Source organism: Choloepus didactylus, chromosome 7 (assembly GCF_015220235.1).
Source record: "Choloepus didactylus isolate mChoDid1 chromosome 7, mChoDid1.pri, whole genome shotgun sequence".
In the NCBI taxonomy this organism is placed as follows: Eukaryota; Metazoa; Chordata; class Mammalia; order Pilosa; family Megalonychidae; genus Choloepus; species Choloepus didactylus.
In genome coordinates, this window is record NC_051313.1 from 120,769,201 (window position 1) to 120,904,581 (window position 135,381).

The 135,381-nt window shown below is 47.1% G+C and overlaps 8 protein-coding genes and 2 long non-coding RNA genes across 23 annotated transcripts in view; 3 read left to right on the forward strand and 7 right to left on the reverse strand.

The window, feature by feature from the left end:
• The window catches only part of MUC21 (mucin 21, cell surface associated), a 21,622-nt gene extending 1,608 nt beyond the window's left edge, over window positions 1-20,014 (reverse strand). The window contains 2 exon segments of the mRNA XM_037844697.1: window positions 1-63; window positions 19,966-20,014. The exon segment at window positions 1-63 is cut by the window's left edge and continues 1,049 nt beyond it. Coding sequence (XP_037700625.1) covers window positions 1-63; window positions 19,966-20,014 — 112 coding nt within the window.
• Window positions 20,015-28,172: 8,158 nt separating this feature from the next.
• On the reverse strand, window positions 28,173-29,351 carry LOC119539512 (cAMP-regulated phosphoprotein 19-like). The gene has a single exon (XM_037843169.1). The coding sequence runs from the start codon at window positions 29,233-29,235 to the stop codon at window positions 28,909-28,911; it is 327 nt and encodes a 108-aa protein (XP_037699097.1). The 5' UTR covers window positions 29,236-29,351; the 3' UTR covers window positions 28,173-28,908.
• A 15,339-nt stretch (window positions 29,352-44,690) lies between these two features.
• LOC119539524 lies at window positions 44,691-57,897 on the forward strand. The gene is made up of 3 exons (XR_005217896.1): window positions 44,691-44,833; window positions 55,804-56,102; window positions 57,819-57,897. It is a non-coding gene; the product is annotated as an uncharacterized LOC119539524 (long non-coding RNA).
• Window positions 46,007-55,931, reverse strand: MUCL3 (mucin like 3). Its single transcript, XM_037843052.1, has 3 exons — window positions 55,840-55,931; window positions 48,011-49,911; window positions 46,007-47,519 (listed from the first exon to the last, which is right to left on the reverse strand). Exons 1-3 carry the CDS (start codon window positions 55,928-55,930, stop codon window positions 47,373-47,375), a joined length of 2,139 nt encoding a protein of 712 aa, XP_037698980.1. The 5' UTR covers window position 55,931; the 3' UTR covers window positions 46,007-47,372.
• Window positions 57,898-62,846: 4,949 nt separating the features above from the next.
• Window positions 62,847-70,145, reverse strand: LOC119539492 (elastin-like). 2 transcript variants are annotated; one of them, XM_037843123.1, is made up of 3 exons: window positions 69,664-70,145; window positions 63,873-64,097; window positions 62,847-63,775 (listed from the first exon to the last, which is right to left on the reverse strand). In XM_037843123.1, exons 2-3 carry the CDS (start codon window positions 63,928-63,930, stop codon window positions 63,141-63,143), a joined length of 693 nt encoding a protein of 230 aa, XP_037699051.1. In that variant the 5' UTR covers window positions 63,931-64,097; window positions 69,664-70,145; the 3' UTR covers window positions 62,847-63,140. The 2 variants fall into 2 exon arrangements, with proteins under 2 accessions (XP_037699051.1, XP_037699052.1); XM_037843124.1 differs by lacking the exon at window positions 69,664-70,145 and adding an exon at window positions 65,852-65,996.
• Window positions 65,945-66,779, forward strand: SFTA2 (surfactant associated 2). The gene is made up of 3 exons (XM_037843171.1): window positions 65,945-66,123; window positions 66,328-66,416; window positions 66,566-66,779. Exons 1-3 carry the CDS (start codon window positions 66,063-66,065, stop codon window positions 66,650-66,652), a joined length of 237 nt encoding a protein of 78 aa, XP_037699099.1. The 5' UTR covers window positions 65,945-66,062; the 3' UTR covers window positions 66,653-66,779.
• Window positions 70,146-70,294: 149 nt separating the features above from the next.
• VARS2 (valyl-tRNA synthetase 2, mitochondrial) lies at window positions 70,295-81,755 on the reverse strand. Of its 4 annotated transcripts, none has more exons than XM_037843022.1 (30): window positions 81,678-81,755; window positions 81,048-81,275; window positions 80,829-80,910; window positions 80,635-80,735; window positions 80,207-80,328; window positions 80,036-80,102; window positions 79,848-79,945; window positions 79,086-79,167; window positions 78,815-78,934; window positions 78,259-78,370; window positions 77,479-77,567; window positions 76,868-76,958; window positions 76,500-76,627; window positions 76,290-76,393; window positions 76,013-76,094; window positions 75,631-75,707; window positions 75,473-75,548; window positions 75,070-75,175; window positions 74,801-74,871; window positions 74,540-74,665; window positions 74,229-74,333; window positions 74,003-74,071; window positions 73,800-73,878; window positions 73,552-73,679; window positions 73,258-73,410; window positions 72,177-72,383; window positions 71,360-71,471; window positions 71,065-71,240; window positions 70,759-70,887; window positions 70,295-70,653 (listed from the first exon to the last, which is right to left on the reverse strand). In XM_037843022.1, the coding sequence occupies exons 2-30, from the start codon at window positions 81,246-81,248 to the stop codon at window positions 70,558-70,560; spliced, it is 3,189 nt and encodes a 1,062-aa protein (XP_037698950.1). In that variant the 5' UTR covers window positions 81,249-81,275; window positions 81,678-81,755; the 3' UTR covers window positions 70,295-70,557. The 4 variants fall into 4 exon arrangements, with proteins under 4 accessions (XP_037698950.1, XP_037698949.1, XP_037698952.1 ...); XM_037843021.1 differs by having other exon boundaries at window positions 81,549-81,685; XM_037843023.1 differs by lacking the exons at window positions 70,295-70,653; window positions 70,759-70,887; window positions 81,678-81,755 and having other exon boundaries at window positions 71,103-71,240; window positions 72,177-72,340; window positions 81,048-81,667.
• Window positions 81,756-81,865: 110 nt separating this feature from the next.
• Window positions 81,866-87,482, reverse strand: GTF2H4 (general transcription factor IIH subunit 4). 3 transcript variants are annotated; one of them, XM_037843064.1, is made up of 14 exons: window positions 87,310-87,482; window positions 86,540-86,682; window positions 86,153-86,257; window positions 85,683-85,814; window positions 85,337-85,433; window positions 85,155-85,243; window positions 84,860-84,971; window positions 84,641-84,709; window positions 84,351-84,434; window positions 83,959-84,091; window positions 83,610-83,740; window positions 82,898-82,945; window positions 82,659-82,737; window positions 81,866-82,181 (listed from the first exon to the last, which is right to left on the reverse strand). In XM_037843064.1, exons 2-14 carry the CDS (start codon window positions 86,677-86,679, stop codon window positions 82,009-82,011), a joined length of 1,392 nt encoding a protein of 463 aa, XP_037698992.1. In that variant the 5' UTR covers window positions 86,680-86,682; window positions 87,310-87,482; the 3' UTR covers window positions 81,866-82,008. The 3 variants fall into 3 exon arrangements, with proteins under 3 accessions (XP_037698992.1, XP_037698993.1, XP_037698994.1); XM_037843065.1 differs by having other exon boundaries at window positions 87,277-87,482; XM_037843066.1 differs by lacking the exons at window positions 85,155-85,243; window positions 85,337-85,433.
• Window positions 87,483-87,634: 152 nt separating this feature from the next.
• Window positions 87,635-91,480, forward strand: LOC119539521. 2 transcript variants are annotated; one of them, XR_005217892.1, is made up of 3 exons: window positions 87,635-87,757; window positions 88,143-88,289; window positions 89,136-91,480. It is a non-coding gene; the product is annotated as an uncharacterized LOC119539521 (long non-coding RNA). The 2 variants fall into 2 exon arrangements; XR_005217893.1 differs by having other exon boundaries at window positions 89,729-91,480.
• Window positions 91,481-91,806: 326 nt separating this feature from the next.
• On the reverse strand, window positions 91,807-119,805 carry DDR1 (discoidin domain receptor tyrosine kinase 1). 7 transcript variants are annotated; one of them, XM_037843030.1, is made up of 18 exons: window positions 119,787-119,805; window positions 102,624-102,756; window positions 102,430-102,532; window positions 102,007-102,235; window positions 100,471-100,618; window positions 100,148-100,247; window positions 99,470-99,656; window positions 99,122-99,368; window positions 98,498-98,593; window positions 98,248-98,399; window positions 97,222-97,387; window positions 96,479-96,589; window positions 95,114-95,358; window positions 94,815-94,942; window positions 94,383-94,601; window positions 93,627-93,861; window positions 92,918-93,067; window positions 91,807-92,801 (listed from the first exon to the last, which is right to left on the reverse strand). In XM_037843030.1, exons 2-18 carry the CDS (start codon window positions 102,712-102,714, stop codon window positions 92,661-92,663), a joined length of 2,748 nt encoding a protein of 915 aa, XP_037698958.1. In that variant the 5' UTR covers window positions 102,715-102,756; window positions 119,787-119,805; the 3' UTR covers window positions 91,807-92,660. The 7 variants fall into 7 exon arrangements, with proteins under 7 accessions (XP_037698958.1, XP_037698955.1, XP_037698959.1 ...); XM_037843027.1 differs by lacking the exon at window positions 119,787-119,805 and adding an exon at window positions 110,296-110,446; XM_037843031.1 differs by lacking the exon at window positions 119,787-119,805 and adding an exon at window positions 108,495-108,608.
• Between the last annotated feature and the right edge of the window lie 15,576 nt (window positions 119,806-135,381).

Here is a 135,381-nt window from a genome sequence, read left to right on the forward strand (position 1 = left end):
TATCACTGGAGATTGTGCTGGATCCAGTGGAGGCAGCTGTGCTGTCTCCATTGGTGGTTATGCCTGATGATAATTGTAAATAATGACAAGTTTATATTGAACATATATACTTTCTGCTCATTGCTTAGTTATTAATTACATGGGTAATTCTACTTAATGCTCACTTTAGCCCTATGACATAGATACTCATTATCACAAGCTATGATGAAGAAATTGAAGCTTAGAAATGTTAAGAAGGTTGCCCAAGACTATACAGCTCATAAGTAGTGGAACAGAAATTTGAATCCAGGCTATTGAATCTGCACTTTAAATACCATGCTAAGTCACCTCCCACTCACCCCAAAGCCAGGGTTACATGATCTAGTTTCCTGATAGATAAACTTATTCCATATTCCTCTGTACAAGACCCAACACAGATAAAAGTATCATAAAGGAATTGTAGGACCCGGGTGAAACTGGTTTATATTACTTCATTCATTCTAAAAGAAGTGTTGCTCCCTTCTTTTTCTTGGATAATATTTCTCAGAATGTTATGCAGCTCTATGGTAAAGGCTGGAGAAGAACAAATTATCTGTAGCCTAAATGAATAAGATTTCTCAGGATTAAGGGCTGAAAACCAAGGTCGACAGCTATAGAGAAGCCATTCAACCCTCTTGGAGGCTCAGCTGGAGTTAGGGCTGGGCCTGTTTTCTGCCCCTCACCACCCAGAAGGATTAGGGCCCTAGGGCTGCCCAGAGCCTGCATTTTCTCTTCTTGTTTATGGATCATTCACCTCACCCACCACATGCATATTTTCCCCTCGGCCTCATTTGAACTAACATAGGATTAGAGTTTAGCTCTATTCTGGGAATCCCCCCAAAGTCTAAGATTAAGGTCTGAATCATGAGTGAAATGACATAAGAAACTGAGATGACCAAGGGTACAGGTAGCCAGTGATATAGGGAAATGGGTTTGACGAGAGAAGTTTTAGAGAACAGAATAAATGAGTCAGAATTTTAGGAAGGCTGATTTGGTTGAAAATGATTAATTTTTTAAGAGGTCCACGAAGCGTTTAATAGAGTGATAGAGGCATGGAAACGGGGTGGGAGTCAGTTTGACTCTTAAATCCTTTTCTCCTCAGTCTCAGTCTAACTGAAGTTGATGTGGAATCAGAGTTAGGCACAGGGGAAAAACTGAGTTTGTGATATTAAAAACAAAAACAACAGCCAACTCTTCTTGTTCTGAATATTTAAGTCCCCATATCATGCAGGTTGTTACCATTTTATAGATGCAGAAACTGAGGCACAGAGAGGTTAAGCAACTCACCCAAAGTGCACACCTAAAAGAAGGAGGCATGTTTCAGACCTAGAAAATCTGAGGCCAGAGCCCAGTCTTTAAATACTATGTTCTGACATGGTTAGACTCAAGTGATCAGAGTAAAACAATAATTCTCATTTTCTGGAAGAGAATTGGAGCTCGTCCCAGCAGTGGTCACTATTCCTTACCACCCCTCAAAGGTTTTGAGATCCACTGAAATAAAATCACTCACCAGCTGTTAAAAGTAGGAGATGCGTTAGTAACCAGAAGGTAAGGGGAATCTTTCCTTTCTGCATCTTGATCTGCCTCTTGTGGCTGGAAAGCCAAAAACCTGGATCTCAGATGTGACCAAGACCTAGAGGGCAGAGAACAGGAATTTCTTGAGAAAAGAAAGCTCAAGGTGAAGAGATAAAAGCTGGAGCTTCCAAGCACTTGGGTCTCCTAAGGATGGGTTCTTGGGAAGAACCTCGAGCTTGGAGAGGGAGGCGAGAGGTGAGCGCTGGACGCCTGGGTTCCTTAGGCTTTCTCCACTCGATGTTGTCGCCTATTTCTCTCTTGTGGAAGAGCTGCTGGGACCTTTATAGCTTCATATGGGGTGGGAAAGGGTTGGGCACTTGACGCATTGCTTCCGCCAGCTGAGTTTAGGTGACAAGACAATACCGAGCCTGGGGAGGAATAGAGTGGGGGTCAAGAGGAAGGTGAGAAAGGAGAATGACATAATCACAGGAGGCAGGGCACTGGGCTAGGTTGGAGCAGGAAGTAGGATGGCTTAAGGAGATCAAGGTTGTCAGAAAAGAGGGGACCCACCCTCTGAGGCAGGGTTGGGGCCAGAAACCTGTTCTAGCTCAACTTTGTTTCTGGTCAGGAAGTCCTGAGCACCTGGTTTAGCATAGAAAGGCTCTGATGAGCTGAGCTGAGGGGCAGGAGTTTCTCCAGGACATATAAGTAGGTACAGAATTGCTGGACCTTGAGGTCTGCACATATTTATTGGTAAATATTGTCAACTTGTTTTCCTAAGTCATGTTCCAATTTACAAGCCCACTAACAGTATGGAAATTCCCATGGTTCCATAGCCTCATCAACTTTACATCAGACGTTAAGTTTTGCCTATCTGGTGGGTATGGAATAATATCCCACTATGGTTTTAATTTACATTTCCATGATTACTAATGAAGATGAGTATATTTTATTATTAACTGAACAATAAGATTCTTCCTTAAGGTGCCTGTTTAAGTTCATCTATGTATCGTTTCAGTTTTTTCTTTTGAAAGAAGTTTTCTATAAATTCTGGTATTAATCCTTTACAGTAATATGTGTCACATGTATCGTCTCCCATCTGTGTCTTGTTTGTCACTCTTTTGGGTGCCTTTTGATGAAATCCAGCAAGATTTTCTTTAATAGCTTATGTTTAAGCCTTTTCTGAACTCATAAAACTATTCTCCTATATTATCTTCTGAAATGTTATGGTTTTGTCTTTCACCTGACATTTTTTAGTCCATTTATATTTATGGTAATTACTGGTAGTGTGGAATTATGATGAGGATTCCTGGCTTAAATAAGGTAGCTATGCTAGAAGAAGGACAGCATTCAGAAACAGCTGGTCACGAATGTTCCACAGCAGAACTCCCAAGATTTCTCAGAACTTTCACACAGAACTGAAATTGACTTTCCTGATGACCTGTCAGCATGTTCCAGGAAAGCTGCCCTAAAGGGCCCCTCTGATAGCTTCCTGCCAATCACCAACTTACCATGGAAAAGGAAAACAAAACTCACTGTTTCCAGACTGCCGTTTGCTCTCCCTCACATGCTAGCAAACTCCTCTGTGCCATTAACTAAGCACTGAGTTATTCATGTCAAGTTATTTCTTACACATTCCACCAAGATTCATCCATCTGAGCATTTCTATTTTAGGCAGCAGAAACTTGCATTCATCCTTTGATGCGTCTGGTGGGTCTCAGGTGCAGTTATTAAGTTCTTTAGCTCTTGCACACCCATCGTTACCAGCCAAGTCTCGTTTTGATTCTGCTCTGCACTTGCCTCTGCTTTGTGCTTATTAGTGACGGCTCCATGAGCATCTATTTCTGACCGTCGCGATCACTTTCAGGAGGTAGACAATAGGGAATTTGGTTTGTTAGTCCTTTTTGTCTGTTCATATTTATTATTCTACTATTTCCTGGCACTGAGACACACAAATTTTTGCAACAGGCAGTTGGTAGGTTTCAACTGCAGATTTGAAAAGTCACTCATGCCACTTTTATGCCACCAATTTGCTGTCTTGTCTTTCTGACCATAGATACAGTTATCTGTGTTTTTGTCTTTTGTGCACCTTGAGATGAGTTCCTCTAACTCTAAGGATCTGCATCCTCCTCCTCCTCCCCAGAACTCCTTTTCCATGTTTATTCTTCATGGCCTCAATTATGGTCAATATCTCTTTAAATGGAATTTCCGTGCGAAGGATGATGTCAATATATTATGGTCCCCTACCATAACTCTTGACTTTAATAAAGTTATATGCCTGAGGGTAGTCTTGGAAAAGAAAGGAACCCAAATACCTTGCATAAAAGTGCCAGCTTTCATTGATGGATATGCTGAAATCTCTAAATGATTAAGTAATTCCAAATAATTGTTGCTTTAGGACACTTTAATCAAAGCTAAAAATGGAAAAAGAAGAAACATCAATGCGAATTAGAAAATTGTCAGGAAAATGAGGGCTTCTGATAGCTAGACCAACCAAGTTAATTATTCCTCAAACTCTGAGAAAATTCTGCCCTTGAGAAAAAAAAAAACTGATGACCATCAATGTCTTTATTTTAAGAAATAGGGACACTGGAAAAGAGATTGCCCTGCCAGATTCAAAACAAAACTATGCAGTGTGGCCATTCCAATAAAGAAAGAAAAAGAAAAGGCATATAGACTGGAAAGGAAAAAGGAAAATTTCTGGATGGTGTCAATGACAAAAACGGAACAAGTAAGGAAGTTGATTTTATTCAGGCTATTGCAATACAAAAAGAACCCAAATCCAAAAGTCAGAGGATCTCAGTGGGATGGTTTTGCCTTAGGACATTTATAGGGAGGGATAAGCAAGTTACAGGTGGGATGATTTACAATTGGGATTGTTTTGCAGTCAGAGGAAGTCTCATCTGAACAAAAAAATATCCCTCTATGTCTGTCTAGTTTCCGGGAGATCCACAGTTCCAACCTTAGTCAATCACTCATAAGATGAAGAATGGGCAGCTGGCTAGGGGTGAAGGGGGAAGGGTCTGGCCCTGTAAACAGGGTCAGGCCAAGAGGAAAGGCCTGGGTTTGGTCTCGTCACAGGTAAACAAGGAGTCATCGGCGAGTCTTAGGGAATCAGGAGAAAGAGTGGAAGGCAAGTCTTATCTAAGCCATGTGGAGAAGGGTGATTCTTTGTGGTAAGCTGTTTCTCAGAACACAGAAGGGATGGGGTGTTCAGAAAACCAAAGATGGGGGTGATGGTATTTCTTAATCTTTGCTATTTTCTGGGAGCACAGGGCTCATGTAAAGTTCAACATTGTCAATGGCATGATCATTTATGGAGAAAACCCTATGAAATCAATTTTTTAAAGATTTTGATCTTTTTTAATCCTATAAGAACTAATAAGTGAGTTTATTCAGGGTGCAGGATAAACTCAATATAAAAATAGTCAATTGTATTTCTACAATTGTAAAAATACAATTCCATTTACTAGAGCACCCAAATACGTGAATTACAAAGGAAAAAAATTAACAAAATATGTGCAAGACCTGTTCACTGAAAACTATAAGACAGGGATGAAAGAAATTACAGACAACTTAAATGAAGAGATATACTGTGTTCATGGATTGGAAGACTCAACATTGCTAAGATGTCAGTTCTCTTCAAATTGATCTGTAGATGCGATTCAATCCCAATCAAAATTCCATCAGGTTTTTTTTGAAGAAATTAACAAACTGACTCTAAAATTTATTTTGAAAGGCAAAGAACATAGAATAGCCAAAGGAATGTATTGAATTTAAACATATTTTTCATTTTAGATTAGTTTTAGAGCTACAGAAAAGTTGCAAAGACAGTACAGGGAGTTTCCATGCATCACTCACCCAAATTCCTCTTTTGTTAGTATTTTACATTACATGGTACATTTGTCACAACACGGAAACTAACACTGGTGTATTACTATTAACTAAACTCCACCCTTTTTTTGCAGTTCACTCATTTTTTTCCTAATGTGTTTTTTCATTACATTTAGTCATCCGGTCTCCTTAGCTTCTTCTGGACTGTAATATTTTCTCAGACTTTCCTTGTTTTCGATGACCAAGACAGCTTTGAGGAATATTGGTCAGGTAATTTGTAGAAAAATCACTCAATTTATGTTTATCTGATGTTTTTCTCATGTTTAGACTGGGGTTCTGTGTTTTGGGGTTCTGTGTTTTGGGGAGAAAGACCTCAAGGGTATATGCTATCAACATGATTTGTCACCTGCCAGGGTGGTAGTTGCCAAGTTCCTCTCCTATAAAATTACACCCCCCACCCCCACCCCTGCTTTCTGTGCTCTACTCTTTGGAAGCAAGTCACTAAATGCCGTCCACATTCAAACAGGGGAGAGATTAAGCGCCACCTCTTTGAGGGCAGAGTATTTATATAAATAATTTGAAATTCTTATGTAGGGGAGAGTTGTCTCTTTTCCTTTATTTAATTATTTATTTACTTAATCACATATATACCAGTGTGGGCTAATGGATATTCATTTTATAATTAGGGTTGTAATCCAATGCTACGTTATTTTTGTTGTTGTGGCTCAGATGGTTTCAGTTTAGTCAAAACAATTTGTTAAAAGGAGAACAAAGCTGGAGAACTTACATTACTGATTTCAAGACGTTTTCTAAAACTAGAGAAGTCAAGACAGTGTGATATTGACAAATGTGGCAACCTGTGGCCTGAGCAAAACAGGCCTGCAGATCTTTGGTGCACAGCAGTCTGCATGACCTAGGCAGCTAAATGTTTAACCTGTTGTCTTTCTAAGCCAGTAAAGAGAAAAAGGGTAAATTGACCTTGGAATGTAACTTTATGGGAAGGAGGCAGGAAGTGAGAGGCTCTTAGTCTCACAAGAAGAGCAAAATGTAATTGTTCAAGTGTTATTCTAGTCCTTCCCGCACCACCCCTCAGGTCAGAGTGACCTGTTCCTGCATCTAGGCTCCCCTCACCCTTAGGAATGTCTTTGTCTAAAACCCTTGTGAAAGGCTTTCTGCTTTGCATCGCTGGGTCCTCTTTCCTGTGAATGTGATGCCTGCCGGAACTGAGACAGCCGTCATGATGTCTCCACGACTTCTCACCCTGTAAGTAAGCCCTGAATAAAGAAAGGTTCATGTGTCAGAAAATGCTCATGGTCTTCTTTGGCCTCTGAACTGGCATGGCCCTCTTGGGCTGTGACAACAAAAGAGTAGTTATACGGATCAAAGAAATAGATTATAGAGTCCAGAACCCATACATATATGATTAATTGATTTTTAAAATTCAGTTTTATTGAGATATATTCACATACCATACAATCATCCCACACTGTACAATCAGTTGTTCACAGTACCATCATATAGTTGTGCTTCATCACCACAATCAACTATCAATTGATTTTTGACAAAGATGTTAAGGGATTTCAATGGAGAAAAGAAAGTCTTTTCGACAAATGGTGGTGGAACAACTAGATCTCTTATTGGGAAAAAAGAAACCATGACCCTTCATACCATATACAAAAATTAACTGGAAATGGATCATCAACATAAAACTAAGATATAAAACTATTCAAATTCTAGAAGAAAATGTAGGAGAAAATCTTTGTGACATTAGGAGAGTGTGGTAGGTTGAATTATGTATCCCAGAAGAAAACATATTCTTAATCTCAATCCATGTCTGTGAGTGTGAACACAGTGTAAATAGGACCTGTTGAAGAAGTTATTTTTAGTCAAGGTGTGTCCCAGCTGAATGAGGTGGGCTCTTGAGTCTACTTCTGGGGGCTTTATGAAGAGAAAGCCACGTGGAGGAGAAAATAGAGGAGAAAGGAGGAGATACCTCCATGTGCCTTGTCATGTGAGAGAAAAGTCAAGGACCTAAGGATCACCAGCAGCCAAGCCCCAGAACACCACAGCCTTTGGGAAGAGACCACCACCTTGATTTTTTACTTCTACTAGCCTCAAAACCATGATCCAATAAATTCCCATTGTTTAAGCCAACCTCATTCTGTGGTGTTTGTGATCAGAGCTGGGAAACTAAGACACTTAGGCTGAAATTTCTTTAACGGGATACAAAAATCACAAACTAGAAAAGAAAAATTTGATAAATTGGACCTCATCAAAATTAAAACTTTCATTCATCAAAAGACACAGTTACAAAAGAAAAGGCAAGCTACAGACTTGGAAAAATATTTTCAAAACATATATATGATAAAGACTTTTACTCAGAATATATAAAGAACTTCCATGACTCAGTAATAAAAGAAATTTTAAAAAAACTATTAAAAAATGGACAAAAGATTTGAACAGTCACTTTACAAAAGAAGATATTTTAATGACCAATAATCACATAAAAAAATGCTCAACCTAACTAGTCATCAGAGAAATACAAATTAAAACTACAGTGAGGTCCCTCTGTGTGGTCACTAAAATGCCTAAGGTTAAAAAGACAGACACCACCATATATTGGTGAGTATGTGAAGCAACTGGAGCTTCCTACATTGTTGGGAGGGATGAAAAATGGTACAGCCATTTTCAAAACCAGTTTGCAATTTCTTGTAAAGTTAAACATACTCTTACCATATGACATAGCAATTCCATCTCTAGGTGTTTACACAAGAAAAGTGAAAATGGAAACGTATGTCCAATACTTGTGACGGTGTTATTGGTGTAAAGTTAGAAAAATAGATCAGTGAAACAGAATACAAAGGCAGGTATATATATATATAACTGATACTTTTACAAAAGGGCAAAGGCAAATCAGTGAAGAAAGGATAACATTTTTCAACAAATGATCCTATAATGCTTGGATAATCATATTTTTAAAATGAGCTTTGATTCATATATCACATCATATACAAAACTTAACTCTGAACCATAAGTCTAAATTTAAAAGCTAAAAAGAAAACTTCTAGAAGAAAACAGGAGAAATTCTATGGGACCTTGGGTCAAGCAAAAATATCAGCTATAACACCAAAAGCACAATCCATTTACAACGTGATATGTTGGATCTCATCAAAATTAAAAACACTTACTCTTCTTAAGACACTGTTAAGCTAATGAAAAGCAAGCCACAGACTAAGAGAAAATATTTGCAAATCATATATCTGATTAGGATTTGTTCTTATATATAAAGAACTCTCAAAACTCAATAATATGAAAACAAACAATCTGATTTTAAAGATAGGCAAAATATTTGAACAGACACTTTATCAAAGATGTACAGATAGCAAATAGGCTTGTGAAAAGATGCTCAGCATCTTTAGTCATTCGTGAAATTCAAATTAAAACCACAATGAAATACCACTACATACCTATTAGAATAGAAAAAATTAAAAAGACTGATCATACTGAGTGTTGGAGAGGATATGGAGTAACTGAAACTTTCAACTGCTGGTGGGAATGTAAAATGGTATACCACTTTGGAAAGCCATTTGAAAGTTTCTTAAAATCAAATTTACATCTTCTATATGACCCAGTCTTCCCATTCCCAGGTATTTACCCAAGAGAAGTGAAAGCATATGCCCATAAAAAGACTTGTAGATGAATGTTCATAGAAGCTTTATTTTTCAATAGCCGAGAATTGGAAATAAATATCTTTCAGTAGGTAAATGAATAAATTATGGCATATACACACAATGGGATACTACTCAGCAATAAAAAGGAATAGACTATTGATACATACCAAGACAGATGAATTTCAAAATATTTATGCTGAGTGAAAGAAGCCAGACTAAAAAGAGTACATACTTCATGATCCTTTTATACAAAATCCTATGAAATAGAAACTGATCTATAATGACAGAGAGCAGATCAGTGGTTCCCTGGGATGTGAAGGGAAGAGTGAGAGAGAGTAGCACATGGAAACTTTTAGGGTGATGGATATGTTCTTTTTTTATTGTGATGATGGTTTCACTTGTGTAAACCTATGTCAAAACTAATCAACTGTACACTTTAAATATGAACAGTTGATTGTATATCGATTATACCTTAATCAGTTTTAAAAATAAATACAAGAAAATTCTTATAAATAAAAAAGAAAAATTAATAATTCAGAAAATAATGACATTTGACAATATATTTTGTGCTTTTGAAAAAATCTGAATTTTAAGCAAAATTATCTCACTTCCAAAAATGTTTCCTTCTGTGTTGTTTTAAGTATTGTTACTTTAAAGTAATATTTTCTTGACTTTAGGCATACATGACTTATATATGATGTAATAGCTAGTCTCCTTTTTTACCTTCTCTTTTCTAAATTCCATCCCTATATTTAGAATAATAAAACTGTTAAGGTATTTTTATATCTAAACTATCTTCAGGGTTTCCCAGGTAGCCATTCCCACATCTTATTAAAAAAAAAAAAAAAAAAAAAAGGGAATATGAGAAATAATTAGGTATGTATGTTTGAGATTCTCCAGATTTTGACTAGTTAAACCCCTGTATGAGCTAACTTAAAAAACAAATATCCCAGAGCCTCTACCTTGGGATCTATATGCACAACAAGCCTTTTCATTTTTTAAAAAAATATTACAGCAAATCCAACTCTGGTCGGTTTTAACCCTATGAACTCTGTGTTTGTCCATAGAAAATATTATTATACTTATGGAGTTTTTATTCAAAACCCATAAATCATCGTAAACCTATTGCTTAACTTAGCATTCTCCTGACCATGTAGCTATTGATTAGCCATCTTTAAAGCAGGCTGCTGTGGCAACCAAATTAGTTAAAGGCTTGGCAGATATTTGTTCTATCTCCTTTTTGTTCTGGGGTCATTCCTGCAGTTGAAGCCTCATTAATTCAAAACAATACTCAACACTTTTCAGCCACACCTCACCTGTGAAATAGTTACAGGGAGACACATGAGATTTGACTTACATCCTCCTCTGAAAGATTCCACTTAGGTACCTTCTCATCCTGCTAGTATTGTTACAAATAATTCTGTATATCCAATCATAGTTACAAGCTGAATTTCTAAAAAAAAAAAGGACATCACTGGGCCCACTATGTATGATATACTACCAGAATATTAGGTATATTGGAAAAGATGACCAAAAAGTTAGCCTCAGAACCATGCTGAAAGGATCTTTTTACCATCAATCCCAATGGAAAGCTGACCCTGACACGTAATAAAAGACCTCCCAAAACAGACGACTTTCAGAAGTGGATAGCTTCCTCTCAATTTCAGTGGTTCAGGAAGATGGCTTCTTCTCCAGAATTTTGTATCAAGTCAATGACTTACTTATACATGTGCTTACTACAGACTGATATTTATAGTTAAATTTTATTATTTGCTTCTTCCTCTTTCTCTTAATGCTTTCCTTTTTTCGTTTGTTAAAAAATTGCTGCTCTAATTAAAATCTTTAGTCATTCATTAAATTCAAATTAAAACCACAATGAAATCCACTACATACCTATTAGAATAGCAAAAATTTAAAAGACTGATCATACTAAGTGTTGGAGAGGATGTGGAGTAACTAAAACTTTCATTAAAATTGCTGCTCTAATGCTTTTGCTCTTTTCTGAGCTTGGTTCTTTCTTATAAACCCTTTGAATACCCTAATTTGCCTTTCTCAAATAATAGCAATGATTTTCCAACTGTTGGACTTGTTATCTGGCCTCAGAACTCTCTAGTAACAATCTTATAGCCACCTATAACCCAATTGGTGTTACACTCACCTTAAACCTGATAATCACATTCTATTTTATATTCAGTATAGAAATATTATTAACTCAACTTGAGAACTTACCAGAAAGGGTCCAAGACATTCTATTTTTAATGATTTGTGGAAGAATTTCTACTCTGGCTAAAAGTTTCTGAACTAGAATGTGTGATCTCTAATATGTCCTTAACTAAGGTCTAACTAACTAATAAAACAACTCACTTTTTGGAGGCCCAACAGCCTAGCACAAATTCGTTGGTTATTGTCCTACATAATATATTTGCCCCAGACTATTTATTGGTCAAGGTGGAGTCTGTAAAATAGCTAATACATTTTACTGTACCTTTGTAAACATTTCAGGAAAGATGAAATAACTTATTAATCAATTAGGTAAAAAAAAAAATCTACTTGGTTAGCTAAGGTTGCTCAAAATGATTCTTGAGACATTATCCTCAAGGCCACACCGCCCTGTCTAGCCACTTTGGTAACTTCCAGCCAAACAGTAACTTAATAAGGAAAAGAAAACAAAATTCTTTTCCAAGACTATTTTTTTTTCCTTCTTTCTCTCCACTTAACTTAGAAATCCTGTATTTCCTTTGATGACAACAATTGTTTTCCCACATATACAAGTAATCTCTTCACATGCTATTAACTAAACTAATGATTCTAAGTCATTCTTTGACCGTTGTTCTGGATTATCTCTGCAAAATTATTTTCTGCTTTCTATTGCCCCACCTTTTATCTCTTTTTCTTTCCTTCTGGATTGAGGATATTTTCATCTTTTAGTCACTCTATGTAAGTACGGTTTATATACAATTATATTATTTTAGAGGTTACCATAAATATTTTAACCTGCATGCTTAAATTATCAGAGTCTAAATGTAATTAATATCTTTGCCGACCTTCAAAACAATATATGGACCTAGGGATACTTGTTTATTACCCCATCCCAATTCATACTCTAATGTCATCATGTATTTTGCATCTATCGTGTTTTTTTAACTTCATGAGACACTATTGTTGTTTTATACAGTGTTTGTATTTGCCTACACATTTACTGTTTTTATCCCTCTTTATTCCTTCTTAAATCATAGGCCATCCTCCTGGGATCACTTTCCTTCTGCCTGAAGTATATCCTTTGGAATTGGCTTTAGTGAGGATCAGTTGGTGACAAAGACTCTTGGGTTCTGTTTTTCCTAAGTATTTGCTTTTCTCTTATTCTTGCAAGATATTTTTACTAGGTATATAATTCTAGGTTGAAGGTATTTTCTTTCAGTACATTGAAGTTATCATTTTACTGTCTTCTGCCTCCTGTTGTTGGACTTGAGAAGTCAGATGAAATTTTAATTGTTACCACTTTGAAGGTAATTTATATTTCCTTTCTGCTGTATTTTTTAAAGGTCACTCTGTTTTCTTGGGGTTTGTAGTGTCACCACAATGTGCCTAGGTACAAATTTTCTTTTATTTGTTGTTTTTGCTTAGGATTCACTGGGCTTCTTAAATTTGTACACTGGGGTCTTTCACCAGTTCTAACCATAATCTCTTCAAATATTTCCTCTGTGGGATTGTGTGCCATCCCTCTTTCTAAAACCCTGATCAGGGTAAGTTGCAGCTTCTCATTCTATCCTTCATTTTTCTCAGCCTCTTCCATTTTTGCATCTTTGTCTTTTTATGCTGTACTCTAGATAACTTTTACATCTAGTTTTCAATTCACTAATTCTTTCTTTAACTGTAGCTAATTTGCTGATAAACCTGTCCATTGAGATTTTTATTTCAACCACTAACTTTTTATTTCTAAAAATTATATTTCATCCTTTTTCAAATCTACTTGATGAATTTTTTATAGTAAGTTCTTTTATTTCTTTAAATAATATTAGTTGGGGTTAAGCTAAACTACCAAAAAAAGAGATCCAAAAGTATGGTAGCTCAAACAAGATAGAGTCTCTCTCTTTCGTATAGATAGGTCATCAAGGGCTGGTAGGACAACTCTACCATCCTCAATATGTGGCTTCATCTCTAGGTCCAAGTCAACTGCTCTATTTGCTGCCAATGGGAAATGGAAGGCAGCAGAAGCATACATACATACTCCTTTTGAAGGCATGATCCCAGAAATGGCACACGTGTGTGTAGTCACATAGTTATACACACACACATATCAGCAAAAGGAAAAGTAGGCTTAAATCAAAGTAGAGTAAAGAGTCACACAACACCACCAATGTCAAGTGTCTAACATGCCTCCCCTATTCCCACCTCTTATCTGCATTTACCTTGGTATATTGCCTTTGTTACAATAAAGGAAGCATAATACAATGATTCTGTTAGTTACAGTCTCTAGTTTATATTGATTGCATCCCTCCCCCATTGCCTCCCCATTTTTAACACCTTGCAAGGTTGACATTTGCTTGTTCTCCCTCGTAAAAGAACATATTCGTACATTTTATCACAATTGTTGAACACTCTAGACTTCACCAAGTTACACAGTCCCATTCTTTATCTTTCCTTCTTTCTTCTGGTGTCTCACATGCTCTCAACCTTCCTCACTCAACCATATTCATAGTTACCTTTGTTCAGTGTACTTATATTGCTGTGCTACCATCTCCCAAAATTGTGTTCCAAACCACGCTCTCCTGTCTTCTCCTATCACTCTGTAGTGCTCCCTTTAGTATTTCCTGTAGGGCGGGTGTCTTGTTCACAAAGTCTCTCATTGTCTGTCTGTCGGAAAATATTTTGAGCTCTCCCTCATATTTGAAGGACAGCTTTGCTGGATATAGGATTCTTGGTTGGCGGTTTTTCTCTTTCAGTATCTTAAATATATCACACCTCTTCCTTCTTGCCTCCATGGTTTCTGCTGAGACATCTGCACATAATCTTATTAAGCTTCCTTTGTATGTGATGGATTGCTTTTCTCTTGCTGCTTTCAGGATTCTCTCTTTGTCTTTGACATTTGATAATCTGATTATTAACTATCTTGGCATAGGCCTATTCAGATCTATTCTCTTTAGGGTATGCTGCACTTCTTGGATCTGGAATTTTATGTCTTTCATAAGAGATGGAAAATTTTCATTGATTCTTTCTTCTTTTATTGCCTCTGCCCCTTTTCCCTTCTCTTCTCCTGCTGGACACCAATGATATGTACATTCTTGTACTTTGTTTCATCCTTAAATTCCCGGATACGTTGCTCATATTTTTTCATTCTTTTCTCCATCGGTTCCTTTGTGTGTAGGCTTTCAGGTGTTCTGTTCTCCAGTTCTTGAGTGTTTTCTTCTGCCTCTTGACATCTGCTGTTGTATGTTTCCATTGTGTCTTTCATCTCTTGTGTTGTGCCTTTCATTTCCATAGATTCAACCAGTTGTTTTTTTAAACTTTTGATTTCTGCCTTATGTATGCCCAGTGTTTTCTTTACAGCCTCTATCTCTTTTGTGAAATGTTCTCTGAACTTTTGAATTGATTTAGCATTAGTTGTTTAAATTCCTGTATCTCAGTTGAAGTGTACATTTCTTCCTTTGACTGGGCCATAGGTTCGTTTTTCTTAGTGTAGGTTGTAGTTTTCTGTTGTCTAGGTATCTGACCTCCTAGGCCACCCCAATCAGGTTTTCCCAGATGAGAACAGGCTCAGGTCACAGAAGGAGGAAATATTCAGTATCTAGGTTTCCCTGATGGTTTTTCTTAGAGGATTGATACACCTGTGTTTTTCTGCCTGGCAGGTGCACCTGTCAGCCTGTCACCACCTGTGTAAGAGGGTGTGGCCTGTGGCTCTCCAGAGAGGTCATCTGCATATCAATAAGTTCTTTGTTTCTCTGACTTTGCTGATCAAAGTGTTTTGATTTTAAAATGGCTGAGGCTGTCTTTACTGAAAAGTGCTGTGGGCAGAGAATGGCTGAGGTTTTCTCCACAGAGAGAGAAAAGGACAGAAAAGCTCCCAAGGTTCACCCATCAGCCAGAGATAGCACCCGATCCTCTGGGCTCCCTGTCCTGAGACAGATATGTCCCCCGACTCTCCCAAGGTCAGTTGTCACCAAAAGCTTCTGTCTGCTTGTTGAGGGTTCGCTGTCTGTATTAAGCAGTTGACATTAAAACCCCGGTTGGAGCTGGGCTGAGAGAGTGCTGCTCTCTAGCACCGTGAGGCTTCTGTGAGGGAGGGGCTCTCGGCTCTTGGCTCTCAGTGCAGGTCTGCAGTTTTATGTACAGATTTTATGCTGTGATCTCAGGCATTCCTCCCAATTCAGGTTGGTGGATGATGAATGGAGAGTCACGTTTGTCTCCCTGCGGTTATTCCAGATTATTTATTAGTTTTTTGGTCATTTATAAATTGTTCCGGGGTGGGGCTAACAGTCTTCCACGCCTCTGTATGCCGCCATCTTAGCTCCTCCCTCACATAGTTATGTTAATCCACAAGGGGGCTGGGAAATATAATCTTTAACTGGGTGAACATGTGCCCAACTAAGGCTAAGAGTTCTTTTGTTAAAGTTGGAGAGAATGGATATCAGTGGCCAACCATAAAACTCTGACACACAAATTAAACATACTTTCTTAATATTCTGTATTTAAGAATTCCTACACCTAAAGCCTTTGTGAATCTGTTCTAGCCTGGTTCACACCCCACACTCCACCCCCACTGGTTTTAACTCCTGATGTCCATTTTGATCTGTGATTTGAGATTTATGACTATGAATTTGGTTTTCTTGGAATATTGTTTCAGTTTGCTAAGATGCTCAAAGCAAATGCTATGAAATGGTGGGCTTTAACAATGAGAATGCATTAGCTTACAAGCTTACAGTTTTGAGGCCGAGAAAAATGTCCAAATCAAGGCATCATCAGGCAATGCTTTCTTCCAGAAGACACTGCTGGCGATCCTGGACTCCTCTGTCACATAACAAGGCACATGGCAGTGTATGATGATCTCTCCCTTCTTTTCCAGTTTCATTGCTTTCAGTTTCTTTCTTATGTGGCTTTCTCTTTGTGTTCATCTGGGTTTATAAAGGACTTCAGAAAGAAGATTAAGACCCACCCTGGGCCATGCCTTAACTCATGAAAATTTCCTACTTACAATAGGTTCACACCCACAAGAATGGATTAGCTTTAAGAACATGATTTTCTATGGTACATACAGTTTCAAACAATCCTGGATATTATCTGTAGAAGTTCTTTGAAGCATGAGATGAAGAAGATATGATCCTCCCTGGAGAATTTGCATCTGTTTTTGCCAAGGATATGGAGGCATTACCATTCAAGGATTATTTTAAATTAAATTCTAGGACTGAGGTCTTTTGAATTACCCAGACTGCATGGCTTAGGACTGCACAACCATGTGAAGTATTGTTGTAGTTACAATTTATTTCTCAGGAGATAAGTCCTCCTCCCCAACCCTCTACCAAGTTTACAGACAGGCAATTTGCTTGCATTTCCTTGGTAAAGGGGTGGGTTTATTTTTAGTTTACCCTCATTGAAGTTTCTGGAATTATGTTAGGGCCTATTACTAGATTTCCAACCTTGGGCTGGTCCCAGTGAAGCTGTGTTGCCTGAAGGTTAAATTCTCTAAGTTTGGCAAAAGTTGGTTCAGAACTCCCTTTATCTTCTTAGATTCTCACCTTAAGTTAGTTTTAAATTTTAACATTCCTTATTTCCTGCAAACTCATTGATTTACTTAGGAAGAGTTTTTTAATCCAGAATTTTTAGTTTTTCAGGGTATTTTCGGTCAAGTCACCTAGGCCATTGTATAACCATAAATTTAAGTTCTCACTGGACTGTTTTGAAAAATAAATGATGGGGTATTTAAAGGCACCAACACAGTGTTTGGAACATAATAAGCATGCAATAATAAAGGCAAAAGAAAGACAAAAAGACAAACATAAATACACAGATGCCAAATGTATTTTTAGATTTTAATTTGTAGCACTGTCCCAGTGACTTCTTTGCTTGTCACATAGCATTGGAAGGAGCCAAAGATGCAGGGAAGAAGAGTCTCCCAAAGATGAAGGAGACCTGGAGGGCACTAAGTGGGTCTAAGAGGGTTTTCTGACCCGTTCAGTTTGTGTGAGTTGAAGACACAAACCCAAATGAACAATGTTGTGTAATTATAAATTCTCAGGGGAGAGTTTTCACCCCTTCCACTCAGTGCCAAGTTTAGAGACAGATGTTTTTCTCATAGTTCCCATTGTGCTTGATGGGCAATGCATTTTACTGGGTTTAACCATAGCCTAAAGGTGTAACCCTTTTGGGTTTCAGCTTTATTTAGGGTCTCCTATTAGATTCCACCCCTTGGGCATGCCCTGGACTTTGTCTCCTATAGCCTAACCACTAAGAAACTTTGGGAAGATAAGCTCAAGTTCATCAGGTTTGGCAGTGCCCTCAATGCAAAGGCTAGTTCAGAGACCTCCATCACCTCTCTGAGTCTCTGCCTTCTCTCAGATATTGAACTAAGTATTACTTACTACATTTCCAGCTAATTGATACTGTTGCAAAGATATTTTTCAATACTTTATCCACCACTTTTTGTTGCTTTCATTCAGAGAAAGATTAATGTACTTTATCCTTTTTGTTGCCAGAAGTGGAAGTTCTCAAAGGATTGTTTTGATCACTAAATGATAGTGTACTTAAAGTCACCTGGCATAATGGTTGGCACATAGTAAGCACTCAATGACAAAGGAGAAAGGAGGGAAAAAGAATGCCCAAATGGATAAATAGCATGTAGCCTTGCTACCACATATGCAATTTTTAAGAGTTATACTATCATTTTTCCTATTTCTGGTCACATCACATTCTGAAGAAACAAAAAAAAAGTAGAAATCCAAAGGCTGAAAGGCACAGATCATGATGTGCAAATTGGGAGATTCCAAAGAGAAGCTGTTCTCCTGAAGCTCAGAGCTAGAGGTTGGCAGATATGAATGTCAGTATCAGTGCACACAGCAAATTAAAAAAAAAAAGAAAGCTGAAAAAGAGCCCAGACTTCAATTAGAGATATGAATGAAGCAGATCTCGGTAAGACTAGGGCAAATTGGGCCAAAGGGTAAAGGTTGAAACTGACTGTGTGTTAAAACTTCAACTTCCATGTGAGACCATGGGAAGAGATGTCTATTTGGTGCAGGAGCTATATTTTCTAAACAATATAACTTCTGTAGTCAGTTTGTTCAGACACCACAATTACATGGAACTTTGAATAGGAAGTGAGATATGGTGGGTTTGCATAGGTTAGAGTGAAATAGTGACCATCCCAGAGTAATTTGGGCAGAAAATAAAAACATGTATGCAGGGCCCCCCTGAGGAGCTGGTGGAAAATGTAGAAGTGTTGGGCTTCCTCACCTGGATTGTTGCTGATGTTCTCACAAACACTGAGGACTGACGGCTTGGTATGCCAAGTACTCTATCATGGGACTTGCCCTTATGAAGCTTGTTGCTGCAAGGAAAGGCTAACCCTGCTTATAATTGTGCCTAAGAGTCTCCCCCTGAGTGCCTCTTTGTTGCTCAGATGTGGTCTCTCTCTCTCTAACTAAGCCACCTTGGTGGGTGATCTTGCTGCCCTCCCCGCTACATGGAACCTGACTCCCAGGGGTGTTAATCTCCCTGGAGATGCAGGGTATGACTACTGTTGATGAATCTGGACCCGGCATCGTGGGATTGAGAAAATCTTCTTGACCAAAGTGGGGATGCGAAATGAAACGATATAAAGAACCTGAACCAAATGGAGGGGGTGGTCACAGGGATAGGAGTGGGTGGGCTCAAGGCCAAGAGGGCAGAGCTAACATGCCAGTGACAGAGGTGGTGGAGGCTTCAGGAGCAATGCTTGTGCTTGGATCAGAAGGGGTAAAAATTTGATATAAGGAGAGGGCCAGTCACCCTGCCCTGAAATTCATTCACCAATGACCCAATTTTCTTAAGGAAAAAGAAAAAACATTTCTAACTTTCATTTCACTCTAAAATTTGGCCATTCTCACGTTCTGGAAAGTCCCCTCCCGGGGCTTCTGAAGCATTTCAGGTGGGTGGCTGAAGACAGATGGAGAAAACATATACGTGTGTACAACCATGCACCACACACAGAACCATACACACACAGAACAAAGTGGGTAGACTCAGAACCAACATGAACAGTGATGATAAGTGCACATGTGGCTTTATTCAGATGTGCCAGAGTCTGAAAAAAAAAATTGTTTTTGGTCTTGGAGTGACACAAGGCTTGGCAAACCAAGCCTTTTATTTATAGAAATAAAGGGTCAGATAGTAAATATTTTAGGACTTTCAGGTTTCTGTCACAACTACACAACATTGCTTGTAGCTAGAAAGCAGCTATAAACAGTATATAAATTAATGGGCATAGCTGTGTTCCAGTAAAACTTTATTTACAAAAACAAATAAAGGGACAGATTTGGTCCACAAGGAATAATTTGCCTGCCCTCACACCAGGGGTCAATATATTGAATTTTATGAAGTGGTGGTGTTACAGCTGGTGGGTTGAATAGGGCTGAGAGTATTTGGCACAGTAGTGAGAGTATCTGACAAATAGAGTTGAGGTAGCTTTGTTGTGAGTATGGGTGATAGATTATAATTAACTTGTGATGATAGGATATTTGCAAAGAGGTGTTTCTGATTGAAATGGAAGTGGTGGGCACTAAACAAAGGGTGAAGAGGCCAGAGTAGAAAAAAGTAGGATCCAAGAAGAGGGAACAGAATTATATCTAATTGGTGTGGTGGTTTGTCTGAGGTCTAGAGTCAAGATGATAGAAACAGATGAAAAGGTGGTGGTTGTCACTGGAGTTAAAATGTGTGTGCTTAGAGAAGTGGTAGTTAGTACCTGATACAACGGTGTTGGTGAGGAATTGAGTGGAAGTGTCAGTGGCCATGGTCAGCACAATGGCGGTGGCTGTAAAGAGTTCAGAGACACAGTGATGGAGGCCAAGATGGATGATGAAGTCAAAGGAAAATCTGTGGTGACCCTAGAGGCTGTGGATCCAGAAGGTGAGGTGGAAGCTTTGTTGTGCCCAGAAGCTGTGGAGGAAACTACGCTGGGTGCAGATGCTGAAACAGAGAGTGTGGTGCTCTTGGAGGCTGTGGTTGAGATACTCAGGATATCAGAAACTGTGGAGCCACTTTCTAGCATGGACAAATTTGTAGTGCTCTGAGAGGCTGATGTGGAGGCCGTGGGAAGCACAGAGGAATCAATAGTCTCAGAGGCTATGGGGGAGGCAGCGGTGATCATGGGTGCTATTGTGGATGGCATTGTGGTCTTGGAGCCTGTGGTGGAAGCCAAAGTGTTAACAGACTCTGATGTGGTCTCAGAGGCTGTATTAGAGGCCAAGCTGGTCTCAGATCTTGTAGTGGAGGCTGTGATGATCAGAGAGGATGTCAGAGAGGATGTGGCAGTCTGGGAGGTTGTGGTGGTGACCATGGTGGACAAAGACTCTGCAGTGCTTGCAGATGCTGTGGTGGAGGCTGTAGTAAGCACAGACTCTATTGTGGAGGCAGCAATGTTCTCAGAAGCTGTGGTGGGAGAGCTAGAGGTCTCAGAGCCAGTGGTGGTCTCAGAGGCCATGATGGAATCTGTGGGAGTTTCAGAGGCTGTGGTGGAAGCTGTGGTGGACAAAAACATTTTGGTAGAGGACATGGTGGTATCAGAAGCTGTGGTGAATGCTACAGTGGGCACAGATGTTGTGGTGGAGAGCAAAGGGGTCTCAGAAGCTATAGTAGAGAACCACGTGGGTACAGAGGTGGTCAATGAGACTGTGGTGTTCTTAGAAACTGTGGTGATGGTCATTTCAGAGCCTTTGGTGGTCTCAGAGGTCATAGTGGAGACTGTGGTAGGCAGAGATGCTGTAGTCAAGACTGTGGTCGTCCCAGAGGCTGTGGTGGAGCCCATTGTGGACAAAGACTCTGCAGTGTTCTCTGTGGCTGTAGAGGAATTTGTGATGGTCTCAGAGGCTGTGAAGGTCAAAGGGGTCTCAGAGGCTTCAGTGGAGGCCAAGATGAGGTGGGCTCAGAGGCTGTTGTGTTCTTAGAGCCTGTGGTAGAAGCTGCAGTGGACACAGACTTCATTGTGGAGGATGTAATGGTCTCAGAGATTGTGGTGGAGACAGCAATGGACTCAGAGGTTGTGGTGGAGACAATGGTGATCTCAGAGCCTCCCGTGGTTTCAGAGGTTGTGCTGGTGGCTATGGTGGGCACAGATGTGACTATGGGGTCTGTGTTGCTTTCAGTCATTGTGGTGGAGGCTGTGTTGGGCACAGATGTTATTGTGGAGGACACAGTGGACACAGAGGCTGCAGTGAAGAGCATGGTGACCTGGGCTGTAGGGATGGTTGTAGTCATTTTGGAGCCTGTGGTGGTCTCCGAATTGATAGTGAAGGCTGTGGTAGGCACAAATGCCATGGTCAACACCGTAGTGGTCTCAGAGGCTGGGTTACTGTTAGAGCCTATGGTGGAGCTCATTGTGGACACAGAATGTGCAGTGCTTCCTGAGGCTGTAGAAAAGTCTATGGTCCCAGGGCCTGGGGTGGTTTCAGAGGTGGTGCTGGAGGCCATCATGGGTACAAATGTTACCATGGAGGGCGTGGTGGTCTCAGAGTCTGTACTAAAGGACATGGTGGACACAGAAACTGAGGTGGAGAGGGAGGTGGCCTCAGAGACTGAGGTAAGACCTGTGGTGGGCACAGGTGTTATTGGGGAGAACAGGGTGGTCTCAGAGGCTGGGGTGGAGCCCACCGTGGACACAGAGGTTGTGGAAATAGATACGTTGGTCTCAGAGGGCTGGGATGAGGCCATGTTGTTCTCTGAATTCTTGGAAGAGACAAACATGGTTTCAGAGCCTGTGGTGGCAGATGTGATGATCTCAAAAAATGCACTGTCCACTCCGGTGGGCTCAGGGGCTTTGACTGAGGTTGTGGTGTTCTCTGAGTATGCCCTGGAGGATATAGTGTCCTTTGAAGCTGTAGCAAATGATTTGTTGGGCTCAGAGGCTGAGGAGGGTCCAGGGGCCATAGTCCTCCCTGAAATAAATTGATTTTTATTCAGGTATGGCACCAACTTTCACATTATTGATATTTAATTAGAAGCTCTGTATATACGTCTTTCTTATTTCCTTAGGTAAGCAGAACTCTGGTGTCTAGATTACAGCTAACCTTTTATTTAGAAACATTTATTTTAGAGGGTAGTTTTTCTGCCTTCTCTTTCTTTTTTTAATTTTTTATTATATGTCTGATATAGGCCTGATCGCTGATTCAACTGAGCTTCTGAATTGATCAATCTGTTTGCACTTGCTCCTTTCTTCCAGAACTTTGATAATCAGGTTTCAAACTTTTAGTATTTATTTATTTATTTATTTGGCACTATGCTCAGCTAGGTGAATCTTAAAGCTTCATCATCTCTTTGTGTGTTTAAGGATAGCTGGAGTTGAGAGGAGGGAGAAAGGGTGCTGTTTGAAAACATCATAGAGGTGATCTGGACTGATGTCCACTGAAAGATTCTCTTGGTCAGGTGGAAGTAAGAGGAGGTCACACCATTTTGGGAAGGTATTTTGAGCAGTGACACTCAAGTGCAAATCCCCCTTTCACTTTTTGGAACTTTTTAGCATTTTCTCCTTCTGAGGAAACCTGCAGGTTCTAATGCACAAACTGAGAGCAATCAGGATGTAAAATTTGGGTGAGGCCAGATTTTGTAGGAACTCTTTAGGTAGTCAAGTTTAGAACTGATGTATTAAGCAGTTTGTAAAAGTTCTCTCAGTAAAGAGACAAAAAGAAATGCTAGAGGAAAAGTTCCTTTAGATGCTTCATTTTTTTCTTTTCTTTTCTTCTTTTTCCTTAGCCTCTTCTTCTCCCACCCCAACCCCTCCTTCTTCCCATCCCCCTCTGTTTTCCTCCTTCTCCTTCTCCTCCTTTTTGTATAAAGTACTAGTCCAAGTAGTAGCAGTGGGAACAGATTAGGGAAGAATCTGGAAGTTACTCTAAATTTCTCTCCAGTATTCCTCATTCATTCACTCAAAAATAGTCCTTAGGAAACTTCTGTATGCCAAGTGGTATGCTAGTCACGGGATACAGTGGTAAAAAAGAAAATAGATATGGAGCTTATATTCAAGTGTGGGAGAGAGACAATGAATAAGACATATGACAATGAAGACAACAAGGTAATGAAGTGAGGGAGAGAGACAGATCTTGTCTGAAATGAAAAATCCATGAATAGCCCACAGGGGCTCTTTTGGGGACCAAAAGGAAGAGGCACTTTCACCCTCCACATCAAGGACAGGACTGTGGAGATGGCAGCTCAAAAGATAAATGAGGGGTAGAGCACCTTGCCAAAGAAGAGAAGTAAATGGAAACTTTTCTAAAAATGGAAGCCAGATTATAATAGTGTCACTTTTGAATCAGAAAAGCAGAGCTTATCAGTAAGCTGGTGTGATGTTGGAGGAGATGCAGAAACTACCAGAGGCTATTCCACTGATTGAGAACACCAGAGTCTTAGCTGGTCAGGCTGCTATGACAAATACTACACAATGGGTTAGTAACAAGAACTTAGTGGCTCATGGTTTCAGAGGCCAGAATTCTCAAATCGAAGGGTCAGCAAGTTTCTGCTTTCTCCCTGTCTGTAGCATTCTGGTGCTGGCTGGCTGCAATCTTTTGGGGTTTCTTGGCTTGAATCTCTACCTCCTGTCACGTGGCCATGTCCTTGATCTCCTGGTGGCTTTCTGTTCTGGTTTCAGCTATCTTCCTGTTTCTGTTTTATAAAAGGTCTCCAGTAATATGGATTAAGGCCTGATTCAATTTGGCCACAACTAAATAGGATTTTAGAAGATCCTATTCACAAATCAGTCCACACCTTAACTGACAATACGTCTTCAAAGAGTTCTAATTACAATGGATCCACATGCATAGGAACATGGATTAAGATTAAGAGCATGTTTTTTTGCTGGGATACATAAATCAGTCTACCCCTACCAGCATGATAGATCTAGAAAAATGCACCACCACTGCCGACACAGCAGCCATGGCACTGGAACGAGCCGAAAAGCTTACAGAAAACAGAGACCCAGAAAAGGCTGTACAATTATATCAACAGACAGCTAATGTGTTTGAAAATGAGGAATGCTTGTGACGGGCAGTTGAATTATCAGGAAAAGCCTCAAGACGGGTGAGGATGAGGATACAGGCTTCATTAGGCAGCAATCTCAACCCAGAAAGAAAAGAATATTTATAAGGAAAGTGAGAATTTTCCAACTTGTTATAACAAAACTGTTGCTCAGGTCTTAGTTCATCTGCACAGAAATGACAACATGGCTGCAGAAAATGTGTCAGGCAGAGCTGCAGCATACAGAGCTCAAGGAAGTGAGGGATGTGATCAGCAAGACCAAGATCAAGGGTGAGAGGTCTGTGGCTCTCCACTTTTCAATGGACATGAATTTGGCCTAAGTGTGGCTGTTCTAGGAAGAGGAATTGAGAAGAAATCACCAACACCAACACCAAGATGAAGAGGAAGATAACTATTCAGGAGGAGGACTCTGCTAGTACTTTGCTTTGCAAAAAAGGAAAGGAAATATTCTGACATGCCATTTCACAGACTTGGAATGTATTTAAGAGTATCCCATACATCACTGCCATCAGGATTTTGAATGCTAAGAAAGGCTGTAATTTTTCATTACCATTTCTCCCAAATTACCCATCTGTTTCCATTACCTGTGAAGCATTTATTTTCTTTCCATGACAAAAGCTTTCCTAAGACACCAGCAAGAGTCAATGGAAAATGCATTATCATGCTCTGATACAGTTTATTTTTAAATTTGTGAGCTAATTTCTAGATATATTGCATTCTAAATAAATGGGACAACAGGCATGGATAGTCTTCTCTCATGGGCTCTTGTGTTTTACCATTAGAGAATTTTCTTTTCATTTAATTTATTATTATTATTTTTTATATTTCACAAGTATAATTTTGGAAGGGCTATTTGACAAATTTCAGCATAAACTCCAAACTTTATAGATGGGTTCTACAAAAAAGCCATTTATTCTTGGCCCTTTTACTATAGGCGAAGTGTCATATTGCATCACAAATGACAGAGATGAAGTAACAGATTTAGGGGCACGATATTAAAGAAATGTTTTCTTCCATCTTCTCTTTAGCTGATAAATAACATAATACAAACATACATTAATGGCTACCACAACTACCAGTAAATCAATTTGCAGGATAAAAATCCACAGCCTGTCTATTTAAAATGCTTAAACTAATATAACAGTATAAAAATCAGTGGTTTTATCCATAGGTTAACAATTCCAGAGTCAGATTTCTTTGATTGCAATTTTACAAGGTGTATTGGGGAATTGGGAGAATAAGAGAGATAGGGGAAGACTGGCAGTGCATGCTGAGTTGCAGAGTTGGGACAGTGGTTCAAATTATTCATTTTCCAGATTAGGACAGTGTTTTGTGGTGTACTGGAAAGGATATTAAGGGTCAATAATTCATCAGCCCTAAATACCACTTAATGAGTGCTATCAGTGGGCTTAAGGAATACGCAGGGATGGGGTAAGGCGAAACAAAGTGAAAGAAGGAAAATGAAAAATGGACGAAATGTTTCAACGTTGCGGAATGTGAAAAGGCCATCAGAGAAACTACTTTAGTTGCCACCCAGAAGTGCTCTTCCTGTCCCTGGATTAACAAACACCAAGTTTAGAGCACAATTTGAGTAGGCATTACACTTTAGCTTTGATAAAACTTCACTAATGTGGACTGAGAAAGAATACATGTCTGATTTAGAAAAAAGTATCAATGAATATTCAGAGGTATAGCTTTGTTACATCATGTAAGAGCAATAATGCCAACTATTGGAGTAATAACAAGCAGAGGTCCTGCCAGGCCTGTCTTGAAGAAAGTTAAGATGTATTTTTAGGTAAGCAGCAGCAGAATATTGAACAACTTGTAAAGAGACCACAAACATGCTCCTTCCAATTCATCAAAACAATCCAATAACCCTTATTCTCTCAATTTGCCAAGAACTATAATTGTCCTAGTCAGATGTAGCTTTCAAAAATGAAATGTTTCTCAAATTAGGGGCTACTGGGACATGAAATAAACACATCATTTATTTCAGACCTTAGCCAGTTTTCATAAAGTATTCATCTCCAACTTCAGATCACTCCAACATTTATTTATAATAAACAGGACAATGATTAAAATTAGCCATTTCCCACAACTCTGAAATCATATGGACAATTAAGCTCATCTAGTCAATATCTTCATCACGCAATAGTAAAACAGCCTAGAAGTATGTCTTCAATAAACTGAGGTTTGAGGCAGAACAAAAAATAGAAAAATTAAAAACCTCTCTCTGCTAAGCACCAACAATGGAAGCTAAGCAATTTCACCTAGGAATTCTTAGTGACAGGTCTTTCCCAATGGAAAATCCTGAGATCTGAAGTACTGCGACTTTTCAGAAGGCAGGTTGGTTTAATGAGGAAATTTGACCTTTAATAAAGAGATAATCAACAATATTTTATTTTGGGCACTTACTCAGCATTTCACAGATCCTCAACAAGTTTTGAGGTAGGTTAAATATTAGCATTGTATTTTACAAACTAAAACTCAGGCAGAGGTTATATCATCTGTCCCAAACCACAGCAGGAGTTCTATCATGATCAGGAATAACATGGTCCCCCTGTTCTTTCAGATTAATCATCTCACATGTGTGAATTGAATGGTGACAGCTTCCAAAAATCCATAAAAAAACAAGACTAGATATTCAGAAATTCTACTTTGGAATATCACATAATTCTTAAATTGATTCTACAATGATTATATATATTTTAGAATAATCTACCTGCTCCCATTATAAATATATATATTACTGATCCTTAAAACTACAAATAAGCACGTTACTGATTTTGTTTTGTTCTGTTCTGCTTTGGGGAGTGGCGAAGCAGGAAGACAATCAGTGAGCTTTCCTCAGAGCGCTAGGCAGCCTTTAAATGCGGGTGCTATGCTCAAGGCACCATCTATTATGATTTGGGGTCATAGGAAGCAGGCATACAAATGGATCCAAGATCCAGAAAGGATGCCTGAATCCAAAAGAGAGGAGACTCTGTGCAAGTTAAGGATGAGAAGAAAAATAGTATCCTTTCAGGCTACTGATGCTCATTATCATGCTACAGCATTACAACATATGGGAAGAGCTCTTCAAAGAGTGGTAAATATGTCCCAATTAAATTCTTACTAACTAGATCAACCACAAGTAACAGTAAACCAGTAATTTTCTTAAAGTGACAGCTATAGAAACAAAATATCTAATTAAATATTTTAATGTGTGTATCTTCTACCTATCAGATAAATTACTCTAATTATAGCAAGCCTAATTCACTTAGCTTATCCTGACATAGGTTCCTGGGTCAGTCTTCTCAAGTATTTGTTGCATCATAAAGTTCCTTTTATTTAAGCAATGATCAAATATTAATAATATAGGATTAAGAGTGGTTAATTAACAACTGAGAAATTATAAGGAAAACACTATTAGCATTAAATACAGCATTCAGCAGAGCAAATTTAAAGAGTTAGAACATAGATGCTATGCTTCTAAATAGACCAAACAGCCCAACTCCATTTGAGTCAAAGAAGAAAAAAGGGAGGGGTGAAGGGCAAGGGACAGAGTATTGAAGCCATTCTAGCGCCCCCAAAGTTGACTGTGGAAGTAAAAAGTTTCTGTGTTAAAAAAGTTTATATAAATTACATAAATTGCAATTTTCATAAAAGTCAGAATGAAATGTTCTGCATAGGACAAAAGATATGCCTAAGCAACATATCATATTTGCACAAGGCCACTGAATGTCACAGATATTAGTAACAAATGAAAAAGGCTTAAAGTCTATGGCAGACAGTAAAGATTTCAATTTTGTTCTGTAAGTCCCAGATTGTAAACTATTCTTACTATACAAAAGCTCTAATGACATACAGAGTTTTGTGTAGGAACTCTTGTGCTTATAGTTGGCACATCTATTTTTTAAAGTGTGAAATTAATACAGACATTTGTGAGAGGTTGTGCAAAACTATTGTATTTACAAAAATGGCACAAAAGTGAATTCAACAGTCAATGCACATGCACACGTCATTCACATCGTCAACAAAAAGTATTCTAAACACTATAGAACTAAGAATACTAGCTTCAACCGCAGCTATTAAGCACTAGAGTCACATAAGTTACACCAGAATGGGCAAATATTGCCCAAGTAAAATTCTATTGTTAAAGGTGAAACAGGTTTAAGGCCATTCAAGTTCAAGCACAGAGCCCCATCTATTTGTTTGTGTCTGAAATACGTAACACCTTTATCCCAACTTGTGGTCTTAAACTTCTGTTTTACAGCATACCAAAGAAATCAATACAATAGAGGTTATATTAAATAAGAGTAACATACAAAGCTATAATTAAGATGAAGTAAGGAAAATCCAAAACATTAAAATTTTTAAAACTTGTTACTTGTTGGAACCAGCACTACACTAGGAGTTAGGTAATATATATAATTATTTTCAAGTAGATTACCTTATGTTGTTCTAACATGTCCCTTTCATCAGTGCACTGTTAAACTAATCAAAACTCTACACATATATATCCCCTTACAACAGCAGCACACACTACCACTACCTGCAAAGCTGTCAGTCTCAAATGACTCAGTGAATGAAAGGAAACAAAATGCCGAGAAGTAACATATTAAGGAGAAATATTGGGAGTTAGAAGATTCATGCAGTTCAGTGCTTTTAATCAGCCAGTCAGCTAGCTAGCAACAAGGGATGGTTTCCGTTGAGGAAGGTCCTGTGGGGTGGGAATGTGGTCACCAGTGACCTCCGTCTTATCCGGGGCTGCAGCAGGAAGTTGCTTGTTCTTCATTTTCGCTTTAGCCATGTTGTAATCCCCAGAATCAAAATATTTTTGCCCTTTCTGTAACCGTTTTCTTAAGAAATCTGAACCTCCAGGCTTTTGTCCCAGATGAGGATACCTTGCTTTTAATTTTGCTTCTTCAGCTTTCTCTGGACTAGTCACTTTATCTTCCATTTCCTTCTGCTCCTCCGCGGAGGCTGCCTCGGGGATTTCCGCGGACATAGCGCTCGCTCTGCAGATGAGACGCCCAGAAAAGATGCGATTACGGGATGGCCGAGGCCGCAGGGCCGCCGCCCGTCCCCGCTCCCCGAGTGCCCGCCTGGGCCGCCGCCGCCCGCGAAAATGGCCGCTGCCTTATCTTTTCATTTAATTTAATAACTGTTAAGGTGATGTTTACTAATAAAAAATAATTAGCATTTTAACTATTCTGTTTTGTTTTGAAAGGAAATTTATCCCCTATTAACTTATTAAATCTTCACAGAGGCAAGATTGGGGACAGAAAGTTATTTTGAGCATTGCAATATTATTTAGCCCAATAAAAATGCATTTAAGAGAATCTATGAATCTATGAATAGCAATAAAATATGGATATGATATTTATGTACGTGGGATGCAGGTATGAGGAGAAAAAGCAAAATATTGGAAGCTGTTGCCTTTGGAGAGCAGAAATTAGATGGGAAAAGGAGTGGGTTCATCATGGACAGCTGTTTTTTTATAAACAGCCTGTGAAACTATTGGACTTTTAAAACTATTTGCATTGATTTGTCTGGTAAAATTTGAAGACACACACAGTGTGAGTGGGAGATGAGGAAATGGAGATACTGTGGTGTTTGTGGGGAGTTAGTTCAAGAAGCTTGGTGTGATGAAGGGGAGTTGGGAGGGCAGCCCTGGGAAAGATGAGGGGTGGGAGGAGTCGTTAAGATGATGCTGAAAGAAAAGTGCTTTCCAGAGTGTGGTTCCTGGGCCACGGGCATCAGGATGGCCTGGGTGCTTGTTGACATGTGGGTTCCAGCTTCACTCCAAACTTACTGGCCCAGGAACCCCCGAGGGGTGGGGCACAGTCACTGCATTTTTAATGCTCTCCCCCAGGTGCGCACTGTTATAGAGCTTGTTTGGATGCTGGTGGGAAGGACCCTGGAGAGGGAGAAGTGGAGGGAAGTGGAAAACCCCCAGAAGGCTGGAGAGGTGGGGTAGAATCCAGCCCAAATGGAGGGGCAGATGAAGAGACGGAGAGAATGGAGGCAGGTGAGGCTAACTTTAAACATCAGATGGCTGGAAGATGAGGCAGTACCTGTGGGCATTTTTGCACACTTGTCTGTCTTTTCATTTATGCGTCATTCTTTGTGTGTATCTGCCTTTCTCGGTAGACTGTGGGCTCCCTGAAGCCAGGGGCTGCTCCTGCTGTCACGGGTTCATCTCTTTACACCTCAAACCTATGATCTCCTTTAAAAAAGGCCTGAGCCTTATCAAGTCATGATTTAATGGGTTTGGGCTCCATGAAGTAACCTCCCACTCAATTAAGAGTATAGTGACAGACAATAGTTTAAAAGTAAAGAGCTCTCAAGACAAGAATTCACCTTGAACACATTTTTACTAAAGGAGCACTTAAGGTAAAGGAACAAGTTTATAATGTAAAAATTAACTGATACGTTACCAAGACTGGGAGCCCCCACTCCTCCAGACGCAGCTGGACATGAGATCAGAGAGCTCCCCCTTGTTCGAGTTACAGAAAATTTATAGCATCCTGATTTAAAGTAACTTTAATTAAGTCATATTCTATTTTTACATTAAATGATGCTTCATGAACACAGATGTCTCATGAAGTGAAGCATCTCGATCCATGGGTCGTTCAAGATCAAAGTCTCCTTGTTATCGGAGACTTAGCCTTGAATACCTGTAAGACTCTACTGGTAATATTTTTACTAATTAAGCTATGAAATCTGTAATAGCAGTATAACATACTGTTATTTGTATAAAGACTAAAAATTAGAAAGGAGATTACTATTACTTGTCTCTAACTTGTTAATACAGTTTTTTCATTTTATTCTATGATTAGTTTAGCCATTACAACATATTGACAAACATACATTTGATTAGGACTGCACTCAACCTTGCTACATTATTTATGACTTATTTATGGTTAAAGTAACAGCTGCAGGAGGCGGGGCAAGATGGCAGACTGGTGAGCTGTAAGTTTTAGTTACTCCTCCAGGAAAGTAGGTAAAAAGCCAGGAACTGCGTGGACTGGACACCACAGAACAATCTGTCTTTGGGCATACTTCATACAACACTCATGAAAACGTGGAACTGCTGAGATCAGCGAAATCTGTAAGTTTTTGTGGCCAGGGGACCCGCGCCCCTCCCTGCCAGGCTCAGTCCCGGGGGAGGAGGGGCTGTCAGCTCCGGGAAGGAGAAGGGAGAACTGCAGTGGCTGCTCTTATCGGAAACTCATTCTACTGATTCAAACTCCAACCATAGATAGACTGAGACCAGACACCAGAGACTCTGAGAGCAGCCAGCCCAGCAGAGAGGAGACAGGCATAGAAAAAAAAAACAACACGAAAAACTCCAAAATAAAAGCAGAGGATTTTTGGAGTTCTGGTGAACACAGAAAGGGGAAGGGCGGAGCTCAGGCCTCGAGGCGCATATGCAAATCCCGAAGCAAAGCTGATCTCTCTGCCCTGTGGACCTTTCCTTAATGGCCCTGGTTGCTTTGTCTATTAGCATTTCAATAACCCATTAGATCTCTGAGGAGGGCCATTTTTTTTTTTTTTTTAAATCCTTTTTTCTTTTTCTAAAACAATTACTCTAAGAAGCCCAATACAGAAAGCTTCAAAGAATTGCAATTTGGGCACGTCAAGTCAAGAGCAGAACTAAGAGAGCTCTGAGACAAAAGGCAATAATCCAGTGGCTGAGAAAATTCACTAAACAACACAACTTCCCAAGAAAAGGGGGGTGTTCGCTCACAGCCACCATCCTGGTGGACAGGAAACACTCCTGCCCATCGCCAGCCCCATAGCCCAGAGCTGCCCCAGACAACCCAGTGTGACGGAAGTGCTTCAAATAACAGGCACACACCACAAAACTGGGCGTGGACATTAGCCTTCCCTGCAACCTCAGCTGAATGTCCCAGAACTGGGAAGGTGGAGCAGTGTGAATTAACAAAGCCCCATTCAGCCATCATTTGAGCAGACTGGGAGCCTCCCTACACAGCCCAGCAGCCCAGAACTGCCCTGGGGGGACGGCACTCACCTGTGACATAGCACAGTCATCCCTCAACAGAGGACCCGGGGTGCACAGCCTGGAAGAGGGGCCCACTTGCAAGTCTCAGGAGCCATACGCCAATACCAAAGACTTGTGGGTCAGTGGCAGAGACAAACTGTGGCAGGACTGAACTGAAGGATTAGACTATTGCAGCAGCTTTAAAACTCTAGGATCATCAGGGAGATTTGATTGTTAGGGCCACCCCCCCTCCCCGATTGCCCAGAAACACGCCCCACATACAGGGCAGGCAACACCAACTACACACGCAAGCTTGGTACACCAATTGGGCCCCACAAGACTCACTCCCCCACTCACCAAAAAGGCTAAGCAGGGGAGAACTGGCTTGTGGAGAACAGGTGGCTCGTGGACGCCACCTGCTGGTTAGTTAGAGAAAGTGTACTCCACGAAGCTGTAGATCTGATAAATTAGAGATAAGGACTTCAATAGGTCTACAAACCCTAAAAGAACCCTATCAAGTTCAGCAAATGCCACGAGGCCAAAAACAACAGAAAATTATAAAGCATATGAAAAAAACCAGACGATATGGATAACCCAAGCCCAAGCACCCAAATCAAAAGACCGGAAGAGACACAGCACCTAGAGCAGCTACTCAAAGAACTAAAGATGAACAATGAGACCATAGTACGGGATATGAAGGAAATCAAGAAGACCCTAGAAGAGCATAAAGAAGACATTGCAAGACTAAATAAAAAAATGGATGATCTTATGGAAATTAAAGAAACTGTTGACCAAATTAAAAAGATTCTGGACACTCATAGTACAAGACTAGAGGAAGCTGAACAACGAATCAGTGACCTGGAAGATGACAGAATGGAAAATGAAAGCATAAAAGAAAGAATGGGGAAAAAAATTGAAAAACTCGAAATGGACCTCAGGGATATGATAGATAATATGAAACGTCCGAATATAAGACTCATTGGTGTCCCAGAAGGGGAAGAAAAGGGTAAAGGTCTAGGAAGAGTATTCAAAGAAATTGTTGGGGAAAACTTCCCAAATCTTCTAAACAACATAAATACACAAATCATAAATGCTCAGCGAACTCCAAATAGAATAAATCCAAAAAAACCCACTCCGAGACATATACTGATCACACTGTCAAACATAGAAGAGAAGGAGCAAGTTCTGAAAGCAGCAAGAGAAAAGCAATTCACCACATACAAAGGAAACAGCATAAGACTAAGTAGTGACTACTCAGCAGCCACCATGGAGGCGAGAAGGCAGTGGCACGATATATTTAAAATTCTGAGTGAGAGGAATTTCCAGCCAAGAATACTTTATCCAGCAAAGCTCTCCTTCAAATTTGAGGGAGAGCTTAAATTTTTCACAGACAAACAAATGCTGAGAGAATTTGCTAACAAGAGACCTGCCCTACTGGAGATACTAAAGGGAGCCCTACAGACAGAGAAACAAAGACAGGACAGAGAGACTTGGAGAAAGGTTCAGTACTAAAGAGATTCGGTATGGGTACAATAAAGGATATTAATAGAGAGAGGGAAAAATATGGCAAACATAAACCAAAGGATAAGATGGCTGATTCAAGAAATGCCTTCACGGTTTTAACGTTGAATGTAAATGGATTAAACTCCCCAATTAAAAGATATAGATTCGCAGAATGGATCAAAAAAAATGAACCATCAATATGTTGCATACAAGAGACTCATCTTAGACACAGGGACACAAAGAAACTGAAAGTGAAAGGATGGAAAAAAATATTTCATGCAAGCTGCAGCCAAAAGAAAGCAGGTGTAGCAATATTAATCTCAGATAAAATAGACTTCAAATGCAGGGATGTTTTGAGAGACAAAGAAGGCCACTACATACTAATAAAAGGGGCAATTCAGCAAGAAGAAATAACAATCGTAAATGTCTATGCACCCAATCAAGGTGCCACAAAATACATGAGAGAAACACTGGCAAAACTAAAGGAAGCAATTGATGTTTCCACAATAATTGTGGGAGACTTCAACACATCACTCTCTCCTATAGATAGATCAACCAGACAGAAGACCAATAAGGAAATTGAAAACCTAAACAATCTGATAAATGAATTAGATTTAACAGACATCTACAGGACATTACATCCCAAATCACCAGGATACACATACTTTTCTAGTGCTCACGGAACTTTCTCCAGAATAGATCATATGCTGGGACATAAAACAAGCCTCAATAAATTTAAAAAGATTGAAATTATTCAAAGCACATTCTCTGACCACAATGGAATACAATTAGAAGTCAATAACCATCAGAGACTTAGAAAATTCACAAATACCTGGAGGTTAAACAACACACTCCTAAACAATCAGTGGGTTAAAGAAGAAATAGCAAGAGAAATTGCTAAATATATAGAGATGAATGAAAATGAGAACACAACATACCAAAACTTATGGGATGCAGCAAAAGCAGTGCTAAGGGGGAAATTTATAGCACTAAACGCATATATTATAAAGGAAGAAAGAGCCAAAATCAAAGAACTAATGGATCAACTGAAGAAGCTAGAAAATGAACAGCAAACCAATCCTAAACCAAGTAGAAGAAAAGAAATAAGAAGGATTAAAGCAGAAATAAATGACATAGAGAACAAAAAAACAATAGAGAGGATAAATATCACCAAAAGTTGGTTCTTTGAGAAGATCAACAAGATTGACAAGCCCCTAGCTAGACTGACAAAATCAAAAAGAGAGAAGACCCATATAAACAAAATAATGAATGAAAAAGGTGACATAACTGCAGATCCTGAAGAAATTAAAAAAATTATAAGAGGATATTATGAACAACTGTATGGCAACAAACTGGATAATGTAGAAGAAATGGACAATTTCCTGGAAACATATGAACAACCTAGACTGACCAGAGAAGAAATAGAAGACCTCAACCAACCCATCACAAGCAAAGAGATCCAATCAGTCATCAAAAATCTTCCCACAAATAAATGCCCAGGGCCAGATGGCTTCACAGGGGAATTCTACCAAACTTTCCAGAAAGAACTGACACCAATCTTACTCAAACTCTTTCAAAACATTGAAAAAAATGGAACACTACCTAACTCATTTTATGAAGCTAACATCAATCTAATACCAAAACCAGGCAAAGATGCTACAAAAAAGGAAAACTACCGGCCAATCTCCCTAATGAATATAGATGCAAAAATCCTCAACAAAATACTTGCAAATCGAATCCAAAGACACATTAAAAAAAATCATACACCATGACCAAGTGGGGTTCATTCCAGGCATGCAAGGATGGTTCAACATAAGAAAAACAATCAATGTATTACAACACATTAAAAACTCAAAAGGGAAAAATCAATTGATCATCTCAATAGATGCTGAAAAAGCATTTGACAAAATCCAACATCCCTTTTTGATAAAAACACTTCAAAAGGTAGGAATTGAAGGAAACTTCCTCAACATGATAAAGAGCATATATGAAAAACCCACAGCCAGCATAGTACTCAATGGTGAGAGACTGAAAGCCTTCCCTCTAAGATCAGGAACAAGACAAGGATGCCCGCTGTCACCACTGTTATTCAACATTGTGCTGGAAGTGCTAGCCAGGGCAATCCGGCAAGACAAAGAAATAAAAGGCATCCAAATTGGAAAAGAAGAAGTAAAACTGTCATTGTTTGCAGATGATATGATCTTATATCTAGAAAACCCTGAGAAATCAACGATACACCTACTAGAGCTAATAAACAAATTTAGCAAAGTAGCGGGATACAAGATTAATGCACATAAGTCAGTAATGTTTCTATATGCTAGAAATGAACAAACTGAAGAGACACTCAAGAAAAAGATACCATTTTCAATAGCAACTAAAAAAATCAAGTACCTAGGAATCAACTTAACCACAGATGTAAAAGACCTATACAAAGAAAACTACATAACTCTACTAAAAGAAATAGAAGGGGACCTTAAAAGATGGAAAAATATTCCATGTTCATGGATAGGAAGGCTAAATGTCATTAAGATGTCAATTCTACCCAAACTCATCTACAGATTCAATGCAATCCCAATCAAAATTCCAACAACCTACTTTGCAGACTTGGAAAAGCTAGTTATCAAATTTCTTTGGAAAGGGAAGATGCCTCGAATTGCTAAAGACACTCTAAAAAAGAAAAACGAAGTGGGAGGACTTACACTCCCTGACTTTGAAGCTTATTATAAAGCCACAGTTGCCAAAACAGCATGGTACTGGCACAAAGATAGACATATAGATCAATGGAATCGAATTGAGAATTCAGAGATAGACCCTCAGATCTATGGCCGACTGATCTTTGATAAGGCCCCCAAAGTCACCGAACTGAGCCATAACGGTCTTTTCAACAAATGGGGCTGGGAGAGTTGGATATCCATATCCAAAAGAATGAAAGAGGACCCCTACCTCACCCCCTACACAAAAATTAACTCAAAATGGACCAAAGATCTCAATATAAAAGAAAGTACCATAAAACTCCTAGAAGATAATGTAGGAAAACATCTTCAAGACCTTGTATTAGGAGGCCACTTCCTAGACTTTACACCCAAAGCACAAGCAACAAAAGAGAAAATAGATAAATGGGAACTCCTCAAGCTTAGAAGTTTCTGCACCTCAAAGGAATTTCTCAAAAAGGTAAAGAGGCAGCCAACTCAATGGGAAAAAATTTTTGGAAACCATGTATCTGACAAAAGACTGATATCTTGCATATACAAAGAAATCCTACAACTCAATGACAATAGTACAGACAGCCCAATTATAAAATGGGCGAAAGATATGAAAAGACAGTTCTCTGAAGAGGAAATACAAATGGCCAAGAAACACATGAAAAAATGTTCAGCTTCACTAGCTATTAGAGAGATGCAAATTAAGACCACAATGAGATACCATCTAACACCGGTTAGAATGGCTGCCATTAAACAAACAGGAAACTACAAATGCTGGAGGGGATGTGGAGAAATTGGAACTCTTATTCATTGTTGGTGGGACTGTATAATGGTTCAGCCACTCTGGAAGTCAGTCTGGCAGTTCCTTAGAAAACTAGATATAGAGCTACCATTCGATCCAGCGATTGCACTTCTCGGTATATACCCGGAAGATCGGAAAGCAGTGACACGAACAGATATCTGCACGCCAATGTTCATAGCAGCATTATTCACAATTGCCAAGAGATGGAAACAACCCAAATGTCCTTCAACAGATGAGTGGATAAATAAAATGTGGTATATACACACGATGGAATACTACGCGGCAGTAAGAAGGAACGATCTGGTGAAACATATGACAACATGGATGAACCTTGAAGACATAATGCTGAGCGAAATAAGCCAGGCACAAAAAGAGAAATATTATATGCTACCACTAATGTGAACTTTGAAAAATGTAAAACAAATGGTTTATAATGTAGAATGTAGGGGAACTAGCAGTAGAGAGCAATTAAGGAAGGGGGAACAATAATCCAAGAAGAACAGATAAGCTATTTAACGTTCTGGGGATGCCCAGAAATGACTATGGTCTGTTAATTTCTGATGGATGTAGTAGGAAGAAGTTCACTGAAATGTTGCTATATTATGTAACTTTCTTGGGGTAAAGTAGGAACATGTTGGAAGTTAAGCAGTTATCTTAGGTTAGTTGTCTTTTTCTTACTCCCTTGCTATGGTCTCTTTGAAATGTTCTTTTATTGTATGTTTGTTTTCTTTTTAACTTTTTTTTCATACAGTTGATTTGAAAAAAGAAGGGAAAGTTAAAAAAAAAAAAAAGAAAAAAGAAAAAAGACAAACAAGGAAAAAAAAAAAAAAGATGTAGTGCCCCCTTGAGGAGCCTGTGGAGAATGCAGGGGTATTCGCCTACCCCACCTCCATGGTTGCTAACATGACCACAGACATAGGGGACTGGTGGTTTGATGGGTTGAGCCCTCTACCATAAGTTTTACCCTTGGGAAGACGGTTGCTGCAAAGGAGAGGCTAGGCCTCCCTGTATTTGTGCCTAAGAGTCTCCTCCTGAATGCCTCTTTGTTGCTCAGATGTGGCCCTCTCTCTCTGGCTAAGCCAACTTGAAAGGTGAAATCACTGCCCTCCCCCCTACGTGGGATCAGACACCCAGGGAAGTGAATCTCCCTGGCAACGTGGAATATGACTCCCGGGGAGGAATGTAGACCCGGCATCGTGGGATGGAGAACATCTTCTTGACCAAAAGGGGGATGTGAAAGGAAATGAAATAAGCTTCAGTGGCAGAGAGATTCCAAAACGAGCCGAGAGATCACTCTGGTGGGCACTCTTACGCACACTTTAGACAACCTTTTTTAGGTTCTAAAGAATTGGGGTAGCTGGTGGTGGATACCTGAAACTATTAAACTACAACCCAGAACCCATGAATCTCGAAGACAGTTGTATAAAAATGTAGCTTATGAGGGGTGACAGTGGGATTGGGAATGCCATAAGGACCAAACTCCACTTTGTCTAGTTTATGGATGGATGTGTAGAAAAGTAGGGGAAGCAAACAAACAGACAAAGGTACCTAGTGTTCTTTTTTACTTCAATTGCTCTTTTTCACTCTAATTATTATTCTTGTTATTTTTGTGTGTGTGCTAATGAAGGTGTCAGGGATTGATTTAGGTGATGAATGTACACTATGTAATGGTACTGTAAACAATCGAAAGTACAATTTGTTTTGTATGACTGCGTGGTATGTGAATATATCTCAATAAAATGATGATTAAAAAAAATAAATAAATAAATAAATAAATGTCATTAAGATGTCAATTTTACCCAAACTCATCTACAGATTCAATGCAATCCCAATCAAAATTCCAACAACCTACTTTGCAGACTTGGAAAAGCTAGTTATCAAATTTCTTTGGAAAGGGAAGATGCCTCGAATTGCTAAAGACACTCTAAAAAAGAAAAACGAAGTGGGAGGACTTACACTCCCTGACTTTGAAGCTTATTATAAAGCCACAGTTGCCAAAACAGCATGGTACTGGCACAAAGATAGACATATAGATCAATGGAATCGAATTGAGAATTCAGAGATAGACCCTCAGATCTATGGCCGACTGATCTTTGATAAGGCCCCCAAAGTCACCGAACTGAGCCATAACGGTCTTTTCAACAAATGGGGCTGGGAGAGTTGGATATCCATATCCAAAAGAATGAAAGAGGACCCCTACCTCACCCCCTACACAAAAATTAACTCAAAATGGACCAAAGATCTCAATATAAAAGAAAGTACCATAAAACTCCTAGAAGATAATGTAGGAAAACATCTTCAAGACCTTGTATTAGGAGGCCACTTCCTAGACTTTACACCCAAAGCACAAGCAACAAAAGAGAAAATAGATAAATGGGAACTCCTCAAGCTTAGAAGTTTCTGCACCTCAAAGGAATTTCTCAAAAAGGTAAAGAGGCAGCCAACTCAATGGGAAAAAATTTTTGGAAACCATGTATCTGACAAAAGACTGATATCTTGCATATACAAAGAAATCCTACAACTCAATGACAATAGTACAGACAGCCCAATTATAAAATGGGCGAAAGATATGAAAAGACAGTTCTCTGAAGAGGAAATACAAATGGCCAAGAAACACATGAAAAAATGTTCAGCTTCACTAGCTATTAGAGAGATGCAAATTAAGACCACAATGAGATACCATCTAACACCGGTTAGAATGGCTGCCATTAAACAAACAGGAAACTACAAATGCTGGAGGGGATGTGGAGAAATTGGAACTCTTATTCATTGTTGGTGGGACTGTATAATGGTTCAGCCACTCTGGAAGTCAGTCTGGCAGTTCCTTAGAAAACTAGATATAGAGCTACCATTCGATCCAGCGATTGCACTTCTCGGTATATACCCGGAAGATCGGAAAGCAGTGACACGAACAGATATCTGCACGCCAATGTTCATAGCAGCATTATTCACAATTGCCAAGAGATGGAAACAACCCAAATGTCCTTCAACAGATGAGTGGATAAATAAAATGTGGTATATACACACGATGGAATACTACGCGGCAGTAAGAAGGAACGATCTGGTGAAACATATGACAACATGGATGAACCTTGAAGACATAATGCTGAGCGAAATAAGCCAGGCACAAAAAGAGAAATATTATATGCTACCACTAATGTGAACTTTGAAAAATGTAAAACAAATGGTTTATAATGTAGAATGTAGGGGAACTAGCAGTAGAGAGCAATTAAGGAAGGGGGAACAATAATCCAAGAAGAACAGATAAGCTATTTAACGTTCTGGGGATGCCCAGAAATGACTATGGTCTGTTAATTTCTGATGGATGTAGTAGGAAGAAGTTCACTGAAATGTTGCTATATTATGTAACTTTCTTGGGGTAAAGTAGGAACATGTTGGAAGTTAAGCAGTTATCTTAGGTTAGTTGTCTTTTTCTTACTCCCTTGTTATGGTCTCTTTGAAATGTTCTTTTATTGTATGTTTGTTTTCTTTTTAACTTTTTTTTTCATACACTTGATTTAAAAAAGAAGGAAAAGTTAAAAAAAAAAAAAGAAAGAAAGAAAAAAGACAAACAAGGGAAAAAAAAAAAAGATGTAGTGCCCCCTTGAGGAGCCTGTGGAGAATGCAGGGGTACTCGCCTACCCCACCTCCATGGTTGCTAACATGACCACAGACATAGGGGACTGGTGGTTTGATGGGTTGAGCCCTCTACCATAAGTTTTACCCTTGGGAAGACGGTTGCTGCAAAGGAGAGGCTAGGCCTCCCTGTATTTGTGCCTAAGAGTCTCCTCCTGAATGCCTCTTTGTTGCTCAGATGTGGCCCTCTCTCTCTGGCTAAGCCAACTTGAAAGGTGAAATCACTGCCCTCCCCCCTACGTGGGATCAGACACCCAGGGGAGTGAATCTCCCTGGCAACGTGGAATATGACTCCCGGGGAGGAATGTAGACCCGGCATCGTGGGATGGAGAACATCTTCTTGACCAAAAGGGGGATGTGAAAGGAAATGAAATAAGCTTCAGTGGCAGAGAGATTCCAAAACGAGCCGAGAGATCACTCTGGTGGGCACTCTTACGCACACTTTAGACAACCTTTTTTAGGTTCTAAAGAATTGGGGTAGCTGGTGGTGGATACCTGAAACTATTAAACTACAACCCAGAACCCATGAATCTCGAAGACAGTTGTATAAAAATGTAGCTTATGAGGGGTGACAATGGGATTGGGAATGCCATAAGGACCAAACTCCACTTTGTCTAGTTTATGGATGGATGTGTAGAAAAGTAGGGGAAGGAAACAAACAGACAAAGGTACCCAGTGTTCTTTTTTACTTCAATTGCTCTTTTTCACTCTAATTATTATTCTTGTTATTTTTGTGTGTGTGCCAATGAAGGTGTCAGGGATTGATTTAGGTGATGAATGTACAACTATGTAATGGTACTGTAAACAATCGAAAGTACAATTTGTTTTGTATGACTGCGTGGTATGTGAATATATCTCAATAAAATGATGATTAAAAAAAAAAAAAGTAACAGCTGCAGCCCATCCTGTTTTCACAGAAGACTAGGTGATTACATGTTTTCTTTATCTAAGGTTGAGAGGAGCTTTCTGCTTTCTTGAAAATTTTAACTCTTTAGCTTCTCCTTCAGTATAATCTAATACAGGACTTGAAGGATATGTATCATTTGTCCCAGTTATTATAGTGAGGCCTTTCCACTTTTTATCATTTGGAAATTGTACTTGAGTGTTTTTAGGTAAAAATTCTGTTAAACATGCTTCTATATCAGAAGGAATAACTGGTTCTTCATATCAGGAACAGAAAACATCAGGTGGTATCTGAGAACAGCAGAGAGAAGGAATCAGCATCCTCATTATCAAGATTCCTCAGTAGAGATATTATCCTGCAATATGGCTTTGTTCACTGATGTGTCTTCATGCCTAGCACATAGTAGATGCTCAAAATATGTTTGCTGAAGAACAAGTGAATGCTGAGTTCAATATGACATGACATCCAAGTTACGATGTTACTGTTGAACACTAGAAAGATACAAGACTGATTTCAGGGCCAAGGGCAGGCTAGAGATGAGTCTGGTAGTCATCTGTAGCGATAAGAGTTGATGCTATTCAAAATGAACAGGCTCACTAAGACAGAGGGAGGAGGAAAACTACAGGATGTGCAAGGCAGTCTCCAGAAGAGTCCCTGGGACAGAGCAGAGGGAGGACGCAAGAAAGAGACCTTGGTGGGGAGAGAAGAAACAGACCACAAAAGGTCCTCCTGTCCATTCATCCTAGGCCTGTTCTGTCGATTCCTCACTTACCCTCCCCACTCCCGTTTTATGGCATTCCATCCTGTAGTAGAAGGGACTATATAAATTGTTTGACATGGGTCTTAGTAATTAAGGAGAGAAAGCTGAAATTCTAAGGGGTCAACAAGATAAGTCAGCATAGGAACCCAGATTTTCCTGCTTCTTGGGCTGGTTTCACTCACAGCTCCCATAGTCCTGGGGTCTTGGTGTATTTCTTCCAGCCTTGTTTCTATCAAAGGATTAGAAGAGCAGACCAAAGATTTAAATTTAGGTGACAATTCTGGAAGGAATATTTTTACTTGAATTGGCTTTGGACTTGGAGACTAGCTCTAATTTGGAATTAAGGATGATATCAAAACTAGGATTTTTGAGTTAGATACAAAACATTTATTAAGCAGCTACTACACTCCAAGATTCTGACGGAAATAAAACACAGTGCTATTTTGTTTATGCTTATAGCTAGGGTTGAAGGGAGGGAATAAAGGTGGATTTGGTTCAAGGCGATGGTGGGGTTCAGAATAGTGGTCAGTGGGGGCTTGGCTCAAGTGCTGACTTCCACAGAAATAAGCAAAAAAGAAGTTCATCATCTTTGCTTCCAGAAAAAAAATGAGAATATGCAAGCAAAGTCCCTGGGACAGGGGACCACTATTTCCTTCAGATTTTCTGTGGCTTCCAAGTCCTTCTGTCTGATTGATGGATCATTCACTTACCAGGTTCTAGGATTCCAAAGAGCAGCAGCACCAGGATGCAGGAGGCAAGAGATAATTTTCCTCCACTCATCTTGAAACAATCCACATGAGACGTTGTTGTCTGGAATGTCTGGGTTTTGGAGTAGAGATGGACTGCAGAGGGGACAGTTGATGACTGGTGGGACGCAAAGCTATGGGAGTAGTGAACAGCTTGCTGGGGCAGGGTTCTGTGAAGCGTAGCATAAACTGGGGTAGGTGTGGTGGTGGGGAGCCAGGGGCTGGGATGGCTGCGCTCCTGGGTTCCATGAGTTGGTCCCACAACCTATGGGACTTCACTCCTTTTCTCACTTGGCCCTGGCTGGGGCATTTATAGCTGCTGCTGTGCAGGGGAGGCCATAACCTCTGGCTCCTAACTCTCCAGGGAGGGGAATTTCTGAGGGTCTCTGATATTTTAGGGGGGAGGAGAAGGAAGGAGAAAAGAATAAAGGATCAAACCCATCAGAAGCAAGGAGACACACCCTTGGACAGAGGTCAGCAGAAACTTATTTTATCCTGGGGATGTGTTATTTCTGGGGACAGAGGCCTTGGTAGGATGTAGAGGGGAGGAAAATGAAGGTGACTGGACTCCAAATCACTGGGTCTTTTCCCTGGACAGTCAGGCAGTGGGGCTGGCTCAGTAGGCGAAGGATGGGACTGGGCACTTGAGGGGAAGATGGAGAACCTGGGACTGTAGGGCCAGCTGATGGGTCTCAGAAGGTGCCAGAATGCTGGCGGGAAAGATCTCTACCCAGAACACTGCACTTGGGGCCAGAAGAACGGACTCTGAAAGTCTGAGGCCCTGAAAAAGAGAGCTGGACTCTGGAAGGAGGGGCTGGCCACCCTCTTGCACAAAGCTCAGCTACACTCCGTTCCTCGGGTGGTCCAGAGAACACCCCACCCAGGTCACGCTGTGGGCCAGCAGGGAACAAAGCGAAACGGAGGTTTGGAGGAAGTGACTAAATAACTCTGTCCCAAGCAAGCCATGTGGATTGGAACAAGACGACTCCCTGAGCCTCGGTTTTCTCATCTGTAAAACAGGCCTAGTGAGAAAGAACTCCCAGGGTTATGGAAGGGTGCGACGTGCGGAAGGGCACAGCACGAACGCCTCTCACGCTGCCATCCGCAGTCGGGGCGTGGAAGCCGAGCCCGGGCCTGTCTGCGGCGCTGGGGGCGGGAAGCCCGGGCTTCTCCCACCCCGCGGGCACCAGGACCGGGAAGGAGCTGGAGCCCAAGGCGAGGCGCGGGCGGGAGGAGGGGCTTCGGCCGGAGACCCCCCAAAGGCGCTGGGGGGTGGGGGGATTCGGCTCCGGGCGGCGGGCGCGCGAGCCACTCAGCGGCTCTGTGAGGCCCGGGGCCGCCGGCAAAGCGGAGCCTCGAGCGGAGGAGGGAGGCCGCGGACGCGGGAACCCGGAGCCCCTGCCGCTCCGGGGCCCTCTCCCCAGGGCCAGCAGCCTTCGGCGACCCCCGCCGCCCCCTCCGCAGTGCTGGTCCGGCCCACCCCTCTGCCTTCACGCCTCGCCCCCACCCCAGCCCTTGGGGTCTGGGGCAGTCGCCCCCCGGGAGGTGAGCCCCATCCCAGTCCTTCCTTTCCCTTGCCGTTGAGGGCCCAGCCCCAGAGCTTGTTGAAGGAGTTCTCCCTTGATTTCAATGTGATATAATTAGCAGGGGAGAGAGAAGCAAGAGAAAACAGGGAGAGAAGAGGGAAAGGAGACAATCACCCGCCGTGCCCCAGGGCCCCTAGCCCACACTGAAGAGCCAAAGAACCTACCCCACCCTGCAAACACACGCTCTCCATCCTCTAGCGCTCAGCAGAGGAGGGGTGGGTTGACTTGGATGTTTAGGACCCTAGGGGCAGAAGTGTTTTTGTTTTTTGTTTTGTTTGTTTAATCAGGGTCCAGGGTGGGGAAATTCAGTGGTTAGGGGCTGGGGGTCACTGCTTTCCTTCCAGGGGGAGCTCCCAGCCTGGCAGCTGCCACCTGCTGAGTCACCATCCCCCCGGAGGACCAGAAGCCAGGCGTCCTCCTTTTCCTCTGGGATCCTCGGCCCCCTTCCAGAACCCAGACGTCCCTCCCTGCCTCAAAACTCTCCAAAAGCATAACTCTCAGGTCCCTCTGGCACCTGATGCCCCTCCTTTCTGAGACCCAAGCTTTTAGCCTCCACTTTAAATCCTGCCCTTAGCAGCGGGATCTCTGGTGGGAGATTGAAAGAGACTGTAAGAGGGCCTGAGGAATCTTCCAGGTCAGAGTTGGACCCTGAATGTCAGGCGTGCCAGATAAATCAGTGATATCACAGAGACTGGGTTGGGATTACTATCCACGAGAGGCTTCCAACTTCCCACAAGTGAGGGTGCCAGAAGTAGCAAAGAGGTGGCCTCTGGCCCTGGTGTTTGGTTCTGGATGGAAGGGCTGCACCAAGCTGGAGTCCTTTTTTGTCAGTGCTGATTCTGTCCTCCCCCAAGAGGGTGAGAGCCAAGGCTAGGTGGGTGATTGGCGGTGGTTCTGTTGGGCATGGAATGGTTTTCGTGTGCTTACATAAATATGAACATGGCAGATGCCCACAAATCTTGGGTTTATGTAATTAGGGTGTTGGTTTGCTCTGGATAGTACTGCCTGTGACAATCTTGTTGAATTTTTTTAATTTTAATTTTCCTGTATTCGTGTCCTAGGTGGGAACTATGTCTTATACATCATTACATCCTCAACAGTGCATAATGGGTGCTTTAAAATATTTGTTTATTAATTGACATATTTTCCCCCTCCCTCTAACAGCATGAAAATTAGCCCTGTATGAACTGAGGCTGGCTCTTCTTTAAACCCAGAAGTGAGCTATTTTAGGAGCAGTAGAAATTCAGCCTCCCCTTTCTCAACCCCCAAAAAACTCTACTCCTGTCCTCCAGCTTCTCCTGCTGAGGGTCATCCATAATGTCATGGCCACAGCCAGGAACACCAGTCAGGACTTTCTCTGGCCTGATAGTCTATTAGCTATCATGTCCTTACATTATAAATATTACACATTTTATTATTAAAAGACCAGTAGTTAGAAGGAAGTACATATGTCTGCTGCCACCATCTGTCATCTGTTGACCCTCCCCTTCCCTCTCTGCTCAGTCAGCAATAGGTGAAAGGGCTGCGATAAGTTGGAGAGAAGATCCAGAAAACACAAAAATGAAATGCCTAGAACGGGGGAAAATCTGAATCTTATATGAAAGTGTTGTTGGGAAAGAGGAAAAATTTAGGGACAATAGAGAAGATGGGTAAATTCTACAAGGGGAATTCAGGATCGGCTTTTGGTGGAAGATCCTGGAAAAAAATGTTGAATGGGGAACATCATGAGGGAAGGTCTGGGAATGAGGATCAGACAAAACAAAAATCCCCTCCCTGCATGCCCATGACAACCCGGCAAGCCAACCCAAAAGGATGCCTGCTGTAGACACCTGGAAAAACTAAGAGTTTGGGAAGGAAGAGGGAGGAACCATCTAGGTGAGAGATGTTTATGATCTTTTCTGGAATTTTCCATTCTGCAGGGCACCAAGACGATGGAAAAAGAAATCAATCTCTTTTTGTCTAGATGCTATTTTTTCATCTTTTTTAAAAAGAGAGCCAAGGGCCCTGGAAACTCAGACACAAGCCTGTTTACACACAAACCCTAAGTAATAGTGGATGGATCAGTCCTGAAACTCTGGGGCGTGGTCCTCAGTCTCCCCACCTTCCGTACCCCCCATTTCCAAGTCAGATCCAGAACATTGCACCCTAAGGGCCCTGTGCTTCCCTGAGCCATGCCCCGCTCAGGACCGTGTCTTCTGTTGATCCCCACCCCGCATTGTCCATCAAACACCTTTTCATTCTCAGATCATCACCTCTGCAGAATACTTGCTTGTGTTATTCATTTTTTCTTCTCTATCCCCCACAGTCACATCCTTCTTCATTATTGCCTCGTCATCCAACCAGTTTCAATAAGAATACAGCAGATGGAGGGTTAATCTGTTAACTGTCAGTACTCTTTGCCCCTCCTGAAGTCCAGAAAATAGGAACTGTGGGTCTATCTCCCCACACAGGAAAGGGGTAGGTCATGGAAGAGCTGGGGGTAAGTGACTTCCAAGAGATCATCTTGGGGAAGCTATCTGGCCCGTGCCCAGAGTCTGCTGCTCCATCAGGTAGACTGGGTAGGAATTGGGATCCCCATCCTCCTCTGGCTCATCTTCTGCAGTGTTCTTGGTCAGGGGATGGCTTGCTCGAGTCATGTAGAAGACCTGTGATTAGGAAGAGATAAAGGAATGAGTACCATCTGCCGTGCCATTTGCTTTTCTCAATATGCATCTCAGGCCCATTGATTCTATTCTTTACTCCCTCCTTTTCCAAGATTTCATCTAAACCTTGATGTTTATTCCAGCTCCAGATCTAATACACTAAGTCCCAGACTCTATCTACAATTCTCTGCTCTGTTCTAGTCTCCTTATCTTCACGTCCCCTATTCTTACACCCCAGACTCTGTCTTCAATTTCCAAAATTTCCCTGGTCCATACCCGCTTTTCTCAGCCACATCCTTTCCCTGATTCCATTTTTTTGCATCCCATGCATCTATTATCTTTCCCATAGTTTTCACCACCACTATCCCTCTATTACTACAAACTCTCAACATGTCTCTTTTCCTAGACTCATTATTCCTCCTAGTTCTGACCTACAGCCTTTCCTCAACTCCCTAACCCACTGGTTCATTTTTCTGGTACATCTCTTCTCTTACCAGTAAGATCAGGCCAAGGAACACCAGGAGAAGAATCACAGCCACCAGGACCACAATGACTATGGCCCAAGCTGGGAATGAATCATTACTCCCTTTCTCTTCAGCACCAAGACCTTCTGTTGAGCCATCTTTATTCTGGGGTGGATGGCTCTTGTTGCCTGGTGTAGTAACTGTAAAAGAACCAAAGGGCACCTGGCTAGTAACCTCAGTTTTATGGGGAGGTGGACAGGTGGTCGTAATTGATTTGTCTTTTGTGGCCTTGGCTGGTGGTCTTATAGTCTCTGTGGTTGTTGTGGTCTTTTCTGGGTTTTCTGTTGACTTTACTGGGGTTTTTACAGTCTTGGTGACCAGTGTGGTCTTCTTTGATTGTCCTGTGGACTTTGCTGAGACTGATATGGCTTTCTCATCAGCCCTTCTGGTCCTTTCTGGGTGTTCTATAGGCGTTGCTGTAGCTCTTGAGATCTTATTATTGGTCGATGTCTTTTCTGCATGTTCTGTAGACAATTTTGGAGCTCTTGTGGTTTTCCCACTGGCCGATATAGTCTTTCCTGGGTGCCCTGTAGACTTTGCTGGGGCTGATGTGAACTTGTTGGCAGATGTGGTCTTTTCTAGATGTTCCGTAGAGTTTTTTGGAGCCCTTGTGGTCTTCTCATTGGCCGATGCAGCCTTTCCTGGGTACCCTGTAGACTTTGCTGGGGCTGGTGTGACCTTGTTGGCTGATGTGGTCTTTTCTGGATGTTCTGTAGAGTTTTTCGGAGTTACTTTGGTCTTCTCATTGGCCAATGCAGTCTTTCCTGGGTGTCCTGTAGAGTTTGCTGGGGCTGGTGTGACCTTGTTGGCTGATGCGGTCTTTTCTGGATGTTCTGTAGAGTTTTTTGGAGCCCTTGTGGTCTTCTCATTGGCCAATGCAGTCTTTCCTGGATGTCCTGTAGACTTTGCTGGGGCTGGTGTGACCTTGTTGGCTGATGCGGTCTTTTCTGGATGTTCCGTAGAGTTTTTTGGAGCCCTTGTGGTCTTCTCATTGGCCAATGCAGTCTTTCCTGGGTACCCTGTAGACTTTGCTGGGGCTGGTGTGACCTTGTTGGCTGATGCAGTCTTTTCTGGATGTTCTGTAGAGTTTTTTGGAGCCCTTGTGGTCTTCTCATTGGCCGATGCAGTCTTTCCTGGGTACCCTGTAGACTTTGCTGGGACTGGTGTGACCTTGTTGGCTGATGCAGTCTTTTCTGGATGTTCTGTAGAGTTTTTTGGAGATCTTGTGGTCCTCTCATTGGCCGATGGAGTATTTTCATGGACTATTTTCCCTTCAGAAGGGCTTATGTTTGCCTTTTTGGAGGAAGTTGTGATTTTCTGGTTGCCCCCTGAAGTGGCTAACTGGTGGGAAGGACTTGTCCTCTGTGGAGTGTTACTTTTATTGTGTGAAGCAGTGTTGGTATTGACTGAGTTTCTTGTGGCTGTGGTTTGGTTTCTGGTGGACCTGCGACAAGTTGTTTTGCTCCTGGGTGATGGGGTTGTATGTGTTGCATTAGAAGATCCTTCTGTTCTATTATTGGAGTCAGTAGAATTGATAGCACGTTCATTCCGGACATTTGAGTCTTTTCTCTCATTCCTGGGGTTTTGTTCAGAAGAGGGAAGAGCTTCATGATGAGTCATAGAGCTTTTGTGGTCTGCTGTTTGGGGGTTGTCTATTGATTTATGAGTAGGCTTTGGAAGGCGTGTGGTTTTGCACTTCTGTTTAGACTTCTGGCTTTCTGTAGGTTTGGGGAGGTCTGGAGGGTTGTGTTCAGAATCAAGAGCACTGTGGTCAGGGGGAGTCTTATAAACAAGGCCTGGAGTGAGGGGGGATAAGGAATCAGACGTTGGGGATTCATGAGTTTTCTGAAGGCTCGGTAATGTAGAAGCACCTGTGAAGAAAGAGATGAATGTGAGATACTTCCCCTGTTTCTCCCTTCTGCCTCTCTTCCCACCTCCATCTCTAGGGGTCTCTGTTCCCTCAGATATTTCTTCCCAACTAATCTCCTGAGAGCATATCTAACCCGCACTCTATCCTGAAACTTTTCAGCCTCTGAACCTTTGCTCAAGCTGGTGCCTTCTGCAAAATACCTCTTTACCTCTTCCCACCTCTATGCTTCAACTCTCAATCTCAGCTCCTTCTATTTTCATGGCATCGTTCTAGATCCTTCCAAGCACATAAGCTCTAGATTCATCTTAGTGTCCCCAAGATTCTTTTTTACTCTTGCCTCCTGCCTTCAACTTGACATCACATTGTCTGTGTGCCTGTCAACTCCTAGTCTCTGTCCCAGCTGTCAAACTGTAAGGTTTTGAGAGCAGGTACTCTTTTAGGGCTATATACATATGGAATGGAGTCCCCTTTCCATGGCAAGACTGAGAAGAAGGGGAATAAATATCAGAATCTCCATCTTTCCAAAACATTCCAGCTCTATCCCAACTGTTACAGTGTGAGAGACTGAGGTCTGACCTCTGGCAGAACTTCCCACAGGGATTAGCAGATGGACACAGGTGGTGAGTGAGAAAAGGATAGGGAGGGATGAAAGATGGATGGAGGAGGGACATGGGAAACTTTTCTTTTGGTGATGACATTTGGTCTAGATGCAGGGGAATGGATGAAATGACTCAACCCTTGTGGTCTTTCCCCAACTGGATCCCCCCTCCTCAAACACCTAAAGCAAGCTAGAGGCAGATGAAGCTGACCCTCTTGAAAGGAAATGATGTCTGCTTGGGGGTCCCTATGGGAGTGAAAGAGGCATCTGGAATCTGGAAAGCATTGATGTGTTTAAGGACAAGGAGTGAGGGAAAACACCCCTACCAGTAGACAGATATGGGCCTTAATTCCATGGAAAAACAACCAGATGGGGACAGAAGAGATGTCTCTGTATCTGGCCCGGAGAGTGAGAGCCAAGAGTGAGATAGTGTCGTTACATAACCGAGATTGCCGGTCTCTGTTAGCACAAGGCGGCCACCAGGACCTGGCCAGACTCCCAGTCACAGGAAACCACAATCCACCCACCTCCCTGCTGACCAGGAGAGTCAGGTGCTGGGGAACTCAGTCCTTGAAAGAAATATGGGTGGGACAAGAAGTGGGCAAGGGTGGTAGAGAAGCCTACGTCCCAGAAAGGAATCAAGGTTAGGGGTAGAAAGGAGGACTTCAAGCTCAGCCAAGTCGTCCTCCAAGTCCTTGGCAGGAATTCCAATAATTGCTACTGTTTATTTCACTCTTTTTATATTACTAGAGCGCCTTTTCTGAGCCAGATGCTCTGCTGGTTGCCCCGCAGGAATTCTTTCTGGTTGGTGACTGATTACCCAATTCCCCCCAAGATGTCTTAGAGAATGTCAGTCCAATGCCCTATTTTACAGCCAAGAGACTTGAGTTTCAGGGAGGAAACGTGGCTTGCACAGTCCAACAGCAATAACAGAGGCCAGCCTTTCTTGAGCACTTACTATGAGACACGCACAGCTTCCGAGGGAGGGCATGAATTAACTCATTTACTTTTCACAGCAACCGTCTGAAGTGGAAACTATTATTCTCCCCATTTTATAGATGAGGAAACAAAGTTCAGAGTGGTTAGGTCATTTCCCCATGGACACCCAGCAAAAAACAGATTGAGTCAGAATTTGAACCAGCCACCTCACTTCTGGGCCAGACTCTTACTGGTTAAAACCACACAACAGCCTCTGTGAGTCAGCCCAACCCTTTAGAGAAGGAAAGACACTTATGTTTGTAAGACACCTGCGCAACACTGCTCACATATTTACTTATTTAATCATCATCACGAACTCATGAGGCAAGAGTTATGATATTATTTTACAGGTGAGGAAAGGCAGCCAGGAGAGATTAAGTAAATAGCGAAATCAGGCTTCTCACTACACCCCAGATGCCTCTCCTACATGGTAAGTGATGAAAAAATATTAGCTGAGTGAATAAATAAGTAGGCAGCAGAACACTTGTCTAAAGAATCAGAGGACTGGGCTAGGGTCCAGGCTCTGTCCCTTACTGGCTTTGCATCTTTGCAAGGTTGCTTAAAAGCTCCATGTCCTCAACTGTAAATAGTGCTGCTCCAGCTTAGCGTGAGGATTAAAGGGAGTAGGGAAGTGAAGCTTCCAGCACAGTATGTGCTGGAACACAGATGACTCTTAAAAATATTTGTGGAATCGGAGTTGTCATTTTCAAAACAATCTCCTATCTTGCTCTGTTCCTCTCCTTGTACTAAGGGGAGCCTGAGCCCTTGGCCCTGCCCTCTCCTGCCGTCTCCTGCCTTCTGCAGCCCCATATCCCTCCTGTCCCATCCTCTCCTGTTCTACATGGCTCTGAAGCCTGCCTTGGCCACCGTCTTCAAAACGCCCCCTCTCCAACCCCCAGCATTGCTGGGCCGCCTTCCCCAGCTCTGTTTTATTGCCATAGCACTCATCACTTTCTGATACAGTTTAATTTCCACTATATCCAGGGTTTTTATTTGTTTTGTTCACCACTGTGTCTCAAGCCTAGAACAGTGCCATAACAGGCACTTTGTAAATATTTGTTGAATGGGTGAATAAATGACTATTTTGAGACTGATGAAAAACTCTCTAGGAGCCTTGCCAAGAACCTTCCATTGTACATGCATATTAAGTAAAAAGCAAACATGCTTGTGACCTCCAAAGGTTGGAAAACCAAGGAGTGACTTCTGCTATTTTAAGAAATTGAGCTCCCAAGAGTGAAAACATGCTGGAAAACATGCCAGCTGTCATTTAACCACAGAATCACGGTTAATAACTAGATCTTAGTAGTCCATATCTGCATCTCACAGTTGCAGGACCATAGGGTGTAAAAAATCTGGATTGAAGCTCAAGGGATTCCTTGGCCCCGAGCCCAGCCATGAAGCAAATCAGTGAATAAACCCTGGGTTGCAAGGACCATCTCTTCTCCCCAGCATATCTACTATTGGCTGCAACTTTATTGTTTCATAGTGAGATGTTCATTCCACTGACTATAATAATGGTCTGAAAAGAACTGTTTTGGTCACTGAAGTATAGGCAGAGGGTGCAGAGAGGAAAATCTGATGCAAGAGGTGGATTCAAGTAATGAAAACAAATCCCACAACATCAAAACTGTGTGCAATTCCAAAGGTCTCCTCAATCTGTTAGGTTCACTTGGTGGAAGAGAAAGTGGGCATCCTGCTAAGTGACTAACGCCACAGGGTCCCTGTCAGAGCAGCCTCACCCAAAAGAGTATTTCTGGTGTTTCTTGGTGTCCTGGACCTCAAAAATAGTGTGATTCAGCTGAAACAGGCTACGTGGATTAGCATTGACAGCAGTTTGCTAAGTGAGATAAGCCAGACCCAAAAGGATGAATACCATATGATTCTACTTCTAAGAAATTTCTAGCATAAGCAAATACATAGAGCTGGAAAGTAGATTAGAGGTTACCAGGGGCTGAGGGGAGGGAAAGGAAAGAACTGTTGCTTATTTGGAACAGAGTTTCTTTTTGAGGTGATAAAAAATTTTGGTAATGGGTGGGGATGATGACGGCACAACACTGAATTTGATAAATGCCACTGAATTGTATACTTAACAATGGTTAAATGGAAAATTAAGAAAGAAAATTTAAGTGCATACTCCATTTGCAATGATGTGAGCAAATGTCTGTTAAAACGTCTATACAGTCTGAGCTCAATATGTGACCTAAAGCACAGACAGAAAAAAAGCAGAAGAAGAAAACCTGAAATAATTACTTAAGAACTAGGAAGCATTATGAGATTTTTTTTTTCCTTTTCTAATTATTTCTTTTTTCCAGCCTCTATAATGAGCATGTATTACTTTTGTCACAGAAATTAAATCAAACATTTATTGTAGGAAGTGTGTCCTCTTTTGGGTCTCCCCAGGAACCCCAACTGCCTGCCCCACCTGCACCTCCCTCAGAGATGATTTACTCCAGAGCTGGCACCTATGGCTCTGTCACTGGTGACGCAGACTCTGGGGTTCTAGGATCTAGTTATCTGAGTCTGGATATTGACCCGTCCTGTGGATAAATGGCAGGGGTACCCCAGAACTGTGGGCAAAAGGTCTTCACCCTTCCCAGTCGTAACTTCCCTCCCACGGTGCAGCTTCACTCGACCCCACCGCAGCCTCCAGCCCTCCCCAGGATCCCCCAGTTCCTTGCCACACAGGATCTGAGCATCCAGCTCCTCTCGCCCTCCCACCACCCCCGCCGCCCTCCGTCCCGCCCAGAGGCTGAAGTGCCGCGTCCTGTTCAGGAATTCAGATTTCCAGCCTGATGTGCACCTGACATGCACTCTCTGCCCTGGAGCAGATCGCCCTCAGAAACAATGTGATTTGTGAGTTGGTTCGTGACTCATTCCCTTCTGCCCCCTACAGGCTCTTCTTCCCTGGGCAGTGGCAGCAGGTGGGACAATCTACCTTTCAGGAAGGGGAGGAGAAGTGGGCAAGATTGGAGACTGGGAGGCTGAGGCCATCTCTGGTGCCTCTCTCCCGGAGACCCTCAGTGGGGAAGGGCATCAGGTGGGGGGACAGACAGAACGCACTGCTGAGACTCATCAGAGGCCACTGACTATTCACCATCTGCCCTGGCCAGTGCCCTCTGGCCCTGACATGTGCTGAGCTCCAGGGAGGTGCACCCCCTCTCATGTCAACCCCCCACCCCACCCCCAACCCCATCAAACACCAGCAGCTGGTGGAGCTACAGCCCACCCCACCCCAAATCCTGCCAGTGCCTTCCAGACTCAGACTTCTCCAGCACGGGTCTGGGTCCATCAGCCCTTCATGTGGAAGACTCCATCTGGCATGTGGCAAGCCCCTCCGGATCTGTTCTGGGGCCCATATCTTGTGAAAACTCCTTAACATCACCCAGACCCTGCAAACTGCACCTCTGTTTGGCGTCCCTACTCCCTGGGTTCTGTCACAGAGCAGCTTCTTAACCAAGTCAACCAATTTGGCAGTGTCACATTATCTTGTCAGGTCCATTTTGCTCATCACACTTTTCCACATTTGTTTTCTCATCAAAGCCTTGGGATGTCTCCCCCACTGTAAGGTGGGAGATAACTGCACAGACATATAGAGCTTCCATGAGCATTAAACAAGTAAGCGTGGATAGAGTGCAGAGAGAAAGCCTTTGCAGGGCCATTTCTAAGGAAACCTCAGCTCGGGCAGATGCCACAGCTGAGCAGACTAGTTCAATGATCCACAGTCAGGACTAGAACTGACTAGATCTGCAGAGGACAGGGCAGAAAGAGAGAGGGGTTCTCAGGAGAGAAAGCTGGCCCCCTCCCCTGAGGGTGGTGGGAGGTGAAGGCGTGGAATCCTGCTTGCCACCCTCTAGCTGCATGACTTTGAGCAAGTCCCTTTACCTCCCTGAGTCTCTCTCTCCTCACCTGTAAAATGGGGGTATTACTTACCCCCTCAGGAGATGTTGAGGGAATGAAATGAGATGTAATGTGGTGAGCAGTGAGTTACTTGCACATAACAGGTGCTTAAAGAATGTCAGGTCCCATCCCTGCCCACCCAGGTTGCCACCAGCTCATACAGTGTCTCTATATAACCTAGGAAAAGCCCCCCTCTTGGTGAGTACAGCCCAATAGATCATGTCTTGAGAAGCAGAGAACAGGCTGGATTTCATGTCCTACGCACTCCTCGGTCAGCAAACTTGAGCAGTGAACAGCCTAGAAAACTGTATGTAGCCCCCCTCCCCGCCCCCAGGTTCATCTGCTGTTCATTTCTATGATTGGCCATTCAACCATAGGGATTCTAAGAAACAATCCCCCCTTTCTCTTCTATTCACCCAGGTAGTGGGGACCACTTCACTTCTGAGAGCGTCTTACCTCCCTCCCAAGAAGCCAGAAGGAGGAGAAGGCAGCATCGGAGGCCAAAGGTGGAGCGGAGGCAGTGGGCTGGCTGGGCCATGTTGGACATGGAAGGCTGCCTGCGACCCACGGACTGGGGTCCACTCATCTTATACATGTCTAAGTCTGACGTCATGGGGGCTGGGGCCCCCTGGAGACTAAATCTTGAACAAATGGAGCTGCCCCACCCCACAGGGGTGCCCTGATAACGGGAAACCGCAGCTGCTGTGCCAGAGCACCAGGTACCTGGGTGCCTGCGGGAGGGTGGGGTCTGGAGGCAGAGAGAGGGGCTGGGAGGGGGCAGGCTCCTGATGCCCCAGCATGGGTGGGTGGCCCCCATGGTTCTGGGGAGTGGGGAAGCTGAGCTCTGACTGGGGGCAGGAAGGGGAGGGGGCGATTGAGGCCTGGGTTCTGGGAGGAGGCTGAAATCGAAATTCTTCTTAAGTTCCCTTTCCCACCTCTCGCGTCATCACAGCCCTCCACACCCCTTCCTCACACACGGCCACACTTTTTGCCTTGGGTGGAGCTGACCATGAGTATCAGGTGAAAGAGCAAAGAAGGGAAAAACCTCACATGGCCAGCTGCTGCAGAGACAAGTGCTCCAAGATGTCCAGCAATGATACAAAGGGATATGGAGACAGATGGAGGCAGGGGCAGACACAGAACTGGGATCTGACATCGCACACCCCACCCGGAGGGACTGGGGCTGAGACCTTCAGCAGAGATGCTCCGAGACCCACAGAGGCTTCTGCCCTCACTTTCTACCCCCTTTCTCCCCTCCCACTTTGGCACCCCACCCCACCCCCGTTCGGAAATGCAAATATCGCATATCTAGGATGTCCCAGGAGGCCCCCTCTTCTCTTCCTCCGGAGTCCTGCCTAAAGCAAGCATTAGCTCAGAGAAAATCAAAATTCACACACAGGTGACAGCACCTGGGGATGGAGTGGGGGGAAAGACAGACCCCCTGGGTCTCTAAGGAGAGAGAAAGCCGCGGGTCACCACCTCTCTCCCTCCCTCACTGGTTTGTTCACTGTGGGTCTCCCCTAGCTGGAAAGTAAACACGTCACCAGCAGGGTCTTTGCCTTGGTCTCTGCGGAATCCCCAGCCCCTGGCACACAGTAGGTGCTCTTTAGTGAGTGAGTGAATGAATGAATGAATGAATAGTTGCATGAGATGGTAAACTTCCTCCAGGTCACGGAAGGTGGTTTATTTGCCTCTAGCACACAGTAGGGGATCCATTCCTTGCCTGAATGGAGTGGAAGCCAGTGGTAGCTCAGGCCTTTCTGGGGGAAGCTGGGCAGGCAGAGGGGACAGAGAGGGCTGGGATCTAGGGATCTAGCGGGGCTGTTGGGCCCTCAGGAGGACTCGAGGGCTGAACATGTGGCTCTCTTTCATTCTTGGCATGACCTGTCCCTAAGCCATGGGCAGGGCTGAGATGGGTGGGAACAGGACAGGAGGCAAACTGCCCATTAGTATGACTAATGGGAGATTAATGAGGCTCCTTAAAGTCAGGCCAAAGACTGTTCACAACAGGGCAGCCTGTCTCCCAGGCAACGCATCCTGCAGGACGGGGAAACTGAAACTAAGGCCGAGACAAGCCCCCTCCCACAACTCCATCTGGACTCGGGGCTGCTAACAAGCCCCCTTTCCACTAGTCCCCTACCCCACTCTTTCCCCAGGGACCCAGACCTCGATAATGGGAGGGGAGGGGCAGAGTATTAATTTTAACTTTTCCTCCCAGGGGACATTTGGCAGTGTCTGGGGACATTTTTGATTGTCGCAACTTGGGGGGATGCTCCTGCATCTAGTGGGTAGAGGCCAAGGATGCCGCTGAACATTCTACAAGGTGAGGATGCAGGAGCATTCAGCTCAATGTGTCAATAGTGCTGAGGCCAAGAATCCCAGCTTTAAAAGAAGCACTAATCAGTGTGTGTGAACACCCACCCCTTCTCTTTTAGCCCAAACTCCCTCCAGAAGACCCAGGCACCTGCAAACCCCTTCCTGGGGCAGAAGCTCAAGTTGATCCCTTAAAGTAGGTAAGGTTGTAATGTCTGAGCTTGGGGCTGGGGGGCCAGAGCCAGGACTGTGCCAGTCATAAAACAACCCTAGTAACTACTAGTTTTTGAGCATTTCTGTGTACTGAAGAATGAACTAAGTACCTCACCTTGCTATAACCCTGTGAGGTTGGCAACATCACCCTCCTTTTATAGATGAGAATAAACAAGCTTGGGTCAGGGAAGTGACTTGTGCAAGGTCACACGCTTGGTAAGCAACAGAGACTAGACTTGGTCCATGTCTGCCTGACGGCAAAAGTCCATGCATTTGACCAAATGCACAGGGGCTGGGAGGCAAGTGGAGGGGCTGCCATTTTATTTAGCACGAATTGTGTCCACCACCTGCCCAGAATGTTTTAAGGGGGCATCGCAGAACAGGGTTCATCACTTGTGCCGAAGGGAGGGAACTGGGGATCTTGGAGGGGCAGGAGCCAGCCTGAGGGGCCTCCCTATGAGAGAGGTATGAAGGGGGACCCAGGTTCCTGTGCTCTGGGGGCCTGAGCAAAGTGTTCTCAGCAAAGGAGCTTCTCTGACATTTGGAAGTGGGATGGGAGGAAGACTAGGGAGAAAGGGTAAAGGGTAAAGGTTCCAACTGCCCAGACCCCGACTCCATGAGGGACAGAAGATCCTGAAGACCATCCTCCTACACATGAGAAAACTGCAGTCAAAGAAGTTGGGGAGCTTCCCCAGACCACACATCTGGTGGCAGGACCGTAACTGGAATCTCAGCCTCCTGCCTGGAGAGTCACAGTGGATTTCCCCTCATGCTGTTGGTGGAGGAGGCCTGGGGCTCCAGGGACCCCAGGAATCCACCTGCAGGAAATGCTCCCAGCCAGGATGAATGGGAAGGATAATTCTGGAAATAAGTCTCCTCGGGAGAGGAAGAAGGAAGGCAAACTGGGGAGGGGGCACTCGGCTCTCCTGGCCCCACCCCCCTTCATTTGATGGAGTAGCGCTGGCTGGTGGCCTCTGGATGACAGCTGTAAGGGGCCAAGGAGCCGCAGCCACACCCCAGGCTCATCTCCCTCCGGAAGTGGCAGGCCTGTGGATGAAGGATGGATAGGATGGGTTAACCAAGGGACCTGGAACCTGCTGTCATGCCCTCGGCTCTTAATATGGACTTCTGCTTCTCCCCGGCAACCCAGGCTCTCAGCAATCTTCTTTGAGCAAAAATGACAGTAATTATGATGGTGAATCATGCTAACTTACTGAGCACTTACTATGTGCCAAGCACCATTAAGTGCTTTAACTTGCATAGGCTCACTTGATCCATCCAATGGCCCTTTGAGATGGATGATGCTATTATTCTCATTTTATCCAGGAGTCTATGACCTCACTGTCAAATGAGGGGTAATAAGATTATCTCCCTTGCAGGGTTGATGTGTAGTAAGATGTGTATAACACCTGGCAGGTAAGTGCTATTAAATGTTAGTTGATTGTTTTTATTATTAATGAAGATTTTAAAACACAGAGGGGCTTAGTAACTTGCACAAGGTCACACAGCTATAAGCAGCAGAGCCCAGATTCAAAACTCAGGCTAATGAGGCTCCACAGATTTGGTTCTTCATCTCCTGGAGCTGAATTTAATGCCTCCGTGGGTCAGTCAGCCTCCGGCACTTCTGAGCCTCTCTTTCAGTGACCCCAACCCCCCCACCCTGCCTGGTCAGTGTTTCCTCTAGCGACACAGAGGTAGGTTCCTCCCCCCACCCCACCCTCACTTCCCTAAGTGTGGCAAGCTGTCACCCTTCTCCCTGAAGCCCCCACTCTTTTCAGGGTCCTGGGATGCCAGGTCCCCAGCCCCACGGGCCTTGGGGACCAACACATTTGGGTCACGGCTGCACTCACCTGCTTGATGGCATACAGCAGGATGACAATTAATGCCACTACAGCGAGAGTGATCAAGACGATGGCCCAGTCTGGGACAGAGCCCTTCTGCTGAGGCTTTGAGCCTGGGGAGCAAAGAGAGGGCAGGGACAGAGGCAGGCGGGACTTTGCCTCGGAAGTCTGCGCTAGCCTAAGTCCACCTCTCCCTGTGGCCTTCCCTCTAATCATCTTGGGAGCAGCGTCTCAAAGGAAGGGGGTTTCAAGGGCTTCCATCCAAGAACCAGTCACCCCTTCCCTGACACCGTGGATTTGTTTGTTGGTCTCCAAACTCCTCGCTGGTATCCACATCTCTCCATACTTGTGAAGCCCCCTTCATATCCCAGGCTCTCCCCATCTCCGATGTCTCTGTGCTATGAGGGTTCCTGGCAGGCCTCTCTTTGTCCTCTGAGCCCCAGCCCTCCCCGCCACCACACCCCAGGCACCAAGAGGAGAAGCGCCTGTGTCCCATATTCCCTCCGCTCATTTCCCACCTTCCCCTGATCAGAGCGAAATTAGGGGAGGAGGAAGACAGAGGGATGGAGAAAGGCAGGATCTGGGCAGGGCCTGGTTCTTGCCCCACAAAGACAGATTGGGCTATGAGGGAGAAAGAGGAAAACATTTTTGAAGAAAGAATCAAATCACAGGCATCTGGCTGTTGGCCTGACAAGAGGCTAGGGGGCACCGAGTCCCCTTTAAGATACAGCCACATTCTCGGACACATTGAGAGGGAGTTGAAAACAGGTGGTAATGACTGTGCCTGCACTCATCTCCAGGGGCCCGGCATGGGTGCAAGGGTACAAGAGAGAACGGGGCACCCATCGTTTTACTGGTAAATGTCCCAGTGCAAATACAAGTGCCTTACTGGTCGGGACGCTGAGCCCAGGAGATGTGTTGGCTGCTCCAGCCGTCATGGGACTGGAGCCCCCTGAGATAGCCACGGTGGATGCTGAAGTCCCAGGCACAGTTGGAACAGATCCTAGGGGGGCACAGGGAGAAAATGACAGGAAGTGATCCAGGCAAGACCAAAAGCAGAAATCACAGCCAATGAAATCAAAATCCCAGCAGGTTTTCGACAGCAATTGGTGACTTGACTCGATGAAAATCAAAGGCCAGAGAATAACCAAGACAATCTTAAAGGGAAACAAAGGTGGGGGACTTACACTACCAGATCTCGAGACTTGCTGCAAGGCTACAGTCATTAAGCATTGGAGTAAGAAGAGACAAATAGAGGGACAGAATAGAACCCAGAGATAGACAGGCCCATGCATACATGGTCGCTTGATTTTCCAAAAGGGGGCTCATGCAAGTCAATAGCAGGGAAAAGAGGAGTATTTTAAATAACTGCTTCTGGAACAAATGGATAGTTCTAAGGAAAAGAAGGGGAAGGAGAAGGAGAAAAAGAACCCTGACTTCTACTTTACGTGCTGAACAGAAATGAACTTGAGATAAATCATAGACTTAGATTTTTTTTTTTAATTCAGTTTTATTGAAATATATTCACAAACCATACAGTCATCCATGGTATACAATCAACTGTTCACAGTATGATCATATAGTTATGCGTTCATCACCACAATCTATTTCTGAACATTTTCCTTACATCAGAAAGAATCAGAATAAGAATAAAAAATAAAAGTGAAAAGAGAATACCCAAACCATCCCCCCATCCCACCCTATTTGTCATTTAGTTTTTACTCCCATTTTTCTACTGATTTTTTTTCAATTTTTTAACTTTGTTTATCAAAAAATTAAAAACAAACAGGCAAACAACAACCAAAAAAACCCCACAACATTTCAAACAAAGCAATGGATTAAGGAAAACAAATAACCTAAAATAACTACTTTGCTTCCAATATGTTCCTACCATACCCCAAGAAAATTAATAAACCATGTCCAAACAGAGGAATAAGAAAAACAAATAATCTAAAATAACTACATTGCTTCCAACATGTTCCTACCATACCCCAAGAAAATTAACAACCCCTAAGAAAACAAAGGAATAAGAGAAAAAAAAAACCTAAAATAACTCTATTGCTTCCAACATGATCTTACTATATCCAAGAAAGTTTACAAACCATAATCATTCCTGAGCATTCCCATAACATTGAGATTACCCTCCATAGTTTATCTGTTCTTATTAGATTATCATTCTCCCTCCACTAATTGGTATCTCTAGGTCCCCTACATTCTACAGTATAAAACATTGTACATTTTTCACAGAATTCACATTAGTGGTAACATACAATATCTCTCTTTTTGTGCCTGGCTTATTTTGCTCAGCATTATGTCTTTTTTTTTTTTTTTTTTTTAATCTTCATTTTATTGAGATATATTCATATACCACGCAGTCATACAAAACAAATCGTACTTTCGATTGTTCACAGTACCATTACATAGTTGTACATTCATCACCCAAATCAATCCCTGACACCTTCATTAGCACACACACAAGAATAACAAGAATAATAATTAGAGTGAAAAAGAGCAATTGAAGCAAAAAAGAACACTGGGTACCTTTGTCTGTTTGTTTCCTTCCCCTATTTTTCTACTCATCCATCCATAAACTAGACAAAGTGGAGTGTGGTCCTTATGGCTTTCCCAATCCCCTTGTCACCCCTCATAAGCTACATTTTTATACAACTGTCTTCGAGATTCATGGGTTCTGGGTTGTAGTTTGATAGTTTCAGGTATCCATCACCAGCTACCCCAATTCTTTAGAACCTAAAAAGGGTTGTCTAAAGTGTGCGTAAGAGTGCCCACCAGAGTGACCTCTCGGCTCCTTTTGGATTCTCTCTGCCACTGAAGCTTATTTCATTTCCTTTCACATCCCCCTTTTGGTCAAGAAGATGTTCTCCGTCCCACGATGCCAGGTCTACATTCCTCCCCGGGAGTCATATTCCACGTTGCCAGGGAGATTCACTCCCCTGGGTGTCTGATCCCACGTAGGGGGGAGGGCAGTGATTTCACCTTTCAAGTTGGCTTAGCTAGAGAGACAGGGCCACATCTGAGCAACAAAGAGGCATTCGGGAGGAGGCTCTTAGGCACAACCATAGGGAGGCCTAGCCTCTCCTTTGCAGCAACTGTCTTCCCAAGGGTAAAACCTGTGGTAGAGGGCCCAACCCATCAAACCACCAGTCCCCTACGTCTGTGGCATAGACTTAGATTTGAAGGCTAAAATTGTAAAACTTAGAAAAGGCATAGGAGGATATTGACATGATCTTGGAGTACACAATAATTCCTCAGCAAGACTAACCACAAGAGACAACGGCGATACATCAAACAGCGGGCACAGGGGAGCCTGCATACCACAAAGGCAGAGGTTGCCGCTTGCAGTGAGGTTCTGGGAACCTGCTGGACTCACAATTAGGCACCAGGAAGCCCTCGCTCTGCACCCCGGGCTGAACTAAAGAGCTCTTTGGAGATGATTTGGGCAGTAGATATGTCACCTGGTGGTGCTGAGACTCCTCCTGATGTGCTCCCAGAAACAGTTAAAGCTGGAGTCTGAGGACTCCTGGGAAAGCCCAGAGAAGTTGAAGAAACTGTTGAGAGACTCCCAGGGACTGTCGGGGTACTAGCGAAGACTGTGGGGAGACTTGGGGTGACTGTGGGGATACTTGCAGAGATGGTAGAGGGACCTGCAGAGACACTGGGGAGCCCCGCAGAAGCACCTGGGAGCCCCACAGAGGCCCCGGGGAGACCGGCTGAGGCCCCGGGGAGCCCTGGAGAAGCACCTGGGAGCCCCGCAGAGGCACCAGGGAGACTGGCAGAGGCCCCAGGTAGCCCCGCAGAGGCACCTGGGAGCCCCGCAGAGGCCCCGGGGAGACCGGCAGAGGCCCCAGGTAGCCCCGCAGAGCCATCAGGGAGACCGGCAGAGGCACCGAGGAGCCCCGCAGAGGCACCGGGGAGCCCCGCAGATGCATTGGGGAGCCCTGCGGAGATATCACTAGAGACAGAGTTTGCAGAGACTACGTCAGAGATTCCTGATGGGATCCGCTGTGCTGTTGGGGAGAGAACAGCGATAGGTTAGGAGAGGCGGCTGTCCCCTGGTGCCAGGCCCCCATCCTCTCCCGGGCCGCGTGTACGGCCGGGGCTCACCCTGGGCAGCCGCCTCCTGCAGGCCGAGGAGCAGCAGCAGCAGCAGCGCGGCGTCCATGGTGCGGGGGAGCTGCCTGGCCTGGCCGTGTCCCGGCTCTATAAAGTCTCTCGAGCCTGTGATGAGTCTCCGAAGAGCCAAGGTGTGCCAGGGACTCCATCAACACCAGCATCTCCATCCCCAGGGAGAGGTCCCCGATCTGTCCCCAGGGGATTAACCTGTCCCAGCTGATCCCAGGAAACACAAGGGGAGGGGGAGAGTGAGTAAGAGCCTGAGGACTCCCCCTCCTGTCCCTGGGGCTCTTCCCGACTCGGGGCCCCTCCCCCAGGTCTGAGTCTGCACCCCCAACACTGCTCCAATGTAGGAGATCCAGTTTCCCATCCCCACGTCGTCCTCTTGCTCCTAGAAGTTCACCCACTGCGGGGTCAGGACATCTGGGTCACTCAGGGAGCAGGATTTGGAGGTGTGTGTAGAGATGGGGGGAAGGAGACAGGATGGGGACTGTGCTTCTGACCCTACGGAGACCCCAGGGCAGGGTGGGAGGGGGACAACTGCGCCACCTCTTGACTAGACAGCTGCGTACCGCCCAGCTTTGCAGTTCTTTGGCAGGGCAGGGCGAGGGGAGAAGAGGGGCACCAGGGGTGCACGTATGACATTCAGGCCAGGGCCCAGCTCTGAAGCCAGACGGCCTGTGCTGGAGCCCCCAACCCACCCCTGCGAGCTATGGTCTGGGCAGAGCGTTCAACCTAAGCCTTGGTTTCTTCGTCTGTCACATGGGGGTGATCTAGCTCTATGTCAAAAGAGTCATCAAAGTATTAAAGGAAATCATGTTTGTAATGTGCATGCCACACAGCAGGGTCAGCTCTGATTATATAGAAAGAGTGGGGGACCCCGGCTGGGAAAGAGGTGGGGGAGACCCTGCTGTCCTCTCAGGAAAACTCAGACGACCCCAAAGCATCTCTCTGTGCTCCCTTCTCTGTGCCCTGCTCACACCTCTCGTGTTTGCTTCTCTTTTTGTCTGTTTGTTCCCGCCATGGTCTTCTTGCTCTCCAGTACAAGTCTGGGATACCCGGGGTCTTGCTTTACACTGATGGGTGGACTGGGTCTCTACCTCTCCATTTCCCTGGTTTTGCTCTTCGCTCCTTTCCCTGACTCTGCTTAGTGTCTCGGGCTGTCTCTGCTTCCATCCCTCTGTGCCAGATCGTATTGCATTGGGGTGTGTGGGATGAGGCGAGGGGAGGCAGATGGGAAGGTGCAGGGCCTGTGCCTTTGTGTGTCCAAGTGTGTTCCAGTCTGTTGAGCATGTCCCTGTGTGTCTGGCATAATGAGGTTCTAATCCCTCTGCTACTGACTTGCTGTGTGACCTTAGCAAGTCACTTACCCTCTCTGGGCCTTAGTTTCCTATTTTTAAAGAAAGATGAAAAACTAACTGGGCCCCCAGTTCCCTTTCCATTCTAGAACCCTGCAAATCTGTCCTTCTGTCTGCCTTTCTGAGCACCCATGTGTAATGGTGTTGGTTTTGTGTGAGTGCACATGGCAAGGAGCAGGGGGTACAGCAGGTATTTGATGGATATTCATGTCTCCACCTCAGTATCCAGGATATGTTAGAGCAACTAAAACAAAACACTCCGGGTTGAAAGCTCCCCATTACCCAGATCCTCACCTAGAAAGCCACCGCGGTTGCCGGAGCAGGGCACTGGATTTGGGAAGAACCTTGACTAAATCCACCCCTCCCTTTTGGGCCCGCATTCCTGAGCCCTTCGGTGGCACAAATGGTGGAAATTAATTGCAGTTAATAATTAATCCCTAAAGAGCAGCAAGAGGCCCAGTCTTGGGTGGGGCCCAGGCCGGTGTGGCTGGGGTGCCTCCCTGACTCTGGCTTTCCCTCTCTGTGGATCTAGGTTCCCCCTCCTTGAGCCTCCAGACATGGAGGAGGGGAGGGATTCAGGGTTGAGGAGGAGGGGGACCACCCTCTACTTACCCCAGGAGCCCAGCGAATGGCCCTCTCCTTGGTCCTCAAAGCCATTCTGGGAGAACTGGAAAATCCAGTTACCCAGCTTCCCCTCCCATTTCCCCCCAAACTCTTGTTCTAAGGACCAAGTAGGGAGATAGGAATAAGCCTGGTAAGGAGAGGCTGGCCGGGGCCTCAGGTATCTCTTCTGTCAGTGAGTGGAAGAAGCCAGGTGGCCGTGATGGGGGCTGAGCTGCCCGTCTTCCTCCTGCTGACCCTCCTCGGCAGCTCACGTGGGGCAGGTGAGGGCTGGATGCCTGGGTAGTCATGGTGAGAAGAGGGCAGAGGAAAGGAACTGGGGCTCCTTGGTGCCTCAGACCTGAGCTTCCAGGAATTCCAGGCTGAACCCCTGCATCCAAGAGGATCTGGGAGGGCTTTTTGGGGTGAAGAGGAATTGAGTGGGGGTGTGGAGCAGCAGGTCCTAAGCCATACCTTTGAGTCCCTAGGGCCGGGCATGACTTTGCAACTGAAGCTGAAGGAGTCTTTCCTGGGAAATTTCTCCTATGATTCCAGCTTCCTGGAATTGCTCGAGAAGGTAGTTTGTTGGGAAGGGAAGGGAGGGGGCTGTGTGAATTGGGATGTGTTTCTGTGAGTCTGTCTGTGTCACCCTGCTGGGTGCTGTCTCTCAGGGGTTGAGTGAGGTGCCTTCTTAAACCTCACCCCCTAACCCTTTCCCTTCTCCAGCTCTGCCTCCTCCTCCATCTCCCATCAGGGACCAACGTCACCCTCCATCGTGCAGGATCCCGACAGCACATCTCCTGCAAAGTCTGAGAGCAAGTAAAGCCTTGTGCCCTCTTGGCTGGGGCTTTTGGGCCCTGGGGTGCTGTGGGGAGGCCCTGACCCAGTTTTCCAGGAGGCCCCCGGCCTGCGCATGTGGCAGTAAAATTGCTGAATTCAGTGACTTGACTCCGTGTCTGGGAGCATAGGGTTGGCAGGAAAAGGGGGTTGCCCCCCCCAAGTCCCTGACTCTCCCCATTGTTAAGTAGGGGGTTCTGGAATGGACCCTCCCTCAACACCACTGTCAAAGGTCTAGAAGGAATCTGGGTGATGAACTATTTGGGAGCACACACACACTTGAAGATGAGCTCTTCAGAACATCTGGGAATAAAGGAAAAACATTTATTGAATTCCTTTATTCCAGGGATAATGCTTCCCCATTTCAGTGCTTGCAGCAACCCTAAATGTGTGTAATCTGTATCATTATCCTATTTAACAGATGAGGAAATTAGGGCTTAGAGAGGATGTCACCTGTCTAAGGTCCATTAACAGTGGAGAGGTCACGCTCAGATGTGAGCAGAGAAGGCACCAGACAAATGTCTTGGCTCCAGCAAGGTTTTAATTTCATCTCCCTTTACTTGAGCTTTGGGGCTGGGGTCACGGCAATGCCAGACAGAGTTGTGGATGGAGCACCCCCAGGACATTTCCCCAGACCCCAGGGACCTACATGTGTCGGTCAGGGTGGAAGGTGGGGTGGGCGGCAGCTCAGGCAAGAGGTGAGGGATTCCTCACCTCAGTGACTCCCTGAGGGCGGGTAGCCGGCCGGGGGCCAGGGGCAAGGCAGGGGCTGTTCACAGTGGGTGGAGTAGCCGGCCACGGGAACATAGTCACACAGCTTGAATCTGGGTGACTTTCTTATCCTCTTGGAGCCTCAATTTTTTTTTTAACCTGCAAAATGGGGATAATAATAGCATCTGCTTCCTAGGATTGTTGTGAGGATTACGTGGCTAATGGACCTAAAGCGCACACCACGGTGCCTGTCCTGTAGGAAGTGGGCAAGGATGACAGGTGTTGTTTGGAGGGAAACCCGGTCCCAACACAGGAGTCTTAGTCCCCTTAGGAGTTCAGGCTCCCCCTTACTCTGCTTTCCTCTGAGGCAGGCCCTCATCTGACTCCCCTCCTTGAGACTATCTTAACTTCTCACCAGCGCTATCAAAATGCAAGCATGCAGCCCAGACTTGACCACTCGGGGGTATTGATGATCGCTTTCTATTTTCCACAATACTCTCCCCTGCCCACCCCCACCCCCCACCCATAATCACCACCATGTGAAGTTAGAGATTGTCCCCTTTGGAGGAAGGTGGAGTGACAAGAGTTCACCACAGGCAGCACGGAGGAGGGGCACATAGGAAGTTGGAAAGTGAAGGCAAAAGCAGACAAAACTCCTCCCAGCCTCCTTTACAGCGTCCTGCCACGGTTAGCCCTGAGGAGAGGCAGATGGGGGCCCCAAAGGAACTTCCACCAATGGGCAGGTGACACCCTTGGGTCAGATGGGTAGTCCATAAACAAATTGGGGGGAGGATGTCTGAAGCCCCAAAAGGCTGGGAAGCAGACAGCTAACTGCTCCTCAGCCTGGTTCTTAGGTCTCCGGGCCTGGGATCACCAGCATATGATTTCTAATTCTTTCCCCAAAAAAATGTTCTCCCAAGACTCAAGACAGGACAGGGCAGCGAAGAAAATTCTTTGGGGTTCACTAGACCTGGGAATGGCAGAGACTAATGGCTATCCCCCTAACAGCCTTCCTCTTCCTTTGGGATAGTCATGTAAATTTTAGCTAACCACACGGCTATCTGAAGTTTACCTTTCCCAGGCTCCCTTGCAGCTAAATGTGGCCATGTGATTAGAGTTTGTCCAAGGGGGTGCAAGTAGAAAGGAAGTGTGCAACTTCCTAGCAATATCTTTGAAAGGAATGGAACTTCCATTTCAGAGGATAAAAAAACCGGAGTCCCACCAATGGCCTAAAAGGCCCTAGACCCACACTTTCCAATAGAACTTTCTGCAGTGATAAAAGTGCTTTATAACCTGTACTGACCAATATGATAGCCACTAGCTACATGTGGCTATGAGCACTTAAAATGTGGCTAGTGTGCTGAGGAATGGAATTTTAAATTTTTATTTCATTTTAATTACTTTAGTCAAGTGGCTACAATTTGGGGCAGCACAACCAGGATGACCCTCCCTGAGCCTTTCCTGCCCCTCCCCTTGCTGACTTGGCTTCCCACTCTTCTCCCCTTCACTCACTCTGCCCCACCACACTGGCCTCCTGTGAACACTCCAGGCAGCTTCCAACTTACTTTTGCTCTGGGTCTTCCTAGAACCCTCTTCTCCCAGACAGCCACATGGCTAATTGTGCAACTCCTGCAAGTCTTTGTTTAAATAGGACCTTTCCAGCGAATGCGTCCCTGACCACTCTGCCACCCACACATGTACCCTCACACCATTACCTTCCTCTACGTTTTTGCCCCCATAGCACTTATGACCTTTAAACATATGACGTGGTTTATTTCTGTATCTTTCTGGCTCTCCCCGTGAGAATGAAAGCACCACAAGGGCAGAACTTTGTTTCATTCACTCATGAATCCAAGTGTGAGAACAGGGCCTAGCACACAGCAGGTGCTCGAGAATTGTCTGTTGACTGGAGGAACAAGGAAAAGGAAAGTGCCACCCCCTTCTCTTTCCTTCTTCCCTCGGCGTGCAAGTGGAGACCTGATGGTGGGGAGCTGCAGCACATCTTGGGCCCAAAGTTGGAAAGTGTGTCAGAATGGCAGAAGAGTAAGACTGAAAGGGGTGCAGGCCGCCATCATTGCAGAGTCGTGCACTCCTAAGTGCAGCGAAAAGAAGCTCCATCTTGTCCAAGTCACCACTATATCTGAAGTTTTGTTACAGCTCCCAAAAGAACCTGCATCTCATTTACTGGGTTCAGTCCAGCTCTTGAGTCTACTTGGACAACCTACTTTCATTCTCTGAATGTATTTTTCCATCTCCTTAATGGAGCTCACACCTACCTAATTAGGTTCTTGGGAGGGGAAATGGCCTTGTACATTTAGAACCATGGAGGACTCAGCCCAAGATAGGTCCTCTGTAAATAGCAGCTACTCAGAGATGCTGGAGAAAACGTAACTTAGGAGTAGAAGGGGCAGGCCCCTGAATTAGTGAGACGAGATGAGGTACGTAGGGGGTAAGGTGGGGGTCTGTGCACTGACAGCATGGAACTCGCCAGGGGCTGGGTGGGCAGTGGGTCTCAGGTCCACAGAAGGTGGGAGTTCTCAACCCCCAGCACACCCTGCAGCCCTGCAGCCCCTCAGACCTGGGGCTCTACTCAGCACTGCTGAGGAAAGGGCCAAGGAGCAGTGAAGCTTCTATTTGGATTGCAGCAGACAGGAAGGGCCCTCAGAAGTCAGGCACTGTTAGTAAGTCCAGGGAAGAGGCAGGACCAGGGTCACTGTCTGAGCCTTCCCCACCACTAGAAAGCTCCCCTTTCTTCCCCACACGTCATCCCCATGCCCACACTCCCACAGTGGCCCCAGAGCCCAAAACCAAGAGGGTCCCTCTCTTCTTTTCCCAGACTAAGCTCTCAGGGAAGAACTGAGGCAAGAGGAGAAGAGGGGGAAAAAAGGACCACATGCACATGTGCTCTGGATTTTAAAAGCCGGTCTGGTATTTCCTCATTCCTGAGCTTCCAGGGTGGGACTGCATCCTGAAGAAAGCCAGGGCAGGAAGGTGAGGGTCTCAAGGATGCCCGCAGTCACTCCAACCAAGCCAGTCTGCTTCCACAGTTACAAAATGAGTGGACGAAAAAGTCTCTGAGGTGCCTGAAAGCTGACAGCTGAAGAGTCTGTCTGTCCTCAAAGACAGGTCTGGGAGGAAGGGAAATGGACGGGGATGGTGGGAACTAGAGCTCAGAGCTCCCTGGAGCTGGGAGACTCATTCATCAGCTCCCGGAGGTGAGAGGCTGCCTTGTCCAATTTCGACAATTCCATTTGGAGGACAGAAAGCTGGACAAAGAGAGAAGAAGATGAGGTCCAGGTACGAGGCCGGCCCCTCCGAGCTCACCCTCCCTCAGGGAGCTGGGCTTCAAGCTGGCTTTCCCTAGCCCTCACCCTTTGCTGCCTCTTAGTCTCTGCCTCCCCCTCCACTGGGTTCTGGGCCATGAGGCCATCAAGCTGCTTCTGTAACTTGTGTCTTCGGGAAGCCAGCAGAGGCAAATGGGTCTGGGGGTCCACCAGGCCCTGGGGGAAAGCAGGGAGAGAAGACTCAGATATCTACGACCCACACAACACCTCTCTCCTCCCCATTTTTCAGTCCCCACCCCACCTTCATAGCACCCACCCCCTTCCCCTCCTCCCAGCATTTCCTCTCAATTCCCACCCCTCTCTCCCCACAATCTTCCAATCTTCCCTGGTCACCTGCAGCTCCATGTAGGCCTGGAGAGTGTCACTGAGTGGGGCCTGGGCCCAGCCGGAAGGAGCTGCCACACCTGGGGGCAAGAGGCCCACAGCCCCACAGCGGCTCAGGGTGCCCAGGGGCTCCAGGAAGGCCTCAAAGAGGCCCTGCTCTCCAGGCTCTGAGCTCTGCAGCAACACTGGGGAGGGACAGAGGGACCGTCAGCACCCAGGCCTCAGAACCCACCTCCCTTCTCATCCTGGCTTCCCTGCCAGCCCCTTCCTCCTGCAGGGACCCAGGTGCCAGGACCCGCCTCACCTCGGGGCCGGGCCTTGGTGAGCTGGTACGTGGCACGGAGAGCCCTCAGCGCCTGCACAGCCTCCTGGACCTGGGAGAAGTGCCGCTCCAGCTCCGGCTGGCGCCAGTGCTCCTGGGGATGGGGGACCAGAGTTGGCAAACAGGCTTCTGGGAAACTCAGTATCAACTCTCCTGGCTCTGGCCCCCACCTGCCCGCTCCATCTCCCCAGGGATCTGTCCTCTCCACCCCCAAATCAACCACCCCCCCTCAAGGAATGGAACATGGCAGAAAATGGGGGGTCATCTAAGAAGGTTTTACATCATCAGAGCTTGCCGTTTAGTTGGTCTGATTGAAGGTAGCAAACAGGCAAACATAAGTTAAAATTAAAAATGTTATTATTCAAAATTCACAAAACCAAGTGTAAAAAAAATTTAAGAGTGAAACTTTAAAATGCTTTTTCAGTGATTCTGTAGCATTTTTACTTTTAAAGTTATTACAAGCTTAAAACTGCCCTGAGATTTTTGGGACACCTGTTACTAACCCATCTAACCGTCACCACAACCACAGCATGTTCTATTACTATCTCTAGTTTAAAGGAGGAAACTGAGGCACTGGCACATGGCCAGTCAGTTTCGGTCTAGCAACAAAGTCCATGCTCTTGGCCACTCCACTCTCTAGACCGCCAAGACCTCCAAGTAATCCCAGCAACCCTCAGTGACAACCCATCCTTGCACAGGCACTGCGGTAACTACCAGCCGTTCCCGGAAATGACCCCCACAGCAGACCCTTTCAAAAGACTGCTCCCACCCCAAGACACCACGTACGTGTGTGACTCACCAGGCTGCAGGCACTGGGGTAGGGGGCAACCGAGACACTGGGGGCTGGGGAGCAGCCCGGCCTGCTGGGCAGCCGCTGCCAGAGCTCTTCAGCCAGGAAGGGCATGAGCGGGGCGAGGAGGCGGAGACCAATGTCGGCGCAGGAAAACAGGATCTGGGGCGGCCCTGGGGGGCGGGGAGAGTGCGAGAGCACCGGCTTCACTGCCTCCTGGGGGGGAGCCACGGGTCAGAGGACAGGGCCCCACGTCACCTGACCCCTAGGGAGCCCCTCCCTGTGGGGAACAGTGTGGGAAGGGGCAGCTCCTGGGAGGGGGAGGGGCAGAAGCACTTTGCATCAGACACCATCGACTGGACCACAATCCCATCAGGACAGTTGAGAGCAGGTAAAAATGGAAATACAGGGCAGTGGTTCTCAGAGGTGGGTGGGGAAGCAGACTTCCAGTGAGGCATGTGTAATTTAGAAAGAAAAGCTTTGAGCTTTTTGCTAATCAAAAGGAGACATAGAAAGAGGGAAAAAAAGGGACACAGGTTTCTTAAAAGGTTGAGAAACAATGATCCAGGGCAACGATTCTCAAAGTATGGCCCTGAGGGGTGGCCTTTGGGGGAGAGAAGAAAGGCTCTAGGGAAAGGAGCCGGCAGGGAGGGAGGAGGTGTGGAGGGCAGTGGCGTGACCCTTGTCGGGTCAGAAGGGAGAATTCTCCCCACCACCCCCAGCCCTGCTGAATGAGACATGCTGGGGGTGGCGCCGGCAGCCCATGCTTAGCGAGCCCTTCTGGTGAGTGGCCACTGGACCAAGTTTGAGAAGCCTAAAGACCCCTCCACTCCTTCCCAGGCATCTCACAGCCCTCAGCCTCAGCAATTACAAGGACTGAAACACCTTCCTATCTGCTTTCCTAACCTGATCTGTCAGACTCACTTTTCCAGAAGTATCCCTTCTGGTCTCCCCACAGATGATGGGCAGGCAACAGTGCCCAGGGGAGAGAGGAACGGAGACTGCCCCATCTTGAAGGGACAATTAGAGACTTCTCGGGGAATCAGCAGCAGGCCTGGAGATGCCAGGCACTGCCCCCTGGCTCACTCACCAGGTAGACATCGCAGAGGTTGTGGAGCCAGAAGCGGTGCAGGGCGTGGGTGACGAGCGAGAGCTCCCGTGTGAGGAAGGCCCGCTCACACTCCAGCGCAGTCAGGGCCAGGCGGCTCAGGATCCAGGCGTCCACAGGGGAGGAGGGAGACAGCTGCGGGCAGGAGGGGCTTCAGCAATGCGAGGCTCGACCCCCACTCCCCTGCCTCCTTTCCTTCCAGATGCCACCTTCGGCCCACATTTCCCTCAGAACTCTGACTTCCCCCACTACAAGCACCTCTTCTTTCTGTCTCACCTCCTCTGCAGGCTGGGGTACAAATTTCTCCCCTAGAACACCGAGGATGAAGCGCAGGGCATTCCAGATCTTGTTGCAGAAATGGCGGGAGCTCAGGACCTCAGAGATAGACAGGTTCAGGTCATCCCCTGGGAGGGCAGAGAAACGGGTGAGTGTGCACGTGGCAGCGGCAGCAGCCCAGGAAGACCTGGGTCCTGCCTCGCCCCCTCGCCCCAGGGCCCACTGCCCTCACCACACCCGGGGCTTACCCTGGGCTCCGTGGGAACACAGTGTGAATCTCAGGGCGTCTGTCCCACACTCAGGGATCCCATGAGGGAAATCCTTTCTCTGCAACCAGAGGGAGAAGAGGGGTAGCAGACATCTGTGAGGCTGCAGGCCAGAAGCCTGAGTTGCGCAAGTAACTGGTAGCCACAAGCAAGAGGCTGGGGCTGGGCTGACCACGGCCACTCACCTGTGCTGCCGCTGCTATCGCCAGCTCTGCGGGGTCCAGGTTCCCATCTCTCAGCTTCTCCTGCAGCACCTGGAGGAGGGGGGAGTCACCCACTGGCCTTCTCCAGCCCTGACAAGGGTCACGCCACTGCCCCCCACATCTCCTCCCTCCCCACCGGCTCCTCTCCCTAGACACCCTTCTTCTGTCCCCCAAAGCCCACCCCTCAGGCTGGCATCTTCATCCTGACCTGCAGCTCCACACCACTGATGATGTCCCGTGGGTCCAGCACATTCCCCAGGGACTTGCTCATCTTCCGGCCCTGCCTGTCCCGAACCATGGAGTGAAGAAGCACCTGGAGAACGGAGGGGTCGGCAGAGGAGGGATTGGACAGCCTCTCCTTGGAGGGTCCCTTGGCATCAGGGGTTAGGGTGGGAAATGAATGAGGAAAGAGGAATCAGGAACTTGGAGAACACTGCATTGGGGGTCAGAAAAAGAAAGGACAAAGTTTGGAGAAAACTGGGGAGTCACAGAAAGGAGAGGGCACAGAAGGGCTGTTACCTTACTGAAGGGGAGCTGCCCCGTGAGCTGGGTCCCCAACAAGACCATGCGGCCCACCCAGAACAGCAGGAGGTCACTGCCCGTTTCCAAAAGTGACAGTGGGTAGAAACGGGCCAGGTCCAGGGTCTAGGAGGAAAGAGATGAGCGGTAAGAGGCCCAAGGCCCTGGGCCTCCAGCTCTTCTTGAGCCTTTCCAGAGCACCCAGCATCCACCTTCACTATCCCCACTTTCACAGCTCTCCCCTCTCACAACCCACCTCACCTCTTGGGGCCAGCCCAGAGCAGAGAAGGGGAACAGAGCAGAAGAGAACCACGTGTCCAGGACATCAGGGTCTAGAAAACAGAAGAGGGAATGGGGACAACTGGAATCTTGGCTTCTAGGACCTGAGACTACTGCTCCCACCCTTCCAGCCCCACCCCAACCCCCTCAAGGACCAGAGGTCTGACCCTTGGCCCCATTCTGGGCTTTCTCCATCTCAGTGTCTGTTCCCCTCAAAGACCCCACCCTCCCACTCAGGCTCTGGCACTCACCCCTCTCCAGCCTCAGCTCCGCTCCTGGCCTCCCTGTCAGTTTGGCAGCTACCTCCCTGGCCTCGGCCTCCGACCTCCCGACCACCCAACAGTCCTCCTTGTCACCCTGCAAAAGAAAGGGGTGGGGGAAAGAGTGGGGAAGAACGATGGCCACCAACAGGTATAAACCATCACTCAGTTGTCGCTCTCTCTCGTGTGGTCCTCGGACAGCCAGCCTTCTGGGGGTAAGATGAGGGAACTCGAGCTTGGGGGAGCTCTTGTTGCACATTAGGTTTCATGACTAAGGCTGTGAGGCACACAAATAAGGCAGGGACCTGGGACTGATCCTAGACACCCTATGACTTCTAGGCTAAGGCTCTTTCCGCCATGCTCCCCCCACCCCTGCCAGCTTCCTCCCACGAACCTTTGCATGGTCGTCTATCACCAGGTAGGCCGGAATCTGATGGCCCCACCACAGCTGCCGGGAGACACACCAGTCCCTGCCGAGAGGACACGAGTGACTTTTCAGCCTAAGCAGGGCGCTCCCCTCCCCAGGTCCATGAGGACACCCCTTGCTCTTACCCAATGTGGGAAAACCAGTGTTGCCAGTTCTTCTGGTGGAAGGACGGACTGAGCTCCAGGGCCCCTGACTCCACAGCCTGGAGAGAAAAGAACCTTTAGACACGGCCTCCTTTCTTGCACTGGTACTTCTCCAGGGATGGAGCAGCTGGCCTCTGAGGTGCTTCTAAGACTCAGAAGGAACTCCCAAGTCTCCAGCAAAGATCCCAGGCTTTAGTGAGGAGACAAGCCTGCCTCCCACCCAGCTCTCCTCTCAGTTACCCCAGGCAGCAAGGTCTTCAGGGTAAGAGATCCTCCAGCCCCCCTTGTTTCTTCATTCAAATTCTCAGGGAAGCCCCCCACACCCCCACCCCGGCCCAGGTCCTTCCTTGCACTGCAGCCTCACCTTGGCAGCTTGCTCCCCCATTTCCTGGCAGCGGACAAACCACTGGCTCTTCAGTAGGTATTCCACCACGTCCCCAGAACGACTGAAAGGGCGGCAAGGGTGAGTGCACTGCTCCTCCTGCCCTCTGCCTTTCTCTTGGGACACAGGACCCCACCACATGTCGGGGCCTCAGTACTGAGGATACAGTTTATGTTCTAATGTGGGGGGAGCAGAGGCCCTACTACTGTCAGTCTTATGGTTCATCTGTTTCTAGGTGAAGGCACTGAGGTGGGATTACCTGCAGAGGGGTAGCACCATGGGGTGGTTCTGCAGGCCCCGGAAAAGCCCCCTCTCCCTCAGTACAGAGAGAATCTTTTCCCGAGCCACAAATCGGTGAAGACCCTAGAGGACAAGTGGTAATACTAAAGGTTAGAGGCCTCTAGAAAAACAGGAGAATGGAGAGAGAAGGTGTCCCCAAAATATGGGGTGACGCTGTGCCTGGTACCACCTGCAGCCACTCCCCGCAGACGGAAGTCATGGTCCCGTCCTCCGCAATGACACTCAGGGGGCTCAAGCCGTGTCGGGCTCCCATCTCCGCATCAGCAGGACTGTGGGCTGGAGTCACCTTCACTGCCCCTGGGGATGAAGAACCACAGTGAGCACTTAACCTTGACCTTGACTTTTCCTTTCCTGATGTATGGCCATTGCCCATGCCTCCCCATCCCTCCCTGCCTATGCCCTGTCTATTCCCCCTCCTTCCCCACCACTCATTCAGACAACCCTCCACGAGGATTCCCCCCTCCCCACTTCCTTCCCCTCCCTCCCCTCTCCCCTAGAGGCCCCTGGCTTTTCCTCCACCACCTCCCCTCCACTCACCTGTGCCCACATGTGGCTGAACAGCAGAGTCTGTGATAAGGGGGATAAGCTGCCCTGTCAAGGGGTGACGAAGCTGTCGCCCATGTAGATGCTGAAGGGAGGGGAGGGTTCAGGGACAAATGCATGTGTTAGGGGGAAGGTTTGGGCTGTGGCATGAGAACCCTGGAAGTAAGGAGGAGAAAAGCCAGACAGTAAAGAACTATCACAGGAGTCAGCAAACCTTTTCTTAAAGGAACAGAGAATAAATATTTTAGGCTTTGCAGCCCAAGAGGCAAACTCAGTCTCTGTCACAATGATGCTAGTCTGCCTCTGTGGCAGTTAGACCAAACAGTCACGGATGATACTTGGGTGAATTAGTGTGGCTCATACAAAAGCAGACAGTGGGCTGGCTTTTGCCTGCGGGCCATAGTTTGTCAAGCCCTGAGCTAGAGAAAAAGTGTAACATCAGGAAGAAAAGGGAGTGGAATTAGAGCCACTGAAGGTTTGAGATGAGAGGAGCAATCTCAAGAAAAGGAAGCAGCAGGAAAGAAGGGGCCCCTATCCTAACAGGAGAGAAGAGGAGGCCCTGGGGCAGGAAGGCCAGGGTGGCGGCGTGCACGGGTTATCCTTACTGCGTATCGGGAGTCATCTGGATGAACGGCCACGGCCACATCTCCAGGCAGTGTCTCTGGCCTCGTGGTCCCTACCACAACCTCTGCGTCTGAAGACAAAGGTTCAAACACTTAGAGCTGGTCATCTCCCCAATCCCTCATTCCTGACGGAGCTGAAGTCAGTAACTGGAAAAGGGAGGGGGCGGGAGCAGTCAAGGTTGACCAGGACCCCAGGAGTTAGTAGAGACAATTATTAGGATCACAGGAGCCTGGGGTTTCCTTCTTAGCCAGTGACAAGAGGCCTGAGAGGGTGCCTGGGGCAAAGGAATTCCCCAATGGCTGGAGTGGGAGAAATGGGGATAGAATTAATAAAAACACCCAGGGTCCTTGCTTGACACCAGAGGACCCCAGGGGACTGTCCCAATCACAAATGCTGTACATTCCTCAGGGCAGCAGCAGCCCCTCTCCTATGAGAAGCTTCCTCTGAATGTTCCAGCTCGTCTATGTGTCCCTTCTCTGGACTCGTAGAAACACTGTTCAGACCACACTTTAGAACTAGTCTTAAGTCACTTTTTGGGCAGACGTCTGCAGAATTAGCCTAAGCTCCCGGAGGGCCGTCACCTCACACAGCTTTCTTACCTCCCCAGAATACCTGGCATAAGTGCCCCAAATAACATAGACACCACAGAGGCAGCATACACCCTTCCCACCAGATCACGAGACAAACTGGTGGGTTCCCACGAGCCCGACAGGGGCTGGAGGGAGAGGCAAGTGGTCAATGCTTTGGTGGGCTCCACTCACCAGGCTCTCCATCCACAGGGAAAGCAACAGAAATAAGGAGGCCGAAAGACACAGGGGTGGGGCAGCCAGGCAGTCGAAGCTCTGTGTGGCCAGGCAGGGGCCGGTTCTCCACCTGGAGGCATGAGGAAGCCATGCCAGGGAGCAGCCTTTCTGCAAGGCTCCCCACCTGGGCTTCCCACTTCCACACACCCTTCTACCCTGGCCTCCCTGCATTTCATCGAAGAGCCATTCAGAAGATTCTGGAACTGCTTCTCTCTCTCTCCCCTCACCTACTTCTTGTGCAGTAATACTTACAGTAAAATATTCACTGTGCATTTAAACCATAGTGTTTTATTTAATCCTCACAACACCCTGTATGTAAGCATTTCCATCATCTATTCACAGACTGAGAAAACTGAAGCTTAAAGAGGCCAACAAATTTGCCAAAAATCCCACAGCTGTTAGGTGGCAGGACTCCCCTTAGAGCCCACACAGCCTGGCTCAAGTCTGAGATCTGAACCGTCCTACTCTCCTGCCTCGGAGTTTCCGCAAACCTGCTTCTCTTTCTTCCCCTCACCTCAATATCTGAGATGGCTGATCTTAAAGCACATGACCAGTTGACGAGCTGCTGGTTCCGGTACAACAGCCCTGCCTCGTAGAGTCGCACAAAAGCTTCAGTCACAGCCACTGAGGAGCCCTGGAAGGACCTGAATGTCCACATCCAAGAGCCCCTTCACAGCCCTTCATCCCACTGAGGGACCCAGGCTTGCCCACACACTTCCCCTGCAGAGATCTCTGAACACCAGCCCCAGCCAATACCCACAGGGACCAAGGCATTAAATGCTCACAGCATCCATGGTAAAACACTCTCGATCCCAGTCCAAGGAGGCCCCCAGAGCTTGGAGTTGCTCACAGATCTCTCCACCTTTCCTGTCCCCAGAGAGAATTCATGTCAGCAAACGCATCCTGAGCAGCTGCTATGTAACAGGCCCAGTGATGCCCACAGCAATTCTAGGGGATGGAGGGAAATAAAAAGTGGGTCTGGCACGGATCCAGCCTCTAGAAGCTAATGGAGACAGACACAAAACCTAGTAAGGAGTCTTCTATGACATTAAAAGAAGCATAAAGTTCTACAGTAATGGAGGGGACAGTCAATTTGTGGGAAATCCAAGGACGCTTCACAGGAAAGATGGCATTTGATAACAGACCTGGAAGAATAAGAGTGATTTCAACAGGTGGAAGGTGGGAATGGGTAAGTGGGAGGGTTGGTAAAATCTACACAAGGGAAAATGGAGTAAGTGGAAAAAAAAGGAAAAAAAAAACAACTAAAAGTTTAAGTGTCTACATATGTATATGTATTGTGTGTGCGTGTGTGTGTGTATATAAATATATATATACACACACACATACATACTTAAACACACCCACACCCACACCTAAAGCCTGGAGAATCCCAGCAAGTGCTACGGGGCCCCAGACTTTGTCTCTGAGGGAAGTTAGGGCTGGGTAGGGAGAGCCATGGACTACAAGTTAGGAAAGAAAGTAGCTGAGAATCAAAGACCCCAGCCTCTAATATCTCAGCCCCCTCCACCTCTTCCCAGCCCACTTACTCCTCCTTCCACTTCCACACCTCCCTAAGGAAGTCTTCCCGGCTCAGCTCGTGTCTCCTCACCCCTCGCTCCTTCCACAGTTGTTTCTCGACCACAGCCTATGTTAGAATTAGAGGGCAACTGAATAGAGAATCAGATTGCTTTGAGGAAATTTCTTTTACTCAAGAAAAAAGTAGCAAAAGACATACTTGCGTGGCGATGCCTGCATGATCTGAACCAGGGACCCACAGCACCTGATCTCCACGCATCCGGTGCCTGCAACAGAAACCCTCTTCTTTGAACACCTTACATTTATCCTCATTCCTTCCCCACTTTCTACTTGCCCTCCAAGAACTCAAGAAGCCCCCAGGCCTTCTCACCAGCGCACTAGGACATCCTGTATGGCCACCGTGAGTGCGTGGCCGATGTGCAGGGAGCCAGTGACATTGGGGGGTGGGATACACATGGAAAAAGTCTCTCCTGTGGCCTGGGGTAGCCGGGCCTAGACAGAAGTCAAAAGGCAAGAGAGAATTGGAAGTTACCTGGGGGAACAGCACCCCCTGGTGTCTCCAAAGCAGAAAGAACTTCAGGAAAGAACTTTCCAGCAAATGTGGGGCGGGGGTGGGGTTAGAACCTGCCAAGGGAAAGTTCTGGAGACGCCAGGAGCAGAAGGCAAGCTCTCCTTTTCTGGAGTAGGCTCTGCAATGTGGCTCTGAGGTCCAAATTCTGAAGGTCAGTTGTGCCCACCAACCTTACAGGCCACTCTGTCCTGGGAACAGTTTAGTACCCCTCCCTGCCAGGTACTGACCTGATATTCCGGTTTGAAGAAGCCTTCTCGTACCCACCAGGGATACCAGGCAGCCTCAACATATTGGGGGCTGTATGCAGGAGGCAAGGGCCCTGATACATCTGTGGAGGCAGAGGAGAGCTCCACTAATTACCAAACTTTGTTCCATGGCAACAAATATGTGAGTGAAAAAGCCTTCCAAGTTCCCTAGTTACCTTTCCTTTCACCGCGTTCTGTAGGGATTTCATACAATACTATCTCCTTAAGAGTCCAGGCCTTACTGGATTCTGCAGGAGACTAGGGAAAGGGAGGGTCAGAAAGGGGCATGCAATTCCCAGTATACTGCAGCCATCTGGGTCCCAGACCCTGATTCTCTCCCAGCCCTCCCCCAAGTCTTCTCAGGGACCAATGCTGCAAGCTGTGTGGCCCCTAACCTTGCTCTTCCCGACTATGCCAGCCTCCAGCGCCGCCTGCTTCTCTCGAAGGCGCTTCTGCTTTGCTTCACGGTTCCTCCGGGAGATGGGGGACCCATAGGGCTCCGGTTGGGTTGAAAGGGCATGGGACCTGGGGAGGCCCCATGAAGGCCTCAGCCCCCAAAGTGGTGGTCGAAGAAAAGCCAGAGACAAATGAGACATCAGGTGCGCTTGGAAAGGGGTCAAGATCTGTTCCAGACAGAGAGCACTTCAGAATATGTTACCCCTTTTCCTAGTCTCACCTCTTTTGCCCTGCCTCCTACTAGCACTGCCCTGTTATTCTAAGTAGCCGTCCCCTCCCACCCAATCCTTCCTTCGGGGGGACTAAAGTGCATGGTATCGACAGGGAAAGCACCCAGTAATCGTGGAAACCAGGGTTGGTCTCGAGCAGGGTCGGAAACTATCCCTCAACCCATGCATCTACAAGAGGGTGACCGCTGACATCTGGGAGAGATGACCGACATCAGTGTGCCCAAGTGTCCGCAAGGAGATCCGACAGGGTCACCGTGATCTTCGCACGCCCGTCCCACCGCGCGGTCCCCAGCCACACAGCACCCTCCAGCCCCGTAGGCTGCCAGGGTGCGCTCTCACCCGCCGGCACCCGCAGACCCCGGAACATGACCAGCGATCCGCGCGGCGCCTGGAGGCGGGACCCGCCCGGGCGCATGCGCAGGAGCGGACCTCGGCCCCACCCCCTCTCCCGTGGCCCAATGGCTGTCCACGCTGAGGGGCGCCCGTGCGCCACGGGGTGGAGCCGGGCCGCTTGCTTCTTTTCCATAACTTTATTAAACAAGAAACGTCCCAACGTGGTAAATTAAAACAAAACAAAACAAAATAAAAAACAACCCTAAGTCCTGAGTTCTGAGGCCGCGCCCCTAGCACGCGGCCGGCTCGGCCTTCCCGGGTCCCAGCCCCCACGCTCTCAGGAGCTGTGCTTCTGCCGCTTCCAGAAGCGCTTGACGTCGCTGTGCCCGGCCGGGGTCACCACCATGAGCCGCTTGGCCGAGTTCTCGAATACGAGCACGCCCAGCTCCCGCGCGTGGGCCAGCAGCAGCTCAAAATCCACCTGCGACAGGAACTGGTTGTACAGCACGCCTGGGGTCCGCAGGACCGGAGGGGAGAAGAGAGAGAAGGCCAGACATGAGGCTCGGAGCTATAACCTGGGGAGTCGTCCCAGCCCCTTCCTGGCAGCCTCAAGGCGGTGGTCTGGGCTTGCCCTCCGCTGCAATCTAGACTACTTCTCTATTGCTCCCGGGCTCATTTTAAAACTGGTGTGATCCAGCCGTGTTCAGGAAGACAGTATAAAAGAAAACCTATTAATGGTCACCAAAACAGAGAAATCACTGTGGATTATCAGTCCCTCTTTCCCTTTTCTAGCTAGTCCAACTTGCACTGATTTGTGCCACTTTACTTGCTGCCAACCACCTACCACAAAATAAAGTGTCTTACTATCTTTTCTCTCCCAGCCCATGGCAGATGACAAAAAATTATATGCATGAAGAATTTTTCAGTTCATGAAAACTGAATCGACCTTCTGGCCAATAACCAAGACATCCCATGGAGGCCACTCACCCTCAGTAAACCGGAGCCTGTCCCTTTCCATCTCCCAAAGCCGAATCTGGTCCGTGATGGTGGGGGGCAGCACAGGTGTCTGCAGGGGTGAAGGATGGCTGTAAGGATTCAGGAATACCACCCCCAGACAACCCTGCACTCCTTTCATTCCCAGACTTGGATGCCCCCCACCCCTCTTTTCCATCATCTCAGCACCAAGTGCCTGAAGCTGCCAGCCTCCAGCATCTTGGTAAGTGTACCTGTTTGAGCATCACGGGGTGGGCCCTTGTCCTTAGGAAGTGGATGATCTAGGAAAACAGACAATAATAGCATCAGAGCTAGGGTGAGAAGGCAGGAAAGCAAGCCCTCTGAGCCATCACCTAATGTCATGGGAATGTCAACTTTGTTAAAAATTCACAGCCACGTCCCTCAATACCTGTACCTGTCAACTCGGCCCGTCCCTGGTGAGCTGTTGTCCCAACTTGCTGCTCCCACTGGTCATGTCTGCTATTCCCTCTCTGGCACATTTGCTATTCCATAGCCTTGTTTTGTTTTTCTTTCTTTAAAATAGCAGCAGCTATTATTTTTTGAGCACTTACTGCATGGCAGGCTCTAAGCTAAATGCTTTGCCTTTATTTTCTCATTGAATCCTTTCAACAACTCTGTGAGGTGGGGACTGTCATTATTTCCATTTTCTGATGAGGAAACAGACTCACAGAAGTGAAGCAAGTAGGCTGTTTACACAGGAAGTGGTGATGCTGAGACAAAATCGAGGGTTATTCCTCCTCCCTCCATGTTTTTTTCTTCTCAAGGGTCTACCTATTCTCACACCTAGACACTTCTCGTGTGCCCAGTGTTCAAACACAGGCAACCCACCGACCACCTATGGTAAGAGACCTGATGCCAGCCTCCTGTAATGTGACCCCCTGTACCCCTCAGCCCAAGTGCAGCTCATCTTCCAGCCTGGGGTACCTGTTGGGCTGTGATGCCACTGGCGATGGCCTGCTGCACGCTTTCCCGGGTCACTTGGGCCACCACCATGTTGGGGAAGCGATAGAGCATCTCAGAGAAGAGGGCGATGAGGGCGATCTGCAGCTCCGACTCTGATCCAGAGATGGCAGAGGATGAGGAGGGCTAACCCCACTCTCAGATACCCTCAAGCCCTTCCTTCAAGTGCTGAGGAGTGGCAGGGCATTCTGTAAGCTACCAGGTGCTAGGCGAATGGGAAGAGAAACCAGCATCCCCTCCTGCTTCCTTCCCTCCTCTGCCCCCCATGCCCATCCCCAGCCTGTTCTCCCAGAAGCCCTCTGTCCAGGCTCACCCGTATAGGCATACAGTCGGTAATTGGTCTCCACGACAATGAAGCCTGGCTGATGCGCAGTGCCCCCAGCCCCAGAGACACCTGATGAGAGATTGATGGCCAGACGCGTGGGATAGTAACGCCGGGATTTCCTCTGGAAAGGATAGAAGGGAAGGGTAGAGAGCCCTTGCTTAGGTGTCATTGCCCTACATCTTCCTGCCCGAGACATCAGATCCCTCACAGTCCACAGAACCTCAACCCCCAATTTCTCTCCCCCATGGGACCCAAGTATTCAGTCCTGGCAACTACTTTCTGCTACTGCCTCCTGAGACACCCCCAACCCTTCCTTTTAAAGGTCAAGACAACACACCACTAGGCTGTTCCCTAGAAGCCATGTACTTGTATGCCCGTACCTTCCTCTGGAAAACAAGCCCAAACTCACGCAGATGTTGCAGAAAATTCAACAGAGAATCACTCATACCTTCCACAGAGTAATCCTGGGGAAGAGAGGGCCAGCTGGGATCCAAAACATATCCCATCCTTCCTCCCCTGACCCCAAAGACTCATTTCCACTTTCCCCATCTCTGGTCAGTTATATTTGTTCTTATCTTCTCACTCTATTGCCCCATACCACACTCCCCCCGTCCCATCTCCCTATCCCTCAGTCTGCCCAAGAAGCCCCCAGCCACAGTTCCCTCCTTACCTTGCCCAAAGTAGAGAAGCTGAGCTGGAAAAGGAAGGAAAGAATCTCCACTAGATCCATGCCCCGGCTCTAGAGAGGAAGGGGCAAAGACAAAGGGAGTGAGGGGAAGAGAAAATGGGAGGAGCAGGACAGAAAAAAGAAAATAAGGGCAGGGGTCTCTCAGCGGGGATGCTCCTGGGAACAGCAGAGCATGCTGGAAGCAGCCCCTGGCCTCCTCACCTGGGCTGTCTGCAGATACTGCAGCATAAAGTACCAGAGCTGGGCAGGGGTGTCCAGCAGCAGGAACTGGAAGCCAGCAGAAGTAATGCAGGGTGGCTCTCCAGGTTCAGAACTAGGACACAGAGAGGAACAATGGTGGAGATATGCAGAGAAAAGCCACCATCCCCACTTGTTCTCTCACGTTTTTTTCTTTTCATTTGACTCCCTCCAATCCTGACCTGCCCCAGACATCCAGTTTAGCAAGGGCTCAAGGAGATGGCAAAGCAAGGGGCTCCTGTATCTCTGGCTTCCTCACCTCTTCATGAGCCCAGCCTGGCTGAGGAGCTGAGCCAAGTCCTGGCTAACGGCTGCACTGGGGGAGCCCACCATGAAGTGCAGCACCACCTGAGTAACAGAAGACAGTGGAGAGACCAATACCTCTAAGGGCCATGGATAGGTGTGAGCATGAGCAGAGACACAAGAGTCCCAAGTCCTCACCTCCCATCGCTCCTCGGCATACTTGTCCAGTGAGGGAACATCCCGGGCATGCTTGTCTGGTCCCAGCTGACTTGTGTCATCAGACCAGGCCTTTCCCCTATGGCCAAGATGTGCCAAGAATAAGGAGCCTGCCGCCTCTTGCCCACTTTCTACCCTTATCCCCATGGGCCGTGAATGAGGGGCACTTCCTACACCATACAGCTACATCCTGGTCTAGCCTATTCCTAAAGGAGCTCCCCAAGGTGGCACCCTTTAGAGTCTATGGAGGTCTCTCAGAAGCTCTCCCTCCAGCTGTTTAATTAGCAGTTCCCATGTCCCAACTTAGGAAGAGATGGAAGTGACATACCCACCCAGAAGGGCAATACGGAGGTTCTGGCGGAAGACAGGGTTGAGGATGAGGCCCTGGAGACCGCCAGGGAGCAGCTGAGTGTGCCAGATACGGAGGCCACTCAACAGCCCTGTACTTTCCTCCTGCACCCTGGAACAAAAGCAGAGAGGTAAATGGGGTTTCTGGTGAACAAGAAGGAAGCCCATACAGGCCTCTGTTTCTGCCTTTTCTGAACTGATGATTCCTGGAACACAGAATGAAATCAGTGTCTTAAGACAAATTTCTTTATTGCAAGACTTATCCAAGTCTATATATGTCATGACTCTCCAAGAGGAAAAATACAGTATGCAGAGTTCCCCAAACTTACTTAATTATGAGTTTTGTGGTATACCCATTAATATTTCTTGGAAGTGATCCAAGAAACAGTAGTTTGGGAACTACAGCTGTTAAGAAGTTTGTATCTGGCTGTGAATGCAGTAGAAACTCACTTGCTAAATTCCTTCTTCACCCACAGGGCTACAGCAGCTTGTGGCAAAGGCTGCTCCAGAAAGAGCATCCGCATCACCCAGTTCTTAGCTAAAGATGGGAGCTCCCTGTAGAGGGTAGAGGTCAAATGTTATTGTCAGAAGCTGACTTTTATCTATAACTGCCTCCAAGAGCCTCTCAAATGTTTCATCTCACCACCACCCACGCCCCCCACACACATACCCTTGCAAGTCCAGCTGCCCCCCAAAACTCCATTTGTTTTGGCCTGCCACCCTTTGAAGTAATCTCCAAGCCCCTCAGGGTTTCCACCCATGATAACTTATTCCAGTCTGCAGACTCCTGTTACATTTCCCCACCATGATGATCCCTGCCATGAAAAGGGTCCTCACCTGAAGACAGCCAGGCAGGTGGCAGGGTGCCCATACAATCGGTCCAATACCCCAGGGCTCAACCCCCCTAAGAATTCCTGCAAGTTCCGGCATTGTAGGTGTACTCGGTTAAGTCCACCCCTTGTGGGGGTGCTCTCCATCACCTGAGAGATGCCAAGTGTTAGAAGCACATCCCCACCATCCATGGCAGTGTCACCCCTCCCTTTTCTCATTGCAATTCCAGTTCCCCCCACCCTGCACTCCCCAAATAACCCATCCTTTCTGTGGTTCCCTCTTCCATGTCACTCATCTCCTGTTACTCCCAAATCTGACCAACCTCCCCTCCTGTCCTGCCTCTTCACCCCACTTCTGCCCTCAACTCCAGTCTTCTCTCAATTTCCAAATGACAGAATTAATTGTCCCATATGTGTAAAATCACTTTGTATTTCAATGACTTGTCTTATCTTTAGTTGAACAGTTTGATCCCGGTCCTCTCCTCTTCCACCCCTCCTGGCCAGATCAGCCTATGGGTTGCAAATCGGTCATTCCTTCCCATCTTCTATTTCTTCGCCCCGCTTCCCCGGCTAAGCAGACAAAGAACTACATCTCCCCTCCGTCTTTACAATCGAATTCCCACCTCTCTCCTTTACCCCCAAAGTCTCCTTCACCCCATTCACTCTGACCCGACACAGTCCTAACTCCTAACTTTCCCCTACTTTCCTTCCACTCCTCGCCTCTCACCCAACTCTGCCTCTTACCTCCGCCACCCCACTCTCCCCGGGCTCCCTCACCACTCTGTCGATCCCCCCTCGTGCACTCCGAGTCTCGAGCGGTCGCTTAATTGGAGCTAATATCTTGCAGTGGCTCCTGGGTATAGGGGAAAGGATGGTGAAAAATACGAGGAAAAGATGGGGAGAGGAACGAAGGACTCCTCACACGGAAGCCGAGACTGACGGATTCAGAAGAGAAGGGAGGGAGTGGAAAAGTGGGAAGACAAGAATAGGCGCTGCACTCGCCCGCCGCAGGGCATAGTGGGAATTGGAGTCTCGTTCTCGCTCACTCCAGAGGAGGCTGACAGGATTCTGACTACGACTCCCGAAAGGCACCGCGGGGCAGCGAGGAGAAGAGAAGCTGGTTTTTAGTTGAGAAAGCCGAGGATGCCGAGGCCTGGCGGTTTGGTTCCGCGGCGCCTCCTCCCACGCTGCTAACGGCGCGACTCACAGGCCTTAACGGGACAAGGTACGGGGGGAGTAGATGGGCTTCTCGGAGGTGGCGCGCTGAGGCCGGGCGGTTGTGAGACGCTTAGGCTTATAGATGCACGAAACTGGGTTCCTTGAGCTCACTTAACTCTTCATGAAATTGGGATAATTAATGCACACTCCAGAGTGTTTACTTGGCGTGTAAGTACGCAATACATTTTAATTTCCACCTCCACCAGGCCTCCACCCTCGCTTTTAGTTAGAAGATCCTAAAAAGTACAATTTTCTAAAGAAAGCAGTTGTTTGCTCTGATTTGATTTACAAACCTACTGCAGGGAAAGGTAAAGGAATGGCTAAAGCCGAAGCCAGAGCTACGTGTTTCCCCAAGTTCCTATAAGGCGAGTTTTATTATTTCCACTTTACAGCTGAGAAAATCGAAGCCCAGCAAGGTGAAGAAGTTTGCCCACGATCAGACAGCTAGAAAGTGATGAAGCTGCGTTTTGAGACACATTTATACGGGAGCGAAGGACCAAGGACCAAAATGATAAGGACTGCAGAAGGCTTTGTAGCTGGTATGTTATCTTGTTCCCTATTTCTATAGCAGTAAATGTTTAAAATCCTGAAAGCATGACACAGAACTGATAAAGCTTTTTTATGGCAAAAGTCAAGTAAAGTTAAAAGACAAATTACCTCCTGGGAAGAAATGTTTGATAAAATAGACAAAATACAGAAAACTTACAAAGCAATAAGAAAAAGAACCAACACAATAAGAAGATTGGCAAAAGAGAGGAGCAGGCAAGAGGGAAAAGAAATACAAATGCCTTATAAACAGAGGAAAAACTCAGCTTAAGGAAAAGCAAATTAAAGAAACAAAGTATTGGAAATTAAAGAAACAATAAATATCAGATTAGGAAAAAAAAGAAAATTAAGGGTTGACAGCCTCAATGCTAGCCATGGTGTAAGAGCATATGCATACACTTTTGTTGAAGATTGGCATAGGTACAACTTTTTAAGGGTAATGTGGCAGTATCTAGCAACAATTTTAATGTGACCACTGCCTGACTTAGCAACTCCAGCTTTAAGGATGTATCACACTGAAATTCTCTCACATGGGTACAGAAATGTAAATGCAAAGGCGTGTTTTGAGGCGTGTGTTTTTTGTGTTATGAAAACAATGGAAAACAGCCCAGGTGTCCATCCTTGGGGGTTGGTTACATAAAATGTAGACGGTCCCATCAATGTAGGATACTGGGCAACCTTTAGAGAGGAGGTTGGTGTATGTATAGTGCCCTGCAGCTATCTATGGCCTATCATCAGGGGGAGAAAAGCAGTGTACAAAATGGCGTATATGGCATATTGCCACCTTTGTAAAATGTTGTCGTGTTCGTAAAACTGAAAGGCTATATGCTTCATTTCAGAGGGAGCAGACAAAGGGAAGCTGGGCAGACCCCTTGGAGAGCCCTGCTCTAAGAGATGCAGTGAATGAGGTCAGGATGCCCAGAGGCAGGAACTGAGCATATACTGAGTTCCTGGAACTGGCCTTAAGGAAGAAACTCAGCCTGCTGAGACAGCTGGGCCTAACAAGGGGTTCTAAGGGCTTAAGCTGTAGAAAGAGCATGGAAACATTCTCTTATGGAGAGCTCACAACCTCCTCCCCACTGACAGCATCCTGGAGAGAAAGAATATAGAGCCACAAGTTAGCATGCTTCCCACCCAGCATCGCCGTCTGCTGGCTGTGCAACCTTGGGTAATTTGCTTAACCTAACAAATTTCCTTCTCCATGAATGACAGTAATTTTAATTTTGTGACTATTAAGTAAAATATACTATGAAATAAGTATGGTGCTTGGCATATAGTAAATCTTAACATCGTCATTATTGTTTTCTGTAACTTTCACTTACTGATCCTAGTTCCCTAACTGCACAGAATAATCCAATCTCTTATGTTAGCCTTTAGATATTTGACAAAACTTCTTTCTTTCAACCAGTATTTACTAAACCCTGTCTTCCAGGAACTTGCCCTTTTGGCACTCACAGTCTAGTGGGAAAGGCAGGTATAAGAAAATATACGTGCACAAATGCATGTAAAATCGCACCTGTAATAAGTGCTACAAAGAAGAGGTTCATGTGCTCTAAGAGCACCAGGAGTGGATTTGACCTGGTCGGGGAGGCCAGAGACGGTTGCTGAAGGGCGAGCAGGAGCTAACAAGGCGAAGACAGCAGGGACAGTGTTCCAGGGAACAGCACGCTTCAGAGGCTCTGTGCAGGAGGAGCTGTGGCCTGTTGGAGTAGCTGCATGAAGGCTGGTGGTGCCTAGAGAAAAGGTTGGGGAAGGACGCTGGAGAGATGTGGGGGGGTCCAAACTCGACCAAGAAGATGACTTCGTTCTTGATTCTAAGATCAGTGGTTTTGAAATAAAGGAGCAGAGTCAGACTTCAGTGTTTTTTAAGTTACTCTGCAGCGCCAAAAAGAAACCAGAGAGGAGCAGGAGCAGATCTGGGGGTGACCAGCTGGGAGACTACTGCAGTGGTCCAGGCAGGAAGATGGTGGCTGGTGCCAGGGTGGTGATGCAGATAGAAAGAAACAAATGAGTTCAAGGGAAACTGGGGTGGAAAAATCAACAAGGCTTCATGGTAGATTGGACTTGGGAGGTGAGAGTAAGGGGGAGAAGGTAACAAGGAGGACCGCCTGGTTTCTGGCTTATACAGTTGAGTGGATGATGATTTACTGAGTCAGGAAACCACAGAGGAGGAACCAGTTTGGACATGCTGAGATTGAAGTTCAGATGAACTTCAGGAGGTTTATTGAAATCTAGAGCTTAAAAAGAGAGCTCCGGGCTCACTGCCATGGCTTCCATTGCTCGCCATTCTGGGTCTGGCCTCAAAACTCTAACCTGTGGGTGCCCGTCTTAAATCGTGGTGCACGGTGGTCTGACCTAGGTAGGTTTCAGCAGGACTGTTAGACCTGTGACCTGGCCCCTGAGGGCCTGTTCATTGAACATAAGACTACATTATCTTTTATTGGCGTCCTCATTATCCAGTTTACTCATTTTGAGAATGTCATCAACCAAAACCCCAGGGTCTTTATTTCTCATGAACTGCTGGCAAGACAGGTCTGCCTGGTCCAATACTTGAAACTGTTTTGTTTTGTTTTTTGTGGTTTTTGTTTTGTTTTTCTTTGTTCCTTTCCAGCCAAATTTGCACTCTTTGTTAAACGCTGTCTTGGTGGTTGTGACTCATCTTTCCAGGCCTCTGAGATCATTTAGGCTCGAACCTATTGGGTCATTTGCACACTTCATCAGTCTGATCCAAAGATTATCAACTGCACTTCCCAGACCCTCAGGGGGTCCTAGAATTTGGGCAAGAAAAAAAAAAATTTCACCTTTATTTTTACTAACATGTAACTGAAATTTAATATTTCCTTCAATTGTGAATATAGGCAAAACCCCACCAGTATTAACAATACCTGTGGCTTGTCACTAATAAACATCACAAGTATTTTTATATCCCATTATAGCTATTGTAGAAATCTCAAAATATCCTTTATGCTCATTGCCATTTGAAACTGTCAGCAGTTATAAACCTCCTGCTAGATCTTGATATTAAATATATTTAAAAGAAGCACATATAACTTTATCACTTTTAAACATTTGGTTAACCGTTTCAATTTGTTTTCTTAGTAATCTTACATATTTTGCCTTATCGGTTTTAAAAACATAATTCTGAGGAGGAATCAGGAGGCCCCTGCAGACTGCCCAGGGGTCCAAGGCACAGAAAAGGTTAGGAACCACTGCCCTAACTCACTTCCCTAACCGGCGTCAGGACCAGGCTGGGCCTCCCATAGCCTGTTGCCCCCTGCCTATTCCTTCCCAGTTGAGGCGGTTCATACATTCATGCGTTGTCTGGAGGTCCCGCAGGCAAGGGCCTGAATTATGTAGAAACTGAACCCAATGCTGGACAAAAAGGTGTGGAAAATGGGATGGGGAGGGGGCGGAAAAGAGGAGAGGGAAGCAAAAGAAATGGGTCCAGGTGAGGGGTACCAAGCAGAGGAGGCAGATTCTACCAAAACCCCAAGAAACCCAACACATAGCTGTGGAAAACTCAACCTTTATTATTACCTGCCTAGCGCAGGGGATTAAAATTGCCTCAGCTAGGTCCATATATTAGTGTAAAAATCTGTGTCTCTCCCCCCAAAATGTACAAACCCCAAGTGATTATAGAAAAACCAATGTGGCAGCTACGATAGAGATGTCCAACCCCAGGGCCACAGGCCATTGCTCCCTCTCTCCCCCTAATCCCAGTATTTATTCCACAGAAACGTACAGGCGTAGAGAAATTCTAGCTACAACATGGCAGGTGGGAAGTGGGGATGATTGGGGGGTGGGGGCAGGGATCACCCCCCAGGTCCAGTGTTTCAGGGGAGGGAGGAGGGAGAAGTCAATGCTGAGGACAATTCCAGGAGTGGGCACAAGGGAACATCCTTCTCCTCTTGTCCTCCTCGCCCCCCACGTTCTCAGCCAGTGGTGTCCAGTGTGTGACAGGGAGAGAGAGAGGCCAGAGGGCCACAGCCATCTCTCCAGGAAACAGTATTGTCCAGTGGGGCCCAGGCGCCCCCAGTGGGCCATGTCCAGTGTCTGCCCTATATTTATTTGCCCCAAGGGATGGCTAGGCGAGGTCAGAGAGGATCCCATCCACAGGGCCAGCTGGGTGGGCCGCAGGAGCTTCTAGGAGAGGAGGTGGAGGTGGAAGGGGGGATGGGAAGGGGGCATGAAAACATGTCATGTCGGGGAAGGCATGGCAGCAGCTCCCAGGGCAGGCCCAGCCCACCTGACGTCACACTGCCTCTCTCACGGGTCAGGAGGGGGAGTGGGGCGGGGTTGTGGTTGCCTCCTCTTGTTTTAGGGCTGCTGGCTTCCCCTGAGGAGGTGTGGCTAGACGCTGGGATTCACACTGTGTTGACTGCATCCTCTGCCAGGAACCGATGCAGCTGGGAAAAGGGTGGTCGCTGCTCAGGCTCCCGGCTCCAGCACCGAAGCATCAGCTCATACAGGCCCAGGGGGCAGGCAGGGGGCCTGGACAGGTATACCTGCATCGTGGTAGGGCAGTGAAAGGCAGGGAACGAATGGTCTTTAGTCCCCCAGATGACAGGCGCTGCCCCTCCCGGGTTCCCCCAGCCCCGGCTTCCCTCCCCTCCCCTCTGACCTGGCGGCCCTGGTCCCGGAAGAACTCCCCTGCGTTCTCGATGACCTGCTCATCGGTAAGCTGCCCAAAGGGCTGAGCCCGGCAGAGCATCAGCACCTCCCACAGGGTCACCCCAAAGGCCCACACATCACTTGCAGTCGTGAACTTCCCCTGGCACATGGAGAAGGCAACAAAAGCAGAGAAGGCCATAAGGCACGTCCACTCAGCGCTTCAACCCCCACCCCAGCCTTATCCCCTCCCCACCGTAGAACCAGCACCTCCTTAGCTGCCTACCTTCCCCAACAAGCCCACCCCTCTCCTTAGGGTTCTGCCTCTTTTCTCCAGGCTCTTGGCCTCTCTCCTGGACCTTGGCCCACCTCTTCCTTCTTCAATCCATCCTCCCCACCTCACCCCCCATTTTCTGATTCTTACCTTCTAGCTCCCCACCCAACCCCTCTATCCCGGATTTACTCTCTCCCCTTATCTCTCCTGCTGTCTGCTGCCCTGACTTCATCCCCATGCCCACTCTTGGCTCCTGGACCCTTTTCCCATGATGCCATCACTAGCCGCTTTCTCCAGTCCCTTGAGCCAGCAGGAACCTCCCCGAGCATTCACTAGTCCAAACCCTCATTTTACAGAGAAAGCAAGTGACTGAACGAGACCACAGAGCTGGGGAAGGCCAGGCCCCTGCACCCACCTGCCTGCACCAGCCTCCCTTGGGGCAGCTCACCATGAGGATGCACTCCCAGGCCATCCACCGGATGGGCAGCACCGCCCGGCCCTGCACGCGGTAATAGTCCCCAGCATAGAGGTTCCGGCTCATGCCAAAGTCAGCGATTTTGATGGTGAAATTTTCCCCAACCAGGCAATTCCTTGTGGCCAGGTCCCGATGCACAAAGTTGAGCGTGGCCAGGTAGCGCATGCCTGAGGCGATCTGGGCTGCCACGTGCAACAGCTGTGGGTAGCTGCGCCAGGGGGCCAACAGCACGGGGTCACAGGGGGCAGCACCAGCCTCCTCCCCACTACACAGGTTCCCACCCAGGATGGGAAGAGGCCTCGCCTCCCAAGGCTCAGGTCACACCTGCACCCAGTGGGGAGTCGGCATACCCGTGGACCTGCCCACCCGTCCTGGAGGCCAAAGAGTATGTTCCTGCTCAAAGTCTTTGGCTTCTCCAACCCTAGGGAGCCCCCTCTTAATATGCTCCCCAATCTGTTCTCAGAGTGAAGGTGAAAAGAGCAGAAGGGCAATTCATGGCAGGGTCCAATCCCCTTCACCACATCCACCACAGTAATCTCTAGCCTTTCTGTCCCTCAAACTCCTGGATTCATGTGGTCTCACGTTCCTCATCCCAGGCCCCTCTTGGAACCTCTGCCTGGTCCCCCACCCCTACTCCATGCCCCAACCTTCCCTGCAGGGGCAAGATGAGAGGAGGAGACCTCCTTGGGGAACTGCCAGGGAAGGCCCGGCCCTGGGTCAGCAAGTTACCTGATGGTGGGCCCCTGGCCAGCCTCGCCATCCTCAGGCACCCCGTCAGCCACCTTGTCCTCCAGCTGGTGGGCACTGAGGAACTGGTTAAGGTCGCCGTTCTCCATGTAGTCGGTGATCATGCAGAGGGGGTCGTCTTGCACACACACGCCCAGCAGCCGGATGATGTTTGGGTCCTTGAGCCTTGACATGATCTTCACCTCCTTCAGGAAGTCATTCCTGGAGGAGCAGCAGGAAGGTGGAGGGGAAGGCCAAGGGGTGATCTGCACCCTACCCCCTGCTCACATGAGCCCATGCCCCACCCCAGCACACACACTTGATTGACTAGTGATGCCGCAGTCTGAGGTCTACCCCGACACTACTACCCCTGTATCATCTCCACCATATTCCCCTCTGGACTCTGCATGCTCCCCTGCCATCCCTGGTCCACACCTGGCATTCTTGGTGGCATCTGGCCGTAGGATCTTGACAGCTACCAGCAAGGGGTGTCCCTTGCACACATTAAGGGGAAAGTCCAGACTGACCAGATCCTGAGGGCTTTCTACCTCACACAGGTGCACCTGGAGAAAGAAGGTCATTAGCTAGGAGGTCACAAGGTTCACCAAGGTCAAAGGGTCAAGTGGGATAACACCGTACCCTCCTGAGGTTCCTGGCCAAGGGGACGTGCAGACATGGTGCCAGAGGCCCAGCCAGGTCAGACACTGTCAACAACTGGGCGGGGTCCTCCTTACCTCACCAAACTGGCCCTCGCCAAGCTTCTCCTTGAAGCGGAGCCGCGACCGGGGGAAATCCACTCTGGGAGGCCCGTCCCCAACCGCCCCTGGGGGCAGTGCGGGCACAGCATAGGTGTTGCCCCCAGTGACGCCCTGCAGGGTGACAATGTCAGCCTCGGCATAATGGGGGACGCTGTTCTGGGGAGGTGGGGGCAGAAGTGGGGCACCCGACTTCTCGGGCTCCATATAGTGCCCATTGCAGGCTGGAGGGTGAGGGGAAAGAAGAGAGAATGAGGCATCAGGAACCACACAGCAACCCCTGAGAGCCACGGTTCCCCAAACCCCAGCCTTCCAGAGGCCCCCATGCTCTCCAGCTGGGTCAGAGACTGAGTCTACCTGTATCTTCCCTGGTTTTCCACCCACCAACCTCAACGTAGAGAGAAGATGCTGGCAGGGTGATGTTAGCTTGTTCCAGAGGAAGCTATCAGGGCAGTGGAAATGGTTGAGCAAAGAATGTCATTAAGTCTGTTCTCTAGGGATCTCCCAGCACAGCCCAAGAGACCAGGAGGTACGTCTTGGCTGGAAGAGGAATTCCTCTTCCCAGCTTTGGGAGAGGGGTGGTCCCAGCCATCCAGTCACCCCCCACTTTCCAAACCCTGACCCCACCCATCCCCAGCTCCTTCCCCTTTGCTTAGCTGTTCTACCCTCTGCTTTCAGCCTGGCCCCTCCCTGCCATGGCTTCCCAACCCTCCCTGTCCCAACACACCAAGCTCGAAGACAAGCAGAGACAGGCACACAGAGAGAGGGAAAGGGTGACGGTTCCTCAGAGCCCCCACAACAAGGAGTCTACAGACAGAAGGAGAGGTAGCAGAGTGGTCCCCTCAGCCCTAGGGAGGGGGCAACGACGAGAAGGCAACACCAAGGAGAGGAGGAGCAGACAGGAAGGGTGGGGGCGTGAGCCTTCACCTCTGAGACTGCAGAGAGAGGACACACGGGGGGAGGGGGCAAGCGCCCAGGGTGAGAGGCCCTCCTCCTCGCAGCTCTAGAGAGAGGGGAGAATAAAGGAGGGGTTATGAGAGAGCCTGGGGCCACTGCAACTACCTCCTTTCTGGCTCTGGAGAGCTGAAGAGATGGGGTGGAAGAGGAGGAGGGGAGCAGAGCCGAGAACCAATAAGCTTTCAATGCCTCAGCTCAAGGGGAGGCCTTAAAAAGGAGCAAGAAGCAGCAGAGGAGAGCTAAGGGCACAAGAGTGTCCTCCTCGGGAGCTCAGGAGAGCAGAAGAGGCCACAGTGGGGAGAGGAGGGAGTGCAAGGTGTAAGGACTTTTCCCTGCCCCAGTGGGGGTCTGGGGAGCCTGGCAGAGCCCAGGGACAGAGGGGCTTACCCTGGGTGTTGGTGGGTTTGGCCCAGGCGGGTGTGGGGGGGCCCGGGCCTCGAGGGGGACGGGCGTAAGTGGCCAGAAGGAGGCGGTAGGCCGGATTGGAGAGCAGCAACGCTGTCGGGAGAAGGAGGGGGGAGACACAGGGAAGGGATGAGACTCCAGGCTAGACAGACAGGGAGACCCAGAATAGGGCAAGACCAGGGCTGATAGGAAAAAAGTACTAAGAGAAAGAGACAGGATAAAACAAAGACTGGGAGAGTGATGGATAGCTGGATTGATGATGGCTGACGAACAGATGGATGAATGGACAGATGGGAAATGATGAATGGATGATGGTGGATGATGGATAATGGGTAAATGATAGATGATGGTGTGATGATGGGCAGACTGAAGAATGGATGGAGGGATGGGTGGAATGAACATGGCAAGTCTAGGAGAAAGGAGAGGGGCCAGGGAGACACAATGAGAAGGCACAACAGAGAACAGAGAGAGATGTATGTATGGGGCACAGAGACAGGATGAGACCACTGAGGGTCATGGGCAATTCTTATACCTGGGCAATTTGGGGGGAAGAGTATATGGCAAGGACATGGAGTAGTACAGAAGGTGAACAGGGACACAGAAGTAAGAAAGAAAATGAGTTGAAACTAGGGAGAACAGGAAAGGAAGGGAATGGGAAAGGGATACAATAAGAAAACAGGCAGACAGAGAGGACAGAGGTGGGACCAGAACAAGGCAGTACTTACCTGAGCCATTGGGGACACTGGGAGCCGAGGGGGGTGGATTCCCACGGGGCCGGGGCTCCTGGTAAGGGGGTGGCTCTCGAGGGCCTGGGCAGTTATTGATGAGGATAGTGTCTCCAGGGACAGAGAGATGAACCGTCAGCTCTTCATCCAATACCCGACGCTCAGCCTTGAGGGGAAACGGGGGATGTTAACCATCACCACTGCTTAGCACGCCTCTCCCATCCCTGCATGAAGTGCTGGACCCAGGTTCTCTCCTTTAGTCCTCACAACAGTCCTAGAGTTGTGACCGTTACTGCCATATCACAGGTAGGGAAACTGAGGCTCAAGGGCATTGGAGTAACTTGCCCAATGTCCCACGATGGGATCCCAACCCAAATCTAAGCAGTCCCTAATTATCAACCTTAACACATCCATCACCACTGGACCATTGCCCAGAAGACATGGGTTGGGGCATGCCACACTTCTTCCATTGGCCCCTCCAGTTCCACTCGCCACCTTTCTACACCTGCTTCTGGCCAAAGACGCTGACCAGTGTGCACTGCACCAACAGGCTCCTGGTTGGGTTTGGCCAGAGAGGAGCCCCAGCAAGAGTTTAAAGGGAAGGCAGAAAGTGAAGTCAGGTTATTTATTCCCCGGGTCCCTCCATGGGAGGGGGACTGGGCCAGCTGCACCCTGAACCAAAGGCCTCTCAGGACACCCTCTCCAGAGATGCACTGCTTCCAGGTTCCAGTAACTGCCCCTCCTCTCACCCTGGCAGGCCCGGGGATGGCAAGAGCTCTGCGGTGACCAGCCCCAAGGGACAGCACTTTCCCTGTGATGCCCACACACTCTGCCCACTCCTTTGTATGTTGTCCCCATACTAAGCCCCACTCCAACCATCCTAATTTGACTTGCCCCGTGTTCCCCGCTGGACCCTGCCGACTGCAGGGGTCCAGGCCCACACTGGTCTCACCCTGGCTCATTCCCCACGCCCACATCCTGCCGGGGTCCCCGCCAGGCTGCCCTGACCAGCCCAGCCCTACCCACCTTGCTGAGGAGCCGGCGCCAGTGCAGCCGCCAGAGCATGAGAGCGATGATGAGCAGAAGCAGCAGGATGATGGCCACGAGGCAGCCGACGAGGATGGCACTCGGGCTCCCTTCTGCCTTGGCCACGGGCTGCTGGCCCCTGGGCTCCAGCTCTGGCAGGGGCAGAAGGGTCAGAACCATAGGGGGCTTCCCACCCTCCCTGAAGAGGGGAGGCCCAGGCGGAAGGGTGGAGGCCCCAGAGGCGGCTCACCCAAGCTGCTGAAGTTGGTGGGAGGGGGACCAGGTGGCCACCAGGGGGCCGGTGGGTAGGTGCCCCCCAGAGCCAGAGACGAGTCATTCACAACATCTGGGGAGAAGGAAGAGAAGACAGGAGGGGGTCAGGTGAGGAGGAGGAGACGAAAGGGGGGCACATTTGCATGAGACCTGGGGAGCTGAGTTGTTGGGCAGGGGTGAGCACCCTTGTTACATATAACAAGGAACCAGCTAATGGGAACAGGGGCCCCTGGAGAGTCCCTGCTGTGCCAGATGGTTAGCCTTTGGTTGCTGGATGGTGGGGAAGTAGAGGGCTCATGGGGGGGGGCGGGTCCTGGGTATTGAGACTTGGAAAAGAGCCTATTTCCCAACCAGTACAGAAGTATTTCAGTATTTTCACAATCACTGCTGTCATGCTGGCTCAATACCAGTCATGAGTGAGGGGCTTTTAAAGGAAAGACAGAGATATGTGGGAGGTGGGAAGGAGGGAGGGAGGGAGGGGTCCAAATTATTTGGGGCACGTTGGTAAGTCTCATGGCTGATGGGTAGAGACGGTATCTTGGCGAAATCCTATTGGTTGGCCACCCCTGGGGTGAGGACTGGGCATAGACCAGGGGCTTACCAGAGATGAAGGCGATTTCGCTGAAGAGTAACCAAGGCCCCGCAAAGAGGAAGCGGCACTGCAGAAAGCGGCCCACGCGGCCCCCCAGGGGCACCGAGACAGCCCGGGCTCTGGGGTCCCCCAAGCTGCCCCCCAGAGCATGGCGCACAGGCTCCCCCTCCCAGGCCATGGCAGGGCCCCGCTTGAAGTGGCACTCCACCCCTCCAGGCAGGCGGGCTCCCAGCGTGTGCATATTGTTGCAGTGAACCTGCGGGGAAGATGGAAGGATACAGGGTCAAGACCAGGAGACTCCCACCCTAGCCTCGGAGCCCCCCACCCACCCACCCACCTCAAGCCGGACCTGCTCACCTGCATGGCCTGGAAGGTCCTCAGCCTATCAAATTCAAACTCCATCCCCACGTAGCCACTGGGGAAGCTGTGGTTGCTCCATCCCACATAGTCGTAGCCAGGCCAGACCCGCAGCTCCTGGCTCTTCCTGAAGTCATCCAGCCCTATCACACCATCTGCCAGCTGGCCCAGACCTCCGTACTGCAGCCTGGAAGGGGGACGACGGAGGACGAGGAGTAGGGGGGAGAGGCTGTCACTATCCAGGTGCTCTGCCCCTGCCCCACAGTGGCCTGCCAGCCTGGTTCCTGCCCACTGGTCCCATTCCTCCCAGCTCCTGCCCCAACCTCCTGCAGTGCTCTCTTCCCCAACCCCAGGACCACCATGGGTACCTTGCAGGTTGCACACTACACAAAGGCACCACTTCTAAGGGGTGCCATTCAATCCATGATGTGTGTGTTTATTGTAACCCTTTGCAACAGATGTTTCTAGGGGAAGGGGTGCCTTTTTCTCTTTTGTACAAAGGTGTCACGGGCTAGTGGAGGCCCTGCTGCCTTCCATTCCTGGTTCTGTCCCTTGAGGCCCACGCACCCCACCCCCACCCAGCCTGTCCATCTCACTGCCTAGACCACTGGCCACACACCCCACCCACTCTGTGCTCTCTCCCACCCCAGTCCAGGTCCTCAAGAGTGCTTCTCTCACCCGCCAACGCTGTGTCCATCATAGGTGGAGTCATTAAGGTGCACGGCCTCTGACAGGTACATGGTCTGCCCCACAGGGGCTGTGTAGGACAGGAGTCCATCTGGGGCAGGGCAGGAGGCAGAGTGAAGGAGAGAAGTCTCCACCCCCGACCCCTGCTCACATCCTCCAGGGGCCACTGACATGGAGGAGGCAATGCTGGTCAGTCCCATCCTCACTGGGAGTGATGCTTCCAGGCAGGAAAAAGACGATCCTGGAGACTTTCTCCCCACCCCTCACCCCCTGAACAGCAGATGGACTCTCGGGGGTCTGAACTACTCACTCACCCCTCCAGAGACAGCCATAGAGCTCCACCCGCAGACACACGCTCATGACCCGGTCAGCCCGGGGGTAGAAGCGAACCAGCCGGGCCACCATGGGGGGCCCGAGGTCCTTCAGCACCACTCCCCCGGGGTCCTCATTCCCTGAGATCACCTGTGGGCCAGGAAACAGTGTGAATGGGTGGGAAGGGCTCCAGGGGTGATCTAAGCTCCCAGTCCCCAGCTGCCCCTGGCCCAAGGAAGGGGCACCAAGCACAAAGGGCTGGGGCCCAGCCAGGCATCTGTAGTACGAGGGGCTGCAGCAGAGACCTTTGACACGTCACTCTGCCCTAGGATCTGTCCTGGCAACTCCAGCATCAGCTCTCCCCTCTCAGCCTGCCTGGCTCTACCCATTTGTCTCAAAACGCCATCCCCGTTGTGCCCAGACTATCCAGTCCCTCGCAGCTCTGCACCCCTGCTTCAGCTTGCCCCTCTGTCTTCACCCCATTCCCTCTGTTCATTCAACAGACATCAGCTGAGCACCCACTCTGGGCCAGGCATGTGCTCAGTGGGAACATCAGGCGCAGATGCCCCCACCCAACCCCCAGCCCCAGAAGAAAGGGCTGTGGAGAGGCAGGGTGATGGGACAGTGTAGTGGGAGGGGGGTGGTCAGAAGACGCTGTGAGGAGGTGGCCTGGGGGAAGGGCTGCATAAAGTGAGGGACAGCCAGTGAACCTTCAGGATAGGAGCTCCCCAGGCAGAGAAAACAGCAAGTGCAAATGCTCTGGGGCAGAGGGAATGAGCCCTGGCTTGTTCCAGGAACAACAGCTAAACCAGTGCTGCCAGGGCAGGGCGAGAATGGGAGAGAGAAGAAAAGCAGCAAGAGCCAGGTCAGGCGAAGCATTCTGCACCAGGGAAGGCCTTTAGCTCTTATGCTGGTGGATTGCAAAGCCAGCAAGAGATTTGAGCAGGGTGCAGCTTCATCTGATTTACATTTTTTTTAAGGTACAGTGTATGTAGCTTCGGGTGGAGATTAGAACCATAGGGAAAGGGGAGAAGCAGGGAGAACAGTTTGGAAACGTGCAGTCATCTAGGCTGGGATGACGGGGTTCTAGGGCAGTGGAGGTGGTGAGAATTGGGCAGATACAGGAAATACCATTGAGGTCAAACAGTTGGGCCTTGCTGATGCTTTGGAAGTGGGGACTGAGAGATAAAGAAGAGCTGGGGATATCACCTTAGCTTATGGCCCGGGCTACTAGGCAAATGGTGGTACTGTTTCCCCAGCTGGAGAATGCTGGGGGAGGGCAGGCTTGGGGAGGGGTGGAGCTGGGGGGGTCAGGTTCAGCTGGGGAAGCCAATGGTCAGTTTGGGATGCCGGTTAGATGGCTGGGTGGAGAGGTCCAGAAGGTGGTCAGGTTTGCAACACTGGATGGAGCTCAGGGGAGAGGTTTGGGCTGGAGATGATGGATAATGAGAGTTGACAGTGACCAGGTGGTGGTTAAAGTGTAGCTGGAGAAGAGAGGAGAGGCAGCCTTCCCTTGGCTGTGCCCCTGCCAGCCTCACCTCCTGGCCCCAGCGGTCCCTCCAGTTCATCCAGCGGTGGCCGTCCCGGGAGTAACGCAGCCGGTAGCTGGGGGAGAACTCCTTGCCCAGGCCCCCAGCATGTCGCCCCTGGGTGCCCACCAGAGCCACCAGGTGCAGCTGCCGCAGGTCCACCTGCAGGTACTCCTCCTCCTTGGGAAACACCGGCCCTGCCGGGCACCATGCCCCATCCCCGTCACTGCTCTCCAGCCTGGGAGGGGGAAGGAGGTCACAGGGAACATCTGGTCCTCAGTCTGCCTCCATTCTAGTATTTAAATCCCCCAGGACAACAGGAGTTTCATTGGCATAGACCCTCTCAAAAGCCTTGTGGCTGGGGCAGAGGGGTGGGAAGGACAGGTAGAGCCCCAGGAACTCCCTGGGGCACAGCCCCAGGTGCGCAGGTACCTGCTGTGGCGGGCAGCAGTGGAGTCCGACCAGGAGCTGGAGGCAGAGATGTCACTGTCGGCGATGGTGCGGTCCTGCATGCCCAGGGCGTAGCGGCACTTGGCTAGACAGACACAGGTGTACGGAGCGTCAAGGCCCCCAACTCGCTGCCTCCCAGGCCCCATCCCTCACCGACCAAGGTCCAGTCTCCTCACCAGGGTCAAAGTGCCCCTTCATGTCGGCACCTCCAGTTGCCACCAGTAGCAGCAGCAGCAGCAGTAGAGATAAGAGGGCCTCTGGCCCCATAGCTCCTGATCCCTCGGGCCTAAGGGGGTGGGGGCAGCATCTCTGCAGGAGACAAGGTGGGGGGGTGGGTTAAGGGGCAATCAGGAGAACAATAGAAAGACAGAATGCTTTGGGGATAATTGCAGTAAAATGACGACAGCAGCCATCATTTAACAGCCTCAGCTACCCTTTTAAGATGCTTTTCATGTGCCAGACACTGAGCTAAACCCTTGAATGGAATCCAGAATTTAATCTTCATAGTCACCATATAAGGTACATACCATGACTATCCACATTTAACACATGACTAGTGCAGAGATGGTTAAGTAATTTACCTGAAGACCCATCTCCTCAATCAATGCAAGGTACACAGAAAAACCCCATAAACAAGGGCTGGGAACACACAACTGGTCTGCAAAAACATGCTCACAGCACAAATGACAGAAAAAGGCTTAGTAATTATAATAAACTACTGGCGCTTACAAATCGACAAGAAAAAACATAAACAACACAATAGCCAGTTCCTAGAAGAGCAAAGCCAAATCACCAACATTTTTTCTTAAATAGCCAAATTCACTAGAGTCAAGAAAATACAAATTAATTAACAAGAAGATATTACTTTATACCTATCAGATTGACAAAATATTTTTAAGGTTGTAACACCTGTAGGCGGTGGAGAGAGACAAACAGGGACACACCATGCTTTGATGACAGAAATACACAGTGTTATTATCTTCTATTTGGAAAGCAATCAAGCAATTTATGTATTATTAGAAATACATATCCCCTTCAACCCAGTACTCCCCCTCCTAGTGATCTAACCCAAAGAAGGTGGAAGCTGCACCAGGAGGAAAGAAAATATGTACAAAGATGTTTATTATGGCACCTTTTGTAAAGAGCCAAAATCATAAAACTACGTGAATGCTGACCAGCTGAATAAAAAGCTAAGGTTTGTGGACTATTATGAAAAATAACCAATTAGTACTAAAAAATAAATGTCTGACTTGTTGGGACGTCTTGTATGACTGCTGAATACAAAAAGCAAGTTACAGAAGTGTGAAGACCATGAATAGTTTGTGTCTGTACTTGTATATCTGTCTAGAGAGAAAGAACATGTAACAGAATATAACATTAGTTCACTTGAATGGTAGGGAAGGGAGGACAAATCAAAAAGAACAAGGCGAACTAATTGTACTATTTTTCTAAAAGTCCATAGTAATATATGGTAACATTTATTTTTGCAGTCATGTGAAATTAGGTGGTATGTAAAAGAACATAAAACCCCTTTAGATTTTTTAAAAATAAATGTGTCCCAGGAAAGGTTGGGCAACTGCATGTGGAGATGGAATTAAGCATCAGATGAGCCTGGACTGGCCAACCCCGGTCCCCTCCCCACCTAGAGGCCCAGAGTGCTAAGACAGGTGCTGCCCAGTGCCTTCCAACCCGTCTTTTATAGCCCTGGGAGCCCCACTGTGGTCTGGACCAGCAGCCTCGGCATCTTGGCCCTGGGAGCTTGTGAGGAATGCAGACTCTCAGGCCCCATCCCAGAACTGCTGAATCAGAATCTTCATTTTAACATGATTCCCAGGCAATCTGGGCACATTACAGTTTAAGAATCTCTGCTCAATTCTTCACTGCAACCCCAGCAGCTTACCCCACCTAAAACCATTCCAACTGGCATCTCCTTATGAACCCAAGTATCTGCCCTGCCCAGCCCCAGCCCCAGGAAAAGCTATCCTGACCTGTCCCCATGCAGGAGGTCTGCACTGAGTTCTCCAGGTCCTGGAATCCTCAGGGACCTTGGTGCCACACACCCTGCCCCACGACCCCACCCCCTCTGCCATCAGGCCCAAAGCCCTCCCTGGCTCTCCCTGCTCTGCCTCCCCTCCCAGAGATCCAGCCATCCTGTCCCCCTGTTCCCACTTTCTGAAGGTGTCTGCCTCTGAGAGAAGAGCTAAGGCTGGAAAAGAGGCTGAGTTGCCTTGGAGATGAGGGTGGGTCTAAAGACTAAACTAAAGACGGGGAAGCCAGGTCACCCCAGGAGGTAGGAGGAGTGGGGGGGGGGGTACTCCCCCATCCCTTTGTCCTTCTCCAGCTGCTCCCACAATGCTCCAGGGCAGGAATGTAACAGGCAGCTGAGACCCTGCAGCTCTGAAGCAGCAGCTGAGGGGGATGGCTGCGTTGCTGGGGGCACCCCAGTATCAAAGGAGAGCTAGAACCAGAAGGCATCACGCTGGGTCCCTCAGGGTCCAGGAGCTTGACACAGGGGAACAGGCTGCCGGAGTCCCAGGCGGCTGGCCCAGAATTCCTGGGTGCTGCTCTCCACCCCCACCTCCCTTGGGAACAGCGGGGCCCTTGTTCCCCTGAGTAACCTTCATGCCTATCCCAGATGAGTCATCGGAGCCAGACGGAGCCGCGAGAAGCTGAGAGGAGCCCCGGGCAGAGATACAAAGACAGGCAGAGGACAGGAGGCAGGGGGAGATGGGGCCAGAAACACAAAGCAAGAGGTAAACAGAGCAGGCTCAGAAACCCAGAGCACAGAGCCCAGGACAGGAACTCCCAGAGACATCTGGGGCGAGCTGTTCTCTGACACCCCCAAACATCCCAGTGGTCTTGACCAACGCCCTAAACCATCCCACCCCATCCCACCCCACCTCACCCCACTGCAACCAATTACAGGCCAGGAGCCATGACACCCTCTGGCAGGCCCTTCACCCTCTTCTCCCACCCCTACTCTCGCCCCAGACAACAACACCCACACAGCTCTGGATATACACGTGGTCAGACACAGGCGCTCACAGAGCCGGCTGTAAACACTGGGGCTAAATGTAGCTCCAGGGAGGCCAGACGCGTGCACACACACGCGTGCACAGACGCGCAAGCTCTCGGTGTCTCACAGACAACCACCAGGAGCCTTTCAGAGAAGACACTGGCAAGTGACACTCAAATAAATCAGTAACACACATAGACTCCCAGGCTCCCAGGCAGGGCAAACAAACGCACGCACACCTCAACTCCATCCGCACCTTGGCTCCATCCGCACCTTGGCATGCTTAACGTCCACAGGCATCACTTAGTCAACAATCATCTTCCATCACCTGTGAACGTGAAATGGGACACCGCGAGCTCCTCCGACCCGAGGGCAGGGTGAGACACACACTCAGGCCCTCGGACACAGGATCCCAAGAGATCTGGAGCCCACCCAGATGCACATGGGTGACCAAGCACAAGAAAGCCAAGGGGATAGGGAACTGGTGGAAACAGGTGGGAAGCATGGCAATAGGAAAAAGAGCCAGTTTTCCACTTTTCCACACACTTCTGCTTTCACCTGTCTGCACTGTACCACTCATCTGGACACACCAAGCATCATGTCAGATGGAGGTGGGGTGCCGGAAAGGAATGTCCACCCAGCAAGGGACCTGTGGGGTGAAGACTAGGGGATGGGATGATGGGATGGGGGGCAGGGGAGGGGGCAGGGGAGGGGGTGAGGTGGGGAGGGGAGCTGAGGGTGGTGCCTGCAGGGCAGTGATGTCATCTCATGGCAGAACCAACTGACCATCAAGCCTGGATGAATGGCCGTCACTGGCCGCCAGGGTGTTAGTCCTTTTCTGTGCTGGGCTGCCGCCAGGCTGTCCAGCTGGGAGTGGGCTGAGTGGGGACTTCACATTTAGCAGATGTCTCCTGGCCAGGTGGGAGGGCAGGCCCCGGGCTCCAGGGGGCAGATGAGGTTGCCTCAGTGGGACTATGTCTGAGCACCTGTCCTCCTGGGGTCTGGCTCCTCTACATTGAGTAACGGGCTCCTGCCTTAATGCTGGATCACCCTCTTCCTCAGAGATCGGGAGGCTCCTCCCCTCCCCATTTTCAGGCAGTAAACCAGAGAGTTGGGGATTACAGGAGGGACAGACTTAGAAGTTGGACAAGCAACTACAGCCCCCAGACATCCTGCCTCCCCCGCCGCGCCTCCCCAGGAGCCCCAGCCTGCGGCCTCGGCGACCCCGCGGCCCCTCAGGGGTCCTCCCTCCGCTCCCCCTACCTCTTGTCGCTCTTCCCCGCAGACCCAGGCGTCCGACCCCGGGAGCGGGGCCTCCTCGGCGGCTGGGCCGAGGGGAGGGGGGAGGCGGAGGGAGCCAGGAGCCGGGAGCGGGAGGCGCCGGCGGGGCTCGGGTGTCGGGAGGCGGCTCCCGAGAGCAGCTGTCGGGGGCCTGTTCCGGGGAGAGGAGCCAAGGCTGGGGCGGCTCGAGTCCAGGCGCCGCCTTCCCTTCGCCTCGGCTCCCCCTCCCCTCCCCTCCCCTCCTCCTCCTCCTCCCTCCTCCCTCTCCCCCTCCTCCCCCTCCTCCTCCCCCCTCCTCCCCCGCTCCTCGCTCCCTCTCCTTTGCCTTCTCGCCGCACGTTCGGGCTCGCAGCCCGCCTTTCACCCTTCGTTCCCGCGGCTCCCACGCCTGGCGCAGCCCTCGCGTCCCGCGCTCCTCTCCGCTCCGCCACGCCCACTGCATTTCCCCCGTGCGCCCTGGCCTCCCCCAGGTAACCACCCTGTGGTCCCCTCCCCGGCGCTGCAGCCCCCACCCCCACCCCCACAACACCCTCTCCCAAGCAGCCCAGCCGCTCTGCGCCGCGTCCTCCTGCCCTCTCCATGCCCATTGCCTTCCAATGTACAACCACCACCACCCCACCCCACCCCCGTCCCCGTGCTCCCCACAAATGAGAACTACCAAAACTGAGGGGGCCCCTGCACGCTGATCAGGCTTTCATGCTAAAGCACATCCAGGCCCCTGGAGGGAGATCGCTCCCCTCTCCAGCTCCCCCCTTTCTGGGCTCAGTTCCTGGAGAGGGAGGTGAAGGGGAGCAGCCCCAGGGCAGAAGAGAAGGAGCAGGTTCCCACAGGCCGGCCCAACCTGGCAGCAGGAGTTTGGGTGGGGGAAGGGGGCAGGGCTCACCTGTCTAGCCAGGCCCCCTGAACCCACTCTTTCCCACCACTAACCTGGTGCCCTCCCATCCCCTATACCCCAACCTGGGACTGCCAAGAAAGCCGGCTGGCCCACACACTCTCTTCCAGCCCCGACTCCCTCTCCCAGTTGCTCTCCCCTACTCTGCAGGGCACTGCAGTCCTCTCATGGCACCCTAGGGTCCAGACTCCTCAGGCCCAGCCAGCTCTGGCCCTGGTGGGCAGGGGAGGGTCTGCTCACTGTAGCAGGGGTAGGCTAGAAATGGAGCCAGGGACCAGGTAGGGAGGGGGAGGATAGAGGCACAGTGAAAATCAGGCACAGTGAACAAGGAAAGAGAAGGAGGGAGCCAGAGCAGATGGGCACAAGGAGACCGGGTAAACAAATCAAATGAGAGAGAAAAAGAACTGGGGCGGTCGATGGGGTGAAGTGGGAAGACAGAGAGCTTGTGGGGTGAAGGCATTCTGCCCTTGGCAGTGCCTGGGGCCCCCGCCACCCCTCGCCACACACCCACACCTGCCAAGCACCTCGACAGTGTCACCATCCCAGTAGAGACCTCTGCCCCCTTGTACCTCACAGTAGATATAAACTCACACCCTGCGTGCCGTCCCAGACAGCAGTCCCAGGAAAGAAACACAACGTCCCAACCAGATAAGTACACAGAAACGCTACCAGGAAGCGGCTGCTCTTGGGAGAGTCCAGGGCACGTAGGAGCACACCCCACGGTGAACACATAAACCCAAGGGCGCCCCAACTGCTAAGGGACACACTTGCTAGCAGACAGCCCCAGGGTCACTGAGAGAATTCTCTTGTCCTGTCTTCCCTTCCCACCAAACCCCCAGGGTTCCCTGGAGCTCTCACCCCTCCGGAGACGGCCGCTGGGGGATCTGGGCCCTGGAGAGGCCGGGCCAGGGGTGGAGCCAGGCCGGGGGCGGGGCGAGGCTTCCTGAGAAACCTCACCTGGGCGGCCGCAGCCCCTCCTTCCCGGGGCTGTACTCTGGGGAAGCCCGGGCAGGCTGGCAGGACTGAGCTGCAGCCAGATGCCTCAGGAATGGAGCAGGGGCCCCTCACACCCCAGCGGGACATTCCCCAGCCCAGGCCTGGCGCTGACCCCGGCCAGGTGGCATGGTGGTGCCAGACAGAGGGTTTCACTGGGGAGAGTGGAGGAAGCCGGAGAGTCCCGAAACCCCGTCTCCCTACACCCCCAGGAGAAATTCCTAGTTGGTGATGCCCACCTCGCCCCAGCCCAGGGCTGGAGGAGTGGGAGGTATGCAGGGCTGGGACCCAGCGGAGTCAAGTGACAGCGGAAAGGAGTCTGGAGCCGGCTGGAATGCGGGCTTGGAGCTGAGATTCCCAGGGGCCAAGGAGGGAAATCCCAGCCATCCAGGGCCCCCCGGAGCAGCACCAAAGACCAAGAGTGCCCACCCACCTGTCTGTGCCCCAGCAGAGCCCATCCCAACCCCAGAGGCCCCCATGTCCTCCTGAACCCCCAAAGGACCCTCTACCCCTTCCCCCCATATTCTCTCTTCCCAGGTTTCCCTCCCTCTCCAGTCAATGGCCTCCTGGGGCCTGGGAAGGAGAGGAGGGGAAACAGCTGAAAAAATGTGAGGAGAGGCACGTAGGAGAGAGCAGTTCCAGGCCGTCAGACCACCCGGCAGTGGCTGGGAAGCCCACAGTACTAGCGAGAGGGAGGATGGCCCAGGTGGGACCCCCACAAGCTATCTTCCCGGGGATGCAGCTGCCTCTGCAGGGAGCAGGCTAGGTCAGCAGCTGGGGAGAGCGAGGACGGCCGGTGGGGGGCGGTAAGAATGGACAAGGCCCCAGGCATGAATCAGCTCTTGATGCCTCTGAGTACAAATGGGAAACTGAGGTCCAGGAGTAGAAGGAGGAGAAAGAGATGGCATCGGTCCAGGAGAAAGATGAGACAGGGCTCAGCTGTGGAGAGCATGGGTGATGGAGAAAGCAGGGACAGGAGACCAGAGGGAGGAGGGAGGCTGATGGCCAGATGGGAACGGTGATGACCAAACTCAGAGAGACGCAGGAGATAGACTGAGGTCAAGGCTGAGGGAAACTAGGAGTAAGAGAGAGGAAAGGGGGATGGAGGCAGAAGGCACCTGGAGGTGGGAAGACCTCAGGATTCAAGGGGGAGCCTGGGGTTTGGGGAGTAAAGGACTGGCCAGAGTGAGAGAACTGGAGAGCAGAGGGTCCTCAGGGAGGACCGTAGGAAATGGGAGCCCTGAGAGGTGAGCACACAGACCAACAGGGAGGAGAAGCAAGGACAAAGGGAGGGAAGAGGCCTTTGGAGTGAAACTGAGAGATCAGGTAAGAAGAGGGAGACTGAGGCACAGGGGCTGAAACTAAGGAATATGGGGACAACTGCAGGACAGACAGGGGGAGACCAAGGCCCAAAGAGTGTATCAAACTTTGTTTCTGTGTCTCAGGACCCAGAGGCCTCAGCCCTCCCCTGGGGACATCCTAGCCCTCCAGCCTCCTTGTGGCACCATGGCCCCCAGCTCAATTCCCATCCTTCCCGCTCTCAGCCTGCTCCCCTCCTCCCACTGTCCTTCCAGCCAGGACTGTCTGGCCCCTCCCCGCAAGGGGAGGGCCCAGCTCCAGCCCCGCACCTGCCCTCCCAGTTCAGCTCTGCCTTCCTCCCTCTCACCTCAAGCTCAGGGTTCTCCTGGGTCCCGGGCCCCCCAGCCTTGGGCCTTTGGGGTTCGAGGTCTGGGGCCGCCGAGGCTGCCGAGCTTTGTCCGCACCTCCAGACCCGGAGCCCAGGAGCAGCTGCCCAGGCCAGCTGCAGCCGGCTTCGCCGTGACCATGACAACGCGGCCCGCTCCCCCAGCCGAGCCTCCCGGGCCCCCGCAGAGAGGGAGGGAGCAGCCTGGCCCGGAGAAAGGGAGGGGAGGCAGAGGACTGTGAAACCGAACCAGAGGGAGGCCACAGACAAAGAGAACCCGGACAAAGGGAGATGAAGGGTGGCAGTGCTGGGAGAAAGCAGCTCTGCAGCTGAGCGCTTGGGCAGTGGGGGGCCCTGCTGGGGGGCAGAATCCAGACCCTAGAGGGACAGCAGACTTAAGGTGGGAGCAGAGAGATCAGAACTGACCAGTGGTGGCCCCTGGGAGACCTCCTGCTGGGTCCCTGAAAGGCATCCCAGTTGTCAAGAACAAGCCCGATTTCAAACATACTCAACCTGTCACCCCTTAAGGATAAATGTCATCGTTAGACAACGTAATCCAATTCTTCATTTGGAAAATACGATCCCCCAAGCCAAATGTGACTCTGATGAGGACCGCAGGGAGTGAGGCGTGGAAGGAGATACCAAATGCCTCTCAGCAGCAGGTGACAAGGAGCAGAGGACCAAACCAGGAAGGGAGACAGACGGCACAGCTTTGCAGTCTGAGAGGTGAGGGTTGAAATCGCCACTCACCATCTGGTGTATCTTGGCTGAGTTGTAGCACATCTCGGTTCCTTCACCAGTAAAATACAGATAGTAATCCCTGCCCCAGTAGTCTGTTGGGATGAGAATATGACACAGCATCTGCGAAGTGCATGTCCATTGGATGGAGACCACCTTCCAAGCTCCCCAACATGATGTCCCTCCGTAGCTTTCCGATGTGTCACTCAGACCCTCTGAGTTCCACTCCCCAGTTCATTCCACCCTTATCATTAAGGGTTTGCTCAGGGCAGGGCTGCGATGGTCAAAGCCACAAAAGATTCATTGAGGAATATGACCCACTCCCTGTCCTCTGAGCCTTTGCAGTCTAGAGAGGGCACGGCAGAGGCAGGAGGGTCTGCGCTGGAGACAGAGCTGGAAGGTGCTGGGGGGTTCCATGGGGAAGGCCAGACCAGGTCCTCCTTAGGGGGTCAGAGGCAGGATCAAGGAAGAACTCAGGAAGAGTTGGCCAGAAAAGTATTAAAATTTGTGAGGAATGGATATGTACTTCAAACAAAGGATGTGTAGAAAAACAGGCACAGAAAAGGGAGATTTGCAAGAGCAAGCCTTCACCTGAAGAAAGAATGCTTTGTTAGGCCGATTCAAGAAAGGCTAAGAATTTGCAGAGATGAGGAAGTCAAGGGAAGAAAAGCAGGGAGGCCTGAGCACTGTTGTTTGAAAATGCTGTTGGGACTGGAAGGTGGTGTTCTCTTCTGGTGAGCAAACCCAGCACTGTTGTTTGAAAATGCTGTTGGGACTGGAAGGTGGTGTTCTCTTCTGGTGAGCAAGCCCAGAAAGGTAGGTGGTGGGATCTCTTGCCGGTAGTTTGGCTTATTCTGAAGGTGAGAAGGAAGACCCTGGGTTTTGTGCAGGGAAGTGGCGTGATTAGATACTGTTATTTTAAAAATCATTTCTGGCCACGTTGTAGCAGATGCACTGCACGGGATAATGGCTAAGGGGTCAGTGGGGGGGGGGGGTCCGCATTTGCCCCCTGGTTGGCCTTGACTGTCTCCGTTTCCTTGTCTGTAAAACCCTTCATGGAGCTATCACAGGATAAAATGCATGTAGTAAGCACTCAGTAGGTGTTATTAGAGCGAGGAGAAACAGGGTGGGAGGAATTAATTCCAACTTCATCCTGCCCACATCCTCCTGATGTTTCCCCCCAGCCAGGAATACCATGAGGAGGAAATGGTGAGATCCTGCAGCTTTTCTGGTGTTTTCAACTATCATTTAATTGTGTCCTCAGGGCCCTCTGAGGTGGGCAGGGCTTTCCTTAGAAAGGGAACCAGGCCCAGAGAGGGTGTGACTTGCCTTAGGTCTGTGGCAAGTTGTGGCTTCCCCACCCAGAACTTCCCCTAGATTCCTCCACCTCATTCTCCCAAAAGGGAGGGAGAGGAGGCGAGGAGTGGGGGCCCAGAATGGCCCCCCTGGGCCTCTGGACTGGACACGGCCCTGGGCCTCCTGAGTCCTGCCTCACCAGGAGCCCCCCTTTCATAGACCTCACCCACGTGAGCATTTTGTGGGCCTTGTGGTGCTCTCAGGGGTGCTCTCCAGACAGGCCACCAACACTAATTAGGGCAGGACACTGGAGGAGGAAGTGAAAGCGCCAAGGAAAGAGGCAAGTCCAGGTGTGGGAGAGAGGTGAGCACAGAGGGGCAGACGGGGAGGGAGAAGGGAGAAAGGCTGTCCTTACTCACCGTAGTCGCAGGGATAATTAGAAATATCCTGTTGTTCATCTAACAGAGACGTTGTCTTTTACATTGTCACTTTCTCTCTTCTGTTGTCCTTTTTCTAAACCCTGTGGCCTCTTCCTGGTAGGCTCTGTGCCAGGCCCCACCCTCAGCACTTTCCAGGATCATCTCAGGGGCTTTCCCAGCTGCTCCTCAGTGCAGCATTCAAAAATAGCCTCATTGTACCTGAACAGAAACTGAAGATTGGCAAGTCAAATGACTTGCCCAAGGACTCACAAATAGGACCTGATGGGTCTGGAATTCTAGCCAAAGCTAGACGTGGGGGTCTTAGCCGCCATTATTTTTCCAACTCCAGAGGTCTAAAATAAATTGTATCCTTTCCCTTATTGTCCTTGAAGATCTTGGGCACTATATTTAAATCCTCTGGCTTCCTTCATCTCTCAAGGATACCGGTTGCCCAAATCATTCTTGCTTGCATGCACATAAATGCACAGAGATCTAAAAATGGCAAATGATTTGCTCAAGGTTACACGGGAAGTCAAGGTCAGAAAATGTGCTAGAACAGTGTTTCTCCAACTGAGGTCCCTGGACTCTGAGCACCCATGAACATCCTGTGAAAATTATTAAATTCCATGTTTTCCTTTCAATGGTAATAATAATATAGTAGTGGAAGCATGTTCTGAATCATATGGAACCGTCCCTGCTTTGTGGTTGCCTGCATTCATGTTTGTTTTTACCTGCTTGCGGTTGTTAGCACTTCTTTTTAATTGTCTTGGGCTGAATAGGAAAGACGGTTGCATTTGTACCAAGTGAGGTCCGGGAGACCTGTACTAACAAAAATCTCTCAGAATTTTGAATAAAAACAAGAAGGGGGAGAATTGAGTCATCACCAGGCACACAGTGGGATGGATACCTGCCAAGTTCAAACGACCTGCACCAGGCAGTATGTGTTATGTTGCCAGCAGCAACTTCATTTCAGAAAAACAATGCCATGCATCACATTAAATTAATGCGAATTTAAATGTAATTTCCTCTCTACTTTCATTTGTACTTATTTGCTACCTTGTGTTGGTTTTATAATGCAGGCTAGGTACTGAAGTGTAAGGAGATCATGGTTAGCTATGTTGACACACATAGTTTGCACATGTTTAAGTTATAAAAAATAATTTGTCCATGAGAATTGTTTTCTTTTCAAAAGGGTTCACACTTGATCAGGTTGGAGAGAGAGACAGAGCTAGAACTAAACCTGTGCCGTCAGGAGTCTCCCAAAAAAAAAAACACTATTTAAGCTCCAAAACCTCTCCCACCCTCAAGATCCAGTGCAAGGAAATTAGAACATTCAGCTTCTCAGCTACTGAGCCTGGCTGGGGGCAGGAGAGATTTATAAAGCAAGGAGGTCAGAGGGCAGGCACCTGGGGAAAACGCCCAGGAATATTTACATGATGGAACCAAGAACTGAGGTGAAGATATTTAGAAGTTTTCCCAAATGAGTATACACAAAAATTTTAAGGAAATAATAGTGTCTATGAAAATTTTAAATGTCCATGCTTTTTTTATTATTATTTTTTTTTATTAGAGAAGTTGTGGGTTTACAGAACAATCATGATAAAATACAGGATTCCCATAAACCACCCCACCAGTAACACTTGCATTGGTGTGGAAAATTTGTTAAAATTGATAACACTTTTCTTGTAATTCTATTTTTTAACAGTAGTTACAATTGTTACAATTGATGAAAGATTATTAAAGTAGTATTACAACTATTGTCTATAGTTTATGGAGGGGTATTTTTCCCCCATATTCCCAACCTATTTTTTTTCATGTATGTATTTTATTACTCATCGACCCATACACTGGATAAAGGGAGTGTAAGTCACAAGGTTTTTATAATCACACTATAGAAGCTATATAGTTATACAGTCATTATCAAAGATCAAGGCTACTGGATTGCAGTTCAATGATTTCAGTTATTTCCTTCTGGCTATTCTAATACACTAGAAACTAAAAAGAAGTATATATATTTAATGAGTCAGTAATCATAATCATTTGTTAAATCCTAATTTCTCAGTTACAACTCCTCCCTCTCATTTAATCATTCTCTCAATCTTCAGGGATAGTTGGGCATTGACAATTTTAACTTCTTTGTGCTAGAAAGGGGTGTTGACCTTATGGGGTAGATGAATGAAACTGGTTTATGTTCTTGAAGAGAAGGTGTTCCAGGGCTTATCTGGCATAGGAACAATCTGAAGGTCTTAAGTTTCTGAAAAAATAAAGTTACTAAGGAAGACTTTGATAGAGTCTTAGACAGAGCCCTGGGTATTCTTTAGGGTTTTCAAGAATACTGTTGGTTGAGGCTTGGCATACTGTGGCAATTTGCAATATCTGACTGAAGCTTGCTTAAGAGTAAGCTCCAGAATGACCTCTAGACTCTATTTGAAATCTCTTAGCCACTGAAATTTTATTTGCTCCATTTATTTTCCCCCTTTTGGTCAAGAGAGCATTCTCAGTTGCATGATGGCAGGGCCAGGCTTATCCCTGGGATTCATGTCCCACATTGCAAAGGAGACTTACACCCCTGGGAGTCATGTCCCATGTGGGGGCAGGGGGGGAGATAGTAAGTTTATTCGCAGAATTGGCTTAGAGAGAGAAGCTACTTCTGAGCAACAAAAGAGGTTCTCTGAAAGTGACTCTTAGGCATAATTTTAAGTAGGCTTAGCGTCATCATTGCAGAAATAAGTTTCATAAGGGCAAGCTTCAAGATCGAGGGCTTGGCTTATTAAATTGGGAGTGCCTAATGCTTGAGACAATGTCAGGAATTCCCCAAGTGGAGAAGTTTAATAGTTCCACATTTCCCCCACCCAGTCCCTCAAGAGGACTTTGCAAACCTTTTTGGTTTTCTGCCCAAAATACTCTAGAATGTATTGGAGTGTTGCATTAACCTTTATAGAATAACAAGATCTCATTCCCTATTCTAGATTCCATATAATTAGGTTGTTTAAATAAACTGGACAGGTTAAATTAGATAGTGTGCTACAGAAAATTTAAATTTTGGACAAAATAAACATCTCTTCTTTAGTTCTGTCACTGAAGTTGAAGTTTTAAAATACAGCAATATCATCCTTTATCCTGTATTCTGATTTACCTTAGTCCTAACCAGATATGCTTCATTCATATCTCTAATTGAAATCTGATCTCTTTTTCAGCTTCTTTAATAGTTGCTGTATGGAGTAATGCTGACTTTTAGAGCTGCAGATCTGTAACTCTGAGTCTCAGGTGTCACACAGATACCTAAAGTTCCAGGGAGCTATACCAGGTTATACACAAAGAGCACAGCATCTCAGAATTTAGAAATAACAAAACTCAGGAATAAATGGGACTGCTGTAAGAGTTTACAATCTAGGAACCTTTACAATGAGCTTTATTGAACATTCTGTACTCCTTAACCATTGATTGTCCAATATCTGCCCACTTTCTATCCCCTGATAACCTGTGCTCTCAAATTCAATTCTCAGAGTTTCTTCATTATAGTTAGTTTATATTAGTGTGACCATACAATATTTGTCCTTTTGTTTCTTGCTTATTTCACTCAACATAAAGTCCTCAAGATTCATTTACCTAATTGCACACTTCACGACTTCATTCCTTTCTGCACCCATTCAATATTATGTCATATGTATACACCACAGTTTGCCCTTCCATTCATCAGCCGATGTACCCTTAGGCCACCTCCAACCATCAGTAATTGTGAATAATGCCACCATAAACACCAGTGTGCAAATGTCCATTTGTGTTCCTGCTTTCAGTTCTTCCAAGTATATACCTTGGAACCTGATAAGAAGACTCCTATAAAGCCACCTAAATGTACATGCTTTTACCCAGCAATTATATCCAAAGGAATTTATCCTAAAGATGCATGTATTTTCACAGGTGCACAAAGATGTGTACAAGGATTTCCATTACCTTTTTTTATATAGCAAAATGAAGGGAGGGAGGGAAGAAAGGAAGGAAGAAGAGAGGAGGGAAAAAAGAGAGGAGAGAGGGAAGGAAGTTCAATGTTCATCAATAGGGGTAAATAGCCACAAAAATTATGGATGTTTTAGCTTAAGTTTCTCCAAAAGCACACCATGAGACAAGGACTTGAATATAAGTAGTTTATTTGGGAGTGGATCCTGGCTGGAAATAGTGAGTCAGGGAAGAGAGATGAGCCAATAAAATGTGTGTTAATGAGCGAGTTACTGTTGGGGTGGGGGTGGGGGACAAATGGGACTTAAAGCTTCTGGGGAACCATATAGAATGTTCCTCAGAATTATCCCTCAATGGATGGAGAAGCCAGAGAATTTATCCACTAGCTCTTGCCTCTCTTTGGTAGGGTGGTGACCTTGGCATTATTAATTCCTCAGCACTCCGGGGCTGCCTTCAAAGGCTGGGCAAGCTCTTTTAGCACAGAGAAAGCCACCCAGCAAAGAGGCAGAGACTTGAGGTGTGCATATACCCATACATACTGTGCCTGTTTGGATGTATTATGTCCTCCAAAATGACATTTCTTTGAGGCAATCTTGTGTGGATAGACGTATTAGTGTGATTAGATTGTAAGTCTTTGAGTGTTTCCGTGGAGATATGAACCACCCAACTGTAGGTAATAACTCTGATTAGATAATTTCCATGGAGGTGTGGCCCTGCCCATTCAACATGGGCCTTGATTAGTTTACTAGAGCACTATATAAATTCAGACAGAAGGGGCCAGCTTGCTACAGCCAAGAGGAACACTCTGAAGAATGCACAGGAGCTGAGAGAGGAGCTGCAGCTTACAGAGACATTTTGGAGACAGCATTTGAAAGCAGACTTTTGCTCTGGAGAAGCTAAGACAGGACAAATGCCCCAAGAGCAACTAAGAGTGACATTTTTGAGGAGCTGCAGCCTAGGGAGGAATGTCCTGGGAGAAAGCCATTTTGAAACCAGAACTCTGGCGTAGATGCCAGCCATGTGCCTCCCCAGCTAACAGAGGTTTTCCGGATGCCATTGGCCATCCTCCAGTGAAGGTAACTGATTATTGACACCTTATCTTGGACACTTTAAGGCCTTAAGGCTGTAACTGTGTAACCAAATAAAACCCCTTTATAAAAGCCGATCCATTTCTGGTGTTTTGCAAAAAGGCAGCATTAGCAAAACTGAACACATACATACATACATTATGTGTATATATATGTATATGTAGGCACCATGCTGTGAATAGTAGACCTATATGAATGCTGTAGAAAGATCCTGGAGGAAATCACAGAGTCTAGGTATAGAAGGAGGAAAGGAAATTTTACCTTTTACTTTGTACTCTTCTGTATTTTTAAATTATTTATAATGAGTTTAACTAATTTTATATTTGAAAAAAGTAAGAATTTGGACCTAGCAAGACAGAAAACTTTGAGGCAATAATTCACTGACCCTGGTCAAACAACACAGGGGAAAAAAATGCAGCTCCACTCCCACCCCTGTCAGCAAACATTGAGTGAGGAGCCCAACCTCCACCAACACCTGGCTGTAACAGGCACCTCTTGAGCACCTCCTCTGCCTTCCTGGGAGCGAATCAAGAAGACCAAGTGAGGAGCCCAGACTTTCATCCCTGCCCACTGGTAAAAAGCCACCCTCTGTGGTGTCAGTGAGGCCACATGGGGATCCTCAGCTTCCACCAAACCCAGAAGTAATGAGATGCTCCTCCCACTCCCCTCCTTTGTCAGAGGAGGCCAAATGGGAAATGGGAAGCCAGAACCTTCACCACCATCCAGCAGTAATGACGCCTCCTCTCTCAGCCCCTCCATCCTGCTGTCAGTGAAGGCCAAAGAGAACCCTGAAATCCGACCACCACCCAGGAGTCCTGAGGTAACCCTCCCTCCCTCAAGGGAAGACACCTGGATGTCCATCTCCAGCTGGCAGTACCCTCCTTCTACTGCCAGTGTGGTATCACAAGAGGCATTTAAAACAGAAGGTTTAAATAGGATCCAGAATCTCATTACATAATATCCAAAATGTCCAGGACATGATAAAAAATCACTTACTATACCAAAAGACCAGAAAAGTCTCAACTTGAATGAGAAAATATAATGAACAGATGCCATCACCATGATGACACCGATTTAGAAATTATCTGACAAGGGTTTTTAAAGCAGCCGTCGTTAAAAAAGTGCTTCAACAAGCAATTACAAATCCAGTGGAAACAAACGAAAAAAAAAGTCTCAGAAAAGAAATAGGAGATATAAAGAAAAATCAAATGGAAATTGCAGAACTGAAAAATACCATAAGCAAAATTAAAAATTCACTGGATGGGCTGAACAGCAGAATGGCAAGGACAAAGGAAAAAAAGTAAATGAACTTGAAGATAGAATAATAGAAATCATCCAGTCTGAACAACAGAGAGAAAACAGATAAGAAAAAAATGAGCATAACTTCAGTGACCTATGAAACTAAACATAAGATCTAATATTCATGTCATCAGAGTCCCAGAAGAAGAGAAGAAAGAAGGTGGAACTGAAAAAGAATTTGAGTAATGGCTGAAATTTTCCTAAATTTGGCAAGACATAGACCTTAAGGTTCAAGAAGCTGAGCAAACCCCAAACAGAATAAACTCAAAGAAATCCCTGGAAAGAAACATCATAATTAAACTCCTGAAAACTGAAGGTAAGATAAAATCTTGAAAGCAGCAAGAAATGACCTTTAGGGAAAGAACAATTCAAATGACAGTGGATTTCACACCAGCAATCACGGAGCCCAGAAGGAAGTGGCACAAACTTATTCAAGTGCTGAAAGAAAAGAACTGTCAAGCCAGAATCCTGCATCCATTGAAAATATCCTTCAAGAATGGTGGGGAAATCTATACATTCTTAGAGGATTTGCCACCAGCAGATCCCCCCTAAAAAAAAGGCCAAAAGAAGTTCTCGAAACAAAGAAGATGGTTTTTTTTTTTTAAGAGGAATCTTGAAACATTAGGAAGCAAGAACAACGGAAAGTGAAAAGCATGGGAAGATTACACTTTCTCACCTCTTGATGTCACATTCGGCCATGTGGCTTTCTGTGGCCAATGAAATGTGAGCAGAAGTGACATGTGTCACTAGCAAGAAACCACTTCCAAGGCCTCTTCATGACAACTGTCACTGTTTCAGCTGGAGGTAGCTCTGCCATCTGGGTCCCGGTGTGGAGAGGACATGGATAGAGCCATAGCCAATTGGCAATGGACACTGAGCTGAAAATAAATAAATCTTGTATGTTGTGCATGTTTAAGATTTGACATTTTTGTTAAACCTAACCTCTCCTGACTAATGTATAATCCAGTGATACATTTGTGTAGTTCTTTTGTGTTCCCAAGACCTTTTTCACATTATTTCCTTTAAATTTCACAAAACTCTATGATGAATAGAGACCAGTTGATGATACTTCTGTATCAAAGATTAACTGGCCCCCGTATTGTTCCCCTTTACCAATTTACATTAAACAAATTCCTACTCAACCTGAAATGTGGAAGCACATACCAAGTTGCCTGTGTAAGAAGTTTCTGGGTAGCAAATTAGTCACTGCAGTTTGGAGTACTCACAGTTATAACTGCTTGTATGAGGTTCCTACTTGCGATAACTGCTTGTTTTCTTTATCCACAACATCTTAATAGGCTTGGAATGACTTTCCTGGCCTCTTATTGTACATCAGTTTAATCTGCTCTGGTGGATGACTGCCAGTTTCCTTGAGGTGATGCCACAGGACCACAAAATTTGATACGGTATATGCATTATAGCTTATATTTTCAATCATACTTTACCAAACAAGACCTTCACATTTGGTGAAAGTCCACTGTGTTAGTTATCTATTACTGTGTAACTAATAACCCCAAAAGTAGTTTAAAACAACAAAAAATATCTATTCTCCCTTTCTCTCGGACACATACATACACATACACAAAGAGATAGAGAGTAATGTAACAAATTGTTAAAGTTACCTAAAATAATTTGCATATCAGAAAACCCTCTCTGGTCCTTGCCATCCAAAGTAGTCTTCTTCTGGTGTTCCCTCTGTCAGGAAATGACCCCACCACCTTCCAACTGGGTAAGTCCAATTTCTGAGACTCTTCCTGGACACTGCTTTCTGTCTTCTATCCCTTTATTCAATCTGTTACCAGGTCCTGGGGATTTCATGCCCTAAGTATTTCTCAGATCTGCCTGTGTCTTTCCATCTCCTCCATGAGCCCTCCTAGTCCATATGCTGTCTTGCCTGGCAGAATCCAGACCCACTGGCCTCCTCCTTGGGCCCCTCCAATCCATCCTTCACACTGCAGACAGAAGACCTTTTCAAAATGAACCTCCAAGCATGTCATCTCCTGATTAAACCTCTTTAATGATTCTCATTGTTTTCCTAGAATAAAGACAAAATTTTCCAACATCACTTGCAGAGTTCCTGCCAACCCCTCCAGCCCCATCTCCTGTCATGATCCCTCCACTGGCTTCCTCTCTGCCCCATGGCTCTATCTACTTCTGCTCACCTACTATATCCCCAGTGCCTAGCCCAGCCCTGGCACATAGTAAATGCTCAATAAATGTTTCTTGTTTGAATGAATGAATGAATGAACAGGCTTGTAAATCATGCCAGGATTGAGTTCAGTTCTCGAAGACAGTAATACTAATGGCTCTTAAAAACATAGCACTGAGTGAAAAAGTAAGAAAAAAAATGAAGTTTGTAACACAATGCTCTTTCAATACTATTTATTTAAGTGAAAAGTACATGTACACAAAACAGCAATACACCATTTACAAAAACATATTCAAGCAAAAGGAGAGAAATGGAGCACCCTAGAACTGCTGCCTAATGAAGGGGGAAATAGAATTAGGGATTGGGTAAAATGGAATAAATGAGTCAAACAGGGGACTTGCACTAACAAATGACAACAGTGTTCCATGAACTGAGGTCCCATGAGGGAGAAAGGAAAGAGAAGCACTGGCCCTGCTGTAGAATGACAAGAGAAGAGGCCCCAGGCTGAGCCCTGGGGATTATCCATGTTTAGGGATTGGCAGGAGATGCTGAGCTGGACTGGTCAGCAAGGCAGGAGGAAGCCGGGAGAGCGTGCAGTCCCAGAGACCCAGGGAAGGTAGCTGGTGAGGTCATGGCAGCAAAATAATGTGAGTTCTGAAAAGTGTCACTCCATGAATACAAATCCTAAGTTGAGCCTTGTATTTATTTTCATATTTAGATAATTTTATTTTTCATAGGTAATACATTCCCACAGATCAAAATTCAAAAGGTTATAAAAGCACATACAGTGAAGCTTCCCTCTCACCCTGACGCCCAGGCCATCCCTTTCCCCTTCCCCAGAGGCAGTGATGCTAAGTTTTTTTTATCTTCTTCCAGTTCTTTTCTACACATACAAGCAAATTCAGCATATACAAACACAGACACACACGCATTTTTTTCTCTTTTTACATAAAAGAAAGCATGCTATATTTACTTTTCTGCAGCCTGTTTTTCTCTTATCAATATAATTTGGGTTTTTTAAGAGTTTGCACATCTTTTTTACAGCTGCATACCATTGCATTGTATGGATGTTCTGTGATTTTTTAAACCAGTACCCTATTCCTAGCGATTTAGGTTATTTCCAACACTTTGCACAAACAATGCTGCAGCAAACCATCTTGTGTGTAAGTCATGTTGCATACAAGTGAGTCTATTTGTAGGGGAATTCCTAGAAGTGGATTTGCTGAGTAAAATGGTATTTTTAATCTTGACAGACTTTGCCAATTGCCTCATAGAAGTTGAATCAATTTACACTCACACCACAATTGTAAGAGGCTCGTTTTAGTACAGCTTTTGATAGAGAGCTTTTGCCCCCATGAGTGGGCTGGCAACAGTAAGGAGTTTAGAAAACTGAAAAGGGAGCTAGAAGCAGTATAATTAAAAAACAAAAACCAAAAGAAACATTTCTCTTTCGTGTTCCAGTGATCCTTTGAAGCTTCTTTCTGCTTTTTTCTTGAGACGGGCTTTCACTTGCCTCAAACTACAGGTTATTGACCCCTGAAGCCTGTCCTGTCTGTCCCATTGTCCATTGCTTGAGCAAGCAGGAGTCCTGCCCTTCAAACTCCAGATCTATTTAAATTATTTTTAAGAGGTACTAAAGAGATAGACCAACCAATCATAACATATGGAGCTTATTCAGATTTTTTTTTAAATTTTATTGTGGAAGCATGTACAACATAAAATTTCCCATTCTAACCACTTTCATATATACAATTCAGTAGTGTTAATTACATTCACGTCATGCATCATAACTATCCATTACTAAAATTTTTCCATCACTCCAAACAAAAACTCTGTACCAGTCAAGCATTAACTCCCCATTCCCTGGCCCCAGCCCTGCTCCAGTTAACCTCTAATCTAATTTCTCACTATATGAATTTGTATATTCTAAGTATTTCATATAAATGAGATCATACAGTATTTGTCCTTTTATGTCTGGCTTATTTCACTCAACATTCTCCAAGATTCATCCATGTTATCACATGTGTCAGACTTCATTCCTTTTTACATCTGAAAAATATTCCATTGTACACCACATTCCATTATATACCACATTTTGTTTATGCATTCCTCAGTTGATGGACACTTGGGTCACTTCCGCCTTTTGGCTATTGTGACTAATGCTGCTATGATCATCTGTGTGCAAATGTCTTTTCACATCCCTGCTTTCAATTCTTTGGGGTGTATACCTAAAAGTGGGATTGCCAGGTCATGCGGTAATTCTATGTGTAATTTCTGGGAAACCACCAAACTGTTTTATACAGTGGCTGCACCATTTTCCATTCCCACCAACAAAGCATGAGTGTTTCTATTTCTGTACATCCTTGCAAACACTTATTATTTTCCTTTTTTAAAAATAATAGCAATCCCAGTGGGTGTTAAGTGGTATCTCCTTGTGGTTTTGATTTATGTTTCCCTAATGGCGAAGGATATTGAGCATCTGCCTTTTGGATCTTGATTCCAAGATACCCTGACTGGGTATTTAATGATGTGAAGGAATTGTTGATGCTTTGAGATGTGATAATGGTATTATGGTTATGCTTCTTTAAAAGAAATGAGCTGTTACTCATTTAGCTCTCTAGTAAAATATTAATGGATGAATTGACATAATATCTGAGATTGCCATGAGTTAATAATGCTGCAGCTTGGCAATGGGGAGTTTATTGTAATATTCCCTCTGTTTTTAAATATGTTTGAAATTTTCTGTAATAAAGTTTTTTTATTTAAAAATTTAATTTTTTTTACAATTATATTTGCCTCAAAAATAATGAGTCCCTATAGCATGCTTGAATTTGCCCATTAGAGGAAAATTTGGTGAGATTTTTGCTCATAAAATGATTTTGGTAAGAGGAGGTGGGGAAATTCTGGGGAAAGGTGGAGATTGAAGCAATGAGGGGCCGTGGGGGACACAGGGATAGCTTCCCCTGAGTCTGCCTGTGGGACCGCCTGTGGAGGTCACACCTGAGCTAGACGTGATGAATGAGGAGCTTTCTAGGCACAGAGGCAGGGAGAGAGAGTTCCAGGCAAGGGAACAGCATGTGTAAGAGCTTGGAGCTATAAGAGAGACTATTTACAGGCTTCAGGTAAAAGGAAGGAAATGGTGAATTGCAAAAGACAGTACCAGCAAGTTTATCCGTCAGAATGCTTGTGGCCACAAATACCAGAAGTAACTTAAACAAAAACTCTGGAAGGTTCCAGGTTTATGTGGTGACCTGGTGATGTCATCAAGGACCCAGCCTCTTTCTATCTTCCTACAATCCCATCCTCAGTGTTTGGGGCTCCATTCTCATTGTCTTTGAAGGCTGCCACAGCTGCACACATGACAACCTCAACAACCATGTCCAGAGGCAGAAAACCTTTCCCAGAAGCGCACCAGCACTTTCCTGCCTGTCTCATTGGCCCAGAGCCCCACTCCTGAACCTATCAGGGCACAAGGAAGGGAAGCGGCATGGCTGGCTTAGACCACTCATAGTGACACATCCCTTTGGTCTGGGAAGGGACCTGAATATATGGAAGGCTGGCACTGAAACAAATAAACACACAAAGTGCAAAAGCTTTGACAGCAAGGAAGAATGGAATGGCTGTTTTGTGGGCATCAAACGTGTCTTCTATAAAAGGCTTTCATGAGATTAGATGGGCTTTCTTGAAGGGACTTGCCTACCATGTCAAGGGGTTTGGATCTTGTTTAGGAGGCTCTGGAAAGCTTTATAAACAATTGGGCATAATCAGATTTGCTTAATGCTATAAAGGATGATTTAAAGGGGATGTGAGATTAGAGATGGGAGTGCAGTAATAAGGATATATATATATATATATATATATATATATATATATATATATGTATGTATGTATTTGATGCTTCTAATTCTCAATCACATAACATACTAGACAGCCAGAACTGGAAGGTGGGTAGAAAAGCCATCAAGCCTGCTGAATGGCAGGATCAACAAAAACTGCCCATCTTGGAGATTGTTCCTGATGAACCTCACAGCTCTTCAGTTACAGGTGGAGCTAAGTACAGATTCTTACTGCCAGACTGGAATACAGAGGAGGGGTGAGGAGCTAACATGTTTTAATCAAAGAAAGCTCACACAAGTTCTAACTTCTGCCACCATACTCTCCCACAAGACCACTCAGAGTGACAACCTGAGACCCCTATTAGCCTAATCTTAGGCATCATGCTGCAAAACATACCCCACCTATGACAACTTCACCTGGGGCTGGGGCAGAGATGTGCCCCAGGGCATCCCATGGTCTTCTCACCTGGGAAAGGCATTGACAAGGACTTCATAATGACCTGCCCCACCTAGGTCGACAGAGATAAACTGGCACAGTGCCCCTTCACTCTGTCACCCTCTGTACCGGGCACCTGCCAGCCCCAGTCCCTCCTTCCATTTATCACAGAAATGGTCTGCTGCCACCACTCAACCGTGTGATTATCAGCTGAGGATTGGCATTCACATCACATCTCTGGAAAATAATGTGCAAGCTTCTCCGCTGCCCACAACCAGTGACAAGATATAGTATATTGTCCACTTCCTGGGGCCATTCCTCAGTCGTAGCAGGAACCCCATCTTGAGCAAAACTTGACAGATGTTCTCCATGAAAACACCGGTCTGGATGAGGGTTGGAGGTGGGAAGCAGGGGATGAAACTGTTTTGCAGAGATTCATCCCTGCCACCCCTTAATGGTATCAGCCTTTTAAATAATTAAACTCTCTTTATAACACCAGTTCTGTAATATCCTACTTGCAAATAGGGCAAAATGTTTCAAGTTATTAAAGGATCCCTCACTTATAAAAGAATCACATGGTTCCATTAAGGAACATCTTTTTGTGTGTGTGTTTTCAGAGCAATAGACACTTAATAGAGGAAGGGATTGAAAGTTTCTGTGTCCTAAGCCACAGAACCAATCATAAATTAAGCAAATAAGGACATCTGAAATTCTAATGGTAAAAAAAAAAAATGATATTTTCTAGATCTGATTTTTCCTGGACAAGAAGCTAAAATTCCAGGCTATGTTCAACTCTGGACTACTCCCAGGTTAAGCTAGAGCCTCAGCTGGGTTTCCCCGGGCAATAGACTCCTCATCTGTGCCGATTTGTATTACGTCCCCCACAAAAGCCATATTCTTTAATGCAATCTTGTGGGGGCACTTATTAATCTTTTTTGTTAGGGTGTGACCTCTTGATTAGATTATTTCCATGGAGGTGTGGCCCCGCCCATTCAGGGTGGGTCTTGATTAGTTCTCTGGAGTATTTAAGAGCCAACACAGACCCAGATGCATGCTGATGCTTAGAGATGCTTGGAGATGCAGACAGAAAGATGTTTGGAGATGCTAAGCTAAGAGATGAAGCCCAGAGTTTGCCTCGGAGAAGCTAAGAGAGGACCCCAAGACACTTAGAGAGAAACATCCTGGGGGAAAGAAGCAACAATGCACAGGAGCCGAGAGAGAGAAGCTAAGAGAGACCAGAGACATTTTGGAGAAAGCCATTTTGAAACACAACCCAGGAGCAAAGGAACAGCAGACGCCAACCATGTGCCTTCCCAGCTGATGAGGTGTTCCAGATGCCATCAGCCATTCTTCAGTGAAGGTATCCTCTTGTTGATGCCTTAGTTTGGACACTTTTATGGCCATAGAACTGTAAATTTGTACCTGAATAAATCCCCTTTATAAAAGCCAATCAATTTCTGGTGTTTTGCATAATGGCAGCTTTAGCAAGCCAGAAAAGATTTTGGTACCAGGAGTGGGGTGGTGGCCAGGCTCTCACCAATCTCCAGGGAATATGCTCCATCATGTCCGAGGCCTGGGGGCAGCACTCTTCCTGAACATCAAGACAGAAGTCCTGCCCTCTGCCTCCGGGGCAAACTCATCCTTTCCACCTGTGTGAGTTGCTCTGCTCTCCTTGCCTGAGATTTCTTGACTTCAGACCTTGGCTTCCATGGTTCTGCATTCTCTGAAGAAATTTTTCCTTCAGTCTGTCCCTTTTAGTCCAGACTGGCAGTTGTTCCATCTATACAGATCTCGCAAAAAATGTGTTGGCTTGGCATGCAGCATATAGCTATCAAAACCATCAGACAATAGGACTTTCCAGAAATCCATGGAAATAATATATTCAAGAGGCCACACCCTAATCAAAAAGATTAATAAGTCTGCCCCCACAAGACTGCATTAAAGAATATTGCTTTTGTGGGGGACATAATAGATCCAAATTGGCACATCATCGTTGGCTCCCGGGTACTTCTGTAACTCTGGGCTGTCAGGCTGGTGGGGTGGTGGGGTGCAGTGGGGAAGTCCCAGCACAGGATGAGGGCAGGTGGGGGCTCAGCCTTACTGTTCCTCCCCTGGAATAATTTTCCATGAGATCCTCACCTGTGGCCTCATGGAGGCAAGAACACATCTCCTTTATGTGCCATTTGGGGCTTGGTGAGACTTTTCACATACACAGACAACGCCCAAGGAAAGTTGGTACTGAAGGTTTACAGAACCAAAACCCCAACAGTACAGAGTCTCAGGATGAATGAGTCACCACCTGCCCAGGGCACCGGGCTGCCTCTGCGTGGATGTTCCCTAGACCAACCAACAATGTCCCTCCAAGATTTCCCTGGGTTCCGCACCATAACTCCATCTTCACCCTTCCACTTCCCCTTCCACAAATCCTCCTTCCTTCTACCTTCTCTCAGGGTTTCCCACCTCCCCAGTATCCCCGCACTGGGCTATCCCTACCTCCCCCAGGATTAGCCAATCCCTGGTCTTCTCTCACATTTTGGAAGTTTTGGCAGCCACCTGGCTAATCTCTTCACCACCCAGTTTTTTTTTTTTTTTAATTCAATTTTATTGAGATACATTCACATATCATACAATCATCCAAAGTGTACAATCGATTGTTCATAGTACCATCATATTGTTGTGCATTCATCACCCCAATCTATTTTTTGAACATTTTCCTTGTACCAGAAAAAAATGAAAATAAGAATTAAAAAAACAGTAAAAAAGAACACCCAAATCATCCCCCCTCCCACCCTATTTTTCATTTAGTTTTTTGCCTCATTTTTCTACTCATCCATCCATACACTAGATAAAGAGAGTGTGATCCATAAGGCTTTCACAATCACACTGTCACCCCTTGTAAGCTACATTGCTATACAGTCGTCTTCAAGAGTCAAGGCTACTTGCTGCAGTTTGATAGTTTCAGGTATGTACTTCTAGCTATTCCAACGCATTAAAATCTAAAAAGGGTTATCTATATAGTACATAAGAATGTCCACTAGAGTGACCTCTCGGCTCTATTTGGAATTTCTCAGCCACTGAAACTTTATTTTGTTTCATTTCGCATCCCCCTTTTGGTCTAGATGTTCTCAGTCCCATGATGTTGTGTCCAGATTCATCCCCAGGAGTCATATCCTGCGTTGCCAGGGAGATTTACATCCCTTTTCACCATCAAGTTTTCCTTCTGGAAATGGGGAGTTTGGAAACCATGGTGTGAAAGGAGGAAGCTCTTCGAGAGATACAGTTTTTATTTTTCTTTGGTTGTCACTGAGTGTCTTTAAGTAAAACAACAGACCTGTCTAGCAGAGCAAGGGTTAATCTCCTCTCTAGGCCCCAGTGGGGACAGGGAGGGGGGCGCTCCAGGCTCCACGTGGTGAGACAGGCTGTCAGGGTCTGTTTGCCTGAAAGTTGGCAGGCTTCACCCACGAGAGTTCATCCAAGCAGAAAAAGCAGCCGAGCACAATGAACTTGACCCAATAAAAAATCCTGCACGTTAGATTTTAAGTGCCTTTGTGCGTGTGTGTATGTTTTGTTCTTGTGGTTTGGTTTGTTTTGTTTTGTCTTGCACCAGGCTCCAGACTCCACAGATGGAGAGATCACATTTATTATGTTCACCACTGTACTCTCAGCTTCGCCTAGTGTCTAGCTTGGAAGAGGAATTCAGGAAATATTTGTTGAATGAAAGAGTGGGTGGGTATTGTTTGTCACCACCCCTAGTCCAGTCCTCAGGATTCATGCCTTGGTACTTAGCAAAGGCAAAGGCAAAGGGCTGGCTAAATGCCAACATGGAGAACTGCAGTTCCAAAAGCTCTGCAAGACCCTGCAGCACACAGACATTGCTTGGGGGGCCCTCTAGGGAAGGGGAACACAGAATGGAGGGAACATTTCCCCCACTGGGCTCAGACACAGCCTTCCCAGGCAGATTTGGTACTAATTCATTGGAGCTCCAATTCTTTGGGGACTATACTCAGCAGGAAATGGAGACAGAGTTGCCTGTATCTAGAGGACAGAGAGCAGGGCCTGGTAGCAAGTTGCTGGGGCCCAGTGACTTCCTCCCAATGGAGGCAGCAGCCATGCCCAACAAGAGTGGAGGGCCCCAGCATCAGTGGCCACTGGACCAGGATGGAGGGGTGAGACCTTACAGATGCAGCAGCCATGCCCAGAGTACTGGATTAGTGAGGACATGTGACACTTCTCTCGGACCCCCAGAAATACATGGGCAGAGAAGGGGGACTTTGCAGAGGTTGGGAACTGAAATTGGTGACACTGAAATTTGCATGATTATTTTCAGGTGACCCCATTTGCACATCCTCTGAGGCTAGTGAGACCTGAGGAAACCCATTACATTTTTGGAATCCTGTTTTGAAATACTCTGGCTCTTACCACAGATGAAATACCACCACTAGGATGAGCGCTCACTGATCTGTTGGCACTCACAGCAGAGGCTGGAGATCTGCTACATCTGGCCCTGGGTGAGGTGGGCTGGAAGTTCAAACAGGAAGAGAATGTGAATGCAGCTTCATTAGGCCTCCTGGGGATGCTAATTCCTTTGCGATGCCCTAGAAGATATTAAATGAGTGAATGGGGGTTGATATCTGGAAAGTAAACAGTGGCCCTTGCCCAAGGCAATGAGCTTCTAAAAAGTTTGAACATCTTCCTAAATAAAAGAGGAGGAAGCAATGAGAGAAGTGGCCTGAGTCTGTAGGTAGGAGAGCATCTCTACAGTCCCACACCTGGGGACCATAGACAGGGTAGGGAAGGAGAAGGCCATTCAGCTTCATGAAGAAATCTATAACAGGCATTTCCCTTATCTCAAGCCTGAGGAAGGGGGCTTCAGTGGGACTTCTCAGAGAATTCAATATGCATTTCCTGCAATTTGAGAGATATTGTGAACTGGGGGCTGGCTCATGTCAGAAAAATCTAAAAGACAGGAGGCTGGCTAGCTCCTTGATGGTCAAGTAAAGAAAGGTTGCTGGGTTAAGGGGCTTCCAGCCTCCCCATATTCCAGGAGCCTCTGGATATAATATGAGGTTTCCTGTGGAGCAGATGTTGGGCCAGCATAAGAGAGAGCTGCCACAGGATTACCTTAGGGTCACCTGGAGGGATTTGGTGCTCCCAAAAGAGGGGTGAAGTGCCAGACCCTTAGAGTCTCCAGAAGGAAGCAGCCTAAGGAAAGATATTTGTCCACATCAAGGAATCAGGAGGTAGGAAATCCATGCAAAGGGTAGGAGGTGTCTTGTAAAAATGCACGGAAGTGTCCAGTGAAAGGAAAGATCAGTTATAAATGCCAAATAACGAGGGGGTGCTTAAGCCATCTCACGAGAGTTCTAGTCAAATAAGACCTCCCTGACCTCTTTTGGGCTTTCCCTCTCACTGCTCCAATCCTGGAGGAGTCTGAAACAAAAGTTAGCAGGAAGAGGGAAGGGGGCTAGAAGCATGACTTAGTTAGGATACAGGATCAGCTGCTGGTGGGGGATGGGGTGGGAGGGCAGCTGCATCTTAAAAATTAAAAAGCTAATTTATTTCTCAGGTAATAGTTCCAGCATAAGGAGTCCTGGGCTGGATCTAGTGATTCCATGGTGTTGGGGACCCCAGCTCCTTCTAACTTGCTGTTCAGCCATTCCCTGAAAGGTTGAAATGACCCTTCTCCACATCTGCTGGGTCTGACTTCCAGCCATTGGGAAGAGGGAAGGGGGACACCCCTGCCATTTGAAGGTGTAAACCAAAATGTTGCTCCCAACACTTTTACTCAGACTCTGTTAGCCAGAAGGTAGTCACATGGCTACACTTAGCCACAAGGGATACTGGGAAATGTGGTCTTTATTTGGGGTAGCTGCAAGTCTAGAAAAAGTTGGGAGTCCTATTAATAAGGAAGAAGTGGAAAATGGATATTGGGGCCCCATAGCAGTTTTTGCCACAAAGTACTAAGTGGGAAAAGAGAGGCAATCATTTCCCACTGAAAGACACAATCAAAGGAAGGGAAGAAAAGGAAGGGAAGAAATCTCAAATTTAAATAAAGTTTGAAGTTTTTACCATTATATGAGCCTAGACCATTCAATTACTGAATGATTTGAGAAATTAGAATGATCAAATGAAATTCGATAACCTACAAATGACCAGAAAGATCATGAGGCCTGCCCTAAATTTCATCTAGGGGCAGGAAAATTGGTTTAAAGGGTCAGAGAGAAATGAAAATAAAGTTGCTTCCTTCTGATCCCACCCTCTGTTAGTTAGGGTAGGCTAGGTTGTGGTAACAGAAAGATCTTAAAAGTCTCAGCGGCTTAACATAATACAAGTTTTCTTCTGTATGACAGCCCTGGGCAGACTTGGGTTTACAGGGCAGCTCTTTTCCTAATGGTCAAGCAGGAACCTAACTGGCAGTGGCTCTGTCATTTTCCACTCCTGGCTTCCAAGGTCACTGTGGGTGTGAAGGTCTTAGTCAGCCAGAAGTGAGAAGGAGAAAAGAGGAGAACTGTGAGAGATTTTTAATGGACCAGGCCTGGAATTTGGCACATACACTTCTGCTCACAATCCACTGGAGAGAACCTGGTCACATGACTATACCTAATTGCAAGGGATGCTGGGAAATGTATTCTGTGTGTCTCAAGAAATGGAGGGTGGATTCTGGTGGGTAGTTGGCAGTCTCCATCACATACCCCATGATTCTTGCAGACTCAATGTAATGGTTACACAATGAGTTTCAAAAATCCAAAGTCTTTGGGACAAAAATGACATCTGGCAGCATCATGCCAGGCCCAGAGAATGAGCCTAGAACTTTCTTCTAAGATGCTGGAGTAGCAGAGTCATAAAAAGGAAAAGAGAAGCAGGCTGGTACAGAGCTCATGGCTCCTGCCTTGGAAATATCCCCGGCCTCAGGGCAGAATGGGCTCTGGGTCAGGGTGCTCAGTGCCACCTACACAGGGATTAGAATTATGGAGAGCCACAGGCCTATACCATTAAATTTCATAACAAATGTTAGAATGCAAAGGAGAGTCTCCATGTGATATGACTGGAAACCTCTTCAAAAAAGTGGTGAAGAGAGGAATGAGAACAAGGACAGGTCAGTCTCACTCCCTCAAGTAGGAGTGATGGGCAGGAATCACCAGTTATTAGTGGCACCAGTACAGGAAGAGACAACAGAAAGGAGGAGGCTGGAACATTTGCGACAGCAATTAAGAACTCAGATCAGGGCTGTGGTGGTCAATAAGGCTGAGGACCCTGCACCGCAGAGTAACTCTGATCACTACTGAGACTATCGGGGACCTTCCCAGCCCCACGTGGTAAGCGCTTCTGGACCCTCTATCTAACTACTGCGGTGGTCAGGATGGTCTTTCTTTGGCAAAGTCTAACAGTGCCCAGAACAACTCCTAGTGACTGAAAAAATATGGTCTGCTGAAATGTGCCAGGAAATGCCAGGTGGCTGCTAGCATAAGCCACCAGGATCTTTTTAGTGGAAGAAACATTAGGATTAAGATCAAACATCTTGGCCATCTCCAAATCTTTGGGACAATAGGAAGGGTGTGGCCCCAAAATGTGGTTCTGTGAAATAACTCCCCACCCCGAGTGCCCCAGAAGACACCAGAATGTCCCACTAGCAGCTTGAAGGGAGCCACAGTCCTGCAGCAGGCATCTGAGTGGAGTCTTTACCCTGTCCCTGTAGCTTGACTCCCCCATGAATGATGCTCCCAAAGCCTTTAGAGATGTGAGGCTTGAGTCGCAGACTCTCGGAGTCTGTTCAGAGTAACTGTCTCACATCTTCCATTTAGTTCCCAATCTGCTCCCTGGTAGCTCCTGACTGAGGCCCCTCTCCCATCTTAGGTTTATCTGGGACCTCAGATTCCCTGACTTGGTACTTGGTTCTCTCTCCAGGCCTTATCTTAGGCACACCCTCACAACCCTCCCAACATCAGTTGTCTGTAGGAAGATTCTCCACTCTAGTCAAGCTCAGAGGACCTAGAGCTTGGTTCAGATCTACAGACTGTCCCCTCAACCATACTCTAAAAGGGAAGAATTTAGGCACTGGTCCCCTGAATTTCTAAGGGCAGCTCAAAGACCCGCAGGCTCGGGGAAAGAGCTCAAGATGATGGGCTGGACCTAGATGGTTCCCTGACTCAACTCTGCTGGAACACCCCCGATGTTTCCCAGTGGGGGATACCAAGGACTTGAGATGGGGCCCCTAAGCATGAAGGGGCAAGAATCTAGTGGTATAAGTGAAGCTGTTCCTTCTAGTACTGAACGCACCTGGCTTTGTCCATGGAGTGATTGGCCTCTGAAGCAGCCTGTTGTGTGGGCAGGTGGGATACAGCAGGAGCAGCCTTCCTCTACCCAGGGGCATTGGGCCACCTCTTGAACCAATGTATCAAGTAAAAGTTGATCAATCCTTCCTGGATTTTCAGTTGTCCAGGTTGGAGTCCAAAGCTCCTAAAGTCCTAGGCAAGATTCTAGATCACAGTGGCTGGCTGGCACCCTCAACTGCCTCATGACTAAATTCCACTAGACAGCCAACAAAATTCTTAAGGTGCAGGTACCAGGTAATTCCCACCCATCCCACCCGCTTTTTAAAATTCTGTATATAGACAGAAAACCAGAAATAAACACCGTGTTCTCACTTCACCTGAGCATGGCAAGTTCCAGGCACGTTTAAAAAAAAAAAAAAAAGTTCTGTTGCTTTAAGAAGCTGGGATCTTTGTCCAATTGCTTAAGGAACACCCCAGTAAAGGCAAGGACTGTAGCTCCAGGACTATAGGCAGGATTTTGAGCCAATAGAAGTCAGGTCTCCACCCTTGTCTCAGCCAACTGGCTGGCTGGGACTCTATACCCAAAGAGTGGCTTGTGTATACAGAGAATGGTTTCCTTAACTTATGGGCTCACAGTTGTCAGCTTTCAAACTCTTATGGCAGGTTAAACTTGTGATGTGGACCTGAAGATACGGGCACACACTTCTGGAAGGGCATCTGCCGGCTTCCACCACTCTTGGTCCCCTTAACTATCCATTTTGTTTTAGATCTATTGAGGTATAATTGGCGCACAATAAACTGCACAGATTTAAAGCATGCACTTTGATACGTTTCATCATATGTATATACCCATGAAGCTTTCACCATAGTCAAGATGGTGAACATATCCACCATCCCCAGAAGTTTTCTTTTGCCCTTTTCTAATTTCTTACCTCTTGCACCACCCCACCTCCCATCCCCAAGCAAACACTGATCTGCTTTCTGTCACTATAGATTAGTTTGCATTTTCTGGAGTTTTATATAAATGAAATCATGCATCTTTTGTCTGGATTCTTTCACTCTGACTGTCCACTTAAGACACAGCTCTGATGGAAGACAGTTCAACTCAGAGCATCCTGCCAAGAGGTCTTGATGCTTGCCTGTGCAGTGATCAGGTGTCCTGATTTCTGGTTAGTCTTCATAATTTTTCTCTAAAGATGTCTAATCTATTTTCTAATCAGTAGATCTCTTTTAATCAGAACAAGAAATATTTGTACTCTAAGTTTTTGCCAAAATAAAAAAACTTGAACATCACAAACCACCCCCACCCCCAATTCTTATAAAAAACTCAGTTGACGGTACAAGGAAAATGTTCAGAAAGTAGATTGGAGTGATGAATGCACAACTATATGATGATACTGTGAAGAGTTGATTGTACACTTTGGATGATTGTATGATATGTGAATGTATCTCAATAAAACTGAATAAAAAAAAAAACTCAGTTGAGGGAAATAAAGTCCACAGAGGATTGTTTGATGAACATACAGTCCCTCCAGTTCTTAGGCAACTGAAGTCTTTTGCAGCAGTGAATTTGGGTT

Bases quoted from the DNA above. Each gene is read 5' to 3' on its own strand.
- SFTA2 (XM_037843171.1), top strand. From the start codon at position 66,063: ATGGGGGCTGAGCTGCCCGTCTTCCTCCTGCTGACCCTCCTCGGCAGC. The intron at 66,124-66,327 runs GTGAGGGCTGGA...TTGAGTCCCTAG, and splicing joins CGGCAGCTCACGTGGGGCAG to GGCCGGGCATGACTTTGCAA. The intron at 66,417-66,565 runs GTAGTTTGTTGG...TCCCTTCTCCAG, and splicing joins TCCTGGAATTGCTCGAGAAG to CTCTGCCTCCTCCTCCATCT.
- LOC119539492 (XM_037843123.1), bottom strand. From the start codon at position 63,930: ATGGACGCCGCGCTGCTGCTGCTGCTGCTCCTCGGCCTGCAGGAGGCG. The intron at 63,776-63,872 runs GTGAGCCCCGGC...TCTCCCCAACAG, and splicing joins GCAGGAGGCGGCTGCCCAGG to CACAGCGGATCCCATCAGGA.
- DDR1 (XM_037843030.1), bottom strand. From the start codon at position 102,714: ATGGGGCCAGAGGCCCTCTTATCTCTACTGCTGCTGCTGCTGCTACTG. The intron at 102,236-102,429 runs GTACCTGCGCAC...TCCCCCTCCCAG, and splicing joins ACTGCTGCCCGCCACAGCAG to GCTGGAGAGCAGTGACGGGG. The intron at 95,359-96,478 runs GTAAGCCCCTCT...CTCACCCTCCAG, and splicing joins CAAACCCACCAACACCCAGG to CCTGCAATGGGCACTATATG.
- LOC119539512 (XM_037843169.1), bottom strand. From the start codon at position 29,235: ATGTCCGCGGAAATCCCCGAGGCAGCCTCCGCGGAGGAGCAGAAGGAA.
- VARS2 (XM_037843022.1), bottom strand. From the start codon at position 81,248: ATGTCTCATTTGTCTCTGGCTTTTCTTCGACCACCACTTTGGGGGCTG. The intron at 80,736-80,828 runs GTAACTAGGGAA...CTGCCTCCACAG, and splicing joins AGAACGCGGTGAAAGGAAAG to ATGTATCAGGGCCCTTGCCT. The intron at 73,879-74,002 runs GTGAGTGGCCGT...CTCTGGTTGCAG, and splicing joins CGATAGCAGCGGCAGCACAG to AGAAAGGATTTCCCTCATGG.
- GTF2H4 (XM_037843064.1), bottom strand. From the start codon at position 86,679: ATGGAGAGCACCCCCACAAGGGGTGGACTTAACCGAGTACACCTACAA. The intron at 86,258-86,539 runs GTGAGGACCCTT...TACCCTCTACAG, and splicing joins ACCTGCCTGGCTGTCTTCAG to GGAGCTCCCATCTTTAGCTA. The intron at 84,092-84,350 runs GTACGGGCATAC...TATCCTTTCCAG, and splicing joins GGCTTGTTTTCCAGAGGAAG to AGGAAATCCCGGCGTTACTA.
- MUCL3 (XM_037843052.1), bottom strand. From the start codon at position 55,930: ATGTCCAACATGGCCCAGCCAGCCCACTGCCTCCGCTCCACCTTTGGC. The intron at 49,912-55,839 runs GTAAGACGCTCT...CTTTCTTCACAG, and splicing joins TCTGGCTTCTTGGGAGGGAG to GTGCTTCTACATTACCGAGC. The intron at 47,520-48,010 runs GTAAGAGAAGAG...TCCTAATCACAG, and splicing joins TCCTTGGCCTGATCTTACTG to GTCTTCTACATGACTCGAGC.